We start from the raw sequence: 121,671 nt of genomic DNA, 5'->3' as shown, positions 1-121,671 counted from the left end.
AGCACAGCCACAGCTCCTTGTTCCCCCCAGTTTGCCCTTGGGACAACTGACTCTCAGAGACTGAGGAGTTTTTGATAATGTTCCTTTTCTTTTTCACTTGTCAGGGCTTGGCATGTGGTTTCTCTGGATTTGTCACTCATTCAAAATTAATTCAAAAAAGATCTTTTTTTGTTTCAATTTCCCTTTAGGATTGAAATTCCAGCCTGTTCTATAACAAGCGTAGAAACCATGAGCCTGGATCTATTTTTACTCTTTGACACAAAATTACGTATTTTCCCACGATGAGATTTGTAATCAGTGTGGGAATTTATACCAGGGTTGAGCCCAGAATTGTGTAAAATTCCCTTTTTTCTGTTTGGATGGAAGGGCGGAGGACACGTCAGGGAATGGCCTCGTTTGACAGTGAGCTGAGAGGGAACTCCAGTAGGGACAAGAATTGGCCTGGCACGACCCCTGACTCTTCTGGGGTGTCTCTGTGGGCCTACAGGAATGAAGTGTGTCCAAAATTTTGGGAAGTTTCAGTGCTTTTAGAAAGTTGATCCTGCGTGACGTGTCCATTGCTGGTCTTGAGCATCTGTGGTGGAATCAACAAGTGAATCCAGATCATCCGACTTCCTCCCACTCACAGGTCACTGGAGGCATCCTGGCCTGTCGGGCACCAGACTGTTCCTCATAAAACATTCCAGAGACTTGCAGGTACCCGAGGAGGAAAGCGAGGAGGGAGGTATTTTCCACCCCATGGATGTGGTGTGTAATTACTGGAGACAGATCCTGATTCTCTGTGTTGCTCATCGCTGCTGTGTCTAAGAATTCCTTGATATTCAAAGTGCCCCAACCAAGCCAGGTTTGCATAATGTGATTAAATTAGGAAATGATATTTCACGCCTGTATATTACAGTGTGCACACAAACACTTTCATCCTGTGTCGGGGCGTCGCTTGCTCGGCTCTGATACTGTGCTCCAGAGGATGTCTGCAAATGGAATTATTTCAGGATAGTTATCCTAAATAACCCCATGTAGGGAAACCTGTATTGTAGCACAAAAGCACCTTACTCCCCTTTATCATAATCCATTTAAATGTGGATTATGCTGATGCAGAACAGGGCGCTCCTACTTTGGAATAATTTTAAATAGGAATAGTTTTTTGTGCTTTTGGCTCACACCCTGAATTATCCAAACTGGCTTTGAAGTGTAAACAAGCCTCTGATGTGTCTGTAGTTTTTCCATTCTGCTCCCTGGCTCCTCCCTGTTCCTTGGCTCTTCCTTTGGGAAGGTCCAGAGCAAAACCAGACCTGCAGAGCCCGTCATTTAGGTCTTTGCTTTCACAAACCTCATACCAATCCAATTCCCAATTTAAATGCCTCCCTAAGCTTTGAAGGGAATATTTAAATGCAAGTTTCTGATGCTGAGCCATCCCCACAAATTATATTAGGACATGAAATGTTTCCTTTCACACTTTTCTGAAAGGAAGGAGGTTTGTTTCAAACCTCCCGTGGGCCCTTTTGGGACAGTTTGGGGTTTTCCTCTGTTACCATCAGCCTATTGTGCATCTCCAGAGAAACTCAACAGGTACCTCTCTGAGAAGGGTCCAATATAGGGAGTGCTGCCCTGGCTCGGTCCCATTCCAGCTGTCCAGCCTCTGGCTGTGAGGAGCCATGGATGTGTAGGGAAGACTCCCTAAAATCACCCTCTTCCATTGCGTCAAAAGCCAGTTTTACACCTCCTTCCATGGAACATCACAGCTTCTTACCTGAGACAGGTAAGACTCACTTGTTCAGAGCTGCTTCCTGACCATTCCACAGGGTCCTGCCTCTCGTTTTGGTGTCATCTTTCCCTGTTTATGTTCCTTTATCCGGCAGTTTTCCACACCTCTGTCACACACTGCTGATGTGCTTCCTCCTGCAGCTCTAACCCCTGGTCCTGCCTCCCATGGCAGCTGTTCCCACCTGAGATCCCCCTGGATTTACCAGCTGGTAAACCAGCCAGGTCTGCAGGTGCCATTCAGGACAGAGTGGCCCTGGGCACACACAGATGTCCTGCAGCAGGGTCTGCTCTCTGCTCTGTCAATCCTTTTCTAACCATTCCCTTCGGGCTTGTTTCCGAGCTCTGAGAGCACGAGGTGGCTGGAACAGCAGCTGACCTGGAGCTTCATTGCCTGCAGATTAGTGGGGTTCCTTTATCTTCTAATTTATCACTGATACCATGAGGTCCTTCTGCAGGTCTTCACAGACAGGTTTAGATTTGACTACCCTGAGTAGTTCTGAAACATCAGCAGACACATCATCTCACTGCTCATCTCCAGCGGCGCCGGCTGGCTCGGCACCAGGGCTGGGGACTCTGGGACATGAACTCCAGCTCCTGTCACTCCCTGAGCTCCCTTTGGGGTGTCAGGCAAACCCCAGCCACGAAGCTGGAGGATTCTTTCTTAAATCTATGTAATTCCTATATAATTAATCCACATAATCTGTTTCAAGGTGCAACCACAGAGGCCGAGGATCCTTCTCACAAAGACGATGGAGGTGCTTTCTTCAAATAAAAAGAGGTTTATTAAGAGAATGAGAATGACATTGTGGTGTGGGTGTCGTACATCTATTGCAGCATTAAGAGAAACAACAGCAAGTACAAAATCCTGCAGAACTTCTAGAGTTATCATCATCACAGCCTAACCTGTCCATGCTACAGTTTGGTGGATCCAAAACTTCATTCCCATTTCTAATGGCAGAAAATCCAAAGATTTTCATCTTTCAAAAAAAAAACAAAAAACCAAAACAAAACAAAAAAAGCAACCCAAAACAAGCAAACAAACAAAAAAGGCAAAACAAAAAAAACCCAACTCAGTTCGATATAAATAACTTGCACTGGACATTTTAAAACTTTCAGATTTTAATTACACATAAATAAATATATACAGATTTAGAACAGTTCAGTTTGGCCTGGTTCAAGTTCTGCTCCTTGTGCTTTATTAACTATTATTGTTTGTTTTAGAAACTTGTGTGCTGTTATCTGCAGGTTGTGGAGGTTTAATTAGTCCTGGGTTTAACTTCACCTGCCTTGTCCCCAGCCACGAGGGCAGTGGTTGGGAGGGCTCTCCTTGGGACCTGTTGGCTGGGGGGTTGTTCCTCCCTCGTGCCAAGGCTTGGGGCTCCTCAGCCCATGGGAAAATCCACAGTGAGTCTCAGTTTGAAGCTGTAAACGGAGTCTGAACCTGCTTTAAATCCAAAGCAGTTCTTCTGGCAATTTTCCTTGGCCTGGCGTTAGGGATGGGCTGTAGGTGGGGAAGGTTTCCTGTGTGTTTGCCTCAAAACCAGTGGATAAATCCAGGTGCAGCCAGTGCTCCATCCCCCTGCCCTTGGCTGCTCCTGCTCTGGGTCTTGCACTGACGAGGCTTCTCCTCTTTCCTCTCAGTTTTTCAGCTGAAGCAAATTCCCGGAGCACTTCAGGATTTCACTACGGGTTTTTTTTAAAAACAAAACAAAACAAACTCAAATTGCACATGACTTGTCTTCCTGCATCCACGATTTAAAAAAAAAAAAAAAAAAAAAAAAGGCAAAACCCCAAAGCCATCAGCCTGACTTCCCTCAACCTCACTACGTCCATTAGAGCTGTTTTCTTCTTAAATTCTTTAAATCTCTCTTTTTTTTTTTTTTTTTTTTTTTTTTTTTTCCTTTTCTCTCTTTGCTTCACGAGTTTCCTCCCACGTTCAAACGCAGCAGTTCAGAAAACAGTGCACTGGGGTCTCGTCTCTGCCCGTCCCGGTGCCCGGGGGGAGCTCCCAGCGGGGGGAGGCAGCGCGTTATTTCCGATGCTTCACCTCCTTGTCTGACGCTTTGGAGTCCCCGCTGTGCCCGTTCCCCGTGCTGTTCATGAATATTTTATCCAGCCCCTTGAGGGACTCCACCAGGTAGTTCTGGAAGGCGGTGAGGGCGGCGCAGATGGCCGGGCCCCCAAAGCCGTGGGTTATGAGGCTGAAATGAGTCAAACAGCTCTGGACACCGGGCTCCAGGATCAGCGAGGGGCGGCTGTTCCCCAGCGGCGACCGGTCCTGGGCTATCAGGTCTGCAAACTCCTTGCAAATTTGTCTGAAAGAGAGAGGGTTTGGTCATTAGGTGGCTCATGGAGAGCTGCAGGACACAGAGTCATAGAATCCCAGGATAGTCTGGGTTGGAAGGGACCTTGAAGATCATCCAGTTCTAACCCCTCTGACGTGGACACCTTCCACTAGACCAGGTGGCTCAGAGCTCCATCCAACCTGGCATTAAACATTTCCAGGGATGGAGCAGCCACAACTTCTCTGGGTGTGTCTGGGGGTTCTTTTCATCCTCCCTGCACCAACAGCCACCTCCTCCCCACCAGGATTTTTCAGCTCCAGCCTGTGGAAAGCTCCTGGGTGCAGAGCTGGGCCACTGCCACTGCTCCTGCTTTGAAGGGGCACATGAGGCAGTGCCAAAATGCTCCCCCGTGGTCGTGCTACCCCCTCCCATGGAGGAACAAGCCCTTCAGTCCCTGCAGGCCCTTCACCTTGCTGCTCATCTTCCTGCAGCGTGTGAGCCCCTCTCTTCCCCACAGAAGAGGAAGCTCTGGGGGCCAACACTTGCCCTCCCGGGCTGTGGGCACGGAACACGCGGGTGGCTCGCTGCCAGCTGCACTCACTTGGTGGCCAGCAGCATGTTTTTCCTGGTGTGCAGCTCGGCGGGGTCGGAGTGCTGCCGGCACAGGTACTCTGCCGCCGCCTTGGCCGGGAACTCGGTCTCGCAGACGTACCCGAAGTCCCGAGCCAGGTGAATGGCCTCACCTGTGGGCAGGACAGAGGGACGTCAGCACTGAGCCCACGCCCTGGGCGAGGGGAGAACTTCTGCAGCAGCTTCAGCCTTTTCACTGGGCGGGCTCATTTCTGGTGGGACTGGGGTGCTTCCCTTTGCAGTGACTGCCCAAGAGCTCTCCCCACCTTCAGCTCTTGGTGTAGAAACCACTGTGAGTTTCTCATTCTCCTCTGTGAGGCAATTAGTCCATGTGGGCCAAATGAGCCATTGCCTGCTCTAAACAGCAGCTGGATCCTTCCTTTACTGCCTTTTAAAAGAGCATCAGGAAGGTGCTGGCTTTGGAGCAGAGTGAGGTGAGACTCTGGGCACCTGCTCCGAAAGGAAGAGCAGCAGAGGTGTTTCTCACTTGGGGCCATCCCCTACTGCATCTTTCTCTCCCTTCTTCTTCCCAGATTTCCTGCTTGGCTGTTCCAAACCGAGCAGAAATGGGGGCTGGAGGGTGAAAGAGCGACCTCAGCCCTGTGACCACAGGACAAAGCAGGGCTGTGAGGAAGGGGCAGGAGGAAGGGGGTTACATCCTCCCACAGTGAGCCGGGGCCCTCGGGCTGGACGTGCAGGCAGCGTATCCATCACCCCGTGGAAATGCCCACCCATTGATGGGATTGATCCATCTCCAGTCGTCCCCGTGGAAATAATCAGAGCTGATGGCCATTGATCATGCCCAACACCCAAAATCCAGGTCAGGCAGGCAGAGCTAATTTGACTTGCCCCCCTGCTGCTCACACGTATTAGGCCATCCATCCTAACAGCATTAACCCAGATCCCAGCCCGGCCTGCCTGGATCCTGGAGCTCGGGTAGGGGGAACTGCCCCTGCTTCCCACATAAGGACAGCACTTTCCACTTCAGCTCCTCCTCCAAAGAAGGAGCAAATAAGGTAAACCTACAGAATCAGAACTGCAGTTGTTTGTGTGTCAAAAGACAGTCAGAAAGGAACAACTGCTGGAAAACTGTTACTGGGACGATAAAAGACAGCTGAGTGAGCCTGTGGTCAGAGACAAGGCTGGAGCCAGGATTTATTTCCTCCATGAGTGTGAGTGGCTGCATATCTGAATGTCTTAAAGGCAATTTGGAGGCTGGATTAGGGAGGTGTCAGGGGGAACAGGGCAACCTGGCTTTGGGAAGAGATGTTAAAGCCACACTGAGCCAGAGCCTGGGGAGGAGAGGCTGCAGGAGAGCACTCGGGGGCCATGGTGGGCAAAGCAGCCACAGGAGCCTGTCTGAGGCTCTTTTGAGAACTTAGGGGTGTTTCTGGAGTGCAAATACAGCCCTGCTGCTCCCCTGGGTCCAGGCTGGAGCTGCTCTCATGGAGAAGTTGCTCAAGAGAAGGTGAGTGCTCTGTGTACTCGGTGAGGACTCCAAAGGGAGCTGTTTCTGCCTGGTGCTTCCTGGGTTCCCCAGGAACATCCTCCCCATCGTGTGAGTGGGTCAGTGTAAGAAAAAATACATCATCAGCGTTCAAAGAGAAACTCAGGGGCTCTTTTAAATGGTCAGACATTGGGAAGGCAGAGGGGAGAAAACAAATTAAGCCAAGACAGCAAATGTCCAGGAAAGGGGGTGCCTGGGACAGAGGGGCACAAGCCAGTTCTGTGTGAGGGGTCAGGGAAAGCAGCAGCACCTTCCTCTGGGTGGAACATCCCTGGTACCATCACATGTTCAGGAGGAAATTACATCCACCAAGCACACATGGCACCACTCCTATTTACTATGAGCTGGCAAGCAGGAACCAAAACATCAGCAGCCACCTGAACTCAAACTGTACATTTTTCCTTCCCTCTTTTCTTTCCTTCTTTCTTTTCTTTTCATGGAAATCAGCCTTTCATTCAGCACAAACCAACTGCCCTCGGTAACAACCTCGGCCTAATGAAGCGGGTCATTTAATTTGCCGGCGACAATGGGGATGATTTTCTATTCAGGATCCGCAGGCAGCTGCCTGCCCCGCGCCGGGCACGGACACAATGGATTCCGGAGCTCGGAGGGAGGCGGAGCTGTCATTCCGTTTGTTTGTGTCCCGTGTCCTTTCCTCCCAGGGTGCAGCGGAGACATCATCATTTCCACGGCGCAGAGAAGTAGGAGGGGAGGAAACAACCGAGTGGCTTTGGGCAGGGGCACCTCACACATCCAGGCGGGGATGGAGGCACATTTTCCGTAGCTCGGCCCTTAACGCCGCGCTCCGAGGGCAGGGCGGCTGCTGCACACCTGAGCTCCACCCGAGAGACCTCGGAGCTGTTTGGCATCTCCTTGATGTCTCACTCCCCCCCTGCTGTGCCAGGGAGGAGGGAAGCACTTGGATGAGGGGCATTTCCTCCTTACAGGAGATGAGGAGAAGAGGCACAGAGCCGGGGTGGGGACGGAGCCCTGACAGAGGGGTCAGCGTTGTGTCCGGAGTGGGGGCACGGGGCTGCAGAGCAGCTGTGGAATCTTGGCAGCTTTGCTCAAGCTTTTTGGTTCTCAGTCTCTGTGACCCGACTTTTAGCACCAGCTCACAGAAAAGAGGGGTACCCTGAGCTCCAGCCAGACCCACTCAGCATCCATGGGGGTGCCTTTCCCACGGGCTGTGGCTGGTCCGACAGAAATGGCTGAGTTTTGGAAAACAGACACAGAACCATAGTTTGGGTTGGAATAGACCTTAAACACCATCCAGTTCCAACCCCCTGCCATGGGCAGGGCCACCATGCTTGGACATTGTCTTGGACATTTGCTGTCCTGGTTTAATTTGTGTTCAACCCTCTGCCTTCCCAAGGGTCTGTTCATTTTAAAGGACGTGTGTGTGCTTGGATCAGCATAGAGGCTCACACAGGGCACATTCCCAGGCTCAGCTGGTGGTGACTGCCCCATACTTTAAGCATTCTGGTTTGTGGAAAGCTGGAAATGAAGGGAGTGGAAGTTTTGGCACTCCCACCCTCTGTGGGAGCAGCTCTTACCTTCCACAAGGGATGTCAGCAGGGTGACGTTGGCAGCTTTGCGCCTTCCTGCAGGTAGATTTAATCCAATTTTCTCTAACCTTTCTCTTAAACACCGACCCCCATTTTTTGATTTGGCTCTGAAAAGAGAAAACGAAGGGGGGGGGAAATTCAATGTAATTCATGTTAAAATAACCATGGCCCCAGTTTAAGCTTTGAGGTTTGAAAAGAAAGAAAAAGAAGAAACAGAAATCCTATTCCCCAACGTACCGCACACCAGAATTTCTCCTCTCTGTTTTATCTGAGAGGTAAGAGCTGGTGCTGAGCACAGATCCCAGGGCTCTTGGAGCAGCTCACCTGCGGAGGACCCCGCCGAGGAGAGAGGCGTTGAGACACTCGGGGGGCGAGAGCCTCCTCTGCACCTCCCCGACCGTCACCTTGTACTTGGAGGTGGAGCTGAGGAGGGACAGGCGGCCGGGCACGGAGCAGAACACCTCGTTGGGATTCGTCACCCCTCCAACCAGGCCATCCTTGTTCATTGACAGGCTGGAGATGGTGGTGCCGTTGGCCTTCGAGGGGATGGGCACTGGGAGACAAGGAAGGGAGAGAGAAGGGGAGACTGTGGCTGAGAGAGCCCGGAGCCAGGGACACTGAGCGGTGACTCTGGGCAGCTCTGCAGCCTCCCACACCACGTCCCGCCATCCACAAACAGCAGAACAGCTGCTGGGATGTCTCAGTTAGTTCCCTGTTTTCCTCAATGATGAAACTAAACTAAGTAAAGGTCACAGAAAGGAAGAAGCCTGGATGCTGCTCTTGCCTGCATTCCCACACCTCCCAGCTCGGCTGTAATTAAAGCCAAGGTTTTGGGCTGGTCTCCTGGAAGGCTGAGGACTGTCCACAGTGTCACTGGCTGGACCTGTGAGCAGCTCCCCTCCCTGCCCCCTCTGGGTGCTCCGTGGAGGTGGCTGGCAGGGCGAAGTGTGGCTGGTCCCCCTGTCTGGGGCACCGATCCCCTCCCAGGATCTTGGCTGCATCCCAGCTCTGCCTGGCACACGCTGTGTCCCACCGGGCAGGATCAACCCCCTGAGCCACCACCTCCATTCCCTGCCCCAAATCCAGGAGCTGCTGGGCTGGCTGAGAGCTGTGCTTCCAGCGTGCACCCATGGGAACCAGGGGAGAGAGTCTCTGCCTTCAGCTTTGGGATTAGCCCCACAACCAGCCACAGCCCTGAACTTTCATCATCCCTCCCTTAAAGGAAGCTTGAGAAGATCAAACCAAATTTATCCAGCACAGACTTCCCTTTACTTAATGGGCAAAAGTCAATTAACACGAGGTTAGGCACTGGTGACTGCAGCATTGCATCAGGCCCGTGGCGTCGCACAGGGATGAAGGGGCTCAGTTTTCCCATTTGTCATTCCATAAGAAACGTTCTTAGACGCAATAAACCTTTACAGGTTAAAACTGTGGCTGAGACTTGTGCCAAATCTCTTTGGCTTTCATGTTCTGAAACTAATAACCAATTTAACTTGGGGAACAATACAGGTTTTGAAGGAATCCAAAGATCATTTTGTCCCTGGCATTCTTTGTGGTTCCTCGGGAATGACTGTTCCACAGTCAGATGGTTCCTGCAAGTAACACAGCAGCGAATGCCAGGGTGAGGTGCAGGGTTTATAGAGGAAACACACATGGCCAAAACGAAACAGAAAACCCAGAATTAATAGGGGAGGGTGCAGGACTGGACCTGTGAGGGGGTGCTTACAATCAGCACATTGTAAATCCAGCTCAATGACTTTTAGCGTGGCAACAAAAATCAGCACTTTACATAAAAATGGCTCATGTTTTAAGACTAAAGGATGAATGGAAATGAACTGAAGGACGTGGAGTTTCCTCCCAACATGAAACTTAGACAAAGTCAGGGAGTGAAGGGCGGGATGCACCAGTGCCCTGCTGGAACCAGCAGCTGCAGTGGGTGTTTGCCATGACTGAGGCTGGTTCAGGGATGTTCAGGGAAGAACAAGTACAGGAACATCCCCATGAGACATAGGAAACCAAAACTATTTCCAGGAAGCAGCGACTTCAAAGCTTTCTTCCACAGTCCCAGAACAGGTTAGGTCAGTCTCCAGGGGATCCTTTAGAATCAAAAGTCACAGCGTGGTTTGCAAATACCCAAAGCCCTGCAGGTCCCGGTCCCAGCGTGGGGGTTCTGCTGCAGCAAGGACCACCCCCCAAGCCAGCCCCCCTAGGGGGGAAGGTGTTGCCTGTAGTGTCGTATGAAGGGCTGTGCATAGGTGACCCCCTCTGCCAGGCGTGTTGTACGGGTGTCTCTGTGCATGCCCGTGATCATGCAGGGGCTGTGTTCGAGCTGCATGCGTGGCCAGGGACCTGCACACACCGAGGGATGGCAGAGCCATGCAGGGAGAGGGATTGTGCCTCACCACACACCCGAGGGACACGGCGCGTCTGGGGAGGGGGCAAACCCATCTGGCACCAGTGCGAGTTAACACTGGAGCCCACGGAAAACAGGGCTGGGGAGGGGTTGGGTGCGTCTCTGGTGCATTTGCTGGTCGCCCCACATGGTGGGGAGGCACGGGTGATGCTGATGTGCAGCATGGAGACACCACAACACTTGGCAAACATGGACTGGAGCTTTTAGGGATGGTGCTACTGTGAGAAACAAATCCCCTGGAAAGCTGTGCCCCGGCCCCAGTGCAGTGGGGTCGGCCCCGCTCCAGGCCACGAGCAAACGGGGCCAGGCACTGGCACTGAGCATGGATATTGGCACTGCTCTTCTGCCTCGAGGCCTCAGCCGAGGCCACAGCCCCGTCACTCTGGGCTCGTGCAGTGTGGGACAGGGCACCCATGTCACAGGGAGCTCGTGCCCTCACGGGGCACACGAGGGGTGAGAGAGGGGCAGAGCAGGCGGCAGTGCTGGGAACTGAGCCGGTCCCCAGAGTCCTGTAACAGCTTCATCCATTAGCATTGCCTCAACACAACAAGAATAAACAAAGCCACATTCGCCATTAATTATGAATTATTGTTATTTGGCCTCACCTGCTGCTGTTTGCCTGGTCTGATCTGCAGCTTGTTTGCCCATAAACATGCTGCAGGAGGGAGACAAGCTACCATTAAAGCCTGACAGCTTTGTTTCCTTGGCTTTTGGGGAACCAAAATTGTCTCTTGTCATCTGAGTAAACCAAAAGTCCCCCTCGATCTTCAGTTGCTGCTTTCCCGTTCCCGCAAGCAGCAGGTGATCGGAGCACCTGAGCCAGCCTGCAGACAAGAAGGAAGCATGAGAGCGGGCGGGGGGCTCAGCGCGGCCGACAGCCCCACGCCCCCGGCGCCGACCCCCTGCGCCCTTCCCGGCCGGGCCGGGGGGCTGCAGGCTCCTGACCCCGCCGGTGCTGCTCCCACAGCCTCGTGCCGAGGGGTCACCCCGGCCACGGCGCAGAGAAACGACCCACGGGAGCCAGACGGGGATTTGGTGACGGGGTTTGAGGCACTGAACGGCCCCAAGCACGAGCGGGGGCCCCGCGGGGCAGGGGGGCAGCCGGGCACGGCACGGACCCAAACCCCACGGGGTGCTTTGCAGCTGGGAATAGAAATGTCACATCGTGTCACTGCGCTGGTCACCCCCTCTGAGGTTCTCTGGGATCAGCCATAAGAGACACCCATTTTTGGCGTGGGGGAGGACCTTTCCCACAGGCTCTCACCCTGCTCATCCCCCTGAACCCTGACCATGGGTTTTCAGCAGAAACACATCCCAGAGATGCTCGCTCACACTTTACACAGGTTGACAAGGGAAGGGTGGGATACTGGTGCCCAAACCAGTGCCCCTCCGGCCCTGCCTGATGAGAGGGATGGGGCACACATGGGTCACCCCACCACACCCCAGGAAGGTATAAAGGGCAGGGTACAAACTGGGTTTGGGCTGATTCAGCCAAAGAAAGGGGAAGGAGATGTTAGCCCACCAGCAACTGCTCAGAAAGCCTCTGGGAAGTGGAAGGTCTTTGCCATCTGCACTTATTATTTATTGAGGCTTAGTTGCTTCACTCTGCCCCCCTAAATTTTTTTGCTCTCTTCTTTAGCTGCCAAGTGTTTTTTTCCCTTTGGATGGTTGTTTATTCAGGTTAATCCTGCTACTTCTAATTCAGCAAATCCAGGTGAGCTTGGCTGCAGATCTCACCAACTAAAGCCCCTGTGAAGCACTTTGACCTGCCGAGCTCCTGGATGCAGGTGAGCACTGTGGGGCAGCCACAGCTCAGGGGGGTTGGGTTGGAAACGGAAAACTGATTTTGGAAAAAGGTTATTCTGGCAGACCTCAAAGAGCTTCATGCATTACTAATCCTCAGCCTGGTGCTGGTACAGCACCAGCCACCAAAGCCATAAAATCACTCCTGGCTCGAGCCGGCTCCTTAGTGCAGCTGGGGAAAGCTGAGGCACAGAGCAAGTTAAATGATTTACCAAAGATCAGGTACATGGGCATGATCTGTGTGTGTGTGCAATTCCAGCCTGTGGGGATGCCTCTCTAAGCAATGCAGGCTTTAGCTACTGCCCAAGTGCTGGGAGGGTCTGTGCTGCAGACTGATCAAGCACAGCCTCTGTTTTTATGGCTCCGGGTTTTCTGTTGGTGCTGTGGGGTAGAGCTGTTTGTCACCACATTGTCCTGGCCCGTGGTGCTCTGGGGTTTTGGAGTTGGCTGCTGGGAAGGGCAGTGTGGCAATAGCAGGTGTACAACCCCTTGCTGAGTGTGGGAAGGGAAACAATTCTCACTTCTTCTGTACAACATCCCAGGAATCGTGTCCATCAGGCTCAGCATCTCTCTGCTGCCTTTAACACCCCAAGGTGCCCCTTGCAATGCACCCTGTTTCAGGTGTGTGTTGAGCAGCAGTGGAGAGAGACATGAACTCCCACACCAACCACCTGCCTCAGTGCTCACAGCAGGTACATGTGGCTTTGTCTTCCCTGTGAACCACAGGACTTGTGATCTCCCACCAGAGGTGCCTTTTTTGTGCTGAGTCAGCTCTGGTTTGTCTTTTAAACGTACCCTGGGTGTAACTGGCAGATGATGAAGCTCATACAACTCCATCTGCTGTGGCACAAAAGCCCCTGATACAGAGAGAGAGGGTGATTCCAAACAGTTCTTGGTGCCCAAGAACACCAAAAGCTTCATCCCTTGACTTCCCTGAGCTGGAGGACACTGCTTGCCTGGGATTGTCTCCCTGTGTCTGGCACAGCCAGCATGGAATTGTGTTACAACACAGGGCAGGTCACCACCCCAATTTGGGCTTGACTGTCTCCAGCAACAAATTGGAGATAATAATATAATATAATATAATAATGTCTACCTGGGAGGGATGCTGTGATACCCAATTAAAACTTGCCAAGTGATCTCTGGTGAGAGCTTTCTTCAGGTGAGAATTCCCTGGGTGGCAAATGTAGCCAGGAGGAGCTGGTCCATGGCCTGAGCACAGGATGTGATGTGCTCCTTGGAGCAGCAGACAAGCGTGGAAAGGCAATTCCCATGAACAACACGAGGTCCTGGCACCTCTGGCGATGCTGTGGGTGGGATGGAATGTCACAGCCATGTCTCTGTGAGGGTTTTTCAGGAGACAGCCAGGAGAAAGATTAAAACCACTTCTGAATGGATCCCTTGGCTGTGAATCCTGTGGATGGAGCAAGGAGCCTTGTGCCTTCAAAGTGTTCCAAAAGAAACCACGAAGTTTCTGCCACTTCTGTTCTGGCTTGCAGAGGTGGCTCCCTTGGCTTTTAAGTTCCAGGTCACACAGAAGGAGCAAAACAAACCCATTCTTCAAAGGCTTTTGCCTAGAAAGGCTTGGAGAACTTCGTGCTTTTCCCTGAGGAGTTCCAGCACAGACCAATCCACATCCCTGGACCTCCTTCTTCGCAGGCTCTGGGTTGAGGATGCTCCATGCCCAAGCTCCTGCTCTCCCGCCACCTCCTCATCTGTGTTCACAAAAGTTTGTGGCTGAAATTACCCCTGTGATTCCTGGAAATGGCCACTTTGATATGTAAATATTCAGTGAAAAAGGTGCGTTTGCAGCTCGGGCTCTGCGTGCAGGTGCTGTCGGGAGCTACAGGCGCCGGTGCCAGTGCTCGGGGTTTGGCAGCACAACACCGACCTCTGGGTTTAAGGGAAAAGAAACTTTGCCTACCAAAAAAAAAAAAAAAAAAAAAAAAAGTACTGACTCATTTCCACAGGAGAAATGTGCTGCCTGCTTGCAAAATGATTCGTAAGCAGGAAAATCTGTGGTACTTGGGAATTGAGTTGCTTATCGTGGTGTTATTTGTTCTGTTCCATTTCCAGCTGGAGCTCGGGGTGCTGCGAGGGGAAAAACAAGTCCAGAGGGAACATGCAAATCGCTGCCCGTCTTACAAGTCAGTTTTCTTCTCTCCTCAGATGCATTACAGGTAAATTCTCCTCCTCGGGAAGGCGGAATCCCTGGAATATTGGAGCTTTTGTTGAGACATCCCTTTAAAAATTAGGGTGTGCTACAGCTGAGATTGCATTTTAAAGAGGTATCAGTGAATAGCCCCAGGAGACAACCTGGGATAAAGCAATCGCTCATCTTCAGGCACCGCAGCGCTGTCTCCAGGCCCCCCAAAGCCTCTCAGCCCCCCCGCCCCTCTCCGGGGCCGTGCCCCGGTCAGCTCGGCTGCCTCGGGCATCGCTGCGGGACAGACACCGGAGCCGTTCTGCGCTGCCGGGGGACACCGGCACCCTCCAAATCTGCTGCAGGTGCCGAGGTTTTGCTTCCACGACTCTGCAGCTGCGGTGAGAACAGCCCCAAGCTGTTTGTTCCCTGCGCGGGGGTCCTGCCGCTCTGCCCCCCCTGGGCGGGCAGCGGGGGAAGCTCTGGCTGAGGGATGTTTGTGGGCAGCCCCTGATGGAAGTGCTGCAGAGGTGAGGGATTGCTGTTGTCTTCCAGGAAGAGCTGTCAGTGAGCTCACCTAACCTTCTTTTGAATGTCTCTGATGTAAATTATAAGATGGAGGCACATACATAAAGAATATCGGGATGTGGGGGTGAGCCAGGGGCAGCTGCTCCCGCCATCCCTCTAAAAGCCCTTTTTCGAGGAGGAGGTGCTGCAGAGTTCAGCTGCTCCAATTTCCTGGTGTTTCAGCAGAGAGGTATTTATTGATGGTCCAGGGAAGGAGGTCAGAGCCATCAGCTGTATTTCAAACCCGCACTCTGTAATTATCCTCTCTTCCCAGAGGGGATTATACAGGTATTTTCTTTATCTTGAATGCACAACCTGAACCAAGTCCCCGTGTCAAAGAGCCTCTCTAGGAACCACCGTCATCGGCCTTTTCAAATGGAAGGATGGAAAGAATCTTGGGTTTATCTCTGTGCTTTCCAAATCGCTGAGTCCTGATAGGGAGATGGATCTGGGACCCTCTCAGGAGAACAGGGATACAGCCTCAAACTATTCCCATGAGAAAGCTGATCAGGAGAGGTCCCATGCCTATGCAAAGCTCCCATATTTAACATTTTGTTTCCCATGCAAATCAATTCATCAGGTTGGGAGAGAAATGTGAAGGTGCCATGTGACATTAACTGCATTTTTCTTTCTGTGCCTCTGTTTGACCCAGCCCTGGCCGCGTGTCACTGCAGGTGTCTCCTGGGGAGCTTTGGGAGCTTTTGGGAAGGTTCAGCCTCCCCTGAATCACTGGGTACCATGTCTTGGTTAAGGATGGTCCCTGCACAGTGCATTGTGTCTTGATAGGAATGGCCACCTGATATAATATTAAAATTTACTCAGGCCCCTGTGCTTCTGCAGGGCTGGGAAAAGGATTAGTAAGAGCTTTGCAATGAATAATTTCAGCTAATGCATTTCCCTGCTCTATCATTTAGGAATGACTCGGCCTCAAATGTGCTGCTGTTCAGAAGAGTTGGTCAGTTTTTTGGAAGCTGCTCACAACTAATTCGTGGTGGGTTCCCACACATTTCCCTTCCTTACTTCACTTTGTGGAGTGGGTTCTGCTGTCTGGGGAGCCCCTGATGTTGCAGCCTGAGCAGTAACACCCCATTGGAAAGCACAAAATATCAGTGATTAAAATGTGCCCTTAAACAGTGAAACCCAAGTGTCTGAACCTTCGAAGGGAATGAATGAAAAGGATTTGGATTCTGCTTTTGAATGTCAAAGTGTGTTGGCACCTGTTTTCTGCGCTGTTGGTTAGAAGCTGCCCTGACACAGCGACTTCATTGGAGAAGTCAGTCTGGTATTTCACATTATTTCCCTCCTCCTGACTCTAAATTTTTTTTTCCTGGACCTGCAGCTACACCCTCTCGTATCTACACCAGAAAAACAACTATTTAAATTTCAGTTCAATTACTTAACAACCACTTAAAATTCAGTTCAAATTCTGCTTGTGTAGAATTCACGTTTCACGGCACAAACCACGCGGGTCTCGGGAAGGCAAGAAACAGAAACGGGAGGCTGGAGAGCCCGAGGATTTCAGCCAGAGGAACTGGAAACCCACACAGCTCCGTTGTGACACCAAGGGAAGTTTCCCTGGCTGTGCAGCAGTGAGTGCTCCCAGCCCTGCACACACCATCGTTCTGCCTGTAGCATCAACCACCCCGGGTTTATTCCTTCAGCAGCAAAAAACATTTTGGCACCTGGTCTATGGGATCTTCTGTGTTTAAACAGTTTAATCCACTTTATAGTATCATGCTTGAGAGATTTTCCTCTCTATTCCCTGTAGATGCACCTGAATGTGTGGCTGGGATCTACATAAGCTAAAAGGGGAGAACAAAGCTGTGGTGTCTCGGTGAGTGGCGGCGGATCCCGTGGAAGCCACGGTGATGTTCCTGTCGATTTGTTAAATGTATTTAGATTATTGAAGGGCAAAAGACCCTTCAGCAAAGATTAGACACGAATAATAATTTAAAAAAATTCTTCTCTTCATATAGAGCTCAGTGCCAGGCTGCAGAGCTGGCAGGATTTCGGTCAGGGTCTGACCACAGCAACGTGAATCAGCGGCTGCTCCGGAGCCACCGGCCTGGCCAGGAATCCCTCTGGGGACAGCACTGCTCACCCATTTTCACAGAGAAAATGCTTTTACTTTTCCTTGCTCAGATGCCTTGCGTTTCTAAAACCAGTGTGTTGGTGGGACAAACCCTCTGATGATGGTTTTTCAGTAGCTGCCCCATTTCTTACTAGCTGGGAACTTGTACTTGGAGTCAGCCTGAACACCCTCAGCCAGATCCCCTGCTCACACCTCTCCAGCCCTGGGCTGGTGGCCCTGCTTTCTCCCGTGCATGTGGCCACCTCTGGGCTCCCAGGGAGCCCTGGGGACACGCCATCCCTACACAGGCACCTCACTGGGGACACCACTTGCTCCCTGGGACCTGCCTGACCAGTCTGCAGGGAACAGGGCCTGACCCCATCCCTCGTTCCCTGGCGCCTCAGCACTGGGGTGACTGATGCCAGATAAATGCCTGAGATAGAGGGTGGGGAGACTCAGCCCGGCTGGAATCCCAGGCACGCACAGCAGACACTGTGATGGATTTTTGGGCTGTGGTGGTGGTGAACCTGCTCGCAGGTGGTGATCCTGCTCCTGAGCCGTGACACGCTGTGTTCAGGGATGTTTAACAACAATGTGTACCTTGGGCTCATTTCCAGCAATTCCCTCTCACCTCCTGTTCTTCCCTTTCCCACCGATCCACAGCACTTCACCTCTCACCAACCAGAAGGTGATACCTGGACGTGGCAGAGCTGGGCTTGGGACAGGGCACAGAGACGAGAGCTGAGCACGCAGCAGTTCCAAGCATCGCATCCACATTTGCTAATTAGTTCCTCCATTAAGAATTAAAATAAACAAACAAATGGAAGGACAGTAAGGGTGAGTAATTCCCTGGATCACACAGGAAAGGGTGGGATGGTTTAGTGGTTAGGGTGCTAGTCTAGGACTTCAGAGAACCTCATTTAAGCTCTTCGAATAATTAAGACAGATTGTAAACTTTTTTTTCCTGAGATCATATATCTTGGAATATTACTAAACTGAGAGCAATGGTCTGTGTTTGCCTCTGCTCTGCTGCAGGTTTGGTGTGACCCTGGGCTGGAGGGACATGGGTGGGTCCCTGTGGGTCTTGCCTGTGTCTGTGCTGCAGTGGGTGGGTGGCCTGTGGGACCCCACAGAGGCAGGTGCTTGTGGGGTGGCACAATCTACAAAAGTAAGATCTTGGCACCACCTCCTTTGCAGGGACAAACACCACAGGGTGTCCCCTGGCTGAGGCTGCCCCATTGCCAGCCCACAGGTGAAAGAAGTAGCTCCTATGGGAGTCAGGGTGGTGACAGTGGCCACTGAGCTGCAAAAATACCTCACACACAAAAAATACCTCCTCAAAATGGAGGGGGAGATGCTCCAGAGCCAGCCCAGCGTGTCTGTAGTACTCTCTTGCTGCTGTCCATGGAGAAGTCTCCCCTGGAGTCCAACTCCTGGAGCAGAGGTGCTGCTGTTTTGACTCACGCCACACGCCAAAAAGCAACCCAAGCTGGCTTTTCTGAACCTACCCTTTAAGAGCTGCTCTTTATTTCTAACAAAGAAAAAAATTCATTTAAAAACATCTAATTAAACAGTAAGTCATGACAAGGTACATGAAACTTGGAGATAACACATGCCTGGGAGGCACTGGGGAGGTTGAGACAAAGCCCAGCGCCTTCACCGGTACCCGCGTGTGTTATCTCACATGAACACACACCTGGGCTTATCCTGGTGCAATTATAGGACATTAAAAATATAATTTTAATGGAGGAATGGTGATCTGGATGCAGTTCAGAGTAAAAAACTTTCTTTCAAGTCCCTCTGTTTGATTAGTAGGTGTTCCTGCCGTGTGCGCACGAGGGGGAAGCGCCGGCATCGGGAGGTGGGACCGTGTTTGGAGGAACGCTGCTCTATCTCCCGGTGTGTGTGAGGGCTTGTCAAAACTTTAAAGCATTTGTGAGCAGTGCTAAGGCAGCAAAGCTACCAGTCAAGACCCGGCTTGTCCCGGGTGAGCCCCTTTTCCCACTCAGGCAAACTTCCACCGCAGATGAAGCTGCAGAGAGCAGGGAGAGCTCCTGGCTGAGCCCAGCACCCTGCAGCTGACTGGAGGCCAAGTGCCTCCACCCACAGCCCTGGACAGTCCTTTCCAAGCCCTGTCTTTGCAGCCCCAGGTGTTTTACAGGATGACTTCATTTATTACCTTGCTCATCACAGGAAATGATGTTTATCTAATCTACCACTCTTTCAGGATTTTTTTTTTTTCTCTGCCACATCTGGTTTCTTACATTTCTTACAGCTCAGTTCCTCCCTGCACCGAAACAAAGGAGAAATGGCACCTCTGCCACCACACCAGTGCCCTGGTCCCACCAGCACACGGAGCCCATGGGGAGACTTTGCATCAAAACCTGGAGCTCGCGTGCGGTGGCGAGTGGATCTAAGGATTTCGGTCTTAATCTCCCTCCTCTGCCGCATTCCTTAGTAGTGACAGCTACTTCTTGCAATATTCTTGACTGTGGGCTCTGAGGCACAGCTTTCCATCCGTCTGTCCAGCATCCAGCCAAACAGGTCCACATTCCTGAGCAGAAACAGCTAGCACTGCCACTCGGAGCAGCTCGAAAGCCTCGGGTGGAAATCGGAACGATTTCCACAAACATGAGGGAGAGCGGCAGCGGCCAGACCCATAAACACAGGGGACAGGGGCAGGACCAGACCCACAAACACAGGGCACAGGGGCAGGACCAGACCCACAAACACAGGGGACAGGGGTAGGACCAGACCCACAAACACAGGGCACAGGGGCAGGACCAGACCCACAAACACAGGGCACAGGTGTAGGACCAGACCCACAAACACAGGGGACAGGGGTAGGACCAGACCCACAAACACAGGGGACAGGGGTAGGACCAGACCCACAAACACAGGCACAGGGGCAGGACCAGGTCCTGCTGCCCCACCATGAAGCCTGGGGATGAGTGCCGTGCGTGCCAGGGTGCCAGCGTGAGCCCACGCTGGTTCCACCCTGCTCTGTCTCTACTCCAGGTTGTAAAATGCCACAGCCAAAACTCGTGCCCGCGAGCGGGTGCTCAGGCCCCCGTGGCTCACCCCTCTCCCGCTGCCACAGGGCCCTGGTTCTCTCTGACCCACCACTGGCAGGACCCCCGGCTGCTCCTGCACCCCAGCGTGTCTCCGGGTGCCAGGGAAAGAGATTTATATTTTTCTTTGTAATAAAAAGGCTCTCTGAGAAGCTTTCTGCTGATCCCGAAAGGATGTGAAAGCAATAAAACCCCTCCTTATTTTACAACCAAGCTGCAGGATTTTTTGCTGCTGAGTGCAGGGGCCTAACGCTTGATTTCATAACCAGAAAGTCACGCTCTCCTCGCCCAGCTGAGGGAAGGACCCGCACCAGGAGCTCGGGGCTCTTTGGGCCTCCAATTTTATGTCTGGGGGGTCTCACAGCTGGACCTCAGTAGCTGACCTGGGCAACTAAACACCAGGGAAGCAGGTGAATGGAGTAGAAAATGCCTGAGCTGCCGTAACCTAAAGCAGCCAGAGCCCTGGACTAAACTTTTTCAGAGTTAATTTTAATGTTTTCAAGTCAAATATCTCCCTGGTCTTATAAAAACTCTTGGGAGGAAAAAATAAATTAATACTAACAGTAATAATAAAACCACACAAACGAAACAACAACAACAACAACAAAAGGACACAAATACTTCTGAAATACTTTTGGAAAAGAGGGAGAACAAACAAACGTAGGTACGAGATATTCATAAAGGCTCTGCTGCCCTATCCAAGATTTTATCCATTTAATTCTCGAGCTAGATCTAGCCCCTATTTGTCGCGACAGCACGGGCAGAACTCATCCTCCATTTTTCTGTCGCATCTCTCCCCGCTCCAAGCGAATTCCCGGCTCTGCCTCCCTCGCACACCTCACCCCGCAACCGACCCGGACACCGCACATCACCCTTCACCCCAGGGGACGTCCACGGGGATAACGAAACGGAGCCGGTCCCGAGGGCAAGGGTGGAAATGGAGCTTTGAGCGCCTGTTTCCAGCCGGGATCTGCCTCCCCGGGCTGTCCCCGCCGCCGGGACCCGGCTCTGGGCGCTGCTCAGTCACTGCCGGGGCTGCGGGTCGGGGACCCCGGGGGGAGTCCCCGAGCCCGTGGTGGGGCGAATATCCCTTGTTCTCTCCCCACGCTGCTTCCTAAAGTCCGGGTTACCTGCAGCCAGGAGCGCTCGGGAAAACACCCCGGCGGGGGGGGGCTGTCAGCGCACCGCGTCTCTGAGATCCCCACAAAATCCCTGGAATTATATTAACGGCTGGAACCGTGGAAGTTTATTTAAGAAAGAAAAGGGGGGAAAAGAGACGCGCAGCCAGGGATGCTCCCGCAACACGCTCCGAGGCTCCGGGCGGGTCCTTCCCCACCCGCGGCGGGGCCCGTCGGTGCGGGGGGACACCGGCAGGGACCCTCCGTGAGGGGACGGTCCTGGAGCCCCGGGATACGGGACGGGAGCGGCTGCGGGGGCAGCGCGGGGCTGCGGCCGCTTCCCTCCCGTCCCGGGCTGTTCCTGACTAAACTCGCCTATAAGGACGGGAGTTGAAGGGGGATTTGGGGATTTGGGGAAGGTGATTAATATTTTGTTGAACCAGGACAACAGTATCTCGGCAACTAATTACGGAGAGATGTATCTGTTTTCACAGGCACAGATTTCTATCAGGTTTCTGTCCGACGGCCGTTCCGTCAGGAATTCCAGGATTAATCGGTATTTGAGATCTCGACGCGATTTAGGACAAAACTGCGCTTTTTAGGGTTTACCCTCACTCCTTGCAGAGAGGAGGTCCCCGAGTCTCGCTGCCCACCCGCCCTCTCCTGCACAGCCCAGGACTCTCCGATGGTTTTAATTTAATTGTATTTTTTCCTGGGGTGTCATTCACCCGCGGGGCCCCGGGCTCGGCCCCGTTGGGGCTCCAGGACAGAGCTCAAAGCCGGAAGAGCCAGAGGAGTAAGAACGACCACGTACTGTATATTTTAAAAAATTAAATAAAGCCGAAAATAAAGGAATTTGTTCCCCAGGCTGAGCAGAGAGCAGCGGCGTTTGATCGGGCATTCCCAGCTGCAGCTTCTATAATTCCTCAGCTTTCTTGTGAGCCGAACTCGCCGGTTTTGGGATTTCCAGGGGTAGGGAAGGAGAGCGGCCACCGAAATACGGGCGAACGAGGACTGGAGCCCTGGAGCGGTGCCGGGACAGAGCCCACGGTGCTGCCGCTGCCCCGAGGAACCCCCGGTGCCTCCGTCCCGCCCCTCCCGGGGTAATCGCTCGCGTCCCCCTGCAAACACCCGCCTGGCTTTGGATTTATCTATTTCTCCGGCTTCGCGCTCCAAACACAGCAAAAGTAATAGAAAAAAAATAATTTAAAAACCGCCAAACAAAACGACAACAGTAAAAATAATTTTAAAGGGGAAAAAATAAGGAAGGGGGAAATATACATATTAAAAAAAAAAAAGGAAGAAAGAAAAAAACCAAACGAGAACCGGCGTGAGAAGAGCAACTGTCCGTGGGCACGGGGGATGCGGGCGACCTGCTCCCACCGTGCCCGCCTTCATCCAGGGATATTTAAATTTTATTTTTCCTTTTTTTTTTTTCCTTCTTTCCAAGACTACAGGACTGGAGAATCCCTAGGCACAAACCTGGCGCTAAACAACAACAAATCCCCTCGACAGGAGAAGAAAAATTCTAACTAATGGCGCGTTTGGAAAAAGGAGGGGAAAACCCCAACAAACCACTGTAACTCCAACCGAACTTCCAGACAAATATTGGCACTGCGGGGTGTTTCCCGAGGGCTCCTGGGTGCTGCTGCCCGGCCCAGGCCGTGGAGGAGCGGCCGCTCCCGGCCCACGCACCCCGCAGCTCGTCGCGAGCGTTCCTCTCTCCCGGGGGTTTGATGAAACGCCTCTCCTGCGTTCTGATTAAAGCTCAATTAATGCGGGTCATTAATGCCCCGCTGGCAGACGCGTGTTCCTAGAACAGCCATTTCCAGGGAAAAGGGGCTGCGGCGAAGCGGGAGCGCCGCTCCCCCCGTGAAACGATCGGTGGCGGCGGGGGAAGAGTCGCACGATTGGGATATTTTTCCCGGGTCGCCGAGGCCGGGCAGTCACCGGGGGTTCGGCTGCGGCCGGGACCGGCACCGGGACTGCGGGGCTGCGGCCCCCGCCGGGCCCGCGTTACCGGACCCGGCCCGGCGGCGGCGATTCAACGCGTCCTTCCCATCCCCACATTTCTGTAAAAAATCGCGGGGAGAAGCCAAGAGCAGCGCTGGAATATTCCATAGGAGGGGTCGCCCCGAGCACCGCACGGATCGCTCCCGGCCCAGACCCCGTTCCCGCAACACCCCGGCGGAGGGTTCAGTACAAAAATATTTTAGGGAGTTGAGCTGTTCTACCCACGGGTTGGCTGGGAAGCGGAGGGGCCGCTCAGCGTGCGGGGGAGAACTGTAGATGGGAGACCCCGAAGGCCATGCGGGCCCCCTGCCCCAGTCCCGCTGGTCCCGGAGGGAGAAGCTGTTCCCCCCGCCGGTCCCAGAGGGAAGCCCCGTTTCTGGAGTTGCAGACGGGGGGGTCTCCGTAGGCCTGGCTTTGCCGAGGTGGGGGGCGACCGCCTGGGGGGCTGCGGGACGCTCCCGTCTACAGGGACGGGCAGCACCGGCCCCCACGGCTGCACCACCTCCTCGCCCCCGTTAAACGCGTCTTTCCCCCAGCAGAAGCCCCGCCGAACGGGCCCGATCCCCGCGGCCCGGGGCTGTGCGAAGCGGTGCGCGGCCCGCGCTGCCTCCCCCGCCGCCGGGCGCGGGGCTGCGGCCGAGGGTGGCGGGACCGGGAGCTGCTCCAAGCCCCGCCAGGGCATCCCCGGGGCTTCCCGTGCAAACCGTCAGCGGCCGCCGGCGGGGAGGGCCCCGGGGCTCCGCGACAACCGGATCCGCCCGTCCGGGTCCCTCCGCCCCCGGTACCGCGAAGGAGCGGCGGCCGCGGTACCGCCCCGGGGAGCGCCGCGGGCCGGGGGCGGGTGGGCGCGCTGGCCCGCCGGGACCCGCCGCTTTCGTTTCAGTCTCGCCGGGAACGGCAGCGAGTCCTTCCCGACGGGCGGGGGGCGGCCTGGCGGGACGGCGGTCACGGGGGGAACCCGACGCGGGGGAGCCCCGAGGGCAGGAACGGGCGCGGAGCCTGGCCCGGTGGCTCGTCCCGCGGAGCCGCCGCGGTCTTACCTTTCTTGATCACGGACTGATCGAGAAGGTTCATCCCGCCGTCGTCCACGGCCTGAAAGCACCGAGGAAAGAGCCGTCAGCCGGCGGCTCCCGGGGCGGGCGGGCACCGGGACAGTGCGGCCTCGGCCCGGTGCTCTCGCTGCCCCCGGCCAGGAGGAATCGTCGTGGTACGAACGAGCCCCGGTAACGGGGATGCCAGCTTGGCGGCCCTGCTTGCCCGGGGGTACGGACGCCGCGGGGCTCGACCTGTCCCGGCCGGGAGCCCCCGGGCACACAGGCGGTGGGATCGGTCGTTCCCCCCCCAGCCCCCGGGCACCCTCCCGGCGCTCCCGCCGTCCCCCCGTACCTGGATATCCTCGATGCCGTGGTGGCCGAGGCCGTGGAGGCCCAGCGGGCCGTCGGCGAGGCCGTGGCTGCCGTCGGGCAGCCCGTGGAGCAGACGGGGCACGGCGGGATACTCGCGGCGGGGGTCGAGCCCCAGGGCTCGGTGGGTCTGCGAGAGTAGCCCCGGCTCGTCCTGCCGGCCGCGCTGGGGGGGCCAGGCCGGCTGCTGGTGCTGGTGCAGCGGGCTGAGCGCCGCGTACGGGTCCGCCAGGTGCGGGTAGCCGGGCTCCTGGCCCTGCGGGTAGGGCAGCGGCGGCTGCGGGTACGGCGGGGGGAAGTAGGGCGGCTGGAAGTCGGCGGCGGGCGTGTGGCAGAGCGGCGGCGCCGAACCGTAGGGCGCCTGGTTGAGCGAGGGCAGCTGCGGCAGGCGGGCCCCGGCCGGCGCCCCGGGTAGCCCCTCGGTGCGGTCCTGCGGCGGCGGAGACAGCGGCGGTGAGGCGAGGTGAGCACGGACCCCCGACCCCCCGTCCCATCCCAGCCCGTCCCGTCCCGTCCCGCCCAGCCCGCGCCCGTCCCGCACTCACCATGCCCGGGTAGCTGTGCACAAGCATCGGTGCGGGCCCGCGGCGAGCCCCGGGCGGGCCGGGCCCCGGGGGTGCCCCCGTCTCCGCCCCTCTATCCCGCCGAAGCGACGTCTCCCATCGCCCGCCCGCTCCTCTGCGCCGGTCCCGACTCCATGCACGCCAGTTATAGCGGCGGGGGCGCGCCCGCCGCCCCGGGAGCGCGCGTCAGAGCGCGGGGACGGGGACGCGCCGCCCGCTCCCGCGGGGCCCCGACGGCTCCCGACAGCGGGACGGCGGCGGGACGCGGCCGGGGCGGGGGGCGAGGGGCGCCCGCCGCCCCCTGGGAGCGCAGCCGGTGCTACCCCCGCGCCGTCGGGCGGCCCCGCTCCCCGCACCGCTCCCGCGCCGCGCGGTACCGCACACCCTTCCCCCGATGCCACCCCCGGGCCCCCCGCCCCGGGCCGCGCCGACTGAGAGCCCTGTCCCGGAGAGCCCCAGGCCGCCCCAGGACCGAGCCCCCAGGGTCGGGAGAGTCCGGGGGTGCGGGCGGGGTGTGGGGCGGTGGCGATGCTCTACGGTTTGACTTTATTAGCCCGAGCCGGGAGCAGGGCCCCGGCCGGGAGCGCACCGATGGCCCCGGCGGCAGCTGAGACCTCCCCCGACGAGGAGAGAGAGCCGCAGCCCGGACTGGGGAGAGAGAGAAGTGTCTGGGGGTGCTCCGGGCCTGGCTCCCTACCCGAGGGCGGGCACCGGCTGCGACAGAGCCAGGGGAAACCGGGGAGCACCGACGGGCAGCGTTCCTGCCTCCCCGCCCTCCACCATCCCTCCCTCCTCCTCTCCATCCCTCCCTCGCTTTTGGGCCCTCCCTCCGGGGCAGGGCAGGGCGAGGCGGGCCCGCAGCATCGGGTCCCTGCTCGCGGCACTGGGCACGGAGCACCGGCGGGGCGAACCGGGGGGACGAGGAGGCCCCGCAGCGGCACAGAGTGACCCCAATGACAACCTATTCCCCCCGCCATATTACGCCCACGCAGGCGTGTCCCCACGGCCCCACGGCGGGGCGGTGGTGCCCCGCACGGCCCTGCGCGGGGATGCCCACCCGCACGGGCACACTCGCCCACTCTCACACCCCGACACACACTCGCGGCGCTCGGACACCCACGGTCACAGCTCCCCGCAGCCCACGGGCGCCGTGGCCGGGCTGTGGGGTGGCGGGTCCCCGCGGTCTCACCGTGCCACCCGCGGGGCGCCCGTGGCTGGGCGGGAGGTTCCACTGGCAGCGGGTTTTGGGTGAAGCAGAGCACAAACCCTTCACCCGCAGCTGTAACACGCTGTGCCGTGTGATCGACATCAACAAACACAACCCCACACTGCAGTTAATTTAATTCCACTCTTCCCGCCCCGAGCTACAGCTCCCTTCATTTTCATTTTTCCTCTGAATTCCCACAACTCAGACCTCTTTGATTTCCAGGTTTAATTAACAATGCTCATTAAATGAATTTTTATTCATTTCTTTTAATATTACCCTGCCACCTGTCTTTAGGAGGCAAGAGCTGATCGTTTATTCTAATTTATTTCTGTTAAAGATGGCATTTAAGGGAGGGAGGAGGGATGTGCAGAGGTGTAGAGGGTTGATCCATTCAAATCTCTTCATCCCCCTCAAATGCTCTTCAAGGACGCTGCTCCTGGAAGTTCTGTATTTATTTTCCACCAGATCCGTTTCATTTGCTAGGAAAAATTGGATTGGATATGCTGTATTTTGCAGTTATGTTCCAGTTCATTCTTAACATCCCTCACTCATCTAGTCCGTATAATGCTGAGTCTTTATTCATCTGAAAGAGGTGAAACTGTGCAAAATCCAGGCGGGAAGGGCTGTGAGCCGACCTTTGTGGGACCGTGGGTGAGCAGGAGGATGGTCCCTGGCAGCAGCTCAGAGGGAAATCGTGTTTCCACCCAAGAATGAGACAGAGCAGAGGAAACCTGCAACACTCACAGACAAAGGGAAGGAAAAACAAAAGGCAAAGCTGCCCCACTGCCACCCACAGAACACGCTGGGCAAACCGGGCTCGTGGCGACACGGTGGGCTGGGGTGAGGAGCTGGGAGCTGCGGGGCTGTAGGGCTGCCAGGGGGTCTCACCCTCCCCAGCCCAGGGCAGCGGTGCCCAGGAAGGAGACAGGGACCTGAGAGCACCCAAATAGTACTTGCAAGATGACCAAGTCCCTCCCTGCCCCAGCCCCTCTGTACAGCACCCACCTGGTGATGAGGGCAAACCAAACCCCTGGGTCTCCCATGGCAGGAGGCACCTCTTAAGCCACCTGTGGTGACAATTACTCACTTTAACCTGCTGTCCCAAGGCCCCAGGCAGGGCCCAGGACTGTTACACGGGGGGCTGCACACACGATGTCCCAGCAGCTGCCTGGTTCTGCTACTGGTTCAGCCTGGCCAGAGCAGTTGCTGGGGTCACCTGAGCACAGGACACTCAAACGTAGCTCCCCACTACCTGCTCTTTATCCAGCTGTGCTTGTGTTTTGTTCTGCCAAAGGTCCTTTGTGTTTGCTGACAGTGACATGATCCTGCTGAGGTCCTCAACACGAGAGCTGCCCCCTTGCCCCCCTGCTATGGGGAGCATTTTCTGTGGATCTGGGCCAGGTCCCCACCCAGGGACCACTCGTTGTGTTTGCACCCAAGCCAGAAATCTCTGAAAAACTGGTTTTGTAACAAAGGTCCCAGAGCTCCTTCCCAGGAGATCAACGTGTGTGTTGGCACTTCCAGGAGCATGTGAGGGGCTTGAGGCAGCAACCTCTGCTCCTGGGGGTCAGCAACAAAAATACCAACCAAGCAGAGCAGTGGGAGCACAGAGACAGGAGTGTGTGAGCAGAGCTCTTTCCCAGCCAACGACGGACCAGTTCTTCTCCAGAAGCCCAGCTCCCACCAAGACCTCAGGGAAATGCACACTGCTCCTATCAATTCCCAAGTCCCTTTCCCGGGAATCTAGGTGGGGAAGGAATCTCCTTGCTATGGGTCTGGAGAGCCAGGCAGGGCCCTGGGGAGGACTAGGACCGTGCTGAGGGGTGGGCAGGGAACAGGGCACCCCCCTCTCTGCTCAGGCCTCCACGCTCACCATCCAGCTACATCTCGCAGCAGGAGGGAGGGGGCTGTGCTGGGTTCCTGCAGTGCAGCAGCCAAATAACAACCTTATGACATATTTAATTTTATTACCGGTGCTTTTGGGGTGAGATTAATGAACTCTGTAAGTTAACATATGCCATGGTTGGGTTTGCAATGGTGTTATGACATTTAAGCTGTCAAAGCAAAACAGAATGTGAACCTGCTCCTCTGGGGCCTTGTCCATCTTGTCAGAGCACAGTGAAGGATCAGCTTGTTCCTGGAGAGCTCGTCCTGGTGTTGGGAGTGCACTGGGAGATGAAGCACAGCTTACTCAGGGTGTACTGGCTGCAATCCCACTCCGTGCTGGGATCTCTGGCAGAGAGGGGGCATTAGGTGATGCCACATCCACCTCTCTGGCACTGGAGGATCGGTGCCCGTGGGTGCCAGCGGCAGAACCTGCGGTTGGGGTTGCAGGGCTCGGGGTGGCTGAGGACACCCTGCAGCCTTTGAAGCCTCTGCCAGGCTGCCAGGGTACCATCTCCCTCGCGTGGGCTGAGCCACCCGGGCGTGCCAGGGCCTGCCAAGCGGCACACGCGGAGCCAAAGGAGGTGCCCACGTGGCAAGAGGCCTCCACCAGCTCAGTGCCCTCCCCTCCTGAACGTGCTGCGCTCACAGTCGTCAGAGCCCGGTCTCGGGAAGAGAAAACAGCCCTTTAGGGGTGCTCTGTCTGAGAATGGGTTTGGAAGGTGCTGGCGTTGCTCAAGGAGCTCCTCTGGCACTCAGCCCAGTAACATCCCAGAGCAAGGAGGGTGTCTCACCCCTTCCTCTGTCATCTGGGAGGAGCTTGTGAGGAGTGTGTCTTGTGTCATGCAAAGACAGGAGTATATGATGAGCCATCAGGGTCTCTGGGAGGCTCCAGCTTTGGCAGGGCATGGATGGTCCTGCCTGACGGGACTTTGCATGGAAGAGTGTGAGAATGAGGGGCGGGGGCTCGTCTCCAGGCACCTGCTGGTGGCCAAACCCCCCTCCACAGGATGTGGGGAGGGATAAAGCTGGAGAACTTCCCTGGGCTCTTGATTTGCTCCCAGGTAGCCTCTCTGAGAAGTAAATCCAGCAGCCAAAGGCCTCCAGGTGGAGGTGTTGGATGGGGTCCTGTGGGTCCAGGCTGGATTTCTGGTCAAGTGTTGTGGGAGCTCCAACCTCTGCCTGCAGGGATGAACCCAGGCCAAGCCAGATCAGCTGCCTGCAGTGAGCCCAGCACCACACTGGGGAGAGCAGAGCACCCTCCTGCTGACATGGATTGTATCTCTCATTAGCACTAATGAGTGCTGTCGTTTATGGGAAGCCCACACACCCTGACCAGAGGCAGGAGAGCTACAGGACCAGGAACACTTGAAGGTAAAGGATTTGAGGGTTTGGGTGCTTTTTTTTCCTGGCTCTGCAATGTGTTCCTGACCCTTCCTACACGCTGATGTTTCCCTGTGGTGCAGGGATGTGTTCCTGGCAGGATGGGGAGCCTCTCCCAGCCCACACTCCGCAGAGTTCTGCTCTTTTCCAAGGCCAGGAGGCTCATTTGCCTGTTTGGCTCCCACTGCTCTGCTGGGAGCACCTGCCTTTGTCCCAACTTGTGCTGACTGGTCAGGGCTGAGCTGGAAACATGAGGAAGACACCTTCCCTGAGCAACAGCCTCCTCTCCAGCTGTGTGAGGCACTTGCTCTGGTAAAGCAATGAGACAAAAACATGGTGTAAAGCAGGAACACAGCCAGAGCCAGCCCTCCGTTTAGGCGGCTCCTCGCTTGATTTTCCCTTGAGGCGATTGCACAGCGCCCCGGGAGGAGTTTTGATCAACGCCTTGGGCTGGCAGCAGAGCCGGTCCCGGCGAGGCTGCAGCTCCCAGAGAACTCCTCGGCTGACACCTGGTGGAAAAGTGGGAGCAGGGAGCTCCGCTCGGATGGAGCCAGCCGTGTCAGCCACCCGGTCCGGCTGCTCCTTCTGGGAGTTATCCTCGGGATTACGGAGTACCCAGGAGCTGGCAGCCCAGGCTGCAAAATTATTTACTCCATGGTACACGTGGCCTTTCTCTTCCGTAATACAGAGTATTCCTTATGTGTGGGGAGTGAGGGGGAATTCACTCATTTCTACTTTCACAACCTAAAAAGAGCCAAGGTGGGTGGAACCTCCTTTGCAGGTTGAACCCCTAATCTTGTGAAAACTCCCCCTGTACGTCCCATCCTGGCAGCAAGAGGGAGCAAACACAAATCCCCATGGATGTGCTTTGTGCAGGTGTTTTGTGGGGCAAAACAGGCAAAGCAAGTGGTGCTGGGAAGGTTTTCTAGGTGTGAATTTGGGATGATGGTATCAGTGGTGGATATGAGTGGTGGGGGTCACCCTGCAGCACAACATCTTGAAGTTACAAGGAGTTATTCTCACTATCAGTAAATACTGAAGCTTTTCCCATTTCTGGCTTTTGTAGGGTTCTATGTGTAGTGCCAAGTTACTAACATGTGCAGGACCCACAGAAAATAAGGTGACAACCTGCAGGGCTTACTGTGACAAAATTGTGACAATGTTAATGGGAGCAGCAGGCAACCTGTCAGAGCCTTGGGCAAAAAGAAATCCCAGCACTGAGGAGTTTGAAAAACAAAGCGACAGAAAATATCTTTAATAACAAAACAGGCTGTTTTTACAGAGAAATCCTGACAGCAGGTCAAGCAGGGGTGAAACGTTCTGAGGCAGCAGCAGTTCTGCACACCAGGGTGTGGACAGTGCCAATCCTGCCAGGCTCTGCTGCACGACTCCAGTTTTGGTTTTGGTCAGTGAAATGGTTTCCTTTGTGCCCACCTGGCACAGAAGTGCTGAACAGACTTCGTGCAGGTGTCTGGCTTCATTTCCCACCCAGGGTGCTGGCGGCTCCTCACTGCTCGGCCAGACACTGTTCCAGAGCTGCCATTCCGTACAGGTTGGCCCATTCCGTGCCGTGGTGGGCCAGGATCACATCCCTGCAGGGCTCACTGGCTCTGGCCAGCTCCACCAGCACGCCCTGGAAGGCGGTGATGAGCTCAAAGTCCAGGGAGGCTGGAGAGACACGGGACAGCAGCTCCGAGAGCCCTTCCAGCCAGCGCGCCCGGAGCACGGCCGGCGGCAGCCACGGGAAGAGCGGGATGCAGCCGGCCAGGGCCTGCATTCCCAGGAACCACAGCTCCCGGATGTCATCCCAGGCACTCGTGTAGGCAGGAGACACGGCCACAGCCAGGCTGTCACTGCCGGGATCTGCCTGGGCCGTGTGGGCCTGCGAGAGGAACCGAAGGGCGGCTCCAAAAAACTCCTTGGTGGACTGTGTTTCCTGAAGGGCTGGGAGAAAAAGGGAATTAGTAACTCAACATAAAACTTGCTCAGTCAAAGGGGGGCCCTGTGGTGGGTCTGTGTGCAGCAGGGCTTCCAGGGAGAGCAGGACAATGTCCTCCTGCCCTAGAAATCTCTTAATCCCAGCACATCAACCTGCTGAATGTTCTGCATATTCCTTGCTCCCCCAGATTTTTGGTTTGTCACTTTTCCAATGATAAACCGGACCAGTTTCCCTTCTATTTTCTTTCTCCAGGCCACCCACCTGTGCAGAGCAATGTGGGCTTTGCCAGTGGGAGCTCCTCTCACCTGCTGAGCCTGCGAGGATCCTGGCCAGCATCAGCCCCAGAGTGGCAACGTTCGCCGCCAGAACCAGGTGATGCTCCTGGGGCAGCAGAAGTGGGAGAGACTTCAGCAACACATCCATCAAGGAGGAAAAGGTTTTGTCTCGCCTAGAGAGAAAACAAACCCCGAGACATTTCCTGAGCACAGCCAGAGGCACCTGAAAATGTCAAGGTTAAATGCAGCACCAAAAATGTGATGAAACTGGGGTTGAAAAAGGAACATCCCTTTTCAGCGTGGCGTGTTAACGGATCCTCGGGCACACTGCACAAGGCACCCTCCTTTTTCTTCCCACTGCCAACCTCAGAGCTCAGTTCCTTCCCACAGCTCTGTTACCTGACCAGGTCCGGAGCAGTCACCACCAGGTTGAGGAAAATCCCACACAAGGTCTGTAGGCTCATCTCAGTGCTCGTCAGGGGTGCTGGGGCCGCGGGCTCAGAGCTCAGAACCTGCCACTGACGGAGGAAGTACTCACACAGCAGTGCTGGTGCCCCTTGGGAGACCAGGATGGCCCGGGGCCTGTCCTCTGCTGTCAGATGGCAAAAACCAGGTAGCAGAAATCTGGAAGGGGAAAGAAATTGGAAGCATGAGGCAGAATGGGTCTAAGCCCTGCATTTATATCCATCCAGGGGGGAAAAAACCCCATGGAATCAGCACTGAGGGGAGAATGGAAAACAGAAAAATATTTGAGCAGGGCTGTGCTAAAATGCAACAGCTCTGTGCTTAAAATACTCACCTCAGAGCATCCTGGGGTAAGGCAGGGCCCTCAGTGCTGCCCAGCTCTGCCTGGGGAAGGCTCACAGCTGGGCTGCCCTCCTTGAAAAGCTTCCTGGCATAATGAACAAGGAAGGGCAAGAGCTCACAGATTTCCTGCTTGAGGGACGATGTTTCCTCTGCCATCCAGGCTCCAAGGACTCGAACAGAGGCAAATATGAAAGGATCTTGTAGCTCCTCCTGTTTAACCTGCATGAAGAAAGCAAAGTGACACTTTAGGGTCACTGTGCATCGAACTACCACAGGTCTGGAAGCCACGGTGGGCCAAGAGGCACCCCCAAAACCTGCTTTTCATTCCAAGCCCTGCATTACCTGTCTCAGGTAGAATATTACAGCTCCAAATGCCTCCTCCATAATCCTCATGAGCTGCATTTTTTGCACCTCGCCCAGCAGTGGGTTCTCTTCCCTCAGGCACTCCTGGATCCCCAACTCCATAAGGACATAGCAGGCTGTCACCACTTCTTTCTTGCCCTCCAGCTCCATGGGATCTGGCTCCTCCAGGGTCAGGCGGACCTCCACACAAGCCAGGTTCACCAGCAAGGCCAGGAACTTGCTGCCAGCACTCCCTGCTGGGATCCACTCTGCCCCACAGGCCTGCACGAGGCCGGCCGCGAGCTTCAGCGCGGGGTCCCGCTGCGACTGGCTCAGTTTGCTGCCCAAAATGTCAGCCAGCCCTCTGTAAACCCTGTGGAGGCACTCGGAGCCCTGCGAGTCCTGCGTGAGCGGAGCTGACAGGGGGATGAAGTGAGGCAGAACCTCGCACAGCTCAAACTTGGTCATGTCCTCAGCCTTGAGGAAGTCACCGGAGAGCTTGCTGAGCACGGCCAGGAGCTGTGGAGCGTCCCTCTGCCAGCACCTGGCCTCTGCTACGGCCAACAGCCCCTGGAGCAGCGTCAGGGCACGATCAGAGCCGTGCCCGCCGCTCAGGTAGGCCTGGCACAGAGCAGACACCGTCCCTTTGGCCACCAGCTCCCTGGGGCCCCTGGCTGTGGCCAGGACAGCGCTCAGGCACTGGTACACATCATCCACCATGGACGTGCTGTCGGGGGGGCAGGGGGAAAGCAGGATCTCGTTGAAGGTGGGGATTTTGTTGAGGACCTGGGAGTGCCCAGCCAGCTCCGGGTCGGTGCAGAAGCAAGCGAGCAGCGTGAGGCCGAGGGCGCGGAAGGTGTGTGGGGGGCAGCCGGGCGGGGGCTGCCCCGAGATCAGCAGCCGGGTCGGGAACGTGAATCCGATGGCATCGAAGATCTGCCGGCGGGTCCTGGCGTCCACCTCCCCGGCTCTGACCGCTTTGGTCACCTGCAAGGCAAACCAGGAGTGAGAGTGAGAATAGCAGGAGGGTTTGCACATTTACAGGACTGGACGGGCAAATCAGAGGCCTGAACAGCTTTAATTCGAACAGGGAAGCACCCCCCGAGCGGGCACTTGGTCCAGGCCCTGATCCAGAGGTTTGCCAGGGTGTTCCAGTGTGGCAGCTCTGACCCATCCTCCGCACACCCAGGCCGAGGCCAGGCTCCCTCGCCTTGCTGATGGGAATCCCAAGGCACTGACGCATCTTGCTCAGATCTCCCAATCCCCATCCGCCCGCGTCTCCCGGGCACTCCGGTGTCCAGCAGGGGACTGGGCCTCCCCTCTGCCCGCCCCCGAGGCGATGCCGCGGTTCCTCACCAGGAGCAGCGCCGCGAACTGCTCGCTGTCGTTCCTCGCGTCCCTGAGCACACCGAGGCACCGCTTCAGCGTGGCGTGCCCGTCCCCGGAGTCCGAGGCCATGGTCGGAAAGCAGCGGCTGAAGGACGGGGATAGGGAGAAACCCCGGCAGCCTCCCCTCAGCCCTTCCCCTCCCGGCTCCTGCCCTTCCCCTGGCGGCGCCCCGCCCACAGCCGCGTGCGGCCCCTCCAGCCAATCCGCGCGCCGCCCCCGCACCGCCGGCCAACCGCCGGCCTCCTTGTTGGGCGGTGCCCGAAGCCGCCGCCTCCGCGGCCGAACTGTGGGCAAATCACCTGTGGCTGCGCGGCCTCCGCGCCCGCCCCGCCCGGTGTCACCGGGGCCGGCGGGGAGGGCGGTGAGGGAGTGAGCGGTGGCACCGGCGGCTGCACGGCCCCGGCTGCGCTGCCCCGGCACTGGCCGCGTACGGCCGGGCCCAGCCGCGCTGCCGTGGCGGTTCAGCTTCCGGGTGAGGGTGCGCGGGCGCTGCCATGGCCGCGGGGCGGGAGGCCGCGCTGCCCCCGGGCCCGCCGCGCTGGAGCCGCGCCCGGGGCCCGGCGCCCGCCTGAGGAGCCGCCGAGGAGCCGCCTCGCCTCGCCATGAGCCCCTGGTACGTACCAGCCTCCCGCTGCCGCCTCCCGCGGGGCCCGGGCCCGGCCAGGGGGGCTCCGGGGCGGGTGTGGGACCGGGGGCTGGAGGGGGTCGGAAAGTTTCCTCGGGGACCTGTTGGCGGAGCGGCCGCGGGTTCGCGTCTCCCCCCGTGGAGTTTCCCTCCCGTGCCCGTCCCTGCCCTGCTGAGGACGGTTCGAGTGAGATTCCTGGCGGTGTAGCAGGCGCTGTGTTTGAGCAGCGCTGGTGGGTCTGGTTCGCTGTTGGAGCATTCCCTGTAACAGCATTCCCTCTGGATTCTTCAGAGCTGGCAGGTTTAGTGCCAGCTTAGTGCCTGATGGTGCTCCGTTACTCTTTAAAAATAGGTGATATTTAATACCTATGGTACAATTAATGTTTTGGTACCTCAAAGAGGTGATACACATTTAATTAACATCTGAGGCTGTAAAAGAGCCTTTGGCATCAGAAAGGCCGATTGGTGATCCCTGCCCTGTGGAGCAAAATAAGAAGCAAACCAGGGCTGTGGGTCCCTGTTTCTGGCTGGCGCCGGGCAGCACCACGCTCGGTGACATCTCTGGGCAGATGTGCTGGGCTTGTCTGTGTTACCCTCGTGCTGCTGCTCTGTCCATTCCTGGGCCGTGTTTGAAACTGAAACTTCCCCGGTGCCCGCCGGCAATCCAGGGGACTGTGGTATTAGATGGAAAAGTGGGGTCTGGGGCAGGAAGTCACAAGGGACAGGCCCTCTGCACTCAGCACTGGGAGCTGTGCCAGCCCAGATTTCACTTTGGTGTCAGACATTGATAGTTCCTTAGCAGCAGCTGGACTAATCACAGCAGATTAGACGTTCCTGTTCCACCACAGACTGCTGGAGCTGTGAAGGAGCATTTCAGCTGCCAGGGGGTGGTTTGTGTTTCATGCCCTCTGTGTTTCTAGAACCCCGCTGCTGCCCACAGAGGCCATGGAGAAGAGGTTAGAAGCCAAGTCCAGCATCAGCGCCCGATTCCTGTCACGACACTGCCTGGGAAGAGTTGTGAGGGAACTGGGAATTGTGCAGCTGTTCTGCCTGTGCTCTTGCCTGTGTGCCTTGTGCTCCTCAGCAGGTGAGTCTGCTGTTCTCTCTGGGACTGGGCATGTGGTTCTGTATGATATTTATCCCTCTCACTCGTTTAAAATATTCTGAAAGTGAAATGGTTTGTTGTTAAACATTGTAGCTTTGTTTTTTTGATTTTTTTTTAAATTGATTTTTTAAACGAAAAAACAAAACCATTGGTTTTTTTTTAAACCAAAACCAGTCAAAACCTCACCCTTACCAGTTACTAAATGAGCTCTCTAAAGTGTAGCCTGTATCTCAGAGAGAGCTTTCCCTGACCTTATTTTTTTTGCAAATGGAACAAAGCATTATCTGGAAAACATTCTAAGGAACACTCACAGCAATTTCGAAAGGCAGGAATGTTTTTTGGCCCTCAGATGTTTAACTCTCTCCCCAGGCACAGTGTGTCAATAATCTTTATTTGCCTTCAGGCAATGGTTCTGTTTGTTTCTTTTATTTCCTGCTCAAACTTGAGTAAGCAACCTCCTGCTCCAGTTAGTGGCTTGGATGGAGGTTTTCCTAATGGGTTGTGTGGTGTTTGGTTTGGGAAGGGGATTTTGCTTTGTTTCCCAGTGATGTGGACGTGTTCTACAGACTGTTGCAGCATCCCTGTTGTCTCACTGGACCTTCCTGGACAGTTCCCGGTGGCAGATTTAATTAAGCTAACGAGCTGCGTGACCTTAATAAGCTTATTTAGTACCTGGAAAGACATATTTGTGTTCCTGGTCTTGGCAAAGGGTTCTGAGCACTGTGTGCTTGGATGGTGTGTGTTACCTTGTCCTGTGTGCACTTCCTGTCCTCAGTAATTTCTTGGAAGTTCAGAGTTGGAGCTCCTGTGTCACTCCTAGAGGGTGTTCAGAACATGCTGGTGTGTTTGAGAGCTGTTCTGCTTGGGAGAGTTAACACCAGGAATCACAGAGTCGTTAAGGTTGGAAAACACCTCTGAGATCATCAACTCCAACCCTTAAATGAATGAAAGTTCCGTTAAATTAAGGCCGCTGCGTGGGCTGGAATAAATATAATTATATGGGCATAGTTGCCCTGATGTGGACACTTTTTCCATTGCAGAGTTTTTGTTGTTTTGGGCTTGCTTGTGTCGCTCAGGCAGCGAAGTCTGTGGAGCTGAGGAGGAGTTGTGGCTGCCTAGGAAGGAGCGGGGCCGTCTGGAGTTACGCAAGGGGAGCTGTGTTGACATAACTGGCTGACGTGGGGCAGGTTTAGAAAGTCCACAGCGTCGAGTCTTTAATCATTAATCTGATATCAGGCAGGATCAGCTGCCTGAGCAGGTCTGTGAACCTGAGATTATTAATAGAAGCTGTTCCCGTGTGTTCCATTCCCCTGCTGTTCAGCTGGGCTGGGAGCTGCGTGCCTGGGACAGGAACTCCTGAGTTCCTGGGAAGAGCAGTGTTTTCTGCACTGATAGGACAAAACCAATATGAAGAAGTGACTGAGCACACCCACAGTGTGTGTGTCTTGTGACTTGTGTGGTGCTGGGCTTAGGGGGGAACTCGTCCTCGGGGACATTTCTGCTTTTCAGAGATTAAATTAAATTCCTGCTCCCCAGAGATGAAGTGCAAGTGTAGATTCAGGAGCTCTGCCTTCTGCCGTGGCACTTAGAGCTGTCTGAATGTTTGATGCCCACCAAAGACCATGAAACTTGAAAATGAGAAGTGAAAATCCATATAGTTCTGTGGAAAATGCACTTCTGGAATGCTGGGCTGGCGTGTTGGGAGTTGTCTGTTCGGTTCAGTCATTCCTGAGAGTTATTTGAGTTTTAAGCTGTCTGTGTACAGCAATTCAGAAACTATATTGGCTAATTTCAAATAAACACATCCCAGCTGGGCATTAGCAGAGTTCTGGAAATGAAATCTGGTCAAAATATTATTCAAATCTTGTTTTAGCAGAATGCTCTCAGCGTGGTACTGTTGTGTCATCTGGGCTAAATCGTGGCTCTGGCACGTTGAGGAGATGCTTATGGGGATTCAGGCCTTACATTTTAGAGGAATAAATATAATACTTGTTTTAGGTAGTGATTTTCTCACAAGGGGTATCTTCTCTGGGAACATTTCTCTCTTAAATATGCCCCATTCTGTGTGTGCTCCAGTTCTAAGCCTGGTACCAGAAACTGCTACTGAATTTCACTGACTCTGTATCAAACCTTAATTTGAGTGTGAGCCAGGACTGACATCTGAGGAGAGATGGATGAGCAGTGGTTGAGGAGGAGGAGGGATTTTAGGGGTGTGGGAAGCAGCACATTTCCCTTATGCACAGGATATATTAGGGACAGTGCTTCACCTTTAACAGAAAGTGAGGTTTTTAGGCAAAACTGAGTCTGAGTGGATAAGATCCTGTTGAAATTAAGGGGAATGGTGTTATTCTTGTATTTGCTATTGTTTCTCCAAGTGTGGAGAGTGTGTGTGTGTACATACACGTGGGTTTGGTGTGTACACACATTCCATACTCCCTTCGGATTCCAGACCCATCATGTTGGTGCCAGGTGGGTGTCCCTGGCAGTGCCTGTGACACGGGGCTGCCAGGGACTGTCAGTCCAACATTTCAGGTGTGAGGTTCCCTGTCTGCTCCCCCATGACTTGGTTACTGATGCTGAGTGCATTCTCAATCAGGATATTACAATTTAAATTCAGACTTTTATTTTAATAGTTTCCCATTTGTGTTGTGTTCAAGAACTCCGTTCCTGACAGGCAGGGAGCCAGATCTGGAGCAATATTCTCCAGCTGCACTACTCCCAGTCCAGCCACATGGTTTGTAAACTAATCTTCCAGTGACCTACTATCCCTTGGATGCTGAACACAGCACAAGTGTAACAGTCCCATAGGTCACTAGGCTATTTTTAGGGAGTCCTTAATCTGCAGAGCTCTGAATTTTGGAAGCCTTTAATCCATTGATCCCTGCAAGCACTCTAAATTTTCGTGCCATGAAAAAAAATCCGTATGCAAAGCAGTTGCTGCTTTACTGCAGAGCTGAGGCCTGGAGTAACTTGACTCTTAATAGAAATTATGTCAAATGTTTGGGGTTTTGTAATGAGAAACACTATGGTGGAGCAGGTGGTGAGGCTGTGCCTTGCAGACCCCTGTTCTAGAAGGTGGAACAACTTCCCGAGTTGGAGCAAATTCAGTCAAAACAAGCAAATTCTCAGATGTCAGCATGGAAGAGTTAAAAATGCCTTTGTACTGTGCAGCAAACCTGTGCCACTGTTTCCAGAGTTCTCCTTCAAGGCAGGCTTTGGGCAGAGAGGCAAGGCTGGTTAGAGTGAGGAACTGCACTTGGGATTCTGGGTTCAGTTTCTGGCTCTGATCTTGCTGTGTGACCTCGGCCTGCTCAGCCTGTGCCTCGGTCTCCTCTGAGACAGGAGTGTTTCTGTCTTCACTTCTGTTGTAGATGCTGTAGCTCCATTGCTGTTGGGAAGGGTGGTGGTCCCTGAGGTGGGAGCAGCAGATTGTTGCTTAAAACCTCATGTAACTACTGGATCCTGAGGCCAGATGTAGATTGAGAAGCCCCATTTCCTCTCCTGTACCCTCTTTACCACGTTACTCCAGTGCCCTAAATTCCCCTTGGCACGAGTGATGAGAATCCATTGTCCACTGCTTTAAAGGACTGAGAATTGTGTGTTTGTCTTTCCCTCCATTTCCCAGAAGCAAAGTGGAACAGATCTAAGTGTGAGCCGGGGAAGATCCTGCTTGGTGGCCGTTTGAGATCGTGGGCAGATCACCACCTGCAGCTTCTGGAAGGGTTCCACACCCTGCAGTCCTGCCAGGCCGCCTGCTGCCAGCGCCCCACCTGTGATGCCTTTTGGTTCTTGGAAAACATGTGCATCCAGGTGAACTGCACCGTGCCTGGCACGTGCCAGCCCAACAGGACCGGCCTGTCGGACTCTGCTGTGGTGTTTTTAAAGAAATCAAAGAGCACAGAGCGCTCGTCAGACCTTCGGATGGAGGGTGACGCGAAGACCTTGTTTCACATGTGGTTGGACTGGGACAAGGAAAGGCTGCGGAGATCATTCCAGAAGCGGAGCCTGGCGGGTGGCAGGGTGGAATTCCTGAGCAGGGATCCAGCAGTGAGCTCCAGCCACGAGGCTGCAGCCGGAGCACCGGGCGGCAAATCCCGCAGCCGCCGGAGCGAAGCGGAGCGCTTGAAGGATCAGGTGCTGAGGCACTTAGTGGCAGCCAGAGCTGCTCCTGAGAAAGAAAATCAGAAGCAAGAGTTGCTGAAAAATGGGGAGAATCCAAGAAAGCAGAACCCCAAAAGCCCGTTCCCTCCCAAGAGCAATAATGTGAACAGGTCGAGGGATGGCGACGGCGACGTGCCCCAGGTGAGTGTGGTTGCTGGGGCTGCCTGGGGCAATTGTCTGGCTTGAAAGTGCCCAAGTGCTGGGATACCTTCTCAGGATACCTGTGCTCTGTCAACAAGGCCAGGCCAACAGTTTGGGGGTTTGTTTGTTGTTTTGAGGGCGGGGTTTTCCCCCCCTCCCCCCTTTTCTTATCTGGAATAAACTGTCTTTGGGAAGGTGAGGGGAGATGGGGTCCATGATAATGCTTATCCTCTGTGTAAAGACACAACATGCTTACCAGGGGAGAAGGAAAAGGTGGGATGTGATGCCAGTGGGAAGTGTCTGGGAGTTATAAACTGTTACCTGTAAAAGTACCTCTTTAGACTCACACAATAAAATAAGCTGTTTTCCTTTGAGTGCTGAAATGAGGCAGTTAAATATATTATTTTATAGACTCATGCATGAGCTCCCAGTGCACTTTGATGTCAGTCTGCTCGCTGGAGTTGTCCTCTTACTGCCAACTTTTTTGTTCTCTTTTTGAAGAGTGCTTCAGTTTCTCAAATCCAGCAAAGCTTACCTTGGCACTGGGTGAATGAAATCAGTTTAGTCTCTGCTGCAGACACACACGGTGTTAAGCCAGTAAATCTCTGTGTTGAAGAGAATTTGGCACATTTGAATTGTTAAGTGATGTTTGTATTTTTACATCTGTAAGTAACTTTTTGAGCCTTATCATACAAAAAAGCCCGTGCACTCGTGGTGGTGAAGTAAAAAGAATTTTACTTGGTGAAACTGTTCCTTAAATAGCTTTTGCCGTGTTTCAAGGACTTGACACTGTACAAACCTGATGCCTCTGGCTCTGGAGGTGTGACTGAATTTGTTTCTCCCTCTTTATTCAAACCTTGGTTGCAGGTAGGGCTGGGACTGGCCTGAGCCACCACCCTGGAGCAGGATGTGGCCAGCAGCCAAGGGACAGAGCTCCAGGGCAGCCTGGGTGCTGTGTGAAATCAGGCACTAAAACTTCACAAATGTTTGATTTTCCAGAGCCCCACAGCACTTGGGGCTGACTCAAGAACTCAGTTTTCTCTCTCCCCTGCAATGCTGCAGCATTTCCACCCTCCCTGTTCTTTCCTCCTGCTAATATTTGAGCTGTGCAGGGTGACCCCATTCTCTCAGCTGTTACACATGTGAGGAGTCTCTTTGCAGCCACTCTCAGATGTCTTCTCTTGCTCTTGGGTAATGGCTGTTTTATCTCCCTGCCTGTCAGCATTGCAGTCTTGAGTTGTTTTATTACTGTCCAGTGCCTGTCTAGTAAACTGGGTGCAAATATTATATTACATGGAATAATCAGTTTCTGAATATTGCTGAGTATCCAGGATTTCCCATCTTTAGGGAGTACTCCCATTGTCATTAGTGTGCACTGTTGGATGTGTGCTGGGGAAAGGTTTTTATTTTTCCCTGATGATTTTTGCATTTAAGAAAGTCCATATCCCTTAACAAAATGCAGGTTTCATCAAAATAAACACTAAAATATATTGGCTGTGATGGAATTCCAGGCAGTCAGATTTTTAAGGTTTAGGACAGAGTTTTTGAAGAGGTGGAAGAATTAAAATATCCACCTGGGCTAATTCCTGGATTATTGAACCATCCAACTTTACCTGCAAGATACAAAGCCAGCTCTGCAGCTGTCCTTGCACTCCTGATCCAGGAGCAGTTTAATTTAGGCCAAGGATATAACATTGGAGGCTGTGTTCTTGGGACACAGCCAGCCTTGGCAGGAGGGAGGCTTTCCAAGTTGGGTTGGTTATGGGGCAAAATAAAGTTACACACACACTGACATCAGGAGAATTTGGCCCAGTCCATGGAGGTGAATGCTGGGTGTTTAATTCTGTTCTTTGGGAAGGTTTGGAAGATGGGGAGAGTTCTGGATCGTACTGACTGTTCGTACCTGGGAGCATCAAACACCCGAAGTGGGAAGGGACATTTGAAATCCAAGTGGCTCTTAACTCCTCCCTGACAGGGGAGAGAGAAGTGAATGTGCATATTCTCCCCTGCTGCTGAGCACTGAATGTGTGGAAGGCAAATCTTTTCCTTTGCTCCTACAGGCTCAGGGAGAAGGCAAGGGAAAGTTTGGGGAAAACATTGCCCCGTGGGTTTAATTTTACTCTTGCAGTTCTGCTCCTCAGCCATCCACAATGGCTTTGCTGATGTGCAGTGAGCATTAATTTGTGGTTTTACTGTACCCCTGCTTTGGAACCAGGATAAACCACAGTGCATCATCAACCTTTAACTAAGGAAGAGAAATCTCTGCTTTTCCTTTAAAGTGACATTTTCCAGGCACTTTTCTTCTGCCTCGTTGTAGAATTACTTGTCGATTTTAAAATATAGCAACACATTTAACAGCCTGTCAGGAGAAGTACTGAAGTGCAGCACTGCTGGTGAGCAGGGCTGCAGCAGCACTGCAGCAGCTCTGCAGGCACACTGGGAAAGACTGGAACCAGGAGTGTTGCAACAGAGCCAGAGCTCATTCCTGCCCTCACATCAAACCCACTGTTGGGCTCCTGCTGTCACAAATTCCTGCTAGTGCTGGGTGCTTTTTAGTCCATGAGGAACAAGGAAAGGTCTCTCTTCACTGCCAGCACTACTGGTTTGTGACATTAACCACATTTTTGTGTCTTAAGTGTCTTCACAGGTGTGGAACCATCTAAGCTGAAAAAGAGCCTATTTTGTAAATTCAGACCAGGCCCATTTAAATTTAAAAAAAAAAAAAGAAAATTCTGGCACACAGGTATTTTTCTCTCCAATAACCTAGACTCAGTGTGGGTTCTGATGCACATCCCACTCTAGTCCATCTTACAGACACAGCACTCTTAGACAAGGAGATCAGGTCATTTGTCCCAGGCCAAAGGCATTTAGGGGTCGGAATCAACCTTCTACATTCACTCAGGCCAATGTGCTACTCCTCTCTATTTTCTAAGCTAATAAGACAGCACAGCTGGCAAACTTCTAGTCTCCTTCTTGTTTATCCCCAAGAATGAAATCCTGTTCTTTGCTTTAAAGAATTCCGAGTTATGGAGCAAAGATAAGAAATGTCTCAGCTCGAAAGCATTAGAGGCATTTTTGACTGTTATGTTGCCCCAGGCAAAGCTTATCTAATTCCAGCTCTCCACAGACATTTGGCTGTCAATTCATCCTGAGACTTTTGGAAGGAAGAGGATCTCTCTTAACTGTAAAGTGGGGGGGGTTTAGGCATTAGGAGTGAGTTAAGGAGGCCTCCAACTCACTGGAAATATTACCAAGCAAAGTGGGGACTCTGCTGTGGCCAGTGGGTGGATGTGGATCTCCAGTGTGGTGTCTGTGACTGTGTTTCTTGTGACCCTTCTGGGTTGATTCTTGAGAAGGAAAAGGGTTAGGGTTCTGTAGTGGTGAGAAATCACGGAGACGTTCTCCTGTGCCTTTCCTAAAGAGTCTGTCTCGTGTGTCTGAGTTCCTGCCTGGCTGTTCCCCTCTTGTCCTGCAGCCATTTCCAGCTTTATCTTGGTGAAAGGGAGTCAGTCCCCTGAGTTGGCCAGTTAAGGGTGGGTGGAAGATGATACAGCCTGGGACAGCCAGCTGCCCTGAGGCTGCCAATGCAGGGCAGCCTGCCAGACTCTGCCTGCATGGATTCCAGAGAATCCACACTTTTGTTAAAGGAAGCCCATTAACAAATAAAGAAAAACAGCTTGCGTCTGTAATACTAACAAATAATGTTTGGTTTGTTGCTTCATAAAGCTCAGATGTTAATCAAACAATTGGTTTAAAGTCTTAGACTGAAAGTGAGCTGAAATATAGCAAGAGAAAATGATTTACCCAAGGCTGAAAGGAAAAACAAACCTGCAGAGAAGCCTTCAGTGCCTTCCCTGCTGCTCCTGGTGTGGTTTCTTAGTGTGGGCACCACGGCTTTATTTTTACAACCAACATTTAGTGTTTTCTAAAGCCCAGCCCATTTACTGACCAGGATGTTGCCCACCATGGGCTCAAGTGCTTTCCCAGTTCCTGTTTCCTGGACTGAGTGCCAACAAGCTTGAGAGTATTTCCTCCAAAATGAGCTTTTGATCACTCCTCTAATGGGGAGTAGTGGTGGGAAATTCAGCTCCAAAGCACTTTCTGAGTCAAAGATGGTGAATTGCTCCATTTTAAATATTTAGCAGATGTTCTCAAAATAGAGTTAGAGCAGTGAAATGTGCTACACACATGGACTTTGTGGTGGAGGGTAAATTGTTAAGAGTATTGCCTGTCAGGCAAGGACCTGGAATGGGGCTAGGTCCCGTAAAAGGAATTTTCTGATGGAAGAAAGGAAATTGTTGCTGCCACTCTGATCATTTTCAATCAAGTGGCTCATCCTGTGGGGACGTGAGGAAACTTTGTGCCCTCCGGCTGCACTCCCTGGCCCAGCAGCATCTCCCGGGGCCTGCAGGCAGGGAGCTGTGTTGGGTCACCTTGCTTTGAAGAGGGATTCGGAAATAAATTTCCTCTTGCTGCAACGATCCCCTTATTACATAAAAATGCCATTGCAATCCTCCTGCCTCGTGCTGGCCAACTGCACAGCTTTGGGAAAAGGAGATCACAGCCAAAATAAATGAACTCCAGTTCCTGGTCCCTGTTTTTGGGGACTGTCTTATCCCACCTCTCTGTTCTCTTAGCTCCACTCGCTGCAGTTTTGAACACGGATCTCCTCTTGTATTTGCCACTTCAACAGCCTTGGTACTGCTGTAGTCAGATGTGGTGTTAACTGGTGTTCAGCTGAGCTAGAAATGTCCTGTTAGCTGTGGAGGCATAACATGGAGAAACAGTTCAGAAAAGGAAGCAGTAAAAAATCCTGCTTCTGGGAAAAACAAATGAGGGACTTTTCAGCCTCCCTAAGTGTGGAGGAGGTGAAGGGCAACTTAGAACTGACATTCGATGTTCAAGTCGAAGTAAAACAACTTTTTCCTCTACAGATCCACCCAGGAACATCTGCACCAGAACCATCAGTGGTGGCTACGTCCTCCAGTCCTGTGGCCCAGGGCTTGACATCCCCAGGGAAGACTGAGAAGCCTGGGCAGCCCGGGGATGGTGCTGTGGCCCAGCCTCACCCCTCTGGGGCACTGCCCACGGTCAGCCCCGTGCCAGTGAAAAGCACAGCCAAGACTCAGGCAGCTACTTCTGTGCCAAGTGGAGTTCCCACCAATGGCAGTGTCCCTACAGCCCAGCCCAGCACTGCTGTGTCCCCCAGCACTGCTGCCACCACGCCAGGTGAGGACACGCAGGGCTCCAGCAGATGTCACCTCCTGAGGGTTTGGTGACAACCCGTGGCAGCGTGGAAAACCAGGAGGTAACTCTGGTACCTTGGGGAAAGCACTGAGATCCCTGTGGCAGCTCCAGTAACTCCTGAGGGCTGGGAATGGGACCTGGGCGTCATAAATCTGTGTCTGAGGACAGCAGGAAAGTGGTGGGGATGTCTTAATTCCCCAAGTGAAAGCTGAGAGGTGAGGCAGGGCAGAGTCCTGGGAGTGTTTTTCCGGTAGCCTTGGCACGCTGCTGTCGGTCACGTCGAGCTGGAATCTCCGAGTCTGCTCCCAAAGGGGGGTAACTGGTGATTTTGTGTCCCTGGAGTGTCACTGCACAGCTCAGCCGTGGAGAACAGTGTGCTTGGCTCCCAGCCCACGCTCTGCTCTGCAGCACAGGGATGTTTCTGTTCACACTGCTATTTCCTAAAACAGGCTGGTGAAAATGTATGAAAGCCAAAATGCCCTTTGGCAGCTCTGTTCCCTCACCCAGGCCATCAGCTCTCCCTGCAGGGATGGAATATGGACAGGGAACGGTGTGTGCTGGTCGTGTGGTGGCTCAGAATTCAGTTAATCCAGTTTGCTGAAGTATTCACAGCTGAATTTCTTTTGAATTTAGGGTTCCTTTTCCTTACAAGGGAACAAATGGAAAGTGTAAGGGAAGCACTGAATCCAGAGATGTGTTTGGTAGGAAGCTTGTTGGCTGCTTGTGCTAACAAGTGATATTTTTTTTAAGGGCTTACCCCAGTTAAAACTGGAAAATATACTTTAAACATCTTCATTGGCTTCTGCTGGAAGGGTAACATAACAAGGGTCTCCTGGGTTTGCTAATGCAAAGATGATGTAAAAGGCAGTTTTTCCAAGGGTTTTTGTCTGTTTATCTGGATTTTGGTTTTATTTTTTCCTACTGAGATCTGATTTCTTTTTGCCTTGGAACTCTTTGTGGCTGAAAGACTGATGGAGTTATAATGTCCCACAGTCTGCAATAATTGAGGGTGGAAAAAGAGATGGTTAATTCCAGTAGCTAATGAACATGGAAGATAGATAATAGATAAGTAGATAGTTAATAGATAATAAAGATGGAAGAAAAGCTAAATGTTTAAGGACTTTTTCCCCAGCTTTTTTCACTTGAATTTCTTGTTTTCTGTGCATCATTCCCAGGCCCAGTAATAAAAAGACAAACATAAAGCAAATGGGAAGGAAAGGGGAGGATGAGGAGGCTGAGAGGTGCTTTTAAGAAGAAATTTGTTCTACTTTCTGGTTACCTTAATGCTAATAAAAAGCAGAAAAAGTATGTCACCAGCCATAGTTTTCAAGGTTACTCTGTAGTCTTTTGAAACAAACTACCTGTCAAACAAAATACCTTATTTGAAATGGGATGGCAAGAAAATTCCTAAGCGGGGGTGGAAAAGAAAATATAAATAAAAGGACCAGGTTTGTCTTTTGAGCTTTCATAGTCAGTGTGGCAGCTATGCAGGTTTTAAAAAATTCTCTTAGCCCTCAAGCAGTTCTTCAGAAAAGAAATTCTGTGGATTCTTCATATATTTATGAAGCTCTGGAATTGCAGTTTGGAAATAGTGTTTGTCTTGCTGCGTCTGCAGCCGAGTTCTGGGCCAAAAACCTGTCAGGTAAAACCCTCCCCATCCTGCTGGACTGGGTGAAGAGATTCCCCTCTGCAGGGCCCGAGGGTCACGTTTCAGTACCTGCAAAGAGAGAGATGACTGAATAATTTTGGGCTTCTCTTAAAATTATAAACCCCCTTTTGGATTAACAAGGAGAGCAAACTCTGAAACGGGAGCTGTACTGGGGGACAGGATGTTTACAAAATACACCATTCCTAGCTGGGTTTTATTCCATAAACTCTGAAACCAGAGTGGGTTTATGCATGCATGTGATTTCTTTCCTGTTCCTGTTCCAACTGTGTGTTTGTCCCTGTCAGCTGTGAAGGAACTGGTGGTTTCTGCTGGGGACAGCGTCGAGGTGACCCTGCCCAAGAACGAAGTGCAGCTGAACGCGTTCGTGCTCCCTGAACCACCACCTCGTAAGGCTTCCCTGGGAACCTGCTGAGGGCTTGGAATGTGCAATGGAAAACAGGCCTTGCATACAGCATTAAATAAGGACAGTCTTGAGGATGTCTTTTGTCAGGGAACGCTTTGCTGTAGAAATTTTTCGTTCTCTGCTCTTACCCCATGGTGCCTCTTAAAGAAAAAGAGTGAGATAAAAAAATGGAAGGGGCTGCAAAATCGTTAGGTTTGGGAGATGGCACATTTGTAAAGTGGTGTGTGAGGAAGCAGTGGATCTTCAGCATCTATTCTTGATATTTGCTGATAGGAACTGAGCTGTCTTAGCAAGTTTGGTGGATTGGTAAATCTGCTTTGGGGGGTTGGCCTGCTGAGGAACACATTTCTGTACACTCCTCATTTCGTCATGCAAATTGTTGGCAGGTATTTGTAAAGGTCTTATCTTAACTCTGCCCATGGAGGCAGTGGGAGCTGCAGAGGAGAGGCAGGTGTGGTTGTGTTGTGCAGCAGCAGGGGTTGATTCATTCCCGTTCCAAAACCAGTGTTACTCTGTGTCTGCAGGATTGGAGGGCGTGATAAGGCTTTTCTCTCTTACTATCCTGGAACTGTGATTGTTCCAAAGCTCCTTATGGCCTTAGAGGCTGAAAGATGGGTTTTGGCTCCAGAGTAAATGAGTTTAGAAGCACAGATTGTCTCTTTTCCTGGGTATATTCCCAAATAGCCGCAGCCCAAACTCCAAGCTGTCTCATTTCTCCATAGTGCAGCAGAATGTGCCTTGTAAATGTTTAATACCTTTGCAGTTCTTTAGCATGGCACAAAGGCAGGCTTTGAAAATAAACATCTGGCCCTTTTTTTTTCTTAAGGAACCACGTATTCCTATGAGTGGGAATTGATTACTCATCCAAAAGACTACAGTGGAGAAATGGCAGGGAAGCATTCCCAGACCCTGAAGTTGTCTAAGGTAAAGCTTTTGCTTCTTCGTATCTTGTTGTGTTAAATGCCAAGTGGAGGAGATGGGGACCCTGGCAGCCAGGAAAAGACTTGTATGGGATTTCAGGATGAATAGGAAATTGCATGATGGGCAGGCAGCCAACATTTGACTGTGAGCCCTCTTCTAAGGCTCTTAAAAAAGGAGATTGATCTGGCACGAGGGAAAGAATCGATTGATTTCAGGATGTAACAAGCTGCCTACAAGCAGTGTGACAAGGCACACAAATGGCACAATTTAGCAGGGACACAGGGGTGGGAGTGTTCCTGGAACTGTGTGCTGGTCTGGTTAGGTCTGAGCCTTGTACTGCCCCCTGAAAAGGGAACGTGCTGCTTCCATTAATAAGTGGAATATCCTGTAGCATGTCCCTGACTCTGCCCTTAGAAAAGCTCCACCAGGGAAAGGGTTGCCAGTTCCTGCACACGGGGATTCTTAACAAGGAAATGGCTTTAGTACTGTGAATATACAGTTCTGTATTTGAGACATTCATTTGAGCATCTTGGGTTCTGCTGCACGGTAAAAAAAACCTACAGGCTTCAGTCAGGACATCATGCAGAGCAAAGCCCTTCAAAAGGAGTGTGCCTCTCTCTGTCAGGATTTCAACCTTTAGGATATCATGATTGTTGGCCAGCACCTGGTCCTTTGGCTCAGCAGTGAGTGGGGAAGGGGTCACTGGCTCATAGAAGAAACACTTTCATTTATAAAAACACACAAGAAGAGATTTTCTTCTTACATGCTGCCTTTCTCATCTCAAATGCAATCTGCTAGTACAGATCCCTGTAGCCAGACAACCTGAACTAATCTCTGTTATCTCTCTTCTGTTTGCTGTTGTTGCTGGAAAATAAAGCTTGACTGACAATCCCATGGCAGAGAGAAATATGAGTCTTTTCTGCATAGCCATTGTGAACTAAAACACGTGTAATACCATTTTGGCCTGGAAACCATCCTTTGCTGTGCATGCAGAGGCTGAAGGATAATTGTTTGGGTGCTCCTGTGCCAAAGCACAGGAACTTGACCTTCCCACAGCTCCTGACAAGGTGCTCCCAACCTGTAGGTAAATAATCCTTTGTGTTTGCTTCCAGCTGACAGTTGGTCTGTACGAGTTCAAAGTCGTCGTGGATGGGGAGAACGCCCACGGAGAGGGATACGTGAATGTAACAGTGAACCCAAGTGAGTGGGGGGACTGAATCTTTCCTTAACTTCACCTGTCTCTGGCAAGCCATGACATTTCTATCATGGAGTTTTCTTATTTAACTGGACTGTGGTTTAACGTAGTGAAAACTCACTGTGCTCTCAACTCAGTGTATATATATGTTTATTAAGTCATTTCCCGAGATGGGAAGCTATTGGTAACACACAGCTATTTCTGCTGTACTGCATCAGGCCTGCCAGTCAATAAAAGAGCTGAAATACTGACACAGAAGTGCTCAGCAAACACCTCATCCTGGAGGGCCACTGCTTCCATAAAAACTAGCTGCAACCTGGCAAAAACCTCACAGCAGCAGCAGCGAAAACTGAAGGGAAGCCAGAGCTTTGAAGCTCCTTTGGAGGTTGTTTTCTTCCCTGTCCAGTAAGGAATATCATTTCCAGCCACAGGCAGGTTAAGTCAAATTTCATTCCTTACTGTAAGACGTGGTTTGGAGATGAGCTGATGGAGATACAGGAGCTTGTGCTGACTGTTTCGCTTTTTAGGTGGCCTGTGTAAAGAGACAACCACGGGTTGCAGTAAAACCCCTTTATTTTGCACACTTCAACAACTCTTTTTCTACCACTTTTGTGGGCAAAGAAGGGCTCTTGCACTCCCTAAATTAGCAGGAGTGCATGGCTGGCCTTCTGGGTGCTGTGAATGATCCTTTCCTTATAAGCAGTGACCCTGCAGCTGGCAGCATGCAGCAAAACCATTCATTTTTCAGAGCAGCAGCCAGACTTTGGCAAGAAGCTGCAAGTGCTGCTCTGTTAGAAAGGCCTGTACTGGACTGCTTGACCCATTATGGGCGAGCTGATGCAGTGCCTCCTTTCCCAGAGCACTGGTGTGGTGGCAGTTCACCTCCTTGCTGCTTTAAATCCCTTCTGCTGGCATTGACTGCCCAGGCTGGTGTAGAACTTGCTGAGAGCATGAATCACAGCCGGTGATAGTTGTGCAGCTCCTTGGCAGGGCTGTCTGTTGGGATGGGCCTGGACTGCCCTGGTGAAGCTGGGTGGTTGTGGTTGTTGTTGTTGTTGTTGCAGAGCCCCGGGTGAACCAGCCTCCTGTTGCCATCGTGTCCCCACAGTTCCAGGAGATCTCACTGCCAACCATCTCCACTCTAATCGACGGCAGCCGTGAGTACCTGCAGCTTTAGGAGCAGCTTTAAGGCTGGGGTTTGTGTTTGGTTCTGGGCTGGCCCTTTGCACAAAGTTTAAGAGAAGCTGTGACACTCCCAAACACAGTTCAGGGAAAAGAAACAGCCTGTCCTGCCACGAGAGGGGAACACACACAACAGCACCTCTTTGTGTTCCCTTTTGAAGGGCACTGGCCTGAGCCAATCTCCTAAATAAGGAAAAGCTCTGGAGGTTGCTGCTTAGAATAAAAAAATAATTACTGCCCGTCAGAATTACTGGGCTCTTGCGTTGAGCTTCAGACATGTTAGTTACTGAGCTATCTCCTTCAGTAATCCTGGCCTGCATTGGAGCTTTTCAGGAGTTTCTTAAGATAAATTCACGTTGTCTGACCCCTAGCCAGCATTGATTTGTTACAGTTTGAGTGTCTGAGCATAACAGAGACTCTGGGCTTGGACCAAAAATGCCTTTGCCCACTAAGCCCAGGACTGAAGTAGAGACTGACCATGTGGGGTCTGAGAAGCAGCATTTTCCAGCTCCTTGTATGTGTGTTTTCTTCCATAATTAAAACAGAGAGCACTGATGATGATAAAATTGTCAGCTACCACTGGGAAGAGCTGAAGGGTCCCCTGCGGGAGGAGAAGGTTTCCAGTGACACTGCCATCCTCACACTGACCAACCTGGTGCCTGGCAATTACACCTTCAGGTGGGTCACACCCGGGACAGTCAACAGTTCTCATCTCCTGAAACTAAAATGGATGAGATTCCTGAAGTGTTGATCTGGTTTTTAAAGAAAAAAACCAACACAAAACAGGGAGAGAACTCCATTTTGTGATGTCCTCTCTGCTCCTGCACTTTCAGGTAGAGTTTTGTTGCTTTTCACTTCAGGAGAGATAAGCTGTCCAGCTACTTCTTATTCTTAACTTGTAACCCTGGTTTAAGATGAAGGCAGAAGGGAAGGAATGGTCTGTCAGGCTGCAAAATGTCTCTTGAAATGTCAAATCTAAACTCTTTGGGTAAAGGCTTAGGAAGAAATGCAGTCTTCAAATCCAGTTTTTAAATGCAATGTGTTTGGCCCAGATAAGTGAACGAGGCCTAATGGTTTTATGCAATAGATAGCAGCTGATTTTTGTGTTTCTGTGTTTTTCCTTTGGGCCTGCATTTTGGTGTGATGTCCATCACTGCATAGCAGATCTGTTTGAAATAAACCAGTGTACCTATAACTGAACACTGTTTTCTTCTGAGCAGTTGGTATATGAACCAATCAGATCCACGTTCAGATCTAGATTTAGCAACAAACAGTTCTATTTTGTGCTACCATTTTACCAGGGGGGAGAAATGCTGTGTCCAGGCCACTTGTGGATTAGTAAAGAACTTCTGTGTCTCACCTTGGAACTGCTTGGTGGATTTCAAGTGAGAGATGGATGTGACTGTTGAATTTCTGGCATCATTTTGAGGCTTGATAACTGGGCATTTGGGGGAAGTTTCTACTCAGAAAAAGCAAAATGGCCTCAAACTACAGGTTTTTTTCACTCCTGAAAAAAATTACTATCCTGCCTTTAAAAGTATCTTAAGTCCTAACTCTTGTGTTGCATTTGAGGTAACCCCAGCCAGTGTTGTGTACTGAGCTCACCACGACCCTTCACTGCTTTTTCTTTTTCCCTCTCTTCAGTCTCACAGTCGTGGACTCAGATGGTGCCAGCAACTCCACCACTGCCAACCTGACTGTGAACAAGGCAGTGGACTATCCCCCTGTGGCAAATGCAGGCCCCAACCAGGTGATCACCCTGCCCCAGAACTCCATCACGCTCTACGGGAACCAGAGCACGGACGATCACAGCATCGTCAGCTACGAGTGGCTGCTCAGCCCCAACAGCAAGGGCAAGGTCATGGAGATGCAGGTCAGTGCAGGTCTGCTCTGTTCCACCTGGATTGCTCACTAGCTGGCTTTTTACCTATGATCAAACCATTTTTAATTGGCTGTCAGCAAGTGGCTTTCATAATCCTGCCAAGCAAGCGCGTGGTGGTTAAATATATCCTTAAATTAAATCCACATGGAGCTGGTGTTGGCTTCCTGGCTGAGCTGGTGCACCAGCCTAGCCACTGGTTTTCACTGGCACCCTGTTTCCTTTCTTCAGCAGTGCAGTTTTAAATCCTGCTGAAGAAGGAGGATTGAGAGAGATGGGAACTTTTGAATTGAACCTTGGAGTCTAAACTTTGCTGATGTTGCCCAGACACTCCTCAGTCTTCAACAGTAAATGCTGGAACTTGTTTCCTTGTCATCATTTTTCTTTTAAAGATTATTACTACTGCCAAATGTGTAGAATAAGAAAATCCATGAATTGAGTTCACAGTGTGTGGGATTTGCACAGGGCTCCCCAGAGGTTTTGCTGGAGTTGAGAACTGTTGAATCCCAAAAGGCCTGAATGCCTGCATGGCATTACTCTTGTTCTGTCCCCCAGCAGTGTCCTTGGAGCTGTACATAAATTCAGCTGTAAGAGCTTTGCATGCTGAAGTGGCACAGTCTCCTGCCCCCATAGCAGGAGTTGGTAATAACCCTCTGGAATCTGCTGGTAACAGTTATTTTAGAATCAGAGTCTTCTGAGTGAGAATTGCTTTTAATCCATGAATATGTTTTCTCTCAGGGGGTGAGGACACCAGTCTTGCAGCTCTCTGCAATGCAGGAAGGTGATTACACCTACCAGCTCATAGTGACTGATTCTGCTGGCCACCAGTCCACTGCAGAGGTCACTGTGATAGTCCAGCCAGGTAAGCTGCCTTTCCCTGCCTTTGCTGCTTCCATTCCAGGGGTTAGAGGTGAGCAGCAATCTGCCAGCAAACTCTAGATCTCATGGTAGCTCTGTGCTGCTTTCAGAAAAGCTGCTCTAATTTAGGACCATTCTGGGCTGGTATATTGCTGCTAAATGAAGTAAAGAAAGCTTCTAGGAATATTGCCTTTCTAGGCTGTTCTCTTATTTTACACAATGTAATCTAGTTGATGTTATCCCACCATAATTGCAGGATTGTGTTTCCAAGCAGCTGTGTCTGCCCACAGTGCTAAGTCCTGGGACAGGGGCAGGAAAAGTGGAGCAGTACTTAGAGAGTGAGAACACAATTCAGAATAACTAGATTTCAGTCTCATTTTACTGCACATGTGTGAATGAAATGCTGGTTGGAATTCTTCACTGCTTCTAAACCTCACTATTGAAGTAGGAGATGGTGGGCAAGAGAGATACTGGGGATCATGATGAAAACTCTTAATGGAGGGGTTTAAAGTCCACCTTTATGGCATGTGTATGAAAAATATCCCATCCTCTTTCAGAGAACAACAAGCCCCCAAAGGCAGATGCTGGTCCAGACAAAGAGTTGACTCTTCCCGTGGACAGCACCACTCTAGATGGCAGCAAGAGCTCGGATGACCAGAAGATAGTCTCCTTTCTTTGGGAGAAAACACGGTGTGTGTCACCTTCCAGAATGTTCTTGTGTGTCCAAATCTTTCATTTTGAACAGGACACACCCCCACACACCTCCCTTGTGTTCAGTCCCAGTCACATTGGGCCTGGCAAGCTTTGCCAGTGACCTGAATGAGACAAGGATTTATGTTTGATTGCAGAGAGGTGGAGTTTTGTTTGAGCATGAGAAATAGCTTTGCCTTCATCTCTAGGCCTGACTCCCACTCTCACTGTGGTTGTGGCTCAGCCATGTTCTTCACAGCAGTGGAATTTGATCTTGGTCTCATGGAGAGACTGACTCTTGTAATCCAAGAACTGCAGAGCCTCCAAACTTGATGCTTTTGCAGTTTGTTTGATGCTTTTGCAGTGTTCTCTTCTCATTGTCGTGCTTCCCTTCAGACTATAAATTCCCTGAAATGCTTTAGGGAATTCAGAAAAAAGCCTATGAGCAACTTGAGTAGCTTTTTCTGTTTGCTAATGCAAAGTCTGTGCAAAGCTCTTATAAATGAAGGACTATTTTTGTTCTACACCTTTTCTTTACAAAATTGACTCATTGTGCAGCTCATGAGCCAGTTTTCTGAACGAACCACTTTTTGTGTTAAACCACCAGAAATTATGCTTTTTGTTCTGAATGCTGCACTTACTCTTTGGATTATCTTGCTGTAACTGGAGAACATGATTTTGCTTTTTGTCATGGACACTGTATTTCCAGCCATCTGTCTGTTTGCATCCCCACAAACTCTGCTTGAGCCTGAGCCTCCTGTTTGGAGTGAGGCTGCCTCCCGTGCTCTGTGCAAAGTTTAAACTGATCAAAACCCCTGAAAAAGGTCAAAAACTGAACAACCCCCTTGTGCTTTGGTTAGGGGTCCAGATGGTGTGAAGCTGGAGAATGCCAACAGCAGCATTGCCACTGTCACAGGCCTCCAGGTTGGGACATATGAGTTCACTCTGACAGTGAAAGATGAGAGGAACCTGCAGAGCCAAAGCTCCGTCAACGTCATCGTCAAAGAAGGTACGTCAGCCACGAGCAGAGCTCAAGTCTCGGGGCAGTTCAGCAAAACCTGTGTTCAGAGGCACAGTAAGAGTGAGGAATGGGGGGAAATGATGTGGAGAGCACTGAAATGGACTTCCCTGGGTCAGAGGTTTGCCTTTTCTGGAGGAAGAGTACCTTCAACTCAATCATTAAGTGCTTCCCTTCTCTTCCTTGGGGTCAGACAGGGATGTCTGGGTTACACAGGAGATCTGGTGCAGTAATTTCTGATTGGGCATAACCAGACCTTTCTCTCTGTTTATTTAGAGATAAACAAGCCTCCCGTTGCAAAGATTGCTGGGAATGTTGTCATCACCTTGCCCACAAACACGGCGGAGTTGGATGGATCCAAGTCCTCTGATGACAAGGGGATTGTCAGCTACTTGTGGACAAGGGACGAGGGCAGCCCTGCAGCTGGGGTGAGATTCCTTTTGTAAAGCATCACAAAAGTCAGTGCAAGGTGGCACTGACAGCTCCTGAGGAAATATAAAGCTCATTGTTGTGCTGTTATCTTGTGGTGATATCCTGATATCACTAGTATGAGATATATAGATATATGTATTTTATATATATATATAGCTAATTTGATCCTTTGTTTCCTCACACTTACTTTGTTCTGCCTTCCAGGAGGTCTTAAATAACTCAGACCATCATCCTGTCCTCCTCCTGTCCAATCTGGTGGAAGGGACCTACACATTTCACCTCAGAGTAACAGATGCCAAAGGAGAGAGTGATGTGGAAAGGACCACAGTGGAGGTCAAACCTGGTGAGGCTGGGGTTTGTGCTGTACTATGTTTGCCTACAGTCCTCTGGATACAGTGTACTGGGATTAAAATGTATGATCTAGTCCAGTTCAGAACTGTAAAAGTCAAAAGCTTTGGGGGGGTGATTCTGTTTTCCTGTGGTTCTTGGGGGCTGACGCTCAGTGCTTGATGTTACCTGTGAAAGTCAGGCTTGCATCCCTCCCTACAGTGCCATTCTGTACTGCTGTGTAAACCAGAAACATTCTGGAAAGGTACTAAAAACCTGCCTTCTACCCAGGCTGTTAAATAGAAACTCTGAAGATCTGTATTATCTGTGCTCTCCCCAGATCCCAGGAAAAACAACCTTGTGGAGATAATCCTGGATGTTAACGTGAGCCAGCTGACGGAGCGGCAGAAGGGGATGTTCATCCGGCAGATTGGGGTGCTGCTGGGGGTCCTGGACTCAGACATCACAGTGCAAAAGATCCAGCCCTACACTGAGCAAAGGTGGGATTCATCTGGGAGGGTGCACAGAGGGTTTGGTGAACCAAGGGCTCTTTCCTCTGGGGAAGCAGCTTGGACAATCAGAACGTGTGGAGTTGTTGCTTAACATTGATATTCCTGCTCAGGTCAGAGTTGCCAAGCAGGTCTTGAGTATCTTTCCCCTCTGGAGATGGTGCATTGTCCTTGAAAACTGCTGCTGCTAATGTCTTTTCCCCTCAAACCTGTAAAATAAGAACTAATCTGATTTGGTTTTGAGAATTGTGGAGAATGTCTGAAGGATGTTCTGCAGCTGTGATTTATAACTGGAGATATAACAGGGCCTAGTGCAGGAGCTTGGTGAAACACTGACCCCACAGCAGAGATGGTGTGTAACAATCCCTTTCACCCTCACCTTCATGCTAACTTGGTAGTTTATAGAATCACAGGATGGTTTGGCTTGAAAGGGACTTTAAAGATCATCCAATTCCATCCCTCCACCACAGGCAGGGACACCTTCCACTAGTTCTGCATTAGCTTTGCCTCCTATACAACTACTTCAATCTAATGTACAAAAAAATGTTGAAAGCCAGTGTATTTTTTGTTTGAAGAGATAAGGAAAGCTAATTTTGGTTGCTATTTGGCTTACAGTAAACTCCATCTCTTCTAAACACATGGAGGTTGGCTGCTGGGCAGGGCTGTGGGTCAGGGTCATGTTGCCTGCCTGGATGGTGGCAACAAGCCACCAGTGGCAGGCTGTTGAAATAAGTGCAGTATTGCACTTAGTTTTTACTGAAAGTGGAGTAGCTTTAAGGTGGCTAAAGCACTGAAGAAGATTTAAGGGATGTGCTTAGAGTCCTGCAGCAAGTCAGCAATAAACCTGCTGTTACTTCACATTTCCCTGAGTGCAGAGATGTATCGATTCCTTCGTGTCCACGTGGCCTGATGTGGCAGGGAAATCAGAATTCATTGTCCATGCAAACCTAGAGAGCTCAGAACAGAGGAGCCAGCACTTTCTGTTGTAATATTATCTCTCTGTCTCTGCCATGACCAGGCCAGTGGCTGGAGCTCTGTGCTGAGCAGGTAAATAAGCCCCCAGGTGTAATAAGGTCTAAGGATCCCACAGAGAGGGAGGGAGGAGATGATGAAAAGGGCAGGGCCTTAAAGTTTGGAGATATGGTGCTTAGTAGGAACATGCAAAGATGTGCTTGATGTGCAAACTCAAAAAACAGTCTAACCCTGGCTTTGAAAATATGAATGGATCAGATGTCCTGAAGGGTTTTCTGCTGTAGGATTAGGTCTGCTATTATTGCTTTCAAATAGAGCCAGAAGTCTGGCCTTCAAATAAATATGAGATTCTGAATTAGTCCCTCTAATGACAGACTGGGGAGTGTGGCTCTCCTCCTGCTGTTTGGAGAAGCAGCAGATAGTCACTTCTGTGTGTCTTCCAGCACGAAGATGGTGTTCTTTGTGCAGAACCAGCCTCCCCATCAGATATTCAAAGGACGAGAGGTGGCCTGGACGCTGAAGAACGAACTGCGGAAGCAGCAGTCGGATTTCCTCATCTTCCGGGCCCTGGAGATCAACACAGTCAGTAAGTGAGAGTCTCTGGGGGACACACTCATGTCTTTTCCCTTCTTCTCAGCCACCTGACAGAATAAGGACCTTCGTGGGTGCTAAAAACACACACGTCCCACACAAAACTTGCACTCACTGCAGGAGCTTTCGTGTTAGTAAAGGGGAAACAGGAAAATAAGTCTGTTAGACTATAAACTAATCAGTTTTTCATCAATATTCACTATTCAACTGTGATGGTTTCAGTCTAGGCCTTCCTGGAAACCAGCTTGTAACCAGGAAGGTTATATGTGCTTACTTGTAGTGCTGTTGGGAAGATAAGAATTCACAAAATCAAAAGTGGATTGATATTTATGAAACTAAAACAGAGTGTTAATGGACTACAGCCACTGAAATGAGTGTCATCCTGAAAACAATAAACTGCCCATCTTGGTAGCTGTGAACACTCTAATTTCCTGTGCAGCACACCCATCAGTCTGCAGGAAACATTTCCCTTCTGTCATTTTTTTTACAACTTTACATTAGCACTGTTTATCTTTTATGAGCACAGTCCTGGGAGGATCATTTGCTGATCAGTTAGAGATTTTAAACTAAAATTATATAAAGTAATTATTTTCAGTACTTCCTGATTTTGTGATTTTGTGGTCTTCAAAAGCCACTTCTCAGTTCTGTTTGGTCCCTTCGAAGGATCTGTTTGTTTCTTGTCTGTCTCACGGGCTGGGTTTGAATGGGAAAATCAAAACCTTCTTCAAAAACATTGACTCGACAAATACACGAATTCTATAACTTTTATATCAAAATCAGGATTTATCGGGCAAAATGCGTATTGTGTCACTGGTGAAGTGGGACATTTTAGTTTGGCACGAGGCCCAGGTGCTTTATGTTTTGATTTATTGTTTGATCGTGGCTGGGCTGTGTTTGAGCTGCAGAGGGGCCGGATTCAAGCCGCTGTTACAGGCCTGGGCTGTACTGAACTGTCTTGTCCCGTTTTTGCCTCGCCTGTGAGTCATTTAGTTCACCCTGCTGGTTTTGGTCCCCAGCCTGTCAGCTGAACTGCTCCGAGCACGGGCGCTGCGACTCCTTCACCAAGCGCTGCGTGTGCGACCCGTTCTGGATGGAGAACTTCCTGCGGGTGCAGATGGGCGACGGCGAGAGCAACTGCGGTGCGTGAGCCTCCCTGGGATGGCGCCTCTGGAGAGCAGGCAGGGTTTGGAACCCAGGGTGGGCAGGGACACAGGCTCCTGCTGCGTCCCAGTTCCTCTGCTGTGGTGCCCACACAAGGAGACGGCCCCTGCCTGCTCTCACTGCTCGTTCCTTGGTTGGGGAGCGACTCCTCTTCAGAACCTCCCTGTGAAGACTCACTAAGGGTTCAGTCCACTCTGGCTGTATAAAGCACAGCTCTTTTCTGACATGCCCATACAGAGGCTTTTCTGCCACAGGAAAGCAAATTTTATAAATCAACACACACTAAAACTTGTCTGGTGAGGATCCATATGCTGGATTTCCAGCCTCTGGTTTCCCAGGGGGAGCTCGTGGTGCTTCAGTGAGGGATCCCAGCCTCTAATTCTGCAAAGGGTCAGGTCTTGCCTTTTCTTTCCCTAGAATAGTCCCCTAAAATGCACACAGTCAACTGGACGAGGTGCCAAAGCGTGTTTATCTCTGGGGTTTTGCTTTCAGAGTGGAGTGTGCTGTATGTGATCATCGCATCTTTCGTCATCGTGGTTGCCCTGGGAATCTTGTCCTGGATGGTGATCTGCTGTTGCAAGAGGTGGGACTGAGGCCATAACCCCCCCTGTATCCGTGCTTCAGAGCCAAGTAGCTGCAGTAGGAGGTGAAAGATTCAAACCCATTGACCCCGTGGGTCATCTGCTGAGCCCTGGGGTATTGGGGTTTGTCACTTAAGTGTTTCAAGTGAAACGTTGAAGTCCCAGAACTCTGGGTTCAGTTAAAAAGCAAAATTTGGATTAACCTATAAATGTGCAACTTAGCAACATCTTAATGTTTCACTTTGTAATGTGAGCATAATCCTAAATAGCAAGTGCTTTAGCTTTGAAGATCAGGGTTGTTTTTCTTCTGGCTCTTTCAGAAGTGGACTGGCTCTTAATTCCTTTTACTTCCCCTTTAGACGGAAAGGAAAATCCAAAAGAAAAAGCAAATACAAGATTTTGGATGCAACGGATCAAGAAAGCCTGGAGTTAAAACCAAATCCCAAAGCAGGTAAAACATGAGAGGGAAGAGCTCAGCACTTTCCAGAGTGCTGACTGAGAACTCTTCCTCAGTGGACTTAAAATCACAGAGTGAAACAAACGGGATGTGGGGACTGACAGAGGGGTCTCAGAAGATCTAAGAGCTTGTTTCAGATCTGTGTATGGGGTATTTAGTGAAGTCATCTAATCTTGGGTTTGGAAATTGGGGCTGAAACTGGCCCGGTCCTGATGTCTCCACTTGGTATCACAGAAGTGGTAAGTGGATGCATTAAACTGTGCAGAACAGCCTGACCCAGGAAGCCCAAAACTGGGTCTTGACTGTAACTTCTCCTGCTTTAAAGTTTTCCACTGGGTTCTGGTAGTTCACTTCTTGCCCACATGCAATTCCCTGGCCATGCTCTACAGCAAAGCAGGAATCCAGTGGCACTAAGCATTTCACTAAGCTGACCAACACCTGAACTGGAGACAGTGAGGTTTATTTCTGCCCCTCTACTTTCCCACCACAAATGACTTGTTCATAAACTTATTAATTCTTGCCCTTGTGAGCATCGGGCTCTGAAAATTTCCCATTTTAGTTCATCCTGTAGTTTCCAGTAAGCAGGTGCATTTAGGAGGGAGACCCACGAATTCTTTGTGCTCCGTGTGGCTACAGGCCCGTTGGCCCATTCCAGAGAGGCAAGATTTGTCTTCAGTGTACTTAGCCAGCATTTTCCTGCCTGCATTGCTGTCCTGAGAGTGCTTGTCCAGTGCTTTGCAGAGATCAGGGAGTTATTTCAGGCTGGAGTGTTCTTATCTGATACCTGACCGAGCTGTGGTCACCTGCTGACTGACCAGGAAAGGAGGGAAATGTGGGAAAGGATGTGCCAAGCACAGCCCCACCCAGGGCCAGGGAGCACTGCAGCTGCTGAAGTGTGTGTTTTGAATTGAAGTGTGTCCTGGATTTGTTTAGAGGAGGGGTTGTATTAACTGTGTGTGGAAGAGAGTCCCTGATCCTTGTTTGCTAGTGGAAAATAACTGCTCATCCTGGTATTATCCCATTTAATGGTGTTCCAGCAAAGGGAGCAGTGCCCAAGAGCAGCATGGAGGGCACTGCAGGGACAGGCTGATCAGCTGTTCCTCCAAGGACCAGGCTGTCCCAACTGCTCAAACACGGATACCCTTGAAGGAAACCCGGGGGTGTTTCCCTCCCTCAGCACCCAACTCTGCTTTCATCAGACCATCTGTCACCTCCGAGCCCACTGTTCAATAAGTGGAGTAAATGTGCCTCGCCATTTGCTCTCTGGTAACTAAACTCATCCTGCTGCTTCCGAGGCTGGCTGCTGACTAAAGTCTTTTTCCCTGCTAGATATGTCCAGGGAGCTTTCTGCTAACAGAGGAAACGTTGCATTTCTCCAATAAGGAAAAGCTAAATTTAAATATTTCCTCTGCTGACAATATAAGTAAATGTCTCTCTCCTGTCCTTGTGCATTAATCTAAATTCATCCCGCTAATTTATCTCTCTTCCCTTGCAGGCAGGAGCAGCAGAGAGGAGAGTAGAGAGGGTAGTGAGATGGCAGAGATCTTCCCTCACACACCTGCATATTCTCTTACTGCAGCCGTGAGCCCTCGGAGCGTTTTCTAGGCAATGCCCCGAGCAAGGTCAGGGAGACAGAGCTCCCACACGGACTCACAGCCCCTTCTGGTCACAGCATTTGCCCTCCTACCTGCTCCTTGTGCTTTGTGCTGGCTTGGAGTGTCGTTGTGACCTCTGACATGCCAGAGTGTCTGAAACAGGATCACTTTGGCTTCAGCATCGGAGGGAATAAGAGACACGCAGAGGAAAGTCAGACTCGGCTGCCTCTTGGACGTGATGGGAAAAGGAGACTTAGAGGGGATGGAGTAAGGTGAGGTGGTTCGAAGGTGTTAAAGGCATTTCTAACCTGGGGATGTTTCTCCTTCAAGGTGGCAGGCAGAAAGCCCAGGTCCTCAACACGAGCCTGATGCACTCGGAGTCCGAACTGGACAGCGACGAAGCCATTTTCACGTGGCCCGACCGGGAAAAAGGGAAACTGCTCCGCAGCCAGAACGGCTCCTTGCGCAACGGACAAGTGACACTCAAACCCAAGAGCCAGAGGGAGGAAATCCTGTAGCTCCCCTCGGGCTGCTGTGGGCTGGAGCTCAGCAGGGAAGGCTGCTCCCATCCCCACCCTGCCAGGGCCTCTGGAGGCCGGTTTGTTCGGGACAACGCTGCTAACTCGTTTCACAGAAAATAACTTCGGTTTTGTGGGTTTCTTTTTGTTCAGTTAAAACTGGTTGTACTTGAATTTGGACTTCAAGGGAAATCAAAGGGAGGAGGAGGCAACTGTGAACCCCAGGAGAAGAGTTGGAAAAGGACAGAGCTGGCATCTGGAGAGCGGCAGGACAGAACCACTTGGAGCAACTGTGAATGTGCAGGGCCCTCCCAGCCCACCTCAGACTGCAGTGGAGGGAGCACCTGTGGACTTCCAGCTCACTTGCCTTGGGAGCTCCTCGGAGAAGGAAGGCCAAGGCTTTGAGCTGTGCTCTGAGCTCCCTTCAGGCTCCAGTAGCCAACCACGGGCTACTTGTACTGTCCAGCAGCTTTCTTCTCCTTTACTCCCACCTTCCCTAATGGTTTAAGCCCTATTTTAATTTAGGCTTGTCCTTTCACATGCACTTGGCTGCTGTTGGAGTGTAGAGGAAGGGGAATGTAAACACTATGGTCACACTCCGTCAGTTTGCAGGTAGGAGGGGGGTTTGTGGCTGCTCTAAATCACTGTCAGGCCGCTCTCACGGGGAGTGCTGGGCCTTGGTGCCTGCTCAGATGTGAAAAGCTGACCTGTGGTAATTGCTCGGGCTGGGAGACCCCTCCTGCAGCAAGATCCTGCTGGGTACCAGAGCTGGGGGGGGGACACCCACCTTTGGTGCCTGTGTCCAAGATTCATTCCAAAGCTGTGAGATGTTCCCTGGCCCCAGCACCTGCTGTTGGTCACCAAACCGTCCGTGGGGCTGGCCTGTAACCATATCTCAGTTAGGACACACTATACACTCTGGGGTTTTGGTTTGGTGGTTTTTTTTTTTCCTTTAAAATTTGCACATCCCAGGCACATCTCTGCAGTTCCCAGCTGGCTGCTCCCTGGGGCTGGCAGCCCACTTGCCTCGTGGTGTTGTGGCTGCAGAGCCCTGTGTGCTCCTGTGTGAGGAGCACACGTGGTGTCCTTTAGTGCTGGAAAAGGGAACTCTGGGCACCCGAGGGCAGTGGGCAGTGCCAGCAGCACGTGTCCCTGCTGCCTGGGCCCAAGGGCAGGTGTGGGAGGGTCCTTTCCCATTCCTGCTCCCCTGTCTCACTGTGCTGCTGTCATGAGTTGCACCCCTGTCCTGGGGCAGAACTCAGCCTCGTGCTGGCATGAAGGATGCCACTGCTCCTCTGGGGATGGGTGGGCAGTTCATTGCCTTTCTTTGTGTTTAATTTAAAAACTGGAACTTGTTTCATTGGCTCTTTTTTTTTCCTTCTCCTTTTTGAGCTGTGAAAGCCAAAAGGCTTTTAACTTCCTCAGTTGTATTTATATTGCTGCACTACTGATTTGTGTTGAGCTCTAGATGAAGATTAAACACTATTGAATGTGAGGGAACGTTCCCTCGCTGAATGTAGTCGTGGCTGCTGCTCAGTTTGATTTTGGGGCAATCAGCTGTTGCTCAGGCCCAGCACTGGAGCCTGTGGCTCCCCCAGGGACCACACACAGGGAGGGCTGACCCTGGGATGCTGCTCAGAGGGCACAGCCCAGCACTGGCTGTCCCGTGGCACATTTAACTCTTGGGTGACACCACCCCCTGCATTTCCCTTCATTTGGGTGTAAGATGAACAAACAGTGGGAGTAGGAGGGTTTGGAGCTGCAGGGGTGGATCAGGTGTGGTCCTGGGGCTGCACTTAGGAGTGGTTTGTGCTGGTAGAGGGGAACTCTTGGGCTCTTGCTGGTTCTGCTTCTGGGGGCTTGTGCTTTTTGAGCCCATCCCTCCTGCCTGTCCCAGGGAGGTCCCTCCTGGGGAGGACCCCTGGCTGCAGGTGGGGGCTCAGCCATCAGGTGTTGGTTGCTTCAGGGATCAGTGCCCCCCACAGCAGACACAGGGTGGGCTTTCCAGTGAGCCTGGCTGCTTATGGGAGAGGGAATTAAAATCTGTGCAGCTGTTTCCTCCAACACCTTTGTTCAGCTGCAGTTGTTTCCTTCATCCCTGTGTTTTACCGTGGGGCCACAGCCCCTGGGGTCAGGGTGCTGCACTGAGGGGCAGCACCCCAACCCAGGGCTGGGCTTTGGGGAGGGCTGTGGTCTTCCCTCTGTGCCCAGCAGCTCGTAGTCACTTGTCATCACCGAGTGCAGGTTTGTGAGAGCACAGCACGAGCTCCCATTAGATTTCTAGCTCCCATTGGTATTCACTGGCTGTGCAGCCTCTTCCCTCTCCACATGTTAATCCTTGGTGCCACCAAGCCCTTGCTTTCAGAAATAGGGACAGGCAGCTCTGCACACCAACTTCAGGGGGCACGAGGACCTCTGGGGCTGACGGGGGCGAGGGGACCCCCCAGGCTGAAGGTGGGAATTTCTGGCCCTGGGTGGGACTCCCACACCCAGGGTGGGCTGTCTGCTGTGGTGCTTTGGGAGCACAGCCCTGCCCAGGTGTGTGCACAAAGCCCCTGTGGGATTTTGGAATCCCTTTGCCCGTCCCCTCCTCCCCTGGCGTCACCGATGTCGGTTCCCGAGCGCCGCGAGCCTGACCTTGCTCGGGAAGGTTCTGCATTGCTATGCTTTATGATTCCACAATTAGAGGCACTGGCTACAAGTTACCCAGGAGTGGAAGTTAAAGGCTGAGACATCTGTTAGATGAACCATCAGCTTCACTCGGTTTTGTTTTCTTTAACATATTCAAGTGCCGGTGAAGGTGTTCGAGGCAAATTCTAGTTCTGAAATAGTTTGCTGTTGAATTGTTTCCTCATCCTGCTGCGTAGCTGGGGTTGCCCAACCTGTCTGCACTTTGATTAACGGTGTTTGGTGATTACAGTGTTACTTGGTTCAAAACTAAAAGTAATTTTTTTTAAAACGAAATGTTTCTTGCAAATAAACAGGGAAGATGTTTTGCTGCTGCCCAGCTTTGCTCTTTCTCCAGTTTCACCTGCGGGACGGTTCCCACCAAAGACTTGGTTCCAGTGGAAAGCAAAATATCAGCAGCATCAGGGCTGAATTGGGGAGCTCGGGGCTGTATTTGCAGCTACACCACTTGTCCCTCCCGAAACAGCACCAGGGGCTGGGAGGAGTTAAACAAGCAGAAGGCTCTTTCTAGAGCCAGGGGAGCACAATTTTTCCTCTCTCTGCACTCATCCTCACCCCACTGTTTGTGCTGTCCTTGCTCCGACCGTGTGGATTTGGCGCGGCTCCCCAGCGCCTTCCTGTCATTAGGATTCCCTGGATTACTCTGCTTTCCCTCTTCCAGCTGGGCTCTCCCTGTCTTCGGCACCGACAGGAGCTCCCACACCTCGCCCGTGTCCCCAGCAGCCACGGGGGGACACGGTTCCGGTAACGATGTGCTCCTTAATTATCCCTGTGCCGAGGGTGTGGCAGCGCCTGCGAGCAGAGGGCACTGCAGGGGTGCTGGTGGCTCCTGGGGAGCTGGGGACACTGTGGCACTGCTGGCACCCCGGCAGTGCCCCCGGGGCTGTCCCAGAGCCAGGCAGGAATGCCGGTCACTGCCCTGAGAGAGGCCGGGATTTGCAGGGGGGCTCAGCTGGATTAGTGACCCTGTGCTGGCCGTGTCCCAGTGGGAATTGGTCACCCCAGCACAGCCCACCTGCTCCCCAGCACCAGCACCCTGCACGTCCCTCCTGGCCGGGCACAGACCCAGCGTCCCTCCCCGGGTCACTGCTGCTCCAGGGAGGTTGTGACAGGCATTTTGGGGCGAGCGTGGCTGGCTCGGGACAGGGGCTTTGCAGAGCATCCCTGCTCCCGCCTCCCCTCTCCCGCCGCTCCTCCTGCCGAGGCAGAGCCCCGAGGGGCATCGGGGGCCATGCGGGTGCTGCGGTGGAGGCCCAGGGGCACCGTCACCCTCCGTCCATCCCGTTGGTCCATACGGGGCCCCGAGCGCCGGGTGAGTCCGTCTTTCCATTGTTCAAACAATCTCTTTTCCACACGCGGTGCCAAAGGCTCCCCGCTCGCTCCCGCACGCGCCAGTATATTTAGCTGCCTCTAAGCCTCTACCTTTCCTTATATAGGAGAGGCCAAACGAATTTCGCACTCTCATTATTAATAGCCTGAGAGGAGCTCTTAGGAGGCTGCCAAAAATAGCAGGCAAACAGAGCGCACCCGGGCTGGGGAGGGCGTCGTGGCAGGCAGGGAGCCGCCGGGACCGCCGCGGGAGGGATGCCGCGCTGCCGGTCCCGGCTTTTCCCGTTGGGAACCACGCTAAGGTGCCTCCGGCATCCTGCCCCCCCGCAACCCCGGGCAGGGGCTCCCCCTCGCCCCGCCAGCTCTCCGCAGGCAGAGGTAGGACCGGCGGGGCCCGGGGTGGGCACAGCAGCCCTGCACCCCCGGGCGTTGCGGCTGCGGATGCTGGAACAGCCGCCCCGAGGGTGTTGGGGACGCCCCAAGCGGGTGGCCTGGGGCAGCCCGGGGATCCACATCCCTGCGGGGTCCCCCTGGCCATGGGGAACTCCTGTGGCTGAAGTGGTGACAGGTTTCACCCTCCTGTGCACACCACGGGCTCTGCTTTGCCCTCGAGCTGCCCCGGGCTGTCACTGGGCCCAGCGGTGCGTGCCGGCTGCCCCAGGGCATGGATTTGGGACCCCCGCTGGGCACCCGGGGGACGTGGGGCAGGTGGCAGAGGACAGAGGTGGCCCGCTGTCTGTGTGCCGGTGGCAGCCCTGGATGCCCTGTCCGGGATGGAGAGGTTTCCTCAGCAGAGATCACTCACACAGCATCCCCGGAATTGGACACAAATCCCGGGACATCGAGCCCGGGATGGGACGAGCGAGGAGGGGGCTGCGGGGTGCCCAGAGAGCGAGGGGGCTTCAACTGCACCCGGAGACGTTGCATCCCAGGCAGGGTCTGCCTTAAATCCCTCCTCCCTCCTCCCTCCCTCCCTGGCGAGGAACTTCTCCCGCTGAACTGGAGGATGCTGCAAAGCTCCTGCGGACGAGCCGGAGGAGTCCTGTGGCAAAGTCAAGGCGAGCGGGGAAGCGGCGTGTTCGTGCCGGGTGTCACCGCAGCCCCTGCCGCCAGCCCAGCCTGCAGCGGCCGGTGTCACCTCCAGGACCGTGAGTGGCCTTGCGGGCGGGAGGTGCGGGGTCTGCGGGGGGCAGCGGGGCTTTCCCCGCCGCCCACGTTTAACCTTCAGCGAGCCCGGCCGGGGCCGGGGCTGCTGCTGCTCGGCTCCGGCAGCGGCTCGGCGTGGGCAGGGAGGGGACATCCCGGGGTGGGGGTCCCCGCAGCCCCCCTCTGCCCGGGTGGAGGCGGAGGAGTGGGAGCAGCAGCAACTCGCTGTGGCGTTGGGGGGGCAGCGGGGCACCCCCGGCAGGTCCCGGCTGCAGGGGGGTCCTGGGTGGTGGGTGCTCGGCTCCGTGGGCAGCACCCGGCCCGTCTGTGTCCCCCGGCAGCGGGGCCGGTCACCCCCTCCCCAGGGAGCCGGGGTGCCCTCGGCCACACAACGCGGGGACACCCCACGCCGGTGGGATGGGGCGGGAAGGGAAACCCAACTCCTGGACACCTCGGCATGGCAGTTCGGCCACGCACGGGGCGAAGCGCTGACCAGCACGGCCGGCTGCACCAGGGCCCCGCAGCCCCGAGGCGGGCAGTGCCGCAGGCGAAGGGGCGGCCGGACGGGAGCCGGGGTGCTCCCGCAGGCACCCTGTGCCAGAGCTCCCCTCACACCCACCTCCCTCCTCCTCGCTGGGCCTCTTGGTAGGTTTTAAGCCCCTCGGCAGCTGGAGCAGCTGCTGCAGTGGGTTTGCCGGGGATGGATGAGCGAGGGGAGCCGGCTGGGGGGGCAGTGCTGGAGGGGAAAACTTGGAAGGGCCCCTGCGAGGCAGCGGCTGCAGAGCGCGGCCGGACACGCGGCGCCGGCGGAGCGGGGAAAAAAGACGCTTCCTTTTATAGCCAGGCTGGGGTTGTTGGGTGCCTGCAGGCGCGTGGGTGCCACCACGGCCGGCCCCGGCAGCCCCCCGGCTCCTCTGCCTCCCCCTGCAAGGCCGTCAGACCCCCGTGCCCACAAACCACCCTGCCCAGGACAGGGAGCTGCTCCCGGGCAGGTGGAGAACACGGGGGCTGCCCAGGTCGGGGGCTGCCCAGGTCGGGGGCTGCCGGCCGACGTGAGGGCGCAGAGAAGGCGTGGGAGACGGGCTGCTCTCTGGCGGGTTTCGGCTCGGGGATGTTTCTGCAGCCGCCAAGGGCAGTGCTGGGGCTGGGGAGGAGTCGGGGCTGCCTGCAGTGATGGGGCACTTCCAAGGCTGCAGAGGGACTTGTGATGACTGGGATGTCTGGCCACAGAGAGGGCAGTGGGGCAGAACCGGGCTGTGGGACAGGGCAGGAGGGGTGGTGGGACTGGGGGAGATGGGGAGCCCGAGATGCAGAGAGCACCAGCAGAGCTGGGTGCAGCCCTCCAAGGTCACTGGGAGAGCCCGGCCTAGGGCTGTGGGAACTGTGCCACAGGATGGGGCTGTGTGGCCCCCCCGGGCTGGGGCACCTCTAGTACCAAGTCCTGGGAGGCTGCCAAGGTCAGCCGACTGGAGCTGAACTGGGCTGGGATGCAGGAGCGCTGACCCTGTGCCCTGGCTTTCGGGATTTGGACTGGGTGCAGCCACTGGATTTTGCCTCCCAGTGCACCCCAACAGCCCCGCCAGTCCCTGGAACCCGGTACTTCCACAGAAAAACCTTATGGCATCATCCCACTGCGCTGCAGGGCCGGCACAGCTCCAAGGGTTAAGGGGGTGCATCTCTGCAACCTCCGGCCTCAGGACACCCCTCAGTTTGCTTTTGGGGGAAACAGGGCTGCTGGTTCAGCCAGACCCACTCATCTCCACCACTGCTGCTGGGTTGGGGGCTTGTCTTGGGTCCTGGGAGCCGTGTCTGGGATCCCCAGGGCTGGGTCTCTGGGGACTGGCCATGCAGAAGGTCCTGGGGTGCTGGCAGGGCATCCTGAGGGGACCACGGTTGTGCTGGCAGCCACCCTGTGTCCCGTGGCAATAGCTGGTGGCTCAGAGGGCCACTGAGCAGCACCTCTGCTGCCTGTGGGTGCTGTGAGTGGGGCTGGTGACGTGAGGCTGTACTTGGCACCCACCGGCTCCTTGCAGGAGCTGCGGCGCGTGTGGCCACAGCTCCCGGCGCTGAGTCACGGCCACACCACGCTCAGCCAGCCCCACATCCCTCCTGCTCGGGGCTGGGCCCCTCATGCACCCCTTGCTCCCCTGTCCTGCCAGGGGACAGCCCTGGGAACCCCAGGACACTCCCTGTACCTGCCCCTGCCCCTCTCCAGCTGCAAATTTAGCAGAAGGAAGGTCACAGGGTGAAGGTGCATCTGGGTGATGGTGACACTTGTCCCTATGTCACCCTGCCCTGGCCACACTGTGCTGGGGCCAGGGAGCCTCCCTGCAGCCCCATTATGGTCTCAAGCCCCTGAACTCTCAGCTGAATTCCCTCCCGTGGGCAGAGGCATCTCCAGCCTCCCTGGTCCAGAGCTGTGGTGTGGGGAGGGGGTGGGGAGGGGGTGGGGAGGGGGTGGGGAGGGCCCACCCAGACCCCCAGGTCCTCCCCTGGGCAAGGGGGTGGGTTGTGGGAGGTGGGTCTCCCCCAACACTGGCCCCAGCTGCACTGAGCTGCAGCTGCTGCTCTGGCACACGGACAGGGGGACGTGGGGTGCAGGAGGTCCTGGGGGGTGCTGGGGTGGTGTGGGGTGATGGGGAAGGTGAGCTGGTGCATCCTGACCCAGCTCAGCAGCAGTGGCAGCAGCAGGGGTGATCCCTGCCAAGCCAAGAGCCAGGGCCGATGGGGGCCCCTGCTGTGGAATTAGCTCCAAGCACAGGTGCCCACCTTTGCCGTGCGTGCTGGCCTGTGTGGGCTCACAGGACACGGCCCTTGGCTGTGCCCCCATCTCCTCGGGGGTGCAGCCCCACAGGTGCCCCCACTGCCACAAACTCTGTCACAGCCTGGAGCATCTGACCACCCTCAAAGGGCAGCTGCCCCCCAAAACAGCAGCCTGAGCATCCTCTGGCCGGCGAGGGGCTCTGGGTCCGAGGCACAGGCGTTGGCCGTGGCACTGCCTCGCTCTCTGAACATGGATCTCCGTGCCCGGGGCTGAGAGTGGCTGCGGGCACAGCAGGGCTGTAGGAGCCCTGCCTCCGCCTGGGCTGCACCGGGCAGGGGCCGAGGCCGGGTCTGGGAGTGGGCAGGAGGTGCTTCCTGGATCCTTCCTGCTCCTTCCAGGATCCCGGTGGAGCTGGTGGGCACGGCTGGGAGCAGCGGGCAGCCCCAGCCCCGCACTGCCCACCTCTCCCTCCCAACCCTACATACTTCTTCATATGCCCATATGGAGTCGGCCGGCGTTATGGAATGTTAAGAAGTATGTATTTTTGGGCTGGGACCCCCACGCCAGGATTCCCCATCGCCAGCACCGTCCCGGCGGCGCCTCCGGAGAGACGATGCGTCCCTGGGGCTGGTAAAAAGGAACCAGATCAACTTGCAACTGGATTTGGTCCCCTTCAACCAGCTGCAGCGGCGCGTGAGCCACGGCACCCGCTGCCCTTCGCTGCCCCGGGGGCTGCGCTGTCCTGCCCTGAGGGGGCTCGGGGTCAGGAGAGGGGTCAGGGAGCGGGAGAGGGGGGGGGTTGCAAAAGGGGGCTTTGGCTGCTTTTTGAGGCTGTGTGGAGCCCCGGTGGAGCGGAGGCAGGCGGAGGGGCTGCAGCTCCGCTGCCCGCCGGTGGAAGTCCCAGCGCTGCTCAGACTGCCCGGGCTCCTCATCAACCCCGCGCGGCTTCGCCGGTCCCAAACCTGCTCGGGAAACGCCCCGTGAAGCCGCAGCTGCCAAGGAAGGCACAGGGGTGAGGAGCCCCCCGGCCCCGCGAGGGGACAGAGGGGAGAGCGTTCCCCGCGGGGGAAGCCCCAGGATCCGACCCCCGTGTGAGGAATTGTGCGATGATTCGTGTCAATAAAGAGTGTTTATTCAAACTGCCAAATATGCGATGGAAATGTACCGCTAAAAATGCTTATGCAATTATGCTTTTGGCAAACATATATCACTATAGGCAAATAAGACTTGAAAATACACCGCTTATGTATGTAACGGGTAAACATGGATGTGTAAAGAAAGAGGTTATCAAAGGACAAGAAAGGGAAGACTTGAGCTTTTGTCCCTCAACTCCAGAGGGACACCTAAAACCACCAATAAAAGAGCATGGGTCTGAGAAGCGAAAGTGACGTCACAACCCAGAAAACGAAACTGGGCGGTAACTTTCCTGGAACAAAGGTATAAAAGGGCTGCAAAGCCCTCTGTGAAGTGTGTGCTGGCGAAGCTGAGGCTCCCTTTGGCACCCAGCGCTGCTTTACTCATTCCTTATCGAATAAACAGCCTTGCTGCTAAGAATCCTTGATTACCAGCTTCGTTTATAACAGCCCCGCTCCAGCAGAGCCAGCAGCATCAAAAGGTAACGCTGACACAGAGAGCAAAGGGCAGCGAGCGGTTCCCCGTCAATCGGCTGTGCCGACATCCCCTGGGGGACCTTTCCAGCAGCGCTTTGCCCCTCAGGGCACAGGTGGGTGGTGTGGGGGGTCGGGGTCCCGCGATGGGTGTTTGGGGACAGCACCCCTTATCTGAAGGGGGGGGGGCCAAAACCGAGGGGCTGCTCACCCCGCTGGACTGGCAGAGCAGCCAGAGAGCCCTGGGCGGGGAAGAAATGTGGGGTCCGGGGGTCTCTGCTTTTGTGGGGTGGCCGGGGGCTCCTGGGTGGGAGGGGGGTGTCTGTGGCTGTTCGTGCAGGACAGCAAAGCCCCTCCAGCCCCGCTCGCCGCCCACGAAGAAATTCCTGTTCTTGCAGCCCAAAGGAAGGTCCCAGCTCAGAGCACACCCGGCACAGCTCCCCCTCCAGGCCAGCCCACCATGGGTAAGTTGGGTGGCGGGTGGGGTCGGGGGCACGGAATCTGCAGAGGGACAGCGTGGGAGACACGGGGACCCCGAGTGTGTCCCTTCTCCCCTCTCCTCCCGGGCGGGGGGGCAGCGGGGCCGGTGCCATCAGTGGTCGTTTCCCAGGGGTCTTCAGGGTGAGGGGCAGCTGATAACAATATTCCAGGTAACAAACCCAAGAGAATTCAGGCAGGTGTCTGATCCCAAGGTCTCTCCCAGGCAGCCTGGCAGGTGCTGGGAAGCCCCCACAGATCCCCAGTGACTCAGCTGCCCTCTTGAGAGCTGGGGATGTGCTGGAGCAGAGCGAGGGGCTGGCAAGGTGGTGGCTGAGTTTGTTCTAAACTGTGTTTGATTCACCTTGTGCTGGTGACAGGTGACACACTGGGCTGACACGGGCTGTGTGTTCTGGGTCAGTGGGGTGCATTGGGCAGGGCAGGTCAGGGCAGGGTGTCTGTGGGCAGTGGGATGTGCAGGGGCCGGGGTGAGCTGAATGCAGGGGGGCCTGGGGGAGCTGCTGCTCCCACCCCCTGCCCTGCCTGGCACAGAGCACTGAGATCAGTCTGGGACAAGCTTTACTGCCCTCCTGTCATTTTCCTTCTTAGTATGGGGAGTAGCTGAAGCCCTTGGAGCTGCAGTTGGAGCAGGTGAGTGAGGGTCTGGCAGTGGCTGAGCAGTGCTCGGGTTCACTGCCCAGTGCCAGCCCCGTCTGGGTGTGGGGACTGGGCTGGGCTGGGGCTGGAAGTGCTGGGGAGAATTGGGGTGCTGCTGTGGAGGAGGGGGCAGCACTGGCCTGGAATCAGTGCTGCAGCCCTGCCCACTGTTCCTGTCCTGCCCAGGGTGGGGTGTCCCTGCACCCCACAGTCCTCGCTCCCCGCCCTGACCCCTCAGTCCTTTTGGGGAGGCGGGTTCTGGGGCACTGGTGGCAGGGGGAGGTGTGGGGCACAGAGAGCACCCTAATGCTGTGGTGTCCTCCCTGCAGGAGTGGCACTGGTTGCCGCCCCGGCGGTCGTTGCTGGGCTGGGGTTCACCGCAGGCGGCATCGCCGCTGGATCCATCGCTGCCAAGATGATGTCGGCAGCTGCCATCGCCAACGGAGGGGGAGTGGCAGCCGGCAGCACCGTGGCTGTGCTGCAGTCCATCGGTGAGTGGGAGGGCAGGGCAGCTGGGCTGCACTGGGTTCCTGCCCTCAGGAACACGGGGCTATACCCTGGCCTTGCTGTAGGGCCAAACCAGCCCCTTGAGCTGTCACGGGTTGGAATCGCTCCATGGCTCCCTCTGCCCAGGAGAAGTCCTTGGCTGTCCTTGCCCCGTGCCCAGTCCCTCAGCAGGGAGCCTTAATGCTGCTGGGACATCACTCTTCCATCTGTTCTGGCAGGAGCTGCAGGTTTCTCTCTTGGTGCCGAAGTTGGGCTGGGGTCACTCGGGGCAGCAGCCGGTGCCCTGGTAGAGAAAATCGCCGGTTGACAAACCCACGGAGGGAGCAGCTCCAGGTGCGGAATCCAAGAGAAGTGCTGATCCTGAGGAGTTGCCAGGCAGCGTGGCACGTGATGGGAAGTCCCCACAGACCCCACCCTCTCAAAAGCTTTGGATTCCCCTGAGCAATGAGTGCCCTGAAGCCAATAAAGTTGCTTTGCCTGCAGCAGAGATGGTGTTGCTGTGTTACTGGGGCTGAGGGATTTGCAGCCTGGGGACACACGGGTGCCTGCAGGACGTCACCACTGCTGCTCTGTGACCCTGGACTCCTACAGCTGTGGTGCCACTAACCCTGCTGCCTCCTCTGGGCTTCAGCAGAGCAGGAAATGCAGCCAGACCCATGGCTGGTGTGTGGCCCAGGCCCATGGTGGGAGGGTGGCTGGCAGGAGCCTGGTGGCCATGGCACAGTCGGTTTGTGCCCACGAAGAAACTCCTGTTCTTGCTCCCCAAAGGAAGGTCCCAGCTCAGAGCACACCCGGCACTGCTCCCCCTCCAGGCCAGCCCACCATGGGTAAGTTGGGTGGCTGGTGGGGTCGAGGGCATGGCCCCTGCAGAGGGACAGTGTGGGGGACACGGGGACCCCGAGTGTGTCCCTTCTCCCCTCTCCTCCTGGGTGGGGGGACAGCGGGGCCGGTGCCATCAGTGGTCTGTTCCCGGGGGTCTGTGGGGCCAGGGGAAAGGTGAAGGAGGGGGACGTGGCTGGGAGAGCTGCTGCTGGCACTGTGCCCTTGTCCTTCCTGGCAAAGGGTCCTGGGCTCCTCCCAGGCTAAGTTTCCTGCCTGCCCTCCTGCCGTTTCAGTTTCACTCTTCGCCGTGAGACACAGAAGTAACGGAGCCCGATCGGAGCAGGTGAGGGTCTGGCACTCGGGTTCACTGCCTGCACCCAGCCCTGTCTGCTTCTGGGGGACCTGGCTGGGCTGGGGACTGTGAGTGCTGGGGCTGGGGAGACTTGTAATGTTGGTGTGAGGGAGGGGCAGCACTGGCCTGGAACTGCAGGTTTCTCTCTTAATGCCAAAATAGTGCTGACATCTACCCTGGTGTCACTCGGTGCAGCAAACGGTGCCATGATGGCAAATACAGTCCTGGAAACCCGGGTGGAAACAAGGGAAGATGAGGAGATATCTCCACATAAGAATTTTGAGGAGGAAAATGAATATTACGGATTGGAGTCGGTGCCAATTGCATTTGAGGAACCTGAGAAGACCAGTCCCGGTGGCAGAGGTGAGGATTACAATATTCCAGGTAACAAACCCAAGAGAATTCAGGCAGCTGCCTGATCCCAAGGTCTCTCCCAGGCAGCCTGGCAGGTGCTGGGAAGCCCCCACAGATCCCCAGTTAAGACCTGGGGATGTGCTGGAGCAGAGCGAGGGGCTGGCAAGGTGGTGGCTGAGTTTGTTCTAAACTGTGTTTGATTCACCTTGTGCTGGTGACAGGTGACACACTGGGCTGACACGGGCTGTGTGTCCTGTGCTGTTCTGGGTCAGTGGGGTGCATTGGGCAGGGCAGGGCAGGGCAGGGTGTCTGTGGGCAGTGGGATGTGCAGGGGTTGGGGTGAGCTGAGTTCAGGGGGGCCTGGGGGAGCTGCTGCTCCCACCCCCTACCCTGCCCTGCCTGGCACAGGGTACTGGGCTAAGTCTGGGATGAGCTTTGCTGCCCTCCTGTCATTTTCCTTCTTAGGATTGAGAAAGAGAGCTAAAAGAGCCACCAATGGAGTCACAGTCGGAGCAGGTGAGTGAGGGTCTGGCAGTGCTCGGGTTCACTGCCCAGTGCCAGCCCCGTCTGGGTGTGGGGACTGGGCTGGGGCTGGGAGTGCTGGGGAGAATTGGGTGCTGCTGTGGAGGAGGGGGCAGCACTGGCCTGGAATCAGTGCTGCAGCCCTGCCCACTGTTCCTGTCCTGCCCAGGGTGGGGTGTCCCTGCACCCCACAGCCCTCGCTCCCCGCTCTGACCCCTCGGTCCTTTTGGGGAGGCGGGTTCTGGGGCTCTGGTGGCAGGGGGAGGTGTGGGGCACAGAGAGCACCCTAATGCTGTGGTGTCCTCCCTGCAGGAGTGGCACTGGCTGCTGCCCAGGAATGAATCTCCTCCTAGTCAGGGGGGCAGCGGGGCTGGTGCCATCAGTGGTTGGTTCCCAGGGGTCTGTGGGGCCAGGGGAAAGCTGAACGAGAGGGATGGGGCTGGGAAATCTACTGCTGGCACTGTGCCCTTGCCCTACCTTGCAAAGGGCACTGGGCTCTGCCTGGACACATTTTCCTGCCTGCCCTCCTGCCGTTTAACTCTTCACCGTGAGACACAGAGGTAACAGAGCCCGATCGGAGCAGGTGAGGGTCTGGCACTTGGGTTCACTGCCTGCACCCAGCCCTGTCTGCTTCTGGGGGACCTGGCTGGGCTGGGGACTGTGAGTGCTGGGCCGGGGAGACTCAGAATGTTGGTGTGAGGGAGGGGCAGCACTGGCCTGGAACTGCAGGTTTCTCTCTTAGTACCAAAATTGGGCTGACATCTACCCTGGTGTCACTTGGTGCAGCAAAAGGTGCCAAGATGTCCAAGAGGAAGCCAACTTTGGATGAGGAATCTGAGGAGGAGACAACTCCAGATGACAAATCTGAGGAGGAGAACAAGAGTACAGGTGGGGAATCGAAGAAGACTAGACCAGGCGACAAACCTGGGAATAGCAGTAATCCTGGTAGCAATAATCCAGGTGGCAAAGGTGAGGATTACAATATTCCAGGTAACAAAACCAAGAGAATTCAGGCAGGTGCCTGATCCCAAGGTCTCTCCCAGGCAGCCTGGCAGGTGCTGGGAAGCCCCCACAGATCCCCAGTGACTCAGCTGCCCTCTTGAGAGCTGGGGATGTGCTGGAGCAGAGCGAGGGGCTGGCAAGGTGGTGGCTGAGTTTGTTCTAAACTGTGTTTGATTCACCTTGTGCTGGTGACAGGTGACACACTGGGCTGACACGGGCTGTGTGTCCTGTGCTGTTCTGGGTCAGTGGGATGCATTGGGCAGGGCAGGGCAGGGCAGGGTGTCTGTGGGCAGTGGGATGTGCAGGGGCCGGGGTGAGCTGAATGCAGGGGGGCCTGGGGGAGCTGCTGCTCCCACCCCCTGCCCTGCCTGGCACAGAGCACTGGGTTCAGCCTGGGATGAGCTTTACTGCCCACACTCCTGTCTTCCTGCCATTTTCCTTCTTAGACTGGAAAACACTTGCCAAAAGAGCCGCCATTGGAGCTGCCATTGGAGCCGTAATTGGAGCAGGTGAGTGAGGGTGTGGCAGTGGCTGAGCAGTGCTCGGGTTCACTGCCCAGTGCCAGCCCCGTCTGGGTGTGGAGACTGGGCTGGGCTGGGACTGGGAGTGCTGGGGAGAATTGGGGTGCTGCTGTGGAGGAGGGGGCAGCACTGGCCTGGAATCAGTGCTGCAGCCCTGCCCACTGTTCCTGTCCTGCCCAGGGTGGGGTGTCCCTGCACCCCACAGTCCTCGCTCCCCGCCCTGACCCCTCAGTCCTTTTGGGGAGGCCGGTTCTGGGGCTCTGGTGGCAGGGGGAGGTGTGGGGCACAGAGAGCACCCTAATGCTGTGGTGTCCTCCCTGCAGGAGTGGCACTGGTTGGCACCCCAACGGTCGCTGTTAAGGTGGGGTTAACTGCAGTCAAAATTCTGCTGAGTTCACTGTGAAGATGATGTCAGAACCTGCCATTGCCAAGGGTGACCAACCCAAGGAGGGAGCAGCTCCAGATGCAGAACCCAAGAGAGGTGTTGATCCTGAGGAGTTGCCAGGCAGTGTGGCAGGTGCTGGGAAGCCCCCACAGACCCCACCCTCTCAAAAGCTTTGGATTCCCCTGAGCAATGAGTGCCCTGCAGCCAATAAAGTTGCTTTGCCTGCAGCAGAGATGGTGTTGCTGTGTTACTGGGGCTGAGGGATTTGCAGCCTGGGGACACAAGGGTGCCTGCAGGACGTCACCACTGCTGCTCTGTGACCCTGGACTCCTACAGCTGTGGTGCCACTAACCCTGCTGCCTCCTCTGGGCTTCAGCAGAGCAGGAAATGCAGCCAGACCCATGGCTGGTGTGTGGCCCAGGCCCATGGTGGGAGGGTGGCTGGCAGGAGCCTGGTGGCCATGGCACAGTCGGTTTGTGCCCACGAAGAAACTCCTGTTCTTGCTCCCCAAAGGAAGGTCCCAGCTCAGAGCACACCCGGCACTGCTCCCCCTCCAGGCCAGCCCACCATGGGTAAGTTGGGTGGCTGGTGGGGCACGGCCCCTGCAGAGGGACAGTGTGGGGGACACGGGGACCCCGAGTGTGTCCCTTCTCCCCTCTCCTCCTGGGTGGGGGGACAGCGGGGCCGGTGCCATCAGTGGTCTGTTCCCGGGGTCTGCGGGGCCAGGGGAAGGAGGGGGATGTGGCTGGGAGAGCTGCTGCTGGCACTGTGCCCTTGTCCTTCCTGGCAAAGGGTCCTGGGCTCCTCCCAGGCTGTTTCCTGCCTGCCCTCCTGCCGTTTCAGTTTCACTCTTTGCTGTGAGACACAGAGGGAGCGGAGCCCGATCGGAGCAGGTGAGGGTCTGGCACTCGGGTTCACTGCCTGCACCCAGCCCTGTCTGCTTCTGGGGGACCTGGCTGGGCCAGGGGCTGCGAGTGCTGGGCCGGGGAGACTCAGAATGTTGGTGTGAGGGAGGGGCAGCACTGGCCTGGAACTGCAGGTTTCTCTCTTAGTGCTGAAATCGGGCTGACATCTACCCTGGTGTCACTCGGTGCAGCAAACGGTGCCATGATGTCCAAGAGGAAGCCAACTGTGGATGAGGAACCCAAGGGGGAGACAACTCCAGATGAGGAATCTGAGGAGGAAAACAAGAGTACAGATGGGGAATCCAAGAAGACTAGTCCAGGAAGAAAACCTGAGGATAACATTAATCCTGGTGGCAATAGTCCAGGTGGCAATCCTGGCGATAACAATAATCCTGGTGGCAATAATCCAGGTGGAAAAGGTGAGGATTACAATATTCCAGGTAACAAAACCAAGAGAATTCAGGCAGGTGCCTGATCCCAAGGTCTCTCCCAGGCAGCCTGGCAGGTGCTGGGAAGCCCCCACAGATCCCCAGTGACTCAGCTGCCCTCTTGAGAGCTGGGGATGTGCTGGAGCAGAGCGAGGGGCTGGCAAGGTGGTGGCTGAGTTTGTTCTAAACTGTGTTTGATTCACCTTGTGCTGGTGACAGGTGACACACTGGGCTGACACGGGCTGTGTGTCCTGTGCTGTTCTGGGTCAGTGGGGTGCATTGGGCAGGGCAGGGCAGGGCAGGGTGTCTGTGGGCAGTGGGATGTGCAGGGGCCGGGGTGAGCTGAATGCAGGGGGGCCTGAGAGAGCTGCTGCTCCCACCCCCTGCCCTGCCTGGCACAGGGCACTGGGCTCAGCCTGGGATGAGCTTTACTGCCCTCCTGCCTTTTTCCTTCTTAGTATGGAAAACAATTGCCAAAAGAGCTGCAATTGGAGCTGCAATTGGAGCAGGTGAGTGAGGGTGTGGCAGTGGCTGAGCAGTGCTCGGGTTCACTGCCCAGTGCCAGCCCCGTCTGGGTGTGGGGACTGGGCTGGGCTGGGGCTGGAAGTGCTGGGGAGAATTGGGGTGCTGCTGTGGAGGAGGGGGCAGCACTGGCCTGGAATCAGTGCTGCAGCCCTGCCCACTGTTCCTGTCCTGCCCAGGGTGGGGTGTCCCTGCACCCCACAGCCCTCGCTCCCCGCCCTGACCCCTCAGTCCTTTTGGGGAGGCCGGTTCTGGGGCGCTGGTGGCAGGGGGAGGTGTGGGGCACAGAGAGCACCCTAATGCTGTGGTGTCCTCCCTGCAGGAGTGGCACTGGTTGGCATCCCAGCGTGCATTTCTGCACTGGGGTTCAAGGCAGGCGGCATCGCCGCTGGATCCATCGCTGCCAAGATGATGTCGGCAGCTGCCATCGCCAACGGAGGGGGAGTGGCAGCCGGCAGCACCGTGGCTGTGCTGCAGTCCATCGGTGAGTGGGAGGGCAGGGCAGCTGGGCTGCACTGGGTTCCTGCCCTCAGGAACACGGGGTTATACCCTGGCCTTGCTGTAGGGCCGAACCAGCCCCTTGAGCTGTCACAGGTTGGAATTGCTCTGAACTCTCCAGGCTCCCCCTGCCCAGGAGAAGTCCTTGGCTGTCCCTGCCCCATGCCCGGTCCCCCAGCAGGCAGCCTCAATGCTGCTGGGACATCACTCTTCCATCTGTCTTGGCAGGAGCTGCAGGTTTCTCTCTTGGTGCCAAACTTGGGCTGACAAGTGCCTTGGGGTCACTCGGGGCAGCAGCCGGTGCTTCGCTGCCCTTGAGGAAGAAGACTCTGAGTGACAAACCCAAGAAAAGTTAACTCCAGGTGACAAACCCAAGGAGGGAGCAGCTCCAGATGCAGAACCCAAGAGAGGTGCTGATCCTGAGGAGTTGCCAGGGACTGTGGCAGGTGCTGGGAAGCCCCCCCCGACCCCACCCTCTCAAAAGCTTTGGATTCCCCTGTGCAATGAGTGCCCTGAAGCCAATAAAGGTGCGTTGCCTGCAGCAGAGATGGTGTTGCTGTGTTACTGGGGCTCTTGGGTGATGGTGCCACTCGAGGGTGACAGAACACAGGTGACATTTGGGCCCAAGGACTGACCTGAACCAGCAGTTCCCCTGCCCTGGGTGTGGGGAAGGTTTGTACCTACAGCCCATCCCAGAGGAGCAGGACTGAGCGTGAGCTGCCAAACGCCTCGTGGGAAGGGCCAAGTGTTGCTGTCCAGGTCTGCAGCTGCAATTGTAGCACTGGATTAAAACCAGTTCAGCCCTCCCCACCTGAAATCTGTGAGATTCTGCTTCTAAACTTAGATTCCAACATCATACAGAAAAGGAGGATGCACTCTTCTAGTAAGGTTAAAGGTTTTTAATCACTTTTCCAGAGTACAGATACAACTGAAACAAAAACTATTCTGGGGGTCTCAATAATTCACTTATTATTACCATACATTGAACTCTATAAATTCTTATATAAGAAAAAGTCTTTTTAATATAGGTTATGATGCAGTGGTGACCTAGTTACATCTTTTGAAGTAACACTTTGCAGTTATATAGCACCTTTCATCATGGGGCTGCAAAGCATCCTATGGAATTCTGCCTCATAATGCCCAAAACGAGGTAGAAAAGTCTGGCCAATTTACAGAGGTACAACCCAGGTGCAGATTGGGAGGGATGAGATGTGAGGCATCATTGATCCAACACCAGTGAATCCAACAGGGAAGTGGATGCTGGAGCCTGGGCTGGGTGATGGGTGGGTGGCTTAGCCAGGGAGAAAGGTCAGGGGCCATCACCCTCACCCTCCTCTCCAAAGCAGCTGCCCGGCTCCCAGCAGCTCAAAAAGACCTTTTCAAATAGTTCTGGCTTTTTGTGTTACAAATATGCAGGAGAGAGGATAAAAAGTCCAGGACTTGCAGGCCCAAGCCCCTTCATTGACTAAGTACCAAGAGTTAACCAACCCGGGGTGACTCGTCCCACCCACATCCACACGGATCTGCCAGGATTAAAATTGTGCCCTTGGGATGCATTTTGAGATTTGGGGTGTGATGCTCTGTCTAACTTCACTGTTTCATTGCCCTAAATTCCCTTTTCCCTCCTGGCAGGTGACAATCAGGTAACTCAGGTTTTGTTTCTTTAATAAAAGCCGAATCTCTGCTGAAAATCCATCAGCTTAGGGAATGTGATTCCAATGGACATTTGAGTTCTGTGGTTAGGAGAATCCAAGCTGCCAGAGTTCCTTTGAGACTTCATGACTTTAAAAACCCTTCTACAGCTGTGCAACACTCCCTGGAGCAGAGCCAGCACCGGTGCCAGGGGCTGAGCACCAAGGACCTCCGGGGCGAGATGTTTTGAATACAAAACTATGAATCCCAGACACTTCAATATTTATATGAGTTTTTTGCCACATACTATCAATTACCTGCCTGCCCAAAGCACCTTCCCAGCACCCTGCAATGGCTCCTTTGCCACTTGCTCTTCCTGGGATGTCCAAAATTGTTCCCTCAGAAAGCACAACACAATAGAAACGTCCTGGAAAGTGTCTCGGGAGTGTGGTGGGGAAACTCAAGAGAAAAAGGCAAATTCTCACAGCTCAGCCAGGTGCCACGGGATGAAGTTAGAGGGACTGTTTGTGCCAGTGGTCAGACTCAGTAATTTCTTCCTTAGTTTAAAAAAATCCACCTAAAAAAAAGGGTTGGAGTCAACTGAGTAACAAACATAATTGTGCAAAACCATTCAGGCATTGCAAGGTTGATGATGCTCAGGGCTCCTACTGCCAGGGGGCAGCTCTTTGTTTCAAAGACAGAATATCTTAATTTTGCCTCTGAAATGTTTAAAATGGATGATACATTGAAGAAAAACTGGAGAGGAACCTGTTTGTGCCAAGGGGAGCCAATCTCCAACCTCACCCAGGGGTTACGAGCTCCACAAGCATCCGATACATGAATTTGTTCCAGGTTTGTTTGTTAAGGCAACACCAAAACTACTTCTCAGGGGACTGAGGAGAGCTACTGAGACTGTTATCAAAAAACTTTATTGCACATTCAGTCACCTCTGTGACCCTGGCACAGAAGTGGCACCGAGGGAGCTCCTGCTGCAGAGCACACCCAGGCCACGGGGCACGAGGGACTTTGCTACTGATTTAAAGTCTCTGAGGGGCTGGAGACTATTCCAGAGAAATCCAAGGGCATCTTTTAGAGCAGTATTTGGCAGAACAATTCCTAAGATAATTTAACTTCCTTTTGCACTTAATTCTGTGGTTTTCAAAGCACCCTCAGTTTCCTGCTTTTGTGAACCAAAGCCAGGAGGTTCAAAACCTGGAGCGGCAGGTTTGTCAGAGCACCTCCCCCAGCAGGACCTGCTGGCACACTGAGGGCAGGAGCTTTTGGCATTTCTTTCTCACACCCATCTTTGCTTCTTCTCTGTCCACACTGAGACTACAGCAGCATTTTTCTCATATTAAAAAACTATTTCAGTAGACCGTGTTGTGCACTCAGCACAACTGAGTCAGAAATGTTGATTAAAAGGAAGTTTGTGTTCAGAACTTTGAGCCTGTGTGTACGATCTACAAATATATTTTAATCCTTCAAGGTAATCCTTCCTGTAATCAGTATGAATTCGAGCTGACAAGAAATCCCTCAGGAGGCAAAAAAAGTCCAGGCTGACCCTGGACAAGGCCAATCATTGCCAAAGGACCTCCAAACAGCAGTGAAAGTGAAACTACTCATGTTAATTATTACCATAAAACTGCACTGAAACGTTCCTTATCTCAGAGCCACCAGGTAAAAGGAGTTCATACAACGTTAAACAACTTTGTTTTCAGCACGTGAGTCTCAAAAGTGATTTCACTTTCCTTGCTGAGAGAATCTGAAAGGTAAGTAGCTTTCACTCAAAGCACCTGGAAAAAATTAACCTAAATGAAAGTGTTCCCAGACAAGAAATGGTGAGAGACTTCAGAGGAAGGAAAAGGAGTTTTTACTCGTAAGGTACAAATATCCTATGTTTATGGGAATGTTTCTGTTAATGTCTCTTAAGGGGACACTCAGCTGTGGGATTATTTTTCAGACCATCCCCACCCGAGGAAAGCCTGCCCTCCCCACAGCCTGTGTCCTCACGGCTCCCTTGCTCATCCAGGGGGTCAGGGAAGGAGGGAGCAGCCAGGGGCAGTTTGCTGCAGCCCCCAACAGCTGCACTTGTGGAGGGGATGCCCAGGAAACACAGGGATTCCTGGAGGCTCCCCCTCTCCTGTGGACACGGATGCTCTGGGCACACCCGTGTGCAGCAGACACACCTGGGGCCTTTAATGCCCTGCAGAATGACTCTGTTTTCCCTGGAATGTTCTATCCACCATCCCAATCCAAAGCCCTGTGCCTGCTATTTCACTGTTCACTGTAACTACAGGGAGGGCCAGGTCAGTGCTCCTGGAAGAAGGATGGGGCCCACGGGAGCATCCCTGAGTGCCAGGGTACAGCCCAAACATCTCCCCTGGCACTGCCAGGCCAGGGACAAAGCAGGACCTTTGCTCAGAAATGACAGACACAGATGGGCTTTGATCAGACAGAATCAGGGGCAGGTTTTACTTTTCACATAATTTTCTGTATTAAAAAATACATCAGTGAAATCTGTTACAGGCAGGGACAGGACTACCGAGTACACAACGTCAATAGACTACTTTCTGATTTTATTTTTGTTAAATTACTTTCGTAACTGCTAAAAAAATAATTAAAAAACAAAAAAACCCAACCAACCAAAACAAAACAAAACAAAAAAAAAGGAAATATAATTCAAGGCTGTTGATTTTTTTTTCTCTTGAAACTTTAGTGACAAGCTCAAATATCAGACCCCTGTTACAGAAGATGGATAACTGACCAGAGCTAGATAAAAACCATACAATTCTCTTCTTTAAAAATAGTTTGGGTTTCCAATGAATTTGTGATCACTGGTCATCAGAAACACACGTCTAGAGCTTGAGAAAACAGAGCTACAGAGAGTATCTGATAATGTCCTGTCCTCTAAACACCACGTGGGAGCTTTTCTCTTCTAAAAGACTCAGTAACAGCCAAGCCTTAAAAAAATCTCTTTCAATTTCCAACACTATGACTAAATCTCTTTGGGTGGGGTGGGAAAAAAAAACACACATGGTTATTTTCTACCACAGTTCCGGTGTCAGAAGTAATACTGCATCCTTTGCACAACACTGCAAAGGTGGAAAGAGAAAGAGTGTGTGTGTATTTCTGTTTGAAATGACAAAGCCCTCTCCGGATTCACCTCACAAAATAACCCAAACAGCAGGAGGAGGGAAAGAGGAGAAAGGAAAAGCTGCCTTAAGGGAAAAAAACCTTCTGTGCACCACAGGATTGGGTGGACTGCAAGGACAGAGTGCAGAGCTCCTGGGCTGGGGAAGGGACTGCACAGGGCCCAGGATCCCCTGCTGTCCATCCCCCGGATCTGCCCTACAGCACCTCTTCCAGCAGAGGAGAGCCCGGAGTGAGAGCCGGAGTCTGGCCTCCTGTGACCATCCCACAGCAGCCAGAGTTGTCCATCTGGATGGCCAGTGGCTCCTGCCTTCCTAACACTTGATCCCAGATTAAAAAAAAACTATAAGAGTGTATGTGTAGGTGTATTTATAACGGAAGGTGTCTGTCTGTCTAAACCTCACCCCTTTCTCTCGGATCCTTGGGAAGATCCTCGTGTTCCCTGGCAGCAAGGACTGCCAGCCAGCAGGCTGGGCAGTCACCTGAGCCACAGCCTAGCTCTCCGTGCCCAACAGTGTGAGGGGAGATTTTACACAACCATTTGCCTTAAAAATATCTCACAACTTTTAAAAAATCCTAAACAGATAAAGGATTTATGCACCACTCCAATAGGTGAGTTCCACTTGGATTTGTTCTGAGGATTGGTCGGTGCCACAGGACGTCGGGTTTTGCAGCTTACACAGCTTGCTTCCTTCCAGTTCCAGTTTGTACATCCACTGTGGTACAAAATCTGCCTGTAGGTGACATTTTCTTGGCCTATTTGATACACATTTTCCAAAGGCTGGACGTATTCACATTTTGGTGCTTCTGATGTGTATTCAAAGGAAAATACCCCGCTTCGGTTAGTCTGATAACTCAATGTCAGAGTCCTCTGATTTGACTTTGGCAAGTTCTTCGTGTACCTCCCTCACCATAAGAATCCGAGTTAACATGATGTCCAAGGTTCCTGGGTCTATGGGCAGTGTGGAATACCACATGGGGCTGTTGGGGACACAGGAGCGCTCGGGCTGCAGGTAGAACACATCACTCCTCTGCTTCACGCTTTCAGAGCTGCCAAGGGAAAGAGAGGAGGCTTTAGGAACGCTGGGCTGCATTCACAGCCTTACTCAGGAAAAATTTAAAGAGAACCAGCAGGGAAATCAAAGCTACGTTGAGACAAAATTACAATTTAAACAGTGTCATTTGTATCTTTTTCTTAGACGGTCTCCCTCATTCCACTTAGGGAACAGTTAAATTGTTTCTTGATCTCTCAGCATTAGTTGGTCATAAAGAAACAAAGGAAATCAGAGTGACTTCTTTACAGCAATGGTTCTTTGATCAGAGTGCAATCCAATTAATGGCACTGGCAATGGGATGATTGATGGATGCATTTGACATCCAATCTCTGAATGAAAATGGTTCCAGGATTCCAGAATTGATTTATATCTATGTCCTCGCTATAGTCTTTCTAACTCCTAAATACAAGTTAATCTCACATCTCGACAGGCAAGACTTATCAGGAGTTTTACTTAATTCACACTCCTTCCTCCTTCTTTCACAGGAATTATGATGTTGGGGTATTAGTTACAATCTCCTCAAAAGAAGGAGATTGGGAATTCAGGGAAAGAATGCCATGGGCACTGCAGTAACGACCCCAGTTTACATTTACACCAAGAATTTATTTGTTTAAAGGATACATCTCTCCCTGTAAGTCCACTCTTGACTCAACACCAGTAACAAAAAATACCTATTTGGGGGTCCCAGCAGTGCTGCTGCTGGAATTCCTGTCAGGATGGTTCCGCTCACACCGAGGATCAGGAATTGGAGAGAGGAGCCACAGCACAGGCACAGAAGGTCTGGGTGGGCTCCTTGCCCAAATGCCTGTTCTAATCTACACACAGGGCAAAGATCAGGTTCTGTCACTCACCATTTTGATAAGTAGAATTCATAAAGTCGGACTGGACACCGCAGGGGGTTTTCTGTGTTCTCAGCCATCTCCACTGCTGTTGGACTCTCCTCATCTTCACTGCGTTTCCTTTTGCCTACGGATAATTTATCTGCATACACAAAAGTGGCATCACAGAAGTTCAGTGGAAAAGCAGCACCCTCAGGAAGCAGCCCAGGTCTCTGAGCCCAGCACCCAGGGGTGACTCTGCACCACCCAAAGACACACTGGAACTATGAACTGAAGAGGCTCACAGGATCAAACACTTCCCTCTCCCAAACACCAAAATTAACCGAGAACAAAAATCTGTCTTTGCCTCTCAGGTCAAAAGGAGAGTCCCTGCTTGTGTGCAAGCCCCTAACTGCTGTTCTCAATTGGGGCTGCCAGGTTTGTTCCCAACACAGACCCAGGACAAATCTGGGAATTAAAAAGGCACAGTGAGGGTCTGGACCTTGAAACCTCAAGAATATGGAAGTGCTGAGAAAAGGACTTCAGAAAAGGCCTTTAACTCCTGCAGTAGTTAATAAAACTTCATGCAAGTTGAAGATGTTATAAAATACTATTAAACCAGTGAAAAATACTGGAAATGTCCAGGAGAACAGCATATGCATAGCTCTGCTTACTGAATAACACATTTTTTTCTCCCCAGTCCTTTTTAAAAAAGAAGCAGACAATACAATGAATTCTGTGATCCAGACAACACCAACCTGATTGCCCAAACCCCGATGGTCAGAGAGCACTCACCTGATTCTACCTCTTGTTTTTGAAAGGGTGGGAAAAAACGTAAATATGTCATCTTAGTATTATACTTCAGAGTTCGGGTGCGCCTCATAACATGGGCAAAGGACAGTTTCAGGTGCTCACTGACATTCTTTAGTTGGAAGTATTTGGTGTTGAAGAATAGAAGGGTGTTCAATAAAACGATGGGGGAATATGCACCCAGCTGCTTACACTCCCACAAGTGTTCCTCTTCAATTCTTGAGAACATATAACCTGGAAAGAACGGGCAAAGAAAGAAAGAAAATAGTTATTTATGCTTTTAAGTCCTCTTTCAGCCAAACTATATTGATGAACCCTATATCAGGCCAAATTCACACCTATCATAAGCAATTTTAATCCAACAAAATCAGAATTCTGTAGGCAGAAACACAGGAGGGACATGGAGAACCAAGCTGTGGAACAGCATTATCTTCCAACACCTGAAGGGAAGGATACAAAGGAACACTGCAGACACCAGCAGATCCTCACTAAGTTCTAATTTCACTGTATTAAACCACAATCAGCCAATTCCAAAAATGTGTAATTCCCATAACACTGAGCATGAGAAAACATTAATTTATGACAGAGCTTCATCATGCAGCTACACCAAACGAAAGAATTGTCCTACCATTTGGAAGAATTGTAGGTTCCCAGATTTTCAGAAGTTTTGTGAGTTCAATCATGAACCTGGAATAGGGCTCGGTAAAAATGTTGTCTATTCTACCATTCTCAAATAGGTACTACAGGAGAAAAAACAGGGAGACACACAGTTTGTGATTAAATAACATTGCAGAGAGCATACTTCAGGACACAACAGGTCTTGCCACTGAGAGTCTTTCCTGGGTAACCCCTCCCATGTAAACTTTTATATATTAGAAGAGCATCACGCAATTATTTTAGATCTAAAACATCCCACCCTACAGCAAACCCTTCCAAAGGTTTGTGCCTAGGCAGAAACACCCAGCCCCCCACATCACATTCCTACAAGGACAGAAGAACTTGGTCTCTCTAAGCATAAAAAAGTCAAGACAAATCAGCAAAATACGGAATTAAGACAAAGAATAAAGCACAAAAAAGAGACGCTGTTGCCTCCTCTACAAAACCCAGGCTGCTATGTGGGACTAGGGATGTAAAGCATAAATAGCCAGAGCAAGTTCTGTCTGTTCCCAGCATCCCCCTGATCCTTGGAGTTACCTGCTGAATTCCAAGGCACAAGTATAAGATGCTGTCAGGATCGTATTTTTCTCCGTTTGGTCTCCGCACCTCTTGAATAAACTGGCACAAGCCAAAACTCAGCTCAGCAAAAGTGCATGAGAGAATGTCCTCCTTGAGCTTCACAGGATGAACTGGGGCCAGGAAAATCATTGGAACAATTAATTCAACAGATTAAACCTTCACACATTCCTTATTATTTCACGTAGGCAGAGCTCCCGAATCTCCTCTCACCCATGAACGACCCTGTATGGGCTGACAAAGAGGTTTCCCCTCTCCAGCTGGACTCAGGGCAGTGAGAGCCTGGAGCATTTCCTAACAGTTCTGCACATAACTGAGGGCAGCAAATCTGACTTCTTAAAGGCAGAAGGAAGGAAGAGTTTAATGGGACACGTGGGGGATTTGGAAAGGGAAGTAGAGCAACCAGGAATCAATCAAATGATCTACAGTGAAATCACCAGGCTTGGCTGCTCCACACTTTAAAAAGTGCCTGCTTGGGAATAAGCAAGCAGGGAATCTTTCTGGGAGTGGGCACAGTTTCTTGGAAATAACTGTAATATTTACTTCCTTAGCCACAAGAAGAAAACAGTAACTCATGTGATTACTCCTCTTCTGGGAAATAAACCCCAGCTGCTCTCATGTAATGGCAACAAAAATTTCAAATGAGAGATGAAAAAGCAGATCTCATCCTAATTAGAATTTTTCCCTTTGGGATCTTTCTTATACAAGTCCTGTCATGCTTAGTTCTTTACATTGCACAAGTATTTATTATGCTTTGCTCTCTTCCTCACCATCCCCAAAAAGCTCAGTTCTATTCCTAACTTAAATTCTCTGCTTGACTCCGAAAATTTGCCCACAAAACTCAGTGCAATGATGTAAGATCTGAGACAGGGAAAAGGGGAGTCAGCCATTGCCAAATCCCAGGACTGCTGGGCTTTTGTGAAAAAAATAATCCATCATTGGAAAACCAAAAGTGACATTTTATGTCATTATTATCTGTCACCCCAGTGAGACAAGAGGAGCAATGAAGTTAATTTCAGGCAGGTTGCAGCACAGACTTTTGGAATGTTTCTTTCCAGCTGTGAAGCCTAGAGATAAGGTGCTAAGATTTTGATGTTGTAGCACACAATTATTTTACAGCAAACGGTTCTGCTGACAAACAAATACCTTGGGAGTGCGCCAGCTACAGATGAAAAGGATGGGGCCAAGTTGGTGCTGTCAACTTAGAATTATGGCCTGATAAATCTATGACTCTGTACTAGCTCAGAAAAGCTCTGCAGCTGCATAAGAGGCATCTCTGCTACAAATGAAGAATCACTACATGCAAATGAAGGCAATTCGGGGGTTAAAAGACCAACATTTCTAATGTTTTACAGCCTGTTTTTAAAGCAAGCAGATCACTTAAGAATGTAACAGCCGTGATTTTTAAATGCATGGAAAAATGTAAGACAGTATTCCACAAAATCTGTTCTCCACTCATGGATGTTGCAAACCTCAGTGATGTCTAATCCTAATTTTCACTTGAACAACATATCACGACAAGTGCTCTTCAACTAAGTGTTTCTGTTTCCACTGAGAGACAAATTCACCTGAAAACTTCAGGTCCCCTTGTTCCTCCTGTGCGTTTTTCCACTGGACCCAGTTTTTCCAGGCGTTTACCCCGTACATGTACTTCAGGGTCATCCCAGACACAGAGCACCCGGGGTAGGAGCCCTGCACGAGATTCCGGGGCTCCACAGCAACCACGGACTTCTTCCGTCCCTGCAGGCAAACCAGCACAGCAAAGCAATCAGCATTTAACAGGTTCCTCATCCACAGATGCTCAGATTAGTGCATATGATGTTATTATTTCAAATTCCAGTTCCAGCAGTGCTTCCTTACCCTTCTTTTTGGCTGTGGGAAGCCGTCCCTGTGTCTCCGCCTTGCCCGGGAACGTGACTGCAAACCCAGTCCTTTACTGAGAGGGTCAAATGAGTCTGAAGTCAAATCAACACCATGAAGAGTTTAATTACATGATTTAGCAGCCCAGGTAGAAGTGTCACTGTCACTGAGATACTATGGAACACCTGACACTTGGCAATCACAGCTGTATATTCAAATAATGCTGACATTTCAATGACTAAGCAATCTATGCATTTTCTGTAAAAAGAAAGTAAATTCTCAGCAGAAGCAAAAAACCCCCCGAAACAGTGGGTTTATTTATTCAGGCAAACATGATCTTACCCCCCACTCACATGGATTACACCCAGGGACACAGAACTGATGAGTTAAAGGAGTCAAGCAAGGCTGCCTGCTACTCCTGTCAGGGGTTCTGCAGAATGCTGTCTTTAAAGATACCAGTAATATTTTTAAAGTAGTAATTTTTAGTAGAGCTGATCGATAACTGCAGCTTTAAACACCCAGTTTCACCCCACGAAAACACACAGGCAGGCTGCTGGTACAACACCCATGCAGAAAACCGTGTGTGCTTCAACAGGACAGTGAGTTTTTCTTCATATTGCACTGACCTGATGGGAAATCTGCCTCCAGGTCCTGTTCCACATCCCCTTTGGAGAACTGCTTCAGCTCTGGCTCGGGCTCTGGCAGGGCATTGGATCTCAAGGCGTAGTGGTTCAGCTCCTCCTCCCAGCTGTGGGGGGTGGACACGGCCTCGGACTCCAGGTCTCCGCTGTAGGTGCTGCCCTGGTCTGCAAGGAGAGGGGTCACACAGACCATGGGAAAGGCAGAAACCAGGGGTTTGCCAGAAAAGATGTAAGAGGATCAAAACCCACTTGTAAAAAAAAAAAAAATACTGACTGACCTTTCTCAAATATCTTGGGGTCCAGGAAGAGCTCGTGCTCAGATGTTTGAGATCCTTTGGAGAAAGAAGGAAATCTGTATCTACACATGACTGACACCTTACATGACTAATATAAAATACTTTGCACACCAAAAAAATATGTATTAGCTCATAATATTAACACACATGATGTGTCTTCTCCTTTACTGGAGTTCTCCCAGTAGCTTTCTACCTTGGTCATGCAGAACTAACCTATGCTTGCTTTTCCAAAGGTTTCCATCCCTCCCCATTTGTTGTTTGAGTCATCTTTGGACAAATAAAGATATTCTGTTCATCTCTTTTCAGCTTGTTCAATTTTTACTATATGGGTTGGTCACTATCCAACACACTCTGACCTGCACCACCCTTCAAGAACTCACCATAGAAATCCTGATAGGAAAATACTGCTTTAAAACAGCTGCTCTGTCTTCTTGATTTTGGCTCCTCCTTCTAACACATGATGTACTGATCTGGAGATTACTACCTCTAGTAACCTGTTACTGTCAACACAAGTCAAATCAGCACCCAGGATGGGGGAAAGGGAAATCTCTGTGGTGAGAGGACCTTCCCCTCACTGCATTTCATCTCCTTTTGCAAACCACCACCTACCACCATGAGAATGTGGTTTTTCTCTCTCCGCATCTGCTGCAATCATTTCCGCCATCTGAAGGAGATCAGCTTCAAATGGATTCATGGAAACCTTTTCCTTGCCATCCTGAATATTGTCAATGATCTTATCAGCATTATCCAGGGTAGTTGGGAAGGGCATGGGAACTGGTATCTATGGAACACGTGGAAAATATCAGACCATATTTAAGGCTGAAGGGAAACAGTAAATACACAAGGCAGATTCCTCTCATTTAATCTTACATATATTTCAGGACTGCTGAAATTAATTTTAAAATAACTCCAGACAGGACAACTTGTTCTGTACTCTCCCTACAAACTGGCAGTTTTGTGTGATGATTTTTAACCAAACATTAAGCAATAGGGAGGGAAATGCCTTCAAGGACTCCAAGTACCGCCTGCATGAGCAGACACAACACCCAGTGACACCAAACAAGACTGGAAACCACTGACTTCTGTAGTGAACTGCAGCATAACTTACAGGTACTGGCATCCCCAGGGGAACTGGTGTGTACTGAGTGTAGAGGTGGAGGGGCACTGGCACAAACACTGGTACAGGAACAGGTACCACAACGATCTGGGGCGGAACAGGCGCTGCTTCTGTTACACCAAAAACAGAACAACCCAAAAATCGTCGGAAAAACAACACACAACCACCTGAAAACTAGTTAAGGTTTTAAAATACATTAAATAATACTCTGCTACATGAGTCATGTATTACTCTCTCAACTGCAATACAGACTTTCACAACAGGGGTAGGAGACCAGATACCCACCTGTCTGGCATTCTTTGTTTTGTGTGTGAGGTTTGCAGGAGGTGGCCTTAGTTTGTGTGATTGGCTTGCACAATAAAGCTTTGTTTTTTAGAAGCCTGGGTGGTTTTGATGATGGGAGCTTCAGGGCATCTGTCTGGGTACTTGCCTGTTTGGAAAACACAAAATCAGGGCAGAGTCGGTATCGCTTTGAAAGATAACATAAGAGTAGTGTTTGTTCTCTGCTGTGGGAGGTTGAACAATTTAAAACTCTACTTGCTGATAAAAATGATCATTTAAAAACTACTGCAAAACCAGGTAATTTTGTTAACAGTGCAGTGAACAAATCTGCAGGAATACTGGGTTCCTGCAGTCAAATAACCACTATAAACTTTTGACCTTGGAATCTTACTGATGGTAAAGACATAAAAAGGAGTTAAGATACTTTTGATAACTAAAAGTCTGATACAGATACCTAAAAAACTGAGTAAAGTGATGTGAAACCACTGAATTACTTGAGAACCACAGACACCTCAAGAGCTACAATCTGACAGGCTTTGCCTTAAATCATCCAATCTGTCAGCAGACACAACAGAACTTTTATGCCATATAAGTGCTATCCATTTTTTAAAAAGCATCTGCAAGCTGGATGAATTTTAAAGCCCAATCATAACCAGGGAAAGCAGTTCCAAAATGACAGTGAAAAACTCTTAAATACTTTATTTGTTACTGATACAATTTGGGTGAAAGAGAGAAAAAAAGAGTCTCTTGTAAAACTTACATCTCCTATTATTTTTGCTGTCACAGTAGGGACTGCACCTGTGAAGAAAAAAAAACCATACAATAACCTGTGTACTTATCATCAAGGACCATAATCCATATTCTGCCAAGGTCAAGAAAAAGAATTCCAATTAAAACTCATTCCCTGTTTAGGTACATAAATTCAAGTCATTATTTATACCTATATAAAGGAAGAACAAATGCAACCACCTGCACTGACGTGAAGAATAATGAAGAAGTGGCTGTTGTCCTCAGTGAAAAAAAATCCCTGAGCAAATATAAATGTCCAGGAATAGAGATTTAAAAGCACAGGCATCGTATTCAGCTGCCTTACCCTGTAAGACATTGTTGGAGTTAACAGTAGGCTGGGCAGCTGGGGTGCTTGCAAGGGACACCACGTTTGCTATGACAGGGGTTGAGTCCTTTCTCAAAGAAGGAGGGCCTGAGGAGGAGGCAGGTGCCATGGAAAGGTTTGCTGGACACAGTGAGCAGAAGAAAATGAAAATAAGCAGTAAGATAATCTGTAAAATAGCATTTCTGAAACAACACCCCCCCTTCAGATTTATCTCCAGATGAAAAAGGCTGCTGTGAGAAGGGGATGAAGGTGTAAAGCTGCAGCATTTCAGTTTAAACAGGAGCTGGTTACACAAGCAAACAAAGCAAGAGGGGGAAAAGAGCTCCCACCAGTGTAAGCAGCAGATGTGCACCAAGTTGAAAAGCTGACTGTGGCCTGGTGCACACTATAAACTTCCAGTTAATATACTTTATTGGTTTTGGGTACCTTACTGTTACAGCCACCATCACTCAGTGGGAGATTATGCCCCTCTTTAGGATCAGTGATATTCCTGCTTCTTGTTTCCCTTCCTCTTCCTGTCTTTGTGGGCCTTTCTTTCCCTTTGCCTTTCATTCCCTACAGAAACTCACAGTTCCTGTTCCAGTGGGCTTCATTCCCACCCTCATTTCCATTCCACCTGCTCAAGGAAACAGCTACAGCCCTCATGACACTTCCAAGAATCAACACTTAATGATACAGAAATGGGAACTCTTCCTATGCCCACAGACTGCCCAGAACTGGCTGCTTTAAGTGCATATATGTGAATTTGTATTTACAGCCATTAACTCTATTAATTTCACCACTTGATTGCTCTTGTTAACTGAAAATTAACATTCCACCATATCTGCTCTGTGTTATCAAGACAAGTGACTCTTTAACATGCCTTCACCAGATCAGTACATTTCACCCCAAGAGAACAGGCCTTTTTTTCATGGAAGTGTCTGAAAACCAAGTGCTTTTGCTTCATCTTCTCTAAAATTTGTTTGGCATATGAAGCAATTGCACCTCACACCTACAGGAAGTTTGAAACTGCCTCAAGTAAGAGAGATCTAAACCTGAGCCCATCCAACAGCAACAGGCAAACTCCCCAGGAGAAGACAGATCTTAAAAAGTTCACTGAACTGAGTTTCCAAACAAACATCCACCTCAGTGTCACACACAGCAGCAGGCAGCACCACGCCCAGCCCGGGTTACCTGTGTTGTTTGGGGGTGGAGGGTCAGGAACACTTTGCTGTTTGCAGAACAGCAGGATACAAGGCAGATTGCAAAAATGCTTCATCTCCCCTTGCCACTTGATGGACTCGCCGAGTTTCCCCTGCTTCTTACACCCATCACACTTTGCCATCTGGGAAAAGAGAGTGAGGGACCAATTGAACACACCTGGGAGCACCAACGGGGACAAAAACCTCTGCTGGAGGAGGTGACAACACTGCTTACCTGGTAAAACAGGACTGTGAACTTAGACATGCACTCCTCTGAGCAGAATTCCTCCGTCTTCCCCGCAAAGTGATTCTGGACCAGTTTGGGGGCAGTTTGTAAACAGTAACTGCACATTTTACAGTGGTTTCCCCAGCGCTTTGACAAGTCGTGTTTATAGAGCAGTTTACAAACTGAAAGGAAACAGCAAAAACATTCTTCAGCACCAAAAAGACAACCACTGAGCACTTCCAGTTCTTGTGTTTAGTGATGTCTGTAGTAATTTGTTCAAACATACCATTAAAATGTTAAGTGTGAAGAAGGTTGTGTTCCTAAACCTAAAAAACCAGATTTCTAACTTAAAAATATTAGATTTCTCTTAGCATCACCAATAATTTTAAGGCAAAACACTTGATTTCTCTGAGACAGGGTTTTGCCCTTTCTTACCTTCACTACAGAACGTTTTATCTGTGCCTGAGAATCTCACTGTCTCCTTGATAATTTTCTCAAACCTGCAGTATTCACACAAAGCCATCACACTGTTCTTTTTCTTATACTCATCACAGCAGGTCTTCCCACAGAAGAGGAACATTTTACCCTGCAACACAGCCAGAATGTTTTGGTTTCAATGTCTGAATGAGTCACATCCCAGATAATACATTTTAACCGTTAATAAAAACGCAGAAACATATTTATACCCTTGGAAATCAACAACAGACAGCACCAGCAAATGGATCTCCCCGTTTAGCTTTACAATAAAGCAGAACTTTCTGCAGAAAACCCTCACCAGTGTGCTTTGCCCTTGGATTAAAAGGATCATCTCTGGGTCCAAGAGATGGGAATGTGTTTCTTTAGCCAGGCAATCATTTAGTTTGGGGGTTTTTGGTGGTCTTTTTCTTTTTTCTGGTTTTAAGACCACAGAGCTTGTATCAGCATTTAGTTTGATAATCGTTAAATAATACCAAAATCAGTTCCAAATCCCTCCATAGCAGCTATAGTAAGCAACAGAGCAGTACTAACAGACCACAATATATATAAACCACAATTCCTTGGATTTCTGCTGAGAAAAGAGAGCCTGAAAAGCCCTGATCTCGATTACCTTGTAGTCAAGCAGTTCGGGTTTGGTTGTAAACGACCTGCTGCAGTGCTGACACTTGAGTTTTACAAAAGGGCGGGTAAAAGTGACCTGCTGGCACTGGGCAGCCAGTCTCTGGAGCCCTGCAGCAGCTGAGGTGCTGGTGGAGCTGGGGGACACCGTGGAGGTGGTGCCAGCAGCCGACACCACCGTCCCCGAGGGGATGCTCACGATGACCTGACCCTGCGACAGCGGCACCACCGAGGACTTCAGCCCCGAAGGCTTGTTGAACAAGTTCTGCAGGGAAGCAAAGGATCAGGCTTTATTTTGCAAGGTTACATCTTTCACCCAGCACCCCCAGACACTTCCACCACCGATTTAGCGTTCTGTTAATTCAGCTAAGAAGAAACCCTGGAATGCCTCACCTGAAAAGCCACCACGCAATTGTAGCTGCAAAAATTGCGTATGCTCCCGTCCGACATGGCCAAGTGATACTGAGGGTTGGCTGAGGTTTTACAGCTGTTGCACTGAACTTGGACACCTGAGGGTGAAACAGAGAAGAAAAAGCGATTTATGCAACGTCAGGTTGTATCACAGATGATTTTGCACCGTGCATACAAGAACAGTCTGAATGATGAGCCAAGGTACAGAGAGAAGCCCGAGATGACATTTCTGCAGATTCAGAAGCAGACACTGCAGCTGCTGTGCCTGTTGCTTGCCAGAAATTTAATTAATCTCCCAGTACCCCTAGGATGTCAGTAAGCATTTTTCTACTTCCACAAGAAAAATAGCTGAGAAGATGTTTGCCTGGCTCCCTGCAACACTGGGCTGAGGTCACAAACTCATCACCCCGGAGAACAAGGGCAGAGGAGCCCCAGCAGTGACATGGTGTACGTCCACACAAGTGGCTGGGAAACCCACCAGCTGCACTTGCAAGAGCAGAAAACAGATTTAAGGTTGATTATCATGTTTAAGCTCCCTAAACCCAAAACTGAAATGGTTGTACTGTCACTGCTAAGTTTACCTGTAGTAGAAAGTCCTTATTTATGTTCCCATCTCAGCACTTCCCTTAGAAAAGAATATCAGCCTTAACTTTCAGGACATATAAAGTCTGGGTATGAGCACTGTGAAATTAAGCTTCTAAAGAAGTAAAAGGACAAGCTTACCTGCAGAAGAGACTATTTTTACTCTGTATGCTGACAAACAGTTCACAGAGCAAAACAATTCCGTTTTCCCCACGTTATTTGTGCTCTCCACCATCTCAGCTGAAGATCTCAGAGATTTACACAGTGTGCAGGGTGTGATTTTAGCTGACTTCTGTGGGAACAGGGAAATGGGTCATTCGTTTCAATTTTTTTGAAAAATTTTTATTAACCTGGGAATTATCAGTAACATATAAAACATGTATAAAATGTGCTGGTGTGCTTGAAACCACACTTGTTTTACAGCTGTTATTTATGGTGCAGATGGAGAGAACTATCATATATGGGGTTCTGATGTGTGATGCAAAAGCAGCATGAAATCCTTTCCAGCTTATTTAATTTCATTTCCAGATTTGTTTCAGAGGCCAGCTAATGCTGGAGGTAATTTTCTGGATGAAATACGTTTACCATGTGGGGTTTTTTTAATTCATTAGGCCTTTCTTGGCCTAAGTGGCCTGAATAATGGGACAGCAGAGTCAAGTCACAAAATGACACTCTCCTATCAGAGGGTAATTTTTCCTAAAGTAATTGCATTAAGATAGGTCAGTCAAAAATAACTGAGCTATTAAAACAAATTAATGTTGCCTCAAATGGTCAGCTCTTTAAGAGGATATGTTATAATAAAAAACAAATATGAAAAGTTTATAAATTAAAATCATAATTATCAATTGATTATTACTTTTCCTCTCCACTTAATTTAAGGGCTACAATTTAATTTAATAAAAAAAAATACTCAAACAGGGAGCATCTCAGAGACTGAAAACAGTCACAGTGGGCTGGGGGGTCCCACTGTGTCTTCTTCCACACTGGAATTCTCTGGTAGTTGGTTCAGGGGTAAGGGAAGAACAGAGCAATATGTCTGGGCAAGATTAAGCAAATCATCATCCCTGGAAGTGTTCAAAACACAGGTACATGTGACACTTGGTGAGATGGTTTGATGGGCATCGTGACATTGGGTTGAAGGTTGGACTTGATGACCTTGGAGGGCTTTTCCAACCTTAATGACTCTGTTCCTCCATGAAATGGCAAAAGCAGTTACCTTAGACCAACCCAGTAACTGCCATAATCTACTAATACACTGGGTGTTTCTAAACACCCAAAATCTCCAAGACATATTTTTAGTATTCAGTCCAAATACAGAATCACAGAATTGTGGAATCCCAGACTGGTTTGGGCTGGAAGGGACCTTAAAGATCATCCAGTCCCACCCCCTGCCATGGGCAGGGACACCTTCCACTAGCCCAGGTTGCTCCAGGGGCAACTCCCAGGGATCCAGGGGCAGCCACAGCTTCTCTGGGCAACCTGTGCCAGGGCCTCCACAGCCTCCCAGGGGAGAATTTCTCCCCAAACCCCATCCAACCCTTCCCTCTGGCAGCGGGAAGTCGATCCCCCTTGTCCTGTCCCACATACCTGCTTGTAGGCTGTCACACATATGGAACTGCAGAACTTTTTGGACTGCCCCTCTATCTGCAGGATGTGGCACTGCCCAGAGCCACTGTAGCAGTACCCCCCACAGTATTCACAGCAGTTCATGGTCAGGTTGTTGGCCGAGCGGAACTGGGAGAAGCAGGCGTCGCTGCACAGCTTGTGCACCACGTTCTGGTAGTTCACCTCGTGCCTGATCTGGGGGGGACAGGGACAACATTCAGCAAGGGACAACACTCACAAGGAATGCGAGTGTTCACCTCCCAGACAGCGAGCTGTGCTGACCTAAGGAAATTCAAATGAAGGAATTTGCAATTACCACTGCGTTCTTCTGGCACATGCTGCACTTGCTGGAGATGCTGTTGGTGTGGATAGTGACAATGGGTTTCCTTTTCAGTTCATACGTGGACAGACAAGACTGGCTGCAGAAATCCTTACTGGAGTCCGTGTTATCAAACTGGGCAGTGATTACATCCTTTGGATTTAGAATTTCTCTATGGAAAAGGAAAAACAAACACAGAGATAAAGGATTAATGTTGTTTTTGTGTCAGCTTGCTCCCTCGCTTCTTCTGGAGACTAAACATTCTCCAGCACAGGCAGGATCACAGAATGGAGCCAGATCAAAAAGTCAATTTTTTTTTAGAATCTAAGGAGATATTCGGCCTTGAATACATTAATTCACCCATGTTTTGCTTCATTTTAGGGATTCATAAATCTGTCTTCCTCCAGAAGAAACAAAGCATAAAATACTTTTGGAGAATGTACTCTTGTTAGTGGTTTTGAGAGTGCAATGACATTTCCCAATGGCAGGAAAATGTAGGGCCTTTTGAAATACAGTTTTTCATATTTGGCTCATTTATATCAAAAAAAGACACTCTGCATCACAGTGGCTTTTAAATGTGTGCATGTAACACCCAATTAAGGAAATGGAACTGCCAGCAGACAGACCAATTAACAAGGAACAGCACCAGCACCAGTTTTTGAAGGGACGTGTAAGAGGAGCAGCGAGAGGCGCAAAACCAGCACCGAAGGCTTTCATTATCTGCCCGAATATCAATTATGACTAGAACAAATTAAGGCATTGTCCTACTTCGAGCAGCTTGAGCAGGTTTTCTTGGTAGAAGCTGGTGGGCGAGAAACTGGAGTGGTGTATCCAGTGAGGCACAGTGTGGAGCAGAAGAGCTGGGTGGAGCCTTTCCTCTGGTAGGCAGTTTGCCCCTTCTGCAGGACTTTTTTACAGCCAGAACAGGAAACCCGAACAGCTGTGCTTGGAACTGAAGGGAGCATTTTGCTCATGCCAGAGGATGCCACAGCAGGTTGGAAACCTGATGACAGCTGTGGAGCTAAAAAAAAAAAACAACCACACAGAGAAAACACAGGGTAAGTGTTACAGATCTATTACACAGAACTCACTGTGTGCAGGGGCAAGCACAAGGCTCGTGACTTTATTTGGGTTGTCAGGGTCTAGAGGAGGATCAAATAGCACATGAACTCTCCAGAAATACATGCCCTGTGCTGGGTTTCTGCATAGCAGATTTTTTTAACGACTGTTAAGATGGAGAATGCACTTTCAGTATCCCTTTCATGGAATCACAGAATGGTGTGGGTTGGAAGGGACTTTAAAGCTCATCTAATTCCAACCCCCCTGCCATGGGCAGGGACACCTTCCACTAGCCCAGGTTGCTCCAAGCCCTGCCCAACCTGGCCTTGGACACTTGCAGGGATGGGGCAGCCACAGATACTCTGGGCAACCTGTGCCAGGGCCTCCCCACCCTCACAGGGAAGGATTTCTTTCTAATATCTAATCTAACCCTGCCCTCCTTCAGCTTGAGGCCATTTAACACATTCAATTCTCCTTGTATTTCACATTCAGTTTTCCTATGCCTCAAAAATACAATTACTTTATAATCTCAATTTCATTGTCTCTAAACCAAACTAGTTCTTTATTCCTACTGGGGTCAGACATAGGAAATGAAATGCAGAATAACCTGCAGGACTATTTGCAAAGGTGACATATTTTACAGGTTTAAATGAAGTTAGTCTTGCCTATTCCTTACCAACAGGATTGCCACTGACTGAAAATACAGCACTGATTTTCAGCTCCCCTTCCTGAGATTTTGGCTGTTGGCCGTACTCCTAAAACAAAGGGAAAGGAAAAGGAGAACAAATACACACATGTAATCACAGGTTACATGATTGCCATTCTTTCACAATGCTGCATTGAACCCTAAGGAGGAGTGAGTGTCCTAAGCCAGGTGACATTTCTGCTGCCTGAGCACCACACACAGAACCTGCTCAGAGGGTCACAGCAAACCACACCTGGGGGGTGCACGAATGGAAAGTGGGGCTGCCCTCTCCAGCTGTGCTCCAAGACACCTCAGAATTCAGCCAAAGCTTTAGGAAGTCTCTGCTTTTCACTCACACAAACTTTCCACCTGGAAGTGCTCTGCAGCCCTGGCCCCTGTCCTGTGAAACAAGCTTTATCTTCACATTCATGGAGGACAGCAAAGAACAGAGCTGGGACCTTGTTGAGGGGCACTGTATTAACCAGGAGTCAGGACCATGGAGCAGCCAAAGGTGAAGCCTGGCAGCAGATCAAAGCTGGCACCATCAGAGCCAGACCATCCCATCCCTGCTCAGCCTGGGGAACCAGCTCACACTCGGTGCAGGATGGACAGCTGCCTGTGGAATAGCTGACAGGCTGTAAATGACTGGCTTCATCCCCAGCAGCTTCTCCTGACACCAGCATGCTTCCTGCCCCTGCTCTCCCTGGAAATCCCAGCCAGAAAGTGGCTTGGAACACTCCACGTGGAAATCTTAATAGGCTGAAAAGCATAATCTCTTGGAACTACAGAGATGACAAGATTTAACCTCCTTACAGTCCTCTGGGAGCAGTGAGGTGGGGTGGCATGTTCTGAACTCCCAGCTCTGCCTGGCTGCCAGGGAAGCCACTTCAGAGTCCCTGAGCAAAGGGAAACCCTCCCTTCCCAGTGACAGTGAGCTGCTCCCCCAGCCTAAACCAGCTCCTAAGAATCCCACACCAACCTCCACACAGCACAGAACATTTCTCTTACTCCCAGGGAAAGCTGAAAGTTTCTACTCTAAGACAACCAAACTATTTCTCAACAGGTTTCCCAGGAGAACAGGCAGTGGTGCTCCCTGATCATGTGAACCATCAACTGAAACACTCAAATCTCAGCTAAGAGAAGTTCTAAGCTGGGTATGGGTGAGCTGTGAGGAGATTTAAAGCACCATTTTTATTATAATTATTATTATCATTATTTAAAAAACAGTTACTTGCAGACATACAGTTTTTTAAGCATTTTAACTGCAGTTTTAGTCAATACTAGGAACAGAAATGGAGGCAAATCCTGACATCAACTGTGCATGATCAAGCAGTTTCACAGCGGTGTAGCAGTGCTGAAAGCCAAAAACCTTCAGCTCCAACTATTGGTTACAGCAAGAAGTGCTCTTATCTTTCAGGAAATGTTAAAAAAACCCCAAACCTCCCCCATATAATTCCAATCTAAAGCAAAACAAAATGAACTCAGTTCTCCTACTTTTCCAGTATCAGGCAGAGTTGATAATCACAGGATTTTACTCCAGGAAGGAATATTTTGAACCATACGATATTTGACATTTAAATTCTTCAAGTCTTCATTTTTACTTATTAACATGATCTTTGATAACCACAGACATCTCGCCTTGCATTCCACACAAATCCACACAGCAGATGCCATCTTGGGAGGACAAAAGAAGAGACAGATTTAACTACCCTACACGTGGTTTGACATCCTATAGGCTTAAGGAAAAACAAACCCAAACAATCCCCCAGAGACTGAAATCAGAAGGGCAGTGAAATCTGAAGTTGCAAATAATTTACTTCTTTATTAAGAGTATTACGGGGAAAGAAGAAAAACTGCTGGGAAGACAGGCCCAGAGAGCAGGGGAGGTTTAGCAGAAGGACACAGAGTGATGCTAAAAACTAATGCCTGCCCAGGAACACCAACACTGCCGTGTCAGTGCAAGGGGATGGATCACTTCGGGAAGCTTTGCACACCTTTAACACGTGAAGTTTGGCAGGTGGCCCAAAGATGAGCAGTGAGGAGACAGGAGGTGCAGCCCAGCTCGTGTCCCTGGTGTCACACACAAACCAGTGGCACAGAGATTGGCTTGAGCTCAGCAATCCTGGCCCCAGCACCCCTCACTCCTAGGGCAGACCTTCTCCAGGCTGCAATCATTGAGTTTTCACTTGCATCATCATAAAAAAATGTCAGTCTCCAATGAGAATTAAACACATGCTTAAATTGACCTTACTGATGTGTAAGTACTTATTTGCTAAAACCTCTAAGTGTTAATTTAAAACAAGACATCCTTTAAGGGAAGAGCAGGAATAGCACTGTTTTAACTCACATCTCTAACTGTGACTACTCACAAAGTATTCAACAAAATGTGATTTACAGTTTATTTCCTAGTTAGACTGAGATAAAGTGTCTACATTGCCACAGATTTAGTAACAGAAGTTTTACAGCACTTGGCTTTGTTTCCAACTGAAAAGCAAAAAACATTTTCAGCGACAAGGTAACAAGACATCAAAAAGTTGGGGGGGGGGGGTTGGGTTTTATGGTAGTATAAGAGGGAAAAATCCTTCTACTAAACTATGTTCTTCAAGTTAAATTTCGGTCAACAAACCAAATAAAGTGCTGAATTTATGTTCAGCCTATGCGGTCAGTGTCAGACCAAAATGAGAAATGCGACGGGAAACTTACCTCAGAATTACCAGGTTCATCTTTAATTTTGTCTAATAGTCCCTGCTGTGGGGCCATAGCTTTATCATATTCGTCATCCAAAGGCTCCTCCTTAATTCTAATATTTCGTGCAAAGGAATTCCCCAGCTCTTGTCCAATAGATTCCTTACTAGAAAATAGGTAGCTAGACTCCTGAAACAATAATATGAAAAAGAATTCACCCTCCTGCATCTGCCATGAGGAGTTGGGCTGCTGCCAAGGGGAGTTTGTGGTGCAGACCAAGAGGTTTGGGTCCTGCCACTGGAAGGTGGGAGAAGTGCTGGGCAGCAGCTGCTGCCTCGGCCTCCCTGCAGCCCCCTCTCTCATCCCACCCCCAATCCTTTCCACTCCTCTGGCCGAAGCAGAAGCCACCCAGCTCTCTAAGTTGGTTGCTGGGGAGTGTCTCCTGTGGATACAGCTGTTCCCTGGCTCATGTGGAAAAAAGGCAGCAGGTCAGGTGGATGCATCCAGGTCTAGATTCGGCTCACGGGTCACTCAGACCACGCTGAACAGGAAAGTGGCTACCAAAAGAATCCTCAATCCAAACAGAGGCTCAGCAAAATTTTACAAAATTACAGGCACTGTTTAAGTAGCACAGATGTCTAAGAGTCAGAAGACCAGTTTCCTTGACACTCAAATTTACACTCAAAATACAAAATACGTATTTCTGAATTATTCCAGCACATTGCTGCACTTGCAAAAGTGGTTGAAAGGTCTGTAGCTTACCCTGAAGTTAGTTTCTGGAGTTTGTGGCGCTAACTGCGTCCGTAATGTTTCTTCTACTTGATTATGAACTGAGGAAAACATATACATTAAATAGAAATGAATACAGGTTCCAAGGCATTTCCTTTCAAACTATCAGAGTCTCATCCTGCTCCCCAACCCCAGAGTCTGACAGCACCTCACCAGTATCAAAGTACTCCCTCTCTCCTCCCTGCAAGAGAGATGGCAATTCCTAAAGAGAATTGACCTTTTTTTCACTATTCTATTGGATCATTATTTCCCCATTCCAGCAAAATGGTTGTAAAATTCCAAGGCGAACTGTTCATTCAGAATTTTCCACACCCCAGCAGGTTCTGAACTCTCCCCTGTTTTGACATTTAAATCCAAAAATACTTTTCAGGGCAACATCTTTCAGCTTCTTCTTTGCTGTTCTGATCTTTAGTCTTTTTCCCCCTTCTCATGAAATAGCAGCTTCTGCTTTTTTTAAAAATATATCTTTTAAAAAACCTGGATTTGCCTGGATACTCGATGCTACCCATGGACATTCACCACTCCTGTTTCAACTACTGACTACCTGCAGAGGATTTTTAACTGTAGGTATTTACAATTTTCTGAAATACATATTTTGTACAGAAACATTCTCCCCTTGATTTCTAACTGAAGGTAAAAACAAAGAGACATCTTTAACTCTTTTTTATTTTAAAACCATCTCTATTGCTCCTCTCTCACTGGTGCCACCTGGAAGCACTGACTTTAAGATGCTGTTGCTGAACATTTCGAGTGTAAAGCTCAGAACTGTGGATGTGGACAAGCAGCCAGGAGGCCCTCACGTGCTGGCTCACCCTCCCTCTGCTGAACAACATCAAATCACGTGTTCCAGCCTGGTTATTCTTAACTCCTTCATTCACTGTTCTGCTTGGAACTTTCAGAGCTTGGGAAGTCAAAAATAAGCGTGTGGGCAGCAAGACTACGGTGACTGTCAAATGAGAAAGGGTTTCCAGGCATCTCTGGTTCTCTCCATGTTGGCTGGACAAGGTCCAAGACATGAGTATTTGAGGAAGAAGGAGAGCAGTCTCCCAGGAAAAGCAGATCTCAAGCTACACTCTGGTTTATCTCCTGCAGACACTAATACATTTCTAGCAAGCTTTTCCCTGATGCTACTATCAAATCCAGACTGCTTTAAATATCTAGACATTAATGAAGAACTGGTACTTTGCTCAAAGAAACCTTTACTGGCCATCAACTTAACCTAAGCTTCACCAGCTGTTCTTTGAAGGAGTTCCATGGTCTACAAAAAAACCAGTGAGAAAAACCAAAAGGAAGTTCGAATTGTCACCCAGCTTGGTTTAGGAAACCACAACAACAAAGGGTATGTTGAGGCTCTATAACAAGCTGTGGGAGGATGAGACCCCCCCCTAATGCTCAGCAAATCCTCCTCCTAACCAGAGTTCCTTGGATTTCAGGGTTCTTCATAAATGCTCTCTACACACGGCTCTGCCTGTTCTCTTCAACAAGGTGATGTTTGCAATAACTGGCCCTGTTGCTAATTCCTGTCTAGTTCTTTCTTCCTCTGTGCTGGGCAGCCAGGTCTACGATGGCAACAGTTACCTGCTTTGTCAAGAAAACTGCTTTTCAACCTAGAATCCATATCTTTAGGGATTTTTTCCAACCGTTTCTCACGTTCTTGAAAATGTCCTTCTCTATTCTTATCCTTTGCTGAAAAAGTCTCTTTGCCGTTATCTCGTGTTATGCTAAAATCCTTCCGATGGGATTTAAATACAGGGCCCTGCTCAAAGGGGGAAGGGAGATCCTTCTGGATTGCATTCTGCATCTGAATTTCCTTTTCGCTGTCCAATTCATGTTCTGGAACTCTCTTGCCCTCTTCCAGATGATCTTCATCGGGAATTGCTGAAGAAAGAGTGTCTTTTGGAGTGAAATTCTGCTCCTCTTCGTTGTCACTCCCAATAACAGGTATGCCTGCAAGATCCCCAGAGTTCAGAAAATAATCATGATCATCACCCTGCAGGGAGTTCTCAGCTCCTGTTCGATTCGATATCCCGTAGGATAAGCTGTCCAGGGCAGGTGTTAAGTTGTCAGTGTCCTCAGACATTTCTGCATCCAGAATTTCACCACCTAGGGAGAAAAAAACCCCAGTGAACATTCAGAAAACTGACCAACTTCATGTGTTACAAAGGAGGAGGGGGAGTGTCCTTTGCTAATCTGGCTGATGCTGCAATTCCTGGAACACTCTCAGCCTTCTTGGGCCAACATTGCTGCTAAAACATTGCTGATGGAGACAGTTCAGTTCCCCTCGCCACTCTGAAGCAGAAGCTGAACTGAGTAAAATTAATCAAAGCAAGAAAAAACATTAATTTCCATCCATCTCACTTGAGAAGAAGGCAATGCAGGGAGGGAATGGGCAGCAAGGGCTGGGAAATGGGCAAGACAGCCTTGGTCAGCAGCAATGATACTTCCAGGAAATGTTTTGTGAAACCTTAGAGAAATAAACAGAAATACTTACATTTTTCTGTAATATCAAACACAGCATCAGATTTATCTTCAAACTGTAAAAAAGGAAAGCACTGTGTCATTATCTTGGTCAGCTGCCACGTACTTTGCTAAAACGTATCTGATCAAAGCCAAGCAGAAGGATACAATTCCTCCTCCTTCCTTCCTTACCCCAAGCAAATATTTATGAATTTAAACTGTTGCCTCACTGAGAAGCCACATTTACTCTAACAAGTTCAGAACACATAGAAAAGGCACACAAGGAAAATTCAGAAATTTTTCAGTTGCTTCCCAGAGGAGAGAGGGGAGGGAAGGGAATGGCAATTTCCTCTTCTACGTGAGCTACCAGGTCAAGGCCACACATCTGCCCTCCCTGATGCTCCATGAGCCTTCATTCCCTCTGAACATCATAAATGGAAAACCAGGAGCACATGCAGCTTCCACTGCCATGGGCTGCACATCCAAGGGTTTCCCCTCTCTGACAGGGAATGTCCCCTTTCCAGGAACAGGGAAATGTGAGGCTCGAGACAAGGTGTGTCAGTGTGAGCACAGGCGCGGCAGAACCAGCTGATGGCTGAGTGCTGCACAAACATCTGCTGGCACTGAGCACCCTCTGGCAGATGTTAAAGTTGACAGCATGCTTGGGTGCTGCCTGGAGAAGCATAATTAAAGGTTCCTTCAGAAAGTCCCACTCACCAGCAGCCTTCCTTTCTGCCCAAGAGATAACAGTAATTCATTTAAACCCTCTCTCCGTTCTCTGCGCCGACAGCTCTACACGTTCTTTCCTGGGAGGTCCTGCTCACACTGCAATTCTTAAGCCATCTTAAGGAAAGTAATGGGATTTGATAGCAAAGGGATGAGCCTTAATTTCATTTAACTCAAGTCATGTAGTTGATAAATCCGATATTCCACAGGGCTATGATGGGAACTATCAGTTTGGCAGCAGCCAGCTTTGGGAAAGGATGACAAAGGACACTGTCCCGGGGGTCATTTGATGGCAAAAAGTCCATCAGTCCCTTTCCAACACCACTTGCAGGCCTACAAAGACAAGGTACCTCCTTCAGCTTCCCTGGACGCACGTGGAATAGTCAGGACCTGTCCAGCATGGTGAGTATCAACTTAACTGGACACTGCACCAAAACTTTCTAGTTTCTCTGAGCAGATACTTGAGGCTGGAAAAGTGAAATACAGAACCACACTTCCACAAGGCTGATGCAAGTCTCCTCTCTGTAACTATCTACAGGGAAAAAAAGGGTAAGGAAACACCTCCCAGGAAGGTTTGCAAGGCCTGTTCCTGCTGTAATGATCCCAGGAGTGTCTCCAGAGATGCAAGTTTAATGTTGATCTAGAAGACCATTCACAGTCAACTAAGTTTACACCAGTGTAAAATTAATCCCCATAAATATTGGATATCCTCAGTGCTCACACAAGCTGCTGAGGACAAGGACAGCGGTGGTGGGCTGTGTTAGAGAAGAACATGAAAAGGAACTTGTTGCCATTTGATAATGAGATCAGAGCATGAAGCTTTGGGAGGCAAAAACAACGGCCCAGGTCCTTGTCTCCACCCTCCTCCATCCTTTTCTTGCTTCCTGCCCGAAAGGGTCACAACAGAATTTGGTGGTAGGATGGAGGAAGTTTTCAGTTGAGATGAATCATGAGCTCATCCTTTCCTCAGAGTAGACTTGTATCAAAGTAGTTCTTTAACTCTTTCAAGATCCAGAGTACCTGTGGGAAAGTGTTCCAGGTCCTGCACAACCCTGGTTGCCCTATACATCCAAACCCTACACATTCCTCCTCCTCCTCTGGTGATAACAAATCTTTTATCAACAGGTGACAACCCCAGGAATGCTGCTATTAGGAAAAGGATACATTTTGCAGTCTGGATCTCTCTAACTGCTTCATTCAAAGAAAGAACAACATGCAAGTCAGCACAAGGCACCACCTGCAAGAGCATTAGGGACTCCCATAAATATTTTGGACAAGCTGGAAAACATTTACAATCTACCTGGAAGGAATCCAAGAAACTTCCCAAAACCAAAGTCATCCTAGGAGAAAAAAAAACAACCCTATTTTGTTTCTTTTTTTTTTTTTTTTTTTGTGAGGAGAGATCATCTTGGATAGTTTCTTCCTTTAAAAGGTTTTTTGGTCCAGAGGAAGAGCTGTGTCTGTGCTCAAAGGCTTTCCCTGGAAATATTTATAAACCAGGAACTCCAGCATCTGACAACACCAGCAGCCTTATCTAAGCCTCCATCTAGTTGCTGATGGTGAACAGCATCAGAACTCCCACATAGTGTAAATTCACAGGGAGGAAACCAGGGGAAGTGTTTGGATGATTGTGTGTGTGTGTGTGTATGTGTCTATATACCCCTAAATATACACATATCTATCTATATATATCTCCCCAATAAATTACTCATTCCATAAGTCTACAACTGGACTATCCCTGAAATGAGAGCTCATTTTTCTCCTGCATTAGTGTGGGGTATTCTCTCAGTCATATACACGTGTAGGCCCTTCCTCATCCCTATTACAGTCTTGTTTATTGCCATCTCAGGAGGAAATTCTGGATATCAACAGTTACATAAAAATATATCACTTTAATCAATCATATAAGTTGGGTTTTAACTGGATTATGGTCTTGTACTACACAGGAATGTAAAAAACAATGCCCAGCTTACTATTTGTATATAATTCCATTACAGTTCTGTGAGGCAATTCCCTCTCTCACACTTCCTCCTTTGATTAGCCACCACCCCCCTTAATTCCCTTTATTTCTTCTGCTCAGATTTTTTCAGATTTGGTGAGGAGTGGAACAAAAATAACTCGAGGGGCAAACGTGGAACTGATGGTGTTTCCTCTGGGTCACTTTTGACAGAGCTAAGAAGGGGCATCTCAATATCCCACAGTAACTCCTCGTTAACTACAGAAGGGAATTATCAGGAACTGAAAGTTTTCAGTTAAAATACTGAGGCTTCAACTCCTCAGCTCAGTCCTCAAAACACGCTTGCAGTTGTAAAACAAAATTCAAGAATACAATATTTTAAAACACCTTCATTCAATTGCTTCAGTCCATATTTTGCCAGAGAATAATAATAATTAATCAGATTTAGTGCTTTTAAGCAGTAAGGATTCCCTAAGAGTTTAAGACAGAACAGTTTATGTTTAGTATCAGAAAAATTCATTGGTTTAGGCTATATTTTTCTTAATGTCTCATTAGCTAGCACTGCACACAAAGCAGTGCTCTGCCTACTCAAGCTGTAAAAACTAAATATATGAACAAAATAAATGAAATAAGAACACAGAAGTGGTGCCAAAACAATGAGGTATTCCTGGAAGCAATGTGACTTGCTTTAAATTAATTACTCTGTACATAAAGACAGCACTGCTTTCATTAAAAAAATTAAAATTCCACCAGATATAACCTTATTTTTTACAGATGTACATGAGACTCCTGGGGTACAGTGTCACAGCCTCAGCACCAACCTGCCCTTGCCAGGAGCAGGGGACAGGTCACTGTTCACACTTCAACACAATGTGCTAATTTGAAATAACTAAAAACCTGCTCCAAACCTTGACAGCGTTCAATGTTGCCATGGCATCCACAGATCAAACAAATAACAGATTATTTCTGTGCAATCTGAAGAGAGAAGCTGCCCACAGCTATACTATTGCTTTGTATGCAAAACACGGAATTTCTTTTAAAAATAAACAAAACAGTGTAACTCCTTTACATACACAGACACACATCTTTCTAGCAAGCCTCCTGAAGTTTGATCCTAGGCTCTACTGCATCCATAAGCGAACTGTGGAAAGGAAGCAGATGTTAAGAAAACTGCAATTAAAAACAGTCAGAGATGATTCTCAGCCTGCCTGGAGTTTCCTTTTCCCTCTACTCACAGCATAACCCCCGCTCTAGAATCCATTCGAGTGATAAGAAAGACACCGTTTAAAACAAACAAGAAAAGAAAATTAGAAAGTAATTTAAATTGCAATTGCTGCTCTCGAGGCAAGGTGGGGCGAGCTCAGGAAGCACCCCCTGACCTTTCCCACATGACACATCCCTGGCAGGGCTGCCAGGAATCCACCAAGCACACGAGGGATGGCACTGGGGGTACAGGAGGGATGGCACAGGGGGCACACGAGGGATGGCACAGGGGGCACACAGGGGATGGCACAGGGGGCACAGGAGGGATGGCACAGGGGACACACGAGGGATGGCACAGGGGGCACAGGAGGGATGGCACAGGGGGCACACAGGGGATGGCACAGGGGGCACACAGGGGATGGCACAGGGGACACAGGAGGGATGGCACAGGGGACACAGGAGGGATGGCACAGGGGGCACACGAGGGATGGCACAGGGGGCACACGAGGGATGGCACAGGGGACACAGGAGGGATGGCACAGGGGGCACACGAGGGATGGCACAGGGGGCACAGGAGGGATGGCACAGGGGGCACACGAGGGATGGCACAGGGGGCTCTGCCGGAGCCATTGCCCGCCCATCCCCGCGGCCCCGACCCTGCGGAGCGGCCGCCGAGGGTAACAAAGAGCCCGGGGCTGCGGCAGGTCCCGGCACAGGAAAAGCCGGGCTGCGGCAGGAAGAGAACCCGCCGGGGTCACACGGCCACAGAGCCGCCCATGCCGGGCCGCCAGCCCCCCCCTCCAGCCCCGGGACCCCCCGGCCCCGCCCGCCGGGAACGGGGACAGCGACGGCAGGACATCGGCAGGCGGGGCCGGGGGGCTGCCCTGAGCCCTGCCCGAGACTGGGAAAGCTCATTTCTAATCAAGTCTGAGGCTAATTCAATGGAGACCGATGGGTGATTTTAAAGGCGAATCCCAAACGACCTCCAATGGGTGTAAAAAGGCAAAGCGGGCATTTTCCAGCTGCTCGTGGCTCCCTAAGAAATCCAGTTTTGACCTTACTTGCACATCTGCAATTTTTCAGTGCCAGGACAGAACATTCAGGGACCTGCTGCTCCCCTTTCATTTGTGTGTTTTTAAAGAGTCCTGGACGATTCACCAGAAATCACAGGGAGCAGTTCAGCATGGAAGTTTATCATCCCTTTCCGCCCCCAGGTTTTTCAGACATTCCTGAGTTTTTTGGAATATTCAGGGGCCACTTCCAAACAAACCTTACGGTTTCCATCCCCACCCAACATGCACACAGAGCCTGCACAGTCACCAACTCACACGGGGCCAAGGTGAGTCTGACAAACACACGGGAAGTTACAGGGAGCCTTATTTTTTTCTGAAATATTGGAGGGTTTAATCTATACCTACAAAAACCAGAGGGGGATCCAAGCCCTTCTCCCATTCGCCCACAAAATCGTGGATTTGAGAAGGAAGCAGCTCCACACGTGAAGGCTTCACCTTGCAGTCACAGAATCACGGAATGGCTTGGGTTGGAAGGGATATTAAGGATCATCTCGTTCCACCCCCCTTGCCATGGACAGGGACACCTTCCACTAGCCCAGGTTGCTCCAACCAAGCACTTCTCACTAACATTAATTAATAATAGACATTTCCTTGCAAGGGTCTTTGCAAAGACACCGCAGTTTGATGTGCTGATCTTCGGGCATTGCAAATTTAAACACACACAGACACAAACCACACAGCAACAAACCAAGACATCCACAAGAAAGACTTTCTTATCAAAACAAAGAACTTCTCCCCTCAAAACCTCACCCCGGCTCTGGGCTGAACTTCCCTGCTGCTGGGTCAGACACTACAAACAACTGCTAAGGTTGAGAATTTGGTTACACCAAATCTGTGAGAGAGCCCAAATAAAGATAATTCCTATTTCTCACAGCACAAGGCAGAAAAACTGAACAGAAATTACAGGGATGTAAAAATCACCAATATCAGAGCAGGTTCCACATCACAACAATGTACATTTCTGCCCTGATGCTCAGCAGGTAGTTGCTCCAAAGCAATTATTTCAGTTCAGTTACATATTTAGCATCCCACAAGCAAAACAGCATTCCCCAGACCACAAACACTTTTGGCCAAAGCTTTCGAAAGTATGGCCAGTGAGAAGATTATGTTCTTTTCACCTGTTTCACTATTAAACATAATAAAACCCTGTTCATACTCTGCATTAACTGTGTTTCATAAAGCTTTCTTGAGCAAACACCACCATTTAAAGATGAATTTCAATAAAGATTAAGTCTTTCCACTTACTTTGGACTGTTTTAACAAATAGCAAAATTCAAAAAAGTACACAAATAAGTTATTCAAAAAATAATTAAAAAAGGGAAGTACTCCAAAATGTCTCCTGTAGGAATAACTGTGCAGTTGAGCTAATTCTGTCTCAGGTTCTTCTCACCTAAATTTAGACAACTAAGCATTAGTTTATCAGGCTAATGATTCAGGGTTCCTCTCTTTCCAATGGAAATGAAGAAATTCTGGCAGCAGCAATTTATCCTGCCCTGGGACTGTGGACCAGCTATCAAAAGAGAAAAGGACCAAATGCAGAATTATCCTTTTGGGTTTATTACCAAAAATCTGATGCAATAAACTTTGGTTATTACAGTAATTATTATAATACATTCTTTACTAAAAGCTTCAAAGGTCTTAGACACAACACACTTTAAAACTATCTGTTGTTTAGGTAAGCCTTGTAATATTTATCTAAAGCAGATAGTAAATATGGTAACCAAAACTAAGTACCTTACTATCATTCTTCAATCAATATTTACAGAAAGGACAGATATATCACGTTATTTTTTGATCAACACCAGTTCAGCAAAGCAAGTTACAGTCTCCTAAACTTTTTATTTCCCTTGAAATTTCTGAGGAGCACTTCCAGAGAGTCAAAGGAAAAGAGTCTGGGGATACAGGCAGAACACAGGCTAAGATGATGGACTGAGAGCACAGGCCCTTGATGAAATATTCTCTGCTGCAGAAACCTCGTTTTGAAGAGTTTAGATGATCACAGAGAATCAATGGCACAAGGAAAAGCAGCAGTGAGGTCCAAGAGCTCTTGACAACACTCACAGAACGGATGCTGGAACTGTCTGAACCAAGGCGGTCACTGACAGAAAACCCTGGAGTTCATCAGATAAAAATCCCTACGAGACTTATTTAGGGAAAGGCCAGTGGGAATTGGAACATCTGGAAGGAATGATGGGACACAAGAGTCAGAATGACAGAATGGTTTGGGTTGGAAGGGCCCTTAAAGATCATCCAGTTCAGCCCCAAATGAGAGAAAACTTCAAGAACTTCGGGAGTGATTTCAGAATTAATATCCACGATCCTAATCTTGCAAAGGGCCTTGGAGTGACACAAAGAGCTGAGCTAACCTTCTGTATTTTACACAGTGTGCAAAGTCCCAGTGTAAACACCTGAGATCCACTATGCTTATTTTTAGGAGAATTCCAAGATCATGACAGTAAAGCATCCTCAGGGGCGCACAAGCCTTGCCAGAGAAATGTTTTCGTGGTCTTTGTACCATTCTGGGGTAATTTGGTAACAAAACTTTCTAAGTTAGATGATCTCCTTCAATTTTTAATTGAAGCCATGCAAAATTAAAAATCTTTTTGCCAGCAGCTGTTTTATTGATGTGGACACCCAGGTGTTCACCTGTTCACACCAAATTAATGGCCAAGAGCCCAAGTGTCAAATTTCAGTCCAGCCCAAATTGCCCTGTCTGGTCCAAGGGGTTATAGAGAACTGTTGTAAATAAATGACCATTCCAGTCAAAATATAAACTGTTTAAGACAACGGTATTATATACAAATTAAAGCTGAATTGCCACAAATATTTTTATAAACTACATAAAAAAACCTTACTAGCAGCCACCTTTCAAGTTGATATTATTTAGTAAATTTGCAAAGCTAAATATTTTCCTTACAATATAAAACAGTTTTGATTTGGGGCAGAAATGAACCTGCTCTAAACCAATTTAGCCATAAAAACTTTTCAGATGCTATTAAAAATCAAAATCAGACAAACTTCTATGCTAGTCTTAGACTGGCAAAGACTTTATTTAGTTTGTTGCTCATCATTATGGACTGAGCAAAGAGCTGGTGGCTGCTCATCCATGGGATTTCCAACGTGCCAGTTTCGTGCATGTGCTTCTGGAATAATATTTGCAAAAGATTTAAATACAGGAAAGAACAATTCTGAAAACACCAGCACTTGCTAAGCTCCTCTCTGAAGAAATCGTTACCATTAGTCTTTATTTTTTCCACACAAAGGAAGATAATTTTTATAAGAAATGCTCATTATGCCTTTGGCACAGGACTTGGAAGAGTCCACCCTCAGGAGCTCCTGTAGAATGGGAACTGGACCACTGTGGGGCAGGGCACTGGGACATGCAGGTCTGCCATGACCTCGTTAATTATTAGTGCTGGATTTAGGGTTTGCTCATCTCACCCTTCACAGGTTCCATCAGCCCCTGGAGCAGCCCACAAGGATTCACTTCTCCCCATGTTCCTCAAGAACATCTCGGTGCAAATCTGGCCTTGGGATGGGAGGGAAGACGAGGAATTCACCTGCCAAGACTCTGAAGAGTCCAGACAGGCAGAGTGCACTGCCCTGGGGCTGCTATTTGTTTCTAAAAGCTCACAGGAGCCATTCTGGCACCATTAGGCATAACCTCGGTGTCAGACTGGGGACCAAGAAGGGATTTTCCACAACCTACAGGCACATGTGGAGCAATAACTGATGGAGACTTCTAGACCTGGCACCCAAGGAATAATCAGCCAACTGAGAGACAAATGATTTTACCTGAGAGCAGTGGAGATGACACTGACTTGACGATAATTTGTTATTCCTCAGCAGAAAACTGACAAGTCCGAGGAAAAAAAAAAAGGCAACTTTCTCTTTTTCTGCTCGTGGCACCAAATAACTCAACAGATAAACAGAGCATGTCAAGGCAACAAGCATGAAGAGACCACGAGACACCAGGACAGACCTCTGAGCAACCTGCTCCAACACCTGACTGTTCCCATGGTGTGAAAGCATTTCCTTATGTCCACTGACACTTCAGTTACTGGGAATGAAGCTTAATTCAAGATTTCTTAAGTTACTGTCCTACTTGCAGCCACTTCCCTTTAAGCTTCTTTCAGCCAGCCAAAATTTGATCCCCCAAAGACCTGCATGTTTATGTAATGTCTGTGAGCAATTCCACAAAATTCTTGGAGTTTGCTCATAAATAAGACACAGGTCTGAGCCAATTCACTGAGGATGTTCATTTCCATAACTGCAGAGCAGTCAAATGTCTACACAACTCACCCAATGAGACCCTGCGAGGTCAAGTGTTCTGTTCACCAACAATTTGTTTCACTGTAATCACAAGTTGCAAGTTCCCTGAAACAAATTCAGCAAATTAACCTTCTCTCACATACAGCAACGGAAAACTTGAGCCTCTGCTCTTGCCTTTCTCAAGGCTGGAGAACGGGAAAACTTTTTCATCTTTGGGAAAAGGGAACTGGACAGCTCAGAGTCTTGGAGTGAACTACGGACTCTTCCATACAAGTGTGATTTAACCTCACTCCTAGCAGAAAGTTTTCAACCAAAAGCTACATGTGTGCAGGAAAGAGGCCGGGACTCACTGCAAGATTATTTTCAGCACTGCTTAAAAAGTTAATCTCCCTCAGTTCCTTCACAGCTACAAGGTGTTGGCCACAAACACCTTGGTTTAAATGATGAAGCATTTCTTCGAGTAAGGTTGGACTCGATGATTTTGGAGGTGTTTTCCAAAATTAACGATTCTAATTAGATGAGTACGGACAATGTGCTTAGACACCAAGAGGGGACAATGATGGACCAAGCCCTGGGATGTGCACGGCTAAAGGTGCTGGCACAAGGGTTCCAGCCAAGAGCTGGGATGGCCATGGCTCATGGAAGGCACCCAAGGGTTCCAGCCAAGAGCTGGGATGGCCATGGCTCATGGGAGTCACCCAAGGGTTCCAGCCAAGAGCTGGGATGTCCATGGCTCATGGAAGGCACCCAAGGGTTCCAGCCAAGAGCTGGGATGGTCATGGCTCATGGAAGGCACCCAAGGGTTCCAGCCAAGAGCTGGGATGTCCATGGCTCATGGAAGGCACCCAAGGGTTCCAGCCAAGAGCTGGGATGTCCATGGCTCATGGAAGACACCCAAGGGTTCCAGCCAAGAGCTGGGATGTCCATGGCTCATGGGAGTCATCCAAGGGTTCCAGCCAAGAGCTGGGATGTCCATGGCTCATGGAAGGCATCCAAGGGTTCCAGCCAAGAGCTGGGATGTCCATGGCTCATGGAAGGCACCCAAGGGTTCCAGCCAAGAGCTGGGATGGCCATGGCTCATGGGAGTCACCCAAGGGTTCCAGCCTGAGCCCCCAAGCACCGGACGGCGTTGCCATCTTGACTCCCTATGTCCCGCATGTGCAACTGAAATAAAGAGCAGCAAGGACACCGTGCTTCAAACAAGGAGACGGACGGTGGCGACGGCTCCCGGGTGGCTCCAAGTTTATTATTAAAGAGATGCCAAGGCGCTCGTGGCGACGCTGCCCGGACACTGCCCTGGAGGGGTGTGTGTGTGGAGGGGGGGAACCGCGAGGAAGCCGCCGGAGGGGCAGCGCCGCGGGCCCGGGCCCGCTCAGCTCGGGGGTGAAGGGGGGGGGCTCGGTGCCCTCCGCGACCCCCCGGCAGGGCCGCGCCTCGCCCGCCGCATCCCGCCCGCGCCCCCCCCCTCCCCTCCCGCGCCCCGCACTCACCCTGCGGGGGCCGGGCCCCTCCTCCTTGGCCTCCGCCATGTTGCGCCCCCCCCTCAGCTTGTCCCAGCCCGGGGCGAGGGGCCGGGGGTTACTCGGCTCTCGGCCGCCTGCAGCGAGGTGGTGCCCGCGGCTCCGGAGGGATGGGAGGGGGGGGGAGGCGGGGGGTGGGCTGTGCGGCGCGGCGGGCGGGACCGGGGGGAAGAAGGGGCCCGGCGGGTCGGCGGGCGGGGCGGAGCGGGAGAGGGTGTGTGGGGGGGGGGAAGGTTGGAAAGGAAGGAGCCGCTCGGACCCGCCAGGCCGCGGCCGCTGCTCCCGGAGCTGCCCCGACCAGCCCAGCGCGGGGCCCGCTGCGCGCATGCGCCGCGCGCAGGCGCGCGCCCGCGCAGGCGCGCGGCGGGGTCCTCCCCGGGGTGAGGGAGGGGGGGACGGGGAGCAGGGGAGGGGGGGGGACCCCCCCGCCCCGGCTCCGTCCCCCCCTCCCTCACCCCGGAGAGACCCCCCCCGCCCTTGAGATGCGGCTCTGTGGGGTCCGCACGACGCTCCCAGGGATGGGCACCTCGTGGCGTGGGCAGGTGGTGGGGTCTGCAGGCCCCTCAGGCTCCGCCGGCGCTGTCCCCCCCCCCCCCCAACGTCGGGGTGGTTCCGCGGCGTGAGGGGGAGCCGAGAGCGACCCGCTCGTGAGAGACATTGGTTTAGGTATCGTTTCGGAGTTGGGCGCCCTTGGGGGGGGATCCCACAAATCCAGCGCCCCAGCTATCCGAACTTTTTACCGTTTAAAACATTCAGCAGACGAGGGAATTAGTGTTCGCTACTGTAAGTTGCGTAGTTCTCGTATTAATTAGTGTTCTGCTGGTTAATGATTCCCTCGCTTCTCGTGCTAATCAGCGGCTGTGCTGGTTCCTTCTCTCTTGGCTTGGGGGGGTTTCCTGGGTCGGTGGTCACCATCCCCCCCCCCTTCCAGAATTAACAACCCTAACAAGGCAATTCTACCAAAAAGTATTTGTTCTCCAGGTACCTGGACGTCACGTAGAGCTGGTTGGCTGCCCGCTGTTTCATGGGTCGAATCTCCCTTCTTGTTAGGCTCGAAAGTCTACAAAGGTGAAACACCAGTGACCATCCTTTCTTCAGAAAACTTCTGCACGTTCCACATTTTGCAGCATTGGGGTGTTGAGGGTCTCTGGGTGCCCAGTCATGGCCAAGCCACAGAACCTCCCTCACATGGCACTCACCTCACCCATTGGGTTTGTTGTGCCTGTGCTTCATCCCTCATGAATTAATTAATTCTGAACTAAGTGATTTTTTGGCGAATTTTTTAGCACCGTTCGTTGGTACTGCTCCAAAACGTCGAAGGTGTACAAATTTTCTTAAGAAAGCATGTTCTCTGTTGTCTGATCTTTGTAGACTTCCAAGCCTAATCAATGAGAAGGGAGGTTTAATCCGTGAAACAAAAAGCAGCCAAGGAGCTCTAGGTGATGTCCAGGTGATGGGAAAACAAATTAAAGTTCAAGTCTTGATATGCTTCAGTGACCTCAGACCTAGGGGGGGGTTAACAAAGCTTGGGAAAGGAGGATGCCCACTAATAGTGGACACAAGGAATGCAGGATTTATGGGACATCTGGTAGGACTCCCAAAATACAGAAGAAACTAATAAATCCAACTTGGCAATTGTGCTGAAATCAGCTCTAAGTGGGTAAAAAGTAATTATGGCAGGGGCAGATCATGACCCAAGAAATCCCCCGACCCAAAAGAAGAGAAAGACTGAGCATGGCACTAATTAGCATGAGAAGCGAGAAGGTAGAACACTAATTAATGAGAAGTCTGTAAGTTGTAGCCAGTTCCTTTGTTTGCTAAAATGTATAAATAGTGAATAGTTTGGATAGTTGGGGTGCTTGATTTGTGGAATCCCCCCCCAGCACCCATCTCTGAAATAAATAATCAGTGTCTCCCTGGAGTGTGTCACTGTGGGCTTGTTGCACAGGGGGGAACAAATCTGATGTTTGTGGACAACAGCATCACACCTCCATGGCACCCCCTCGCCTGTTTTGTGTGTTGTGCCTCTGCTGCATCACTCAGGAAGGAACAGTAAGTAAATTTTTCATGAATTTAACATTTGTTGGTACAATGTAAAGCTGCCATGTTTTGATGTTGGAATGGATGGTTTCTATTTGACCACGTTTTTTCCTTTACCTGACGTTGATCAAAAGTTCATAGAAGGCTCCGAGGACTTAATCCACAAAGATTTGCATATCTGTTTAACCTGAAATATCTCAGAGGTCACATTTCCCTGTAGCCTTTCAAGGTTAAAACCTAAATATTTAAAGCTCTGGAGCATTGACTCTCATTTTTCTCCCTACGAATATTTAACACACTCAAAGCTTTAGCAGGGCATAGGCTTGTTAAGAAAACATTTGAAACTATGTGTAAAATACAGATTATTGAGGTTTTTTTATTGTGAATGATGTCAGACATTCCCAGCACCCGCAAGCTGATAAGGACAATGTGTTCCTGTCTCTTTAATAATTAAATAATCTAACTGCTAATTAAAACTTTGTCTTAAAGGGAAATCTCCACTTCCCAGTTTATCTGATTTGCACAATTAAAGGGTGGTGTTGAGCAGCAGCTGCATTTCAGTGGTGACTGAACTGATCCTTATGTAAACACTGCTGGCCTGAAATCCCAAATGCAGAATACTGGGATTCATTTAGGAAATCCTGTCAGGTCTCTCTTTAGAAATCACAGCATTTCAAGGACAGAGAGATAATTAATTGGATAATTTAAAATGCTTTTCACTTCTACAATAATCCTCATCCTCAAATCTGAACTAAAATAATCATTATCCTGAAGTCTAACATAATTCTAGTTGATGAGTTGTTTTGTGAAATTTTTTAAAGAATTTGGGGTTTTTTAGTGGTAAAAGATTTTATATGTGAACTGTGAGCTTGATTTTTCAAAATAACTTCATAGTTATTTAAAAAATAATTTTATCCTTAGATAGCTACGAATGAAAAGAATGAAAATTTTAACCTTTCGAATGGGTGCAAAATACAGTAACAATAAAAATTTTAATAGAAATTTTCTTTAGGAGTTAGAAGTTCCAACATAGTTTAAATATAGGGCTGCACATGTCAGGGTTCCCCCAGACACTTGCTTTTTCTTTTTGCCTTCTGGTTTCTGAGGTGTTACAGAGGCTGCCTTCATGTCTTCAGGCTGAACTTCAGAAAGTGTATGTGTTTGTGTGGATTAAACCTGTATTTTCATGTAAGCCCAGTGCCAAGTGCTCAGCATTCAGGATAACCTCAAATACCACGAGAATTCCAGTGGTGTCACAAGACTCGACCAAACTGTTGTAACTCCTTGGGGCTACACTGTAAATAGTACCGTATAAAATATATACTTTGTTCAAGAAATCTAAAGGGAACACACATCTTCATTTCAGCACGTGGTTCTCCTCAGTAAATTGGGGAGTGATGGAAATATCTGAACTCTCAACATGCAACTGAAAGTGCTTCCAGACCACTACACGAAATGTTTTTGTTAGAAATAGATCCTGTCACTAAAACAGGTCATAAATCAAGTGTGTGCTGTCCAAGTCTCTGCCTGGTGAAGGTTTGTTGAAGTTGACGCTACGAGGGGGTGACAGGGAGAGTCAACATTTAAAACCAGCTCAGCCCTGGTGTGATCTGAGACAGCTCAGCCTGTTCTCTGCAGGGTGTCAGAACCAGAGCAGGATTTTCTCCAGCTTGTTCAGACCTGACTTACCCTTGACTCTGAGAGTTGTTGTTGTCTTGGTCAGCCTGGAGAAGAGAAGCTTCAGGGTGACAGAACTGTGGCCTTCTGAAGGGAGTGACAAGAAAGATGGAGAGAAACTATTTCCAAGGGCCTGGAGGGACAGGACAAGGGGGAATGGCTTTCCATTGCCAGAGGGCAGAGTTAGATTGGATATCGGGAAGGAATTCTTGGCTGTGAGGGTGGGGAGGCCC

The 121,671-nt window shown here is 51.1% G+C and overlaps 6 protein-coding genes across 17 annotated transcripts; 3 read left to right on the top strand and 3 right to left on the bottom strand.

Annotated features, from left to right (window-relative positions):
• Positions 1 to 3,669: 3,669 nt before the first annotated feature.
• TFAP2E (transcription factor AP-2 epsilon) lies at positions 3,670 to 24,984 on the bottom strand. 2 transcript variants are annotated; one of them, XM_039381585.1, is made up of 8 exons: positions 24,902 to 24,984; positions 24,340 to 24,786; positions 23,994 to 24,045; positions 10,773 to 10,991; positions 8,079 to 8,307; positions 7,743 to 7,861; positions 4,651 to 4,792; positions 3,670 to 4,079 (listed from the first exon to the last, which is right to left on the bottom strand). In XM_039381585.1, the coding sequence occupies exons 1-8, from the start codon at positions 24,926 to 24,928 to the stop codon at positions 3,794 to 3,796; spliced, it is 1,521 nt and encodes a 506-aa protein (XP_039237519.1). In that variant the 5' UTR covers positions 24,929 to 24,984; the 3' UTR covers positions 3,670 to 3,793. The 2 variants fall into 2 exon arrangements, with proteins under 2 accessions (XP_039237519.1, XP_027575155.1); XM_027719354.2 differs by lacking the exon at positions 10,773 to 10,991.
• Positions 24,985 to 30,618: 5,634 nt separating this feature from the next.
• On the bottom strand, positions 30,619 to 34,538 carry NCDN (neurochondrin). 2 transcript variants are annotated; one of them, XM_039381573.1, is made up of 7 exons: positions 34,445 to 34,538; positions 34,113 to 34,230; positions 32,757 to 33,743; positions 32,407 to 32,633; positions 32,007 to 32,231; positions 31,638 to 31,780; positions 30,619 to 31,337 (listed from the first exon to the last, which is right to left on the bottom strand). In XM_039381573.1, exons 2-7 carry the CDS (start codon positions 34,212 to 34,214, stop codon positions 30,901 to 30,903), a joined length of 2,121 nt encoding a protein of 706 aa, XP_039237507.1. In that variant the 5' UTR covers positions 34,215 to 34,230; positions 34,445 to 34,538; the 3' UTR covers positions 30,619 to 30,900. The 2 variants fall into 2 exon arrangements, with proteins under 2 accessions (XP_039237507.1, XP_027575147.2); XM_027719346.2 differs by lacking the exon at positions 34,445 to 34,538 and having other exon boundaries at positions 34,113 to 34,275.
• On the top strand, positions 34,440 to 63,901 carry KIAA0319L (KIAA0319 like). 3 transcript variants are annotated; one of them, XM_027719298.2, is made up of 22 exons: positions 34,440 to 34,758; positions 35,691 to 35,857; positions 39,501 to 40,177; positions 45,112 to 45,406; positions 47,378 to 47,479; positions 48,323 to 48,420; positions 49,530 to 49,617; positions 50,677 to 50,769; positions 51,340 to 51,472; positions 52,439 to 52,667; positions 53,412 to 53,535; positions 54,089 to 54,221; positions 55,082 to 55,230; positions 55,516 to 55,667; positions 55,876 to 56,014; positions 56,339 to 56,498; positions 57,923 to 58,065; positions 59,087 to 59,209; positions 59,724 to 59,814; positions 60,172 to 60,263; positions 61,765 to 61,891; positions 62,195 to 62,284. In XM_027719298.2, the coding sequence occupies exons 2-21, from the start codon at positions 35,716 to 35,718 to the stop codon at positions 61,872 to 61,874; spliced, it is 3,273 nt and encodes a 1,090-aa protein (XP_027575099.2). In that variant the 5' UTR covers positions 34,440 to 34,758; positions 35,691 to 35,715; the 3' UTR covers positions 61,875 to 61,891; positions 62,195 to 62,284. The 3 variants fall into 3 exon arrangements, with proteins under 3 accessions (XP_027575099.2, XP_039237506.1, XP_027575098.2); XM_039381572.1 differs by lacking the exon at positions 61,765 to 61,891 and having other exon boundaries at positions 34,442 to 34,758; positions 39,504 to 40,177; positions 62,195 to 63,901; XM_027719297.2 differs by lacking the exon at positions 61,765 to 61,891 and having other exon boundaries at positions 34,443 to 34,758; positions 62,195 to 63,901.
• Positions 63,902 to 71,776: 7,875 nt separating this feature from the next.
• LOC113987033 (interferon alpha-inducible protein 27-like protein 2A) lies at positions 71,777 to 74,044 on the top strand. Its single transcript, XM_039381596.1, has 5 exons — positions 71,777 to 71,924; positions 72,315 to 72,380; positions 73,003 to 73,044; positions 73,380 to 73,541; positions 73,776 to 74,044. The coding sequence occupies exons 2-5, from the start codon at positions 72,377 to 72,379 to the stop codon at positions 73,862 to 73,864; spliced, it is 297 nt and encodes a 98-aa protein (XP_039237530.1). The 5' UTR covers positions 71,777 to 71,924; positions 72,315 to 72,376; the 3' UTR covers positions 73,865 to 74,044.
• A 4,283-nt stretch (positions 74,045 to 78,327) lies between these two features.
• Positions 78,328 to 80,412, top strand: LOC113987032 (interferon alpha-inducible protein 27-like protein 2). Its single transcript, XM_027719299.2, has 5 exons — positions 78,328 to 78,408; positions 78,612 to 78,839; positions 79,307 to 79,357; positions 79,693 to 79,854; positions 80,097 to 80,412. The coding sequence occupies exons 2-5, from the start codon at positions 78,623 to 78,625 to the stop codon at positions 80,222 to 80,224; spliced, it is 558 nt and encodes a 185-aa protein (XP_027575100.1). The 5' UTR covers positions 78,328 to 78,408; positions 78,612 to 78,622; the 3' UTR covers positions 80,225 to 80,412.
• A 3,531-nt stretch (positions 80,413 to 83,943) lies between these two features.
• Positions 83,944 to 118,000, bottom strand: ZMYM4 (zinc finger MYM-type containing 4). 8 transcript variants are annotated; one of them, XM_027719288.2, is made up of 31 exons: positions 117,692 to 117,997; positions 108,861 to 108,933; positions 107,688 to 107,803; positions 107,005 to 107,047; positions 106,092 to 106,616; positions 104,487 to 104,554; positions 103,743 to 103,913; positions 101,031 to 101,109; positions 100,064 to 100,316; positions 99,293 to 99,467; positions 98,959 to 99,171; positions 97,513 to 97,663; positions 96,772 to 96,887; positions 96,371 to 96,643; positions 95,719 to 95,869; positions 95,293 to 95,465; positions 95,050 to 95,200; positions 93,856 to 93,996; positions 93,523 to 93,560; positions 92,766 to 92,910; positions 92,472 to 92,590; positions 91,973 to 92,144; positions 91,346 to 91,399; positions 91,053 to 91,232; positions 90,427 to 90,521; positions 90,135 to 90,306; positions 88,528 to 88,679; positions 87,962 to 88,073; positions 87,319 to 87,567; positions 86,557 to 86,686; positions 85,223 to 85,700 (listed from the first exon to the last, which is right to left on the bottom strand). In XM_027719288.2, the coding sequence occupies exons 5-31, from the start codon at positions 106,591 to 106,593 to the stop codon at positions 85,493 to 85,495; spliced, it is 4,443 nt and encodes a 1,480-aa protein (XP_027575089.1). In that variant the 5' UTR covers positions 106,594 to 106,616; positions 107,005 to 107,047; positions 107,688 to 107,803; positions 108,861 to 108,933; positions 117,692 to 117,997; the 3' UTR covers positions 85,223 to 85,492. The 8 variants fall into 8 exon arrangements, with proteins under 8 accessions (XP_027575087.1, XP_027575089.1, XP_027575092.1 ...); XM_027719291.2 differs by lacking the exons at positions 107,688 to 107,803; positions 108,861 to 108,933 and adding an exon at positions 116,232 to 116,306; XM_027719286.2 differs by lacking the exons at positions 107,688 to 107,803; positions 108,861 to 108,933 and having other exon boundaries at positions 83,944 to 85,700; positions 117,692 to 118,000.
• Positions 118,001 to 121,671: the final 3,671 nt, after the last annotated feature.

The sequence above is a fragment of the Pipra filicauda genome, unplaced genomic scaffold, assembly GCF_003945595.2.
Source record: "Pipra filicauda isolate LSUMZ 115617 unplaced genomic scaffold, ASM394559v2 scaffold232_size1229904_pilon, whole genome shotgun sequence".
In the NCBI taxonomy this organism is placed as follows: domain Eukaryota; kingdom Metazoa; phylum Chordata; class Aves; order Passeriformes; family Pipridae; genus Pipra; species Pipra filicauda.
Note: the sequence above shows the minus strand (reverse complement) of the source record. Positions and strands in the feature narration are given on the sequence as shown.

Bases quoted from the DNA above. Each gene is read 5' to 3' on its own strand.
- TFAP2E (XM_039381585.1), bottom strand. From the start codon at position 24,928: ATGCTTGTGCACAGCTACCCGGGCATG. The intron at 24,787-24,901 runs GTGAGTGCGGGA...CCGCCGCCGCAG, and splicing joins TGCACAGCTACCCGGGCATG to GACCGCACCGAGGGGCTACC. The intron at 8,308-10,772 runs GTGAGGCCAAAT...CTTGTCTCCCAG, and splicing joins GACCAGGCAAACAGCAGCAG to TGCCCATCCCCTCGAAGGCC.
- KIAA0319L (XM_027719297.2), top strand. From the start codon at position 35,716: ATGGAGAAGAGGTTAGAAGCCAAGTCCAGCATCAGCGCCCGATTCCTG. The intron at 51,473-52,438 runs GTGGGTCACACC...CCCTCTCTTCAG, and splicing joins CCTGGCAATTACACCTTCAG to TCTCACAGTCGTGGACTCAG. The intron at 56,499-57,922 runs GTGGGATTCATC...TGTGTCTTCCAG, and splicing joins CAGCCCTACACTGAGCAAAG to CACGAAGATGGTGTTCTTTG.
- LOC113987033 (XM_039381596.1), top strand. The intron at 73,045-73,379 runs GTGAGTGAGGGT...TCCTCCCTGCAG, and splicing joins TGGAGCTGCAGTTGGAGCAG to GAGTGGCACTGGTTGCCGCC. The intron at 73,542-73,775 runs GTGAGTGGGAGG...CTGTTCTGGCAG, and splicing joins GGCTGTGCTGCAGTCCATCG to GAGCTGCAGGTTTCTCTCTT.
- ZMYM4 (XM_027719286.2), bottom strand. From the start codon at position 117,730: ATGGCGGAGGCCAAGGAGGAGGGGCCCGGCCCCCGCAGG. The intron at 103,914-104,486 runs GTAAGCTACAGA...TTATTGTTTCAG, and splicing joins CTCCAGAAACTAACTTCAGG to GAGTCTAGCTACCTATTTTC. The intron at 95,466-95,718 runs GTAAGAAAGGGC...GTTTCCTTTCAG, and splicing joins TAAAACGTTCTGTAGTGAAG to TTTGTAAACTGCTCTATAAA.
- NCDN (XM_039381573.1), bottom strand. From the start codon at position 34,214: ATGGCCTCGGACTCCGGGGACGGGCACGCCACGCTGAAGCGGTGCCTC. The intron at 32,634-32,756 runs GTAATGCAGGGC...TTCTTCATGCAG, and splicing joins TAATATTCTACCTGAGACAG to GTTAAACAGGAGGAGCTACA. The intron at 31,781-32,006 runs GTAACAGAGCTG...TTTTCTCTCTAG, and splicing joins ACTGCTCCGGACCTGGTCAG to GCGAGACAAAACCTTTTCCT.
- LOC113987032 (XM_027719299.2), top strand. From the start codon at position 78,623: ATGATGTCCAAGAGGAAGCCAACTGTGGATGAGGAACCCAAGGGGGAG. The intron at 78,840-79,306 runs GTGAGGATTACA...TTTCCTTCTTAG, and splicing joins CAATAATCCAGGTGGAAAAG to TATGGAAAACAATTGCCAAA. The intron at 79,358-79,692 runs GTGAGTGAGGGT...TCCTCCCTGCAG, and splicing joins TGGAGCTGCAATTGGAGCAG to GAGTGGCACTGGTTGGCATC.